The 104,113-nt window shown below is 46.0% G+C and overlaps 3 protein-coding genes across 18 annotated transcripts in view; all 3 read left to right on the forward strand.

Moving 5' to 3' along the window:
* Nucleotides 1-24,195, forward strand: part of MOSMO (modulator of smoothened) — a 61,585-nt gene extending 37,390 nt beyond the window's left edge. The window contains exons 2-3 of one of the 2 annotated variants that reach the window (XM_082362633.1): nucleotides 12,454-12,666; nucleotides 17,237-24,195. In XM_082362633.1, coding sequence (XP_082218759.1) covers nucleotides 12,454-12,666; nucleotides 17,237-17,421 — 398 coding nt within the window. In that variant the 3' untranslated portion in view covers nucleotides 17,422-24,195. Of the gene's footprint in view, nucleotides 1-12,453; nucleotides 14,618-17,236 lie in introns of those variants that run through there. The other variant, XM_082362634.1, reaches the window with a different exon arrangement.
* A 4,275-nt stretch (nucleotides 24,196-28,470) lies between these two features.
* On the forward strand, nucleotides 28,471-82,003 carry VWA3A (von Willebrand factor A domain containing 3A). Of its 15 annotated transcripts, none has more exons than XM_082362400.1 (34): nucleotides 28,471-29,852; nucleotides 30,601-30,685; nucleotides 33,670-33,757; nucleotides 34,079-34,202; nucleotides 38,056-38,183; nucleotides 38,280-38,357; nucleotides 40,264-40,318; nucleotides 42,288-42,386; nucleotides 43,764-43,870; nucleotides 46,264-46,389; nucleotides 46,700-46,808; nucleotides 47,020-47,085; nucleotides 49,146-49,271; nucleotides 50,903-51,038; nucleotides 51,148-51,251; nucleotides 52,912-52,992; nucleotides 53,431-53,525; nucleotides 54,980-55,099; nucleotides 59,434-59,508; nucleotides 59,724-59,868; nucleotides 60,307-60,502; nucleotides 62,958-63,028; nucleotides 65,746-65,898; nucleotides 67,768-67,858; nucleotides 68,531-68,641; nucleotides 69,193-69,290; nucleotides 70,113-70,250; nucleotides 71,204-71,312; nucleotides 74,127-74,271; nucleotides 75,037-75,185; nucleotides 75,599-75,746; nucleotides 76,474-76,597; nucleotides 78,040-78,137; nucleotides 78,326-79,469. In XM_082362400.1, the coding sequence occupies exons 3-34, from the start codon at nucleotides 33,696-33,698 to the stop codon at nucleotides 78,375-78,377; spliced, it is 3,519 nt and encodes a 1,172-aa protein (XP_082218526.1). In that variant the 5' UTR covers nucleotides 28,471-29,852; nucleotides 30,601-30,685; nucleotides 33,670-33,695; the 3' UTR covers nucleotides 78,378-79,469. The 15 variants fall into 15 exon arrangements, 12 of the variants coding, with proteins under 12 accessions (XP_082218526.1, XP_082218527.1, XP_082218522.1 ...); XM_082362401.1 differs by having other exon boundaries at nucleotides 30,625-30,685; XM_082362399.1 differs by lacking the exons at nucleotides 28,471-29,852; nucleotides 30,601-30,685 and adding an exon at nucleotides 81,961-82,003 and having other exon boundaries at nucleotides 32,044-33,757; nucleotides 78,326-78,391.
* Nucleotides 81,991-103,514, forward strand: SDR42E2 (short chain dehydrogenase/reductase family 42E, member 2). Its single transcript, XM_082362648.1, has 12 exons — nucleotides 81,991-82,064; nucleotides 84,661-85,482; nucleotides 85,962-86,057; nucleotides 87,327-87,384; nucleotides 88,082-88,200; nucleotides 88,899-88,974; nucleotides 92,909-92,991; nucleotides 94,526-94,663; nucleotides 95,177-95,242; nucleotides 96,866-96,929; nucleotides 98,524-98,597; nucleotides 101,382-103,514. Exons 2-12 carry the CDS (start codon nucleotides 84,697-84,699, stop codon nucleotides 101,619-101,621), a joined length of 1,800 nt encoding a protein of 599 aa, XP_082218774.1. The 5' UTR covers nucleotides 81,991-82,064; nucleotides 84,661-84,696; the 3' UTR covers nucleotides 101,622-103,514.
* The last annotated feature ends 599 nt before the right edge of the window (nucleotides 103,515-104,113 follow it).

Genomic DNA, 104,113 nt, shown 5'->3' on the forward strand with positions numbered 1-104,113 from the left:
CTTTACTTGCAGTAAATGGCTTGGTATCTCTTGTTTCACGGGATCCTTTGCTGAAGTTTTCTTATAGGCTCAGTGCTTTCTGGCTTAACACATTGCCATCAATTAGCATGTCTTCCACCCACAGATTTAATGCCTTTTCCATCTTAGCTAAGCACTTATCACACACTGTGGCCGTAACTTTTGCAGTTTGAGGTATAACAGCAAAACTGGCATGAATTTCTTTTTCCATCTTCACAATTTCACAGAAAGAAGATTCATTTTTACTGTAGATCTTAGCAATCTCAGCATACAAATTTTTTTCTTATTAAGTTGAGAACTCTCACCTTTCACATAAAAGAAGCACTTTATGGTTTTGCTTTGGCATATCCTAACTGCCAGCATCACTAGTCTTGTACTTTGGGGCCATTATTAAGTAAAGTAAGGCTTCCTTGAACACAAGCATTGCAATGCTGCAACAGTCCATTGGATAACTTAGATGACCAATAAGTGATTAACAGGTGGTAGGTAGCCCATACAGTGTGGATGCACTGGACAATGGAATGATTCACGTCCCAGGAGGGCTGGAGCCAGATGGTGCAAGATTTCATCATGCTACTCAAAATAGCTTGCAATTTAAAACTACTGAATTGTTTATTTCTGGAATTTTCCATTTAATATTTTTGGACTGCGGTTGACTGCAGGTACAAACTGCATAAAGCAAAACTGTGGATAAGAGGGGAATACTGTATTCCAGCCTACGCATAATGGGAGTCTCAGAAGGGGAAGAGAGAAGGGACATAAAGGATATGTGAATAAATAATAGCCAAAGTCTCTCCAGGTTTAATGAAAAACTTAATCTGCACATTGAAGAATGTCAACAAATTCCAAGTAAGATAGACTCAAAATAATTCACACCTAGACACGTCGTAGTCAAACAGTCAAAAGCCAAAGACATAAAGAGAATCTTGAAAACAGCAGGAAAAAAGTGAATCCTCATGTACAAGGGGTCCTCAGTACGATTAACAATTGACTTCTCATCAGAAACCAAGAGACCAGAGAGCAGTGGGATGACATATTCAAAATGCTGCAAGAAACAGACTGTCAACTAAAAATTCTGCAAAACTATCCCTCAGAAACAAAGGAGAAATCAAAATATTCTAAGATAAACAAAAACTGAGAAAATCCATCACTAACAGACCTGTCCTACAAGAAATACTGAAAGGAGTCTTCAAACTGAAAGAAAAGGGCACTAGGCAGTGTTTTGAATCCACACAAAGAAATAGGGCACAATAAAGGTAACTACAAGGGTGGATATAAAAGTCAGTGTATAGATCATCCAAAATGAAAATAAATAAGGAAACACAAACTTTAAATGATACATTAAACAAGATGGACTTAGCTGATATTTATAGGACATTCCATCCAAAAACAGATTACACTTTCTTCTCAAGTGCTAATGGAACATTCTCCAGGATAGATCATATCTTGGGTCACAAATCAAGCCTTGGTAAATTTAAGAAAATTGAAATCATATCAAGTGTCTTTTCTGACCACAACGCTATGAGACTAGGTATCAATTACAGGAAAAAAATCTATAAAAAATACACATGGAGGCTAAACAATACACTACTAAATAACCATGAGATCACTGAAGAAATCAAAGAGGAAATCAAAAAATACCTAGAAACAAATGACAATGAAAACATGACGACCCAAAACCTATGGGATGCAGCAAAAGCAGTTCTAAGAGGGAAGTTTATAGCAATACAATCCTACCTCAAGAAACAAGAAACATCTCAAATAAACAACCTAACCTTACACCTAAAGCAATTAGAGAAAGAAAAACAAAAAAACCCCAAAGTTAGCAGAAGGAAAGAAATCATAAAGATCAGATCAGAAATAAATGAAAAAGAAATGAAGGAAACAATAGCAAAGATCAATAAAACTAAAAGCTGGTTCTTTGAGAAGATAAACAAAATTGACAAACCATTAGCCAGACTTATCAAGAAAAAAAGGGAGAAGACTCAAATTAATAGAATTATAAATGAAAAAGGAGAAGTAACAACTGACACTTCAGAAATACAAAGGATCATAAGAGATTACTACAAGCAACTATATGCCAATAAAATGGACCACCTGGAAGAAATGGACAAATTCTTAGAAAAGCACAACCTTCCAAGACTGAACCAGGAAGAAATAGAAAATATAAACAGACCAATCACAAGCACTGAAATTGAAACTGTGATTAAAAATCTTCCAACAAACAAAAGCCCAGGACCAGATGGCTTCACAGGCAAATTCTATCAAACATTTAGAGAAGAGCTAACACCAATCCTTCTCAAACTCTTCCAAAATATAGCAGAGGGAGGAACACCCCCAAACTCATTCTATGAGGCCACCATCACCCTGATACCAAAACCAGACAAAGATGCCACAAAAAAAGAAAACTACAGGCCAATATCACTGATGAACATAGATGCAAAAATCCTCAACAAAATACTAGCAAACAGAATCCAACAGCACATTAAAAGGATCATACACCATGATCAAGTGGGGTTTATCCCAGGAATGCAAGGATTCTTCAATATACACAAATCAATCAATGTGATAAACCACATTAACAAACTGAAGGAGAAAAACCATATGATAATCTCAATAGATGCAGAGAAAACTTTTGACAAAATTCAACACCCATTTATGATAAAAAACCCTCCAGAAAGTAGGCATAGAGGGAACTTACCTCAACATAATAAAGGCCATATATGACAAACCCACAGCCAATATCGTTCTCTATGGTGAAAAACTGAAATCATGTCCACTAAGATCAGGAGCAAGACAAGGTTGCCCACTCTCACCACTATTATTCAACATAGTTTTGGAAGTTTTAGCCACAGCAATCAGAGAAGAAAAAGAAATAAAAGGAATCCAAATCAGAAAACAAGACGTAAAACTGTCACTGTTTGCAGATGACATGACACTATGCATAGAGAATCCTAAAGATGCTACCAGAAAACTCCTAGAGCTAATCAATGAATTTGGTAAAGTAGCAGGATACAAAATGCACAGAAATCTCTTGCATTCCTATACACTAATGATGAAAAATCTGAAAGAGAAATTAAGGAAACACTCCCATTTACCATTGCAACAAAAGAATAAAATACCTAGGAATAAACCTACCTAAGGAGACAAAAGAGCTGTATGCAGAAAACTATAAGACACTGATGAGAGAAATTAAAGATGATACAAACAGATGGAAAGATATACCATGTTCTTGGATTGGAAGAATCAACATTGTGAAAATGACTATACGACCCAAAGCAATCTACAGATTCAATGCAATCCCTATCAAACTACCAATGGCATTTTTCACAGAACTAGAACAAAAAATTTCACAATTTGTATGGAAACACAGAAGACCCCGAATAGCCAAAGCAATCTTGAGAAAGAAAAACGGAGCTGGAGGAATCAGGCTCCCTGACTTCAGACTATACTACAAAGCAAGTAATCAAGACAGTATGGTACTGGCACAAAAACATATAGATCAGTGGAACAGGATAGAAAGCCCAGAGATAAACCCATGCACATATGGTCACCTTATCTTTGATAAAGGAGGCAAGAATATACAATGGAGAAAAGACAGCCTCTTCAATAAGTGGTGCTGGGAAAACTGGACAGCTACATGTAAAAGAATGAAATTAGAACACTCCCTAACACCATACACAAAAATAAACTCAAAATGGATTAAAGACCTAAATGTAAGGCCAGACACTATAAAACTCTTAGAGGAAAACATAGGCAGAACACTCCATGACATAAATAACAGCAAGATCCTTTTTGACCCACCTCCTAGAGAAATGGAAATGAAAACAAAAATAAACAAATGGGGCCTAATGAAACTTAAAAGCTTTTGCACAGCAAAGGAAACCATAAACAAGACGAAAAGACAACCCTCAGAATGCGAGAAAATATTTGCAAATGAAGCAAGTGGCAAAGGATTAATCTCCAAAATATACAAGCAGCTCATGCAGCTCAGTATCAAAAAAAAACAACCCAATCCAAAAATGGGCAGAAGACCTAAATAGACATTTCTCCAAAGAAGATATACAGATTGTCAGCAAATACATGAAAGGATGCTCAACATCACTAATCATTAGAGAAATGCAAATCAAAACTACAATGAGGTATCACCTCACACTGGTCAGAATGGCCATCATCAAAAAATCTATAAACAATAAATCCTGGAGAGGGTGTGGAGAAAAGGGCACCCTCTTGCACTGTTGGTGGGAATGTAAATTGATACAGCCACTATGGAGAACAGTATGGAGATTCCTCAAAAAACTAAAAATAGAACTACCATTTGACCCAGCAGTCCCACTACTGGGCATATACACTGAGAAAACCATAATTCAAAAAGAGTCAGGTACCACAATGTTCATTGACGCTCCATTTACAATAGCCAGGACATGGAAGCAACCTAAGTGTCCATCGATAGATGAATGGATAAAGAAGATGTCACACATATATACAATGGAATATTACTCAGCCATAAAAAGAAATGAAATTGAGTTATTTGTAGTGAGGTAGCTGGACCTAGAGACTGTCATACAGATTGAAGTGAGTCAGAAAGAGGAAAAACAAATACTGTATGCTAACACATATATGTGGAATCTAAAAAAAAAAGAAAAAATTGGTTCTGAAGAACCTAGGGGCAGGACAGGAGTAAAGACACAGACATAGAGAATGGACTTAAGGACACGGGGAGGGGGAAGGGTAAGCTGGGACAAAGTGAGAGGATGGCATAGACGTATATACACTACCAAAAGTAAAATAGATGGCTAGTGGGAAGCAGCCACATAGCACAGGGAGATCAGCTCAGTGCTTTGTGTCCACCTAGAGGGGTGGGATAGGGAGGGTGGGAGGGAGACGCAAGAGGGAGGAGATATGGGGATATATGTATACGTATAGCTGATTCACTTTGTTATACAGCAGAAACTAATACACCATTGTAAAGCAATTATACTCCAATAAAGATGTTTTAAAAAAAAGTCAGTGTAAATATCTTTTTGCTAGTAATTCTTTTCTCTTTAAAGTAAAGCAGTAATTATAAAATTGTGTTGATGGGCTTATAATGTATAAAGATGTAATTTTACAAAAGAAGGGGAGAGAATAGAGGGATATTGGGGCAAAAATTTTGATATACTGTTGAAATTAAGTTGGTAAATCTAAGCTGTTGGGTTTCATTTGAGATAAAATCCACCATTTTAAACTGTACAATTCAGTGATTTTTAGTATATTCACAGTGGTATGTGGCCATTGCCAATATCTAATTCCAGAGTATTTGCATCACCCCAGGAAAAAGAAACCCCAAACTTCCTAATTCCTCCTCCCGCATCCCCTGGCATCCACTAATGTCTCTGTCTCTGTGGATTTACCTATTCTGTATATTTCATATAAATGGAATAGTACAGTATGTAGCCTTTTGTGTCTGGCTTTTTTCACTTAACATAGGGTTCATCCATATTGCAGCCTGTATCAGTACTTTAAAAATTTTTTCTGAATAGTATTCTATTGTATGGATTTTGTTTATCGGTTGATGGCCATTTGGGTTGTTTCCCCTTTTCTTGCTATTATGAATAATGCTATGAACATTCATGTACAAGTTTTTGTATAAATGTATGTATTCTAACTCCAACTGAGTACACTGCTATACACTTCAATTCTGACACTGGCCACCTAGAGTTATCACAGATCCCACAAATTAAGGGCTCTGTCCTCCACAAGGTTGCCTCTAATTCAGACACTGCCACAAGTTTGGGGGGCGGGGCACTTCTGACCTACTGGCTACAAATTTGGGGTTTCCCACCACCCCCTCTAGTTCAATAGAGGGACAGTTATAATGCTTTGATCGGGGCCATGGAAGCATAGAGAAGCAGTCAGCCCAGAATGGGAGCATAAGCTTGTCGAGGAAGACTTCCCAGAAGTGACTTCTAAGCTGTGACTGGAGTTTTGAATCATAGGTAGAAACCAGGAGAAGAAGTTTGGAAGAGTAGTTTAGGCAGAGGGAACGGCATATACGAAGGCCTGGGGTGTGTGTGTGTGTGTTAGAGCTGATTTAAGAGTTAATTTAAGAATTTGAGCATCAAATGTAAAAAAAGAAAAAAAAGCAATATCATCCAGACCTTTGTAGGCCATTTGGACTTAGAGGAGAGAGAGTGTGTAGAAGAAAAACCAGATCCAACAAAGACCCCTAAAGAATGCCAAATTTTAACGCATGGCAGAGAAAAAGGTGTCTGTGAAAAAAGACAGAGAAAGAAAAACTAAAGAGGCATGAGGAAAATAAATAGAACATGGAGTCACCAAAACCAAAGGAAATGTGTTTGAAGAAGCTGTATCAGATGCTGCTAAAATATTAAGGAAAGGACTTAGAAATGCCCATTAGAGTCAGCAGTATGGAATGAGTGAGCCTGGCAAGAGCTGTGTCAGTGGGGCGGTTGGGGTAAAAGCCAAGCTGCAGTAGATTAAAGAGTGAACAAGACTCTGGGAAGTGGGGACAGGGACTCTTGACAGGGTAGGGGACAAAGGATACTAGGCGGAGCGGACAGAAACACAAACATGTCGATACCAGAGGATGGCTTGACGTGATGGGATAGTTTTGTTTTATGATAAGGGAGACTTAGGGGACTTCTCTGGCAATCCAGTGGTTAAGACTCCACGCATCTAACGCAAGGGGCGCAGGTTCTATCCCTGGTCAGGGAGCTAGGATCCCACACGCCGCGCGGTGCAGCCAAAAAATAAAATAAAATAAAAAATAAACAGTTTAAAAAAAATAGGGAAGACTTAAGCTTATTCAAACAATTTTGCAATCCAGAAGAGAAAGAAAATAATAAGTTGGGCAAGCTCCCAAAGAAAGTGAGAGGGAATGGGATCCAAAACAAAGGGAGAGAGATCAATAGGATGAAAGAACAAGTGTGTGCAGATAAATTCATAAGTTTTGATGGTGGACAGTTGAGGGGTTGCTGTCTGATGGCCTCTATCTTTTCTGAAAAGTAACAGACACAGGCACCTACTTAAGTGATAGGGGTGGTGAATGGTTCTCATATTGAGGGAGACTGCAGCAGACTTGGAATGGCCACAGTAGAGAATGGGGAAGCGCTGAATTAGGGAAAGCTAATTAGCTTCTGGGTAGTGGTGATGGTCATGAGATAGAAACTTAGGAATTTCTAGTGGCACGCCTCTGCTCTGAAGTATGATTTTCTTCATCAGCATTCAGCATACTGGAGGTAAGTGCAGGAGGGGCAAAACTTATATTGAATCAGGGTTATGGTTTCTGCCAGGTGGGTGCAGTGAAAGGATAGAAGTTAGGTGGTAATATGATGGATCAAGGGCTCTACGCTGGTTAAGGAAAGAAGTGAAGACAATAGGAAAGTGATGGATGGAGAGAAAATAGCGGCCAGTGTCAGGAAGTGCCAGGGAGGTATTAGAACAGGTGGAAGTAACAGGAATGGACACTGTTACTATAGTGGACACTAGTGACTGGCCTAATAAACCTATTATGTTACTCGGGTTTTCAGACATTGCCTATGTATGGTTCATTAAGTTTCCTTGTTTTACGTGTTGACTCTTTTTGGCCAGTTCACTATTTATAAGCACCCTCATCTTAAGGTAGAACCCAAAAATCACAGCTGATAAAAAATAATCATCACTAGCAGTGCTTCTGGAGGAAAAAAATTAAATATGTGAAGTTTTTAAGTTACCTATAGACTATTATTTTCTGTGCTTGTGCTTCTACTCATTTAAAGTATGAGCTGCCAGGGTATGACTTACACCGGAAGGTATATGTCACTGCCTACATTGGGGCCCCCTACCAGGCCCCTTCTCACCTGCCTCCAGGTTCTCCTAAATTTCCTCAGCCAACCTGTCACTGAAACCTGAAACTCTATAATTCAGTTAAGTTGGAATATTGTCCCTTACTTAACTACAGATGCTCTTAGAGAGGGCAATATGTTAAGCCTTTATCAGTCATTAAGACTTTTGTGGTAACGTGTTTGGTTTGTGTTACCAGTAGGATAGCTTGCCAAGATTAGATTTTTATATCCCCAGGGAGAAAGTAGAGTAAGAGATCCACATCAGTTGTAGGGATTGGGTGGGCCAGTTCACAATACCTACAGCTAACGAAGAGAGCCCCCTGAGAGGAAGAGAACATGAGGAGGAAGAAAACTCAAGGGAGAGAAGGGAGAGGGTAATAGCAAATGTTAACTTCACGATTTTGTTCAAATTCAGCCCTATATTGGAAAACCCTCTCCGTGGTCAGTTTAGTGAGCAGTTACTGCATATGATTTGCTCTGACAGATTGGCGGGAATGTGTGCCTTTCTGCATTACAATTACTGTGTTTCAAATTTTCTGTGACACAGCTTTTACATGTAGTGATGACATGCCTTGTAATCATCCTCATTGTGGCAACAGACATGCTCAGACTGTGTTAAATCATTTCAGCAGTGTCTGGATCTGTAGATGATGGGTGTCAAAAGCCTCTTTAGTTAAGATTCCCCACTTAACAGGGTAAGATTCATTATGACTTCCTTTTCTGTGTTTTGATACACAGGTGAGATACTAAGAGGCATGTGGGATGCTATAGTTCCTAGTTGGTTTTCCTTTTTCCTATTGTGTGCAAGTTTTTATTTGTCTAGACTGGTTACCTAGGAAATAGCTGCAGGGTAAAGATGGATTGGCTATTTGGAAAATGGAATTACAGGCCCCTTCAAGAGGCAAAAGACCTGTTGGATAAAGTAAAAATTAGTGAATGGCTGAATTTATGCTTAATTTAGTGTGCTTCAACAAATCAAACTGAGACAGTTCTATAGGAGAACCTAGTTAATGCAGCATGATTTTTAAATTTAGCTTGTTTTTAATTCATTTAAGTTCACCAAATGTTTATTAATTCCTGCTTTGTGCCCACTGCTGCAGGCCATTCTAAGGGTTTCCAATGAAGCAGAAGGTTCAGTTCCCTCCTGAAAAGCTCATTTTCTGTTTGGGGTTAAAAGAAGTTACCTTAAAATCAAGTGCACGATTATGTGATACAGTCTAAATGTGTTCAGAGAATTTGGAGGATGTAAAGGATCTTGGCTAGTCAATGTGAGTGATAGATTTGAATCTACAGGCAGGAGATAATTCTTTGAGGTAAAAGATGAAATTTAAAGACCTGGTGAAAGTTTGGGTACTAACAGTTACCTGAATTTACAAGATTCAATGGTAGCAGCACAATTACCCTTGCAGATCCCTACACCCAGACAGCTTATGGAAAATATGTAACTCTGATATAAATTATATTGCCGTAGAATCTTAAGAAAATGGATTTTAGCGACAATGTTGACCAACCACTGTTTGCACTAGCCTTTGCATAATTTAAGAAAACTCTATTTTCACTGAAAGTGTGACAGTATTAGTTTTATAATCTCAGACCACTACAAAAATGTGAGCACATAGGAGACACTCAATAAAATATTTATGAATTGATTTTCTTATATACAGTACACCTTCTTGTTAGTTAGCATTAGCTTTCTTTTCTTCCAGAATGTAGTTGTTGAATATTTGGTCTTGATTTGTGGGATAAGGACTTTCGTAAATACAGACGCATAACTCTTCTTTTACAGCGGAACATCTGTCAGGTTATTTCCATTGATTTGTAGAAAGTATAGGTATAATTTTCATTTTCTTACTTGTTCTCTTTGTATTCACTTGGTGTGGTGTGCCAGCCAGGAGAGGAGGAAAAAGCAATCCTACTCAGAAAGCTTAACAACCTATAGGCACAGGAAGTTAAATTTGAGCCCTCCTTGCCATGTCCATAAATGGAAAGTAAACGAGGCAACATAAGGATACTCAAAAATATTTTGAAGGAGAAATGTTTTAGTTATGGTTTATTGAACCTACAACTTCAAATATTTGCCAGCAAAAAATAATTCTCAAATGTAAATCTCAGGACTTCCCTGGTGGCGCAGTAGTTAAGAATCTGCCTGCCAGTGCAGGGCACACGAGTTCAAGCCCTGGTCCTGGAAGATCCCACATGCCTCGGAGCAACTAAGCTCGTGCGCCACAACTACTGAGCCTGTGCTCTAGAGCCCACGAGCCACAACTACTGAGCCCGCGCGCCTAGAGCCCGTGCTCCACAACAAGAGAAGCCACCGCAGTGAGAAGCCCGCGCACCGCAACAAAGAGTAACCCCGGCTCTCCGCAACTAGAGAAAGCCTGCGTGCAGCAACGAAGACCCAACGCAGCCAAAAATAAATAAATAAATTTATTAAAAAAAAAAAAAAGTAAATCTCAGTCCGCTAGCTATTTATAGAGTTACCAATGAAAGTTTCTTTATATTTTAAATTTGTGAAGAGAATTGTTACTATAATCAGAACCCATAATATTGAATTTTGCCGGAGGGTCTTTCATTGCCTGTTGTCTATTCTCACAGTACTGATAGCTTTTATAAATGAGATAGTGACTACAGAGGGTAATTTGTTAGAAGATTTTTGCTGAGTGATCAGGAGTGGTTTCCTGTTAGAAGAGCTTGAGCACTGCTGTGAATGCCTTCTTTATTTCCAAAATTACCATAAAATGCCTTATCATAATAAGGCATGCCCTCTCCCTCAAGTTTTCTTTTCAAGAAAACTTTTTAATGTTTCATTTTAAGAACAATTATGCAACTCCCTGGTACCTACTCACCCCTATTGTCGCCCCTTTTCTGGTTTCAAGCAATTACCATGATACTAAAAGTGTTAGTGACTGTCAAAAACTTTGAACTGATTTACTTCTCTGGCCTGTGGAATCACTCCACTCCAAACAGCAGCTAGGAGGAGGGATAGTGTGGCATTACTTACTGTGACAGTTTGCTCACTTTCTATCCCTCTCCCGCCCCTCATCTGCCTCCATATCTGCCTCCATCTTGCTGGCGATGATCCTGTAATTATAATGCTGTTTGCACCTATGCGGAGATCACAAGAAGGGCCTAATTATTAGATGATTTGAGAGAAAAAGGTACAACTTGTTTGCGTTATCGTCTTCCACTCTTTTGAAAAGTTATAGTCAGAGTTAGCATTAGAGGAAAAAAGACCACAACTCAATTCTGAGAGCAGAACTGATTTTTCTCTTCATTTTCTTTGAACACATTGCTTATTTCTACAAATGTATGAATGGCAAAGGCATGTTGCAGGAAAGCCCCCTCCCTCCAACAGCCCCACCTACCCACATATACATCTGTATGTACAGGTCCAGCCCTGGTCTGTCTTCTGCCACCAAGGGCAGCTTCCCAAAATGCCTCTGGGAATTTTACTGACTGTCCTCAAAAAAGGCACTTGTTCATGGCAGGTGCTATGATTTTGAGGTTAATGTCTTTTTGTTGTAGTTGTTGTTGTTCATAATGAGAAAATAAGACCAATAAAAGATGCAGAAATCTGTTGTTTTCAGTGGCTCCAGAAATTTCTTTTCTTGTATTTTTGGCAACTGTTTTCCCATTTGCAGTTGCCTTTAAAGGGGGAAGCAAGCAACTTTTACTCAAAAGTAACATTTTAATTGTTCTTCATACTGGGGAAAAGGATAAAATAACAATTCTTTCATCTTCCTTATCTAGGTTTCTGTAAATTAATTCACCCCAAATTTGATAGAGAGGTTCCTTGGGTTTGACATGAGAACATGTTTGTTTAAAAATAGCACTTGATGTTTTACAAAAACCACTTTCATTTATTTAAATGGAAGAGGGGGCACTTTAAAAATTAGCACCGATGCCTTTATGCTTTTCTGCTGAAGCATACTAGTAATGATTTGGCACTGTGAGCATTTGTACATCGTACAGAAATTGTTGAACTTACCAAATGGGGTGAACCTACTAGTTTTTCCAGCATTTTCTTGAATTTAGTGGAAAAGTACTTATATTGTAATTTTCTTAGACCTTTTAAGTTTAATAAAATAATATTAGTTCCAGTATTTAATCCATTATTTAATTTTATTTATGTATTACACTTAGACATATTTCAAGTTTGCCTTCAAATTTTTAAAACGTGTGTTTCTCCTCAGCCAAAATAACATCATATACATTTGAGTCTTGGATCTGGGAATAGAAAAGTTCCAATTCTTTTTGCTAGTATGGTAATCTCAGCAAGAGCAGGAACCTCATTTCTCTTGTTCACTGTTATTTTCCTGGAGCCTAGAACAGTGCCAGACACAAGTACCCAGAAAAGTATTTAATAAATGACTGAATGAATTGCCTTCTATGACTTGTGAGGTTTTTTTTTTTTTTTAAGTTCACTTTGTACCTTAAACAAAGTATTACTACATAGTGGACTACAGCAGGATGCTGAAGAATAGGACTCAGTGGAATTCAGTGCTTGAATGACCCACTCAGAGAGAAAAGGACTAAAGGGGTGTTGGTAGGGACAATTCCCTGGGTGTGCAAACCCACTAAAATACTCCCACGTTTTGCATCTCTCCAGGAGCACTCACTGTGGGCCTTGTGCGACAGTGTCAAACAATCCATGGACGAGACCGGACATGCATCCCACCTCGGCTTCCCCCAGAGTGGGTCACCACACTGTTTTTTATCATCATGGGAATCATTTCATTGACTGTCACATGTGGTTTGCTGGTGGCTTCCCACTGGCGAAGAGAAGCCACAAAATATGCTCGATGGATAGCATTCACTGGAAGTAAGTAACCTGTGCTAACTAAATTTGTCTAGAAGGCCCTCACCCTGGAATCAAGACTCAGTAATAAGGACTCTCTAATCATCAAAGGGCACCACTTGCATACGGCCATCAGATAGACTCTACGCGGTCCCATCAGCTCTTCAGAATTCTCACCATAAGACCAGGACATCCAAACCTTAATTGCTTTGTATAACGTGCTATTTTAATGAATTTTATTTTTGCTCACATTGTGACATAAGTGTTCCAGGTCTGTGACTCAGAGCTACCACTAACCTGAGTCTTCCTCTTCTTAAAGGTATTGGTATCTTCTGTCAAATAAAGATAAATCTAGAAGAAAATATACAGAAATACAAATTAGTTTAAGGTGGTGATTTGCTTTTTAATATCATTGATTTGAGTTCCTACCGTAAGTCGTGGTGTGACCATTGAAAAATCAACACATTTGGTTATTTAATAATCGTTTCTCAACATTTCTTACGCCACTTAAGCTATGCCCAAGGGTGTGATAATATTTATATATTACACATTCTCTTGTACTTTGCAAAACTGGTTTAATTTCAGAACACAACACAGGCTTTTCCCAAGCTAAAAGCAACAAAAATGCTCAAAGGAAAGATTTCTGTAATTCTGCTTGCTTCTTTCTAAAGCAGGTTTGTCCCCCAGGGAACATTTGTCAAAGTCTGGAAACATTTTTGATTGTCACAACTAAGGGGATGCTCCTGGCGTGTAGTGAGTGGAGTCCAGGGATGCTGCCAAACAGCGTGCAAATGCACAGAACAGCCTCCACAACAAAGACTCATCTGGCCCCAAGTGGCAATAGGGCCCTGTTGAGAAACCCTGCTCTAAAGAACAGGATAACTATCCCTGTGCCAAATACTATGGGATTTAATTTCTAATTCAGTGTCTTCTAATCATCTCAGGTTTTCTTAAGTTTTCAGAAAATGAATATTATAACACAGCTTACTTTCACCTGTTATTGTCTTGTAGAACTTATATCACAGGGCTAAGGCATAATCCCATGTATCCCTATTAATGTTAAAACTCAGTTTATTCTTAAAGATCATAGGATAGGGATATTAGTTCATGAGTCTCTGTTTCTCCCTATCTCTCTGTGAAACTCTCTTTAGAGAATGTATATGTTTCTGGATCTGTTGTTTTATTTTTGTCTCTATTTCTCCCTTAACTTTAAAATTTAGATCAAGTTGCAGTTGACATAAAAAGGCTTCTCCATCCTTGTTAAGAAATGTGAAACAAGTTGATCTTTTTTGAGGTCAAACAGACCTCCTGAGACAGTTCTTTTCTAAATAGTAGGGTCTAGAGGCAGCTATAGAGACAGTGCTACTAAATTAAAGGGTATTGATGAGGAATTTAAAGAGAATCTTTACTCACAGATACAGTTACTTATCCACTCTTTAGAATTCACTCTTTAGGAGTAAAATAAAATCAAAGAAGAAGGATTTAGTTTCTGGATTTAGTTGAAATTTGGGAGTGCATGTGCTCTGAATACCAAAAATCTGAAATATTATTTAGCAAAGTAATATGAGTCAGAGAAAAGCATTAAGGTGCTCACATGAGCCATTGGTTCTTATGACCCAATAAAGGGAAAGAACTTGATTATCTTGTTTTTCATTTCTCTTCAAGAGAAAATATTTAAGTACATATTTAATATATAGCTACCTTGAAATGCAGAATGTTTTTCCTTTATTTTTCATTTTAAATAATTTAACTTTTTAAAATAATATGTGCATGATACATAATTCAAAGCCTATGAAAGGGTCACCAAGTAAAAAGTAAGTCTCATTTGTGGCCCTGTCTCCCAGTCGTCCGATACTCCTTTCCTGGAAGCAACCATTCTCACCAGTTTCTGGGGTTTCCTACCAGTGGTGTTCTATGCATAGAAACATATATGTATATGTGTGAGTGTTCTATAAATACATATTTATTCTATTTATACTATTCTGTACCTTGGTTTTTTCGTTCAACAATATATCTTGGTGTTGATGTCATCTAAGGAAGCATAGAGCTGCATTCCCAGAGCTAGTTTACTGGGGTGGTAGTCATAAGAGGGATTGGGCTCCCCCTAGTGTTTCCATTCAGCCTTTGAAAATGTACTTCATCTCTATTTTATGCACTTCTATTCCAGTTAAGCTATAGTTTGGTAAGAATATAAGCTAACATTTTCTGATGGATTTACACAGTGGAAATGCTCAAAGGAGAGCCACACATGAGGGGGCTCACCTATGGGGGCAAGGGTGACAAAGCTGTGCCTTTTTCTTCAAGTCTGACTCTTGCCCTTGCTTTTGCCACCCTAATTTACTTGTCTACCAGTACACCTGATTGACTTTCACCACCAAGAAATCTATGCTATACAGGATATGAAGTTATGTCTTTACAGACTTATTTATTTAGGACCCAGAACTTAATTGTCAAAAGTTGATATGTATTTTCACCAATAACAGTATTTTAAGATCTAAAGTAACTTCACAGGTCTCAATAGCTAAAAAAACCCACAAAAAACAGGAAAACAAAAACAAAAAAACCTCACCCACCAACATTAAATCTCCCCAGGATAGAGAACTAGATTCCTTGGATTAAAAACAAATATTGGATAGAATTAGAAGTTCATTGCTTCCTTAAAATTTGATTAAGCTTTTCCTAACCAATTTGGAAAATATTTAACACTTGTAAAATATTAAACCCTGCTTTAAATATAGTCATTAAATGATTACTCCATTATAAAAGATAGATTTTTATTTTACAGTAGAAAATAGGGAAGGATAGGAATTAAGTTGGCACATCAATTAACAGAATGAACAACAGTAATATCTGCATATCTTTTAAGGACTTCTAAATTATTTTAGTGTTTCTTGAGGTTAGAGATTAATCCACATTAAAGAACAAATTGTTTTTAAGACAATAATGTTTTCCCATTGTTTTTATTAGATTGTCTATAGCTATTTAGATTGTGGTTTCATTTTGCTTACCAAACCATATTAAGGCATAAGAACCATTAGAGATTGGTGACAGATACCACAGATCAGGGGGCACTGGCAGCAGTAATAAAGTTATTTATTGCTAACTATACAACAGAAAGGCCAAAATATGTAATACTGAATACGTGAATTTTTCATTTGTTCTGTAGTAGGTATCCAAAAGAATCTAAATCTGCTTATGTAACATTATTTGGTGTGGTCATATGCCCAAAATGAAACAGATTCTATGTCTGCTTAATATAAAATAATCCACCTAAATGGTGCAAAGCAAACGAGAGTGCTGGTGTGTTTCTTAAGCTAGTGTATTACTTAAGAAAATGTTACTTTTTACAGCATTTCTGGAGCTTCCTCCCAGGAAATATTCCTAACTGGCTTTTTCAGGACTCTCCTATTAAATTTTGTAGATTGAGTAACACAAAAATAATTTAGGACAAGTGTCAGCTGGTATATTTATCCAGGACTCTGTCAGTATTGCTAGGGATGGGTTTAACTGAGAAAAGTTTTCTCATTCAGTTAATATTGGGAATGACTATAGAATGACATTACACTGAAGAAATGTTTCTGCCTTCAAAGAAATTTGAAAGACTATGAACATTTGACCAACATGCTTTCAAAAAGCATAAAATATTTTCTTGGAAACGCCAGCCTATCTGTAGGTAATTTGTGTTCCCTAAGAAGAGTGTTTCTTTGGTAGCACAGGGGAGCACATGGTTTCCTAAAACAGCCAACTGTGGAATTACTTCTGCCCAGACACTGGGTTTTCTGATATCTTTCTAGAAGCATTTTAGCAAATAATATATTTCATTGTGTTTGCATACAAAACTCAAAAGATTTCCCCACTCTCCCCCACTTTAAACTCTGTAGTCAGAAACCTGGGAGATTTTTTTTTTTTTTTTGGAACGTTGTCCATGATGAGAGATAACCAATTTGACAATTTGCTCCTCATCCCAGAAGTCCGTGGTTCTTTCCACTAGCTGATTTTAAATCAGAGTAAGATAAATAGTATTTATATTTGTATGCACCTTTTCTCAATTCCTTATAGCTAGTACCAACTGAGAGAGCAGAGAATTGGCAAAATAATGCTAGGATAATAATAATATACAGCATTTATTCAGCACTTACTATCAGCCTGTCACTGTGCGAAGGACTTGACATTGTTTTGTTTATCCTTGTACTATATACTTACCCATTTTCAGAATTTCAGAAGCCTAAGATTACACCATTAGTAAGTAGTAGAGCCAGAACTTAGCCCCTGTCTGACACTAGCCAGAGCCCTTAGTCACTACTTTAAATGGTCAGGAATTGTATATACGAGTACTTAGTAGGTTTGGAGGCCTTCCTTAATGCTGATATTCAAAACTATGTAAAAGGCTAAGCTAACTTTTACTGTATTTAATTGTTAGGCTTTGGGGATCTGTAGTATACACAAATCTTTTGATAAGTGACCCATGTTGTAACAGATTTGACCATGTCATCAATCCACAACCCTTCTTATAAACTTCCTTTGTGCCAAATTTTCATTGTTTTCTTAATCACCAAACCATGTTACTAATGTTGTGTTCTGGTTTGTTTTACAGTGATCCTTTTCTGTATGGCTGCCCTAATATTTCCAATAGGATTTTACATCAATGAAGTCGGAGGTCAACCATATAAATTACCCAACAACACAGTAGTTGGGTCATCATATGTACTTTTTGTCTTATCAATTTTCTTTACAATAGTAGGACTTCTATTTGCCGGCAAAGTTTGTTTACCAGGCTGATGAATGTCTGAATTGCTTGACTCTTATTATTTTTAATTTTATTTTATTTTTTTATTTTTGGAGGGTGGGGAGGACAAAGGCAAGGCATCTGAATAGTCCTCGCATAGGAAGATGCTTAGATGAAACTGATGCTGAAAAGAAAAAAAAATGCTTTGATTTGTTCTCACTATGCACTTTGGATTTAAAAACAAAAAATAAGGAGAGCCTTTTCCATAACCAAATACAGACAATATTGACTAAATCTCCTGAGCATATTCAGGCAGTCAGGTCTGCACTGTGATAGCAACCTAGTGAAGGAGAATGCTTTATACTGAAAAGCATGTGGCCCTTTGTGACTCTGTTGTTCCATTTTTAACGTCTAATGATTCATTTGAGGGAGGAAAAAATAAGTCTAAGTATTTATGAATCATGGCGGACCAGAGGGATGCAAGAGAAGTTCATGTGGGGCTGGCCTCACCTCCTAAGAAATTAGAGTTCACAGCTTCCTTGTAATGGTATGAGCCTTTGGCACCAGAATGGATTGCCATTGCATTACCGCACCAAGAAGCCAATAGATCAAAACTCGTTTGCTAAAATGTATGTAAAAATTCTGAAATTCCCTATTCTCTGTGTACAAAAAAAAAAAAAAAAAAAAATCAAACACTAAGAAACATGTCGTTGGGGGGCGGGGGGTTGGGTGGGGGAAATTTTCCTTATATTTATATAAATATATATATAATATATATATTTTGCTGATGCAGTATACAGTGTGTATATATGTGTGTGTGTGTGTATGTGTGTGTGTAAATTTATATACACACACATGCAAACAGTTCCTGGAAGAGAACTCTGAATGCTTTGCTAGCAAAACACTGTGGTGTGCAAACCTAGAACTCAATAGAAAAAAAGCCATTTATCTGAAGGCTGCATAGTGGAGAGAGTCTTCAGTTTACCTCATTCTTTGTAGCAGCCCTTGATTTTAACAGGTTTTTGTAATAGGTACAAATAATCCCATACCTTTCTAGGTGCAATTTTAAGTTAAGCTAAAATTCTTTGTAGGGTTAATTTATTTGTTTATGATAGTAGAAGGTAAGATCATGTCAAACCTTATAATTTGGGGAATCTGACACTATTTAAATTATTGGCAACTGTTGTCTGTTGTACAGAGGTTCTCTTTTTCTACTGGCTCGTTCTGTTACATTAATAAAGCATTTTATATGTTTAAGCACACAACTTTACATAAATACAAAATTCACTAGTAATATCAATTTACAATATTTTGGCTATTTATAACACTAACTTCACTTTGCCATAAAAATTAAATTTATGTTTCTTTCCATCTAAGCATTATTAATAATCTCCTTTACCAAAAACCCTAGCAATACAGTATTTTCTTTAAATGCTATATGCCTTTGTTTGCTAAAAGCTAACATTTTTGCATTTACTTTAAAGGGCTGTACTAAACCCACAGCTTTACATTTCTTCCAGAAAGAAGCATTGCAGCTAACCCTTGAGCCCACAGATAGTTTTAAAATATAGTATTTCTCTTCTCCACATCTCCATGTCTTCATGTCAACGCTTAGTTGTTTTTCCAGGTGAACACAATAGATAATCTCCTGTTTGAAATGTGGGGCAGGAGGGTTTTTCATGGCAATGGAGTCTTTCATGGCAACGGCAACCGAAACGTCCCTATCAGAAGAGTTAGGGTCCCTTGTTTCACACAAACTGAAATGAATGCACTGTTGTTGTTTTTTAAATGATTACTTCATTTAAGGAGCTGCCTCCTCAGATAGTCAAGGTATGAAATGGAGGAGCCTGATGTGTTTCACACTGGCTTGTTTAACATTCACATATCTTACTGCTAATTCAGCAGTATTTTATTGTGGAAGAAAACCCCAGTGTTTCAGCTCACTCAGGAGTCAGGTAAGAGGTAGACCACCACTGGGGTGAGTTCCTTGAGTGTGCTGGGGGCATGTCACACATTTCCTTCCCAGAGTCCAAAGAAACCTCTAGGAAATGCCTGAGGGAGATTAATTTTCCCCAAGTATTATGATGTCTGGTCAGTTCTAAGAATACCACTGGATATGTGCTATGGACATTTGGGATGGCAGTTCCCATTGCGATCTGATTGGACCTCAGTCAAATGGATCACTTTGAAGGAAAGCTTTGGTTGTTACCATTATACCACTGAAATAAAGGGTTAGCAAAGTATGGTTCAAATTAACTTATGATATGACCAAGAGCTTTTCTCTTCCAAAAGATGAATTTTATTGTAAATAGTTTCTCAAAATATTTTTAACTGGATCATGAGCATGGGGAGAGAAAGTTTCTCAGCTGCTAAGAATTTCCCCACCGTTTACGTCTTTCACTTACAGTGGTATTGCATATAAGATTGCAGAATTTACGGTTTTATTTGTATCTATTACACAAACCATTAAATTGTCTTTAATTTCATCATTGTCTTGGAGGTCCAGTGCACAAAGGGCTGATAGGGGAAAGCTCCCTCTAACCAGTCAGCACTCTAACCCAGGATTAAAACCATCCCATCAAGTAGTATGTGAAGTCAGATCTTTGTACTCTTCCAGACCAAACATTGAAATGGACTCATTCAGATAAAATTCTATAAATCCTGTAAGTGAAAAGATAGACAACTGTCAGCAGTTGCTTTTAAAAAGGTCACTATAATAAGTACTATATAGTACAGTATTAATTTATAGCAGGAAATCATATCTTGTAAACTGTATATAAAACACTGTTAAATGGTGCAATCATTTGTCAAATTTTTGTCTGTTACATTGTTTTTAGAGTGTGTGCATTCTTCTCATACCTAAGAATATCACTGTAAAATCTGCTGAAAAATATTTATAGGTTTTATTTGCACAAGACTTAATTAGTTTGAAAGTTTTGGAAGCTCCTATTGAACATGCCTAAACATCTGTAAACATGAAAAATCTTCAATTCATTAAAAGCAAACATTTCAGTATGATTCTTTCCAAAGGTAATCCATGTTCTATGTTGTTAATGTGTGTATGTAATTTTTCTGACTCTTCTACTTCTTATAAGCCTATTTTCCGTTTCATTTGTTTTGTTTTTGAAGGACGGCTCTTTTTTTTTTTTCTTCTTAATGTTCTAGATGACCAAAACACTTCATTGGTTTTTACCCTTTTGCCTAAATCTTTGATATCCCCACTTGATGTTCTGTGAATTCACTGTTTAATCTCTTAAGTAAAACAATGAACAGTCCTGGTGACATACAACCTATTGATTTAGAGGAAAGACCCTGAAAAAGTATTGGAAACTAACTTTGAATATACTACTCTTAGCTATTATTTTGCATCGTGGGCTTCATGGGAGGAACATGTTGCATTTATTTTGTCTTTATTAAAAGACTACTATCCACAGTTACTCTGATTGTAGTAACTGTTTTATCAACCCACTTTGATCTTCTTTAAAATATTAAATTTACATTCACGATTCAAAGCAGTAAGCTGTCTTTCAGAACTAATTTTTGAAGGATAAAAATATATGAAGGAAAAAAGTGACCTGTGTAGGTTGGCTTCCCTACATAGGACTTATTAGTTATATCACCTCAAGAGATTTTAAAGTTTGTCATCAAGGCCTGTATATTACCCCAAACTTTATTAAGAATTGTTTTCTAATTGGTTATAACATTTTTCGATTAATAGTTTCAAAACAAATTGTTAATACAAACTGTATAAAATGAACATAATTTTCTTCACTTGTATTTTTGTTATTGAGCAAGTTTATCAAAATAAATTGTCTACTAAAGAAACTAAAAAGGCTTCTATTACTTTGGAATAAGCTTTGAATTTAAAAATTTATTTCAGAAATGAATTTCTTGTAGAGGTTTCACATATTCACACAGTGACACTTCCATGCCTCTTGGTTTAGTTTTGTTGTTAGCATTGTGCCAGGGGAATGTCTCCCCTCTCTTCTTCCACTCTCACTCCTAGCTCCCCCTTCAGGGGGAGATGCTATTAATGTTCCAGAACATGGATTAGGCTATGTTTACCAATAAGAAGAGGCACTCAGCAATAAAAGACCACACACATGTGGCACTCTCTTCTACATCATGTTTCCATGGACTAGGAGAGAGGTACTGAGCCAAGGCTCTCCTTTTTCTTTCCTTTTTTCCTTGCACATCAACCTAAGCCCTTTCATCTTTGCTTCATTCTTCTGTTTGTACTTTATTTCAGGCCAAAGTCCTCTTAGCTTGTAAGATTTTAAAATTTGGGTTGAAGGAGCAATATAGAACCCTTTGGTCTCTAGACTTATCTGTGTGCTCCATCACAGCTTTACTGTAACTCTCTCTAGGAGTATCAGGAGTGACCTAGCCTAATAATAACTAGTAATCAAATGAAACACTATATTTACCCGTTGCTGCTGTCTCTCCTTTATATGGCCTCTGCAGGAGCCTCATGCAGAGTCGGGAGTTTAAGACAAGGTAGGATTTGGGTGTTCTTGGCTTCTGGACCTTAACGTCATCTTCTTAGGGTGACCAACCATCCTGGTTTGCCTGAGACAGGGCTTTTCTGGGACATGAGACTTTCAGTGCTATAATTGAGAAAGTTCCAGGCAAACAGGGATGAGTTGGTCACCCTACCTTTCCACCATTCAAATCTTACCCTGATTTATGACACAGATTAGAGGTATTTGAAGAGTTCTTTTCTATAAACATTAATGAATAGGTCAACTGGAAATTGTAATGGTTGACTAAATACTGAACTTCTAAGAGAGGGGAAGGAAACACTTTTCTTCTCTTTGGTAATACTGTAGGAAAAGGCAACAGACTGTCTTTAAAAACAATAACATGGGTGAAAAAATTATTTTGAGTTACTCTTCCATCAACTCTCTTCTAACCACTGTATGAGAAGATTATAGGAAAAACACCAAGACTAGTGGACTGTGGGTTCCTTTTATGCAAAGTCAACTCTTCTGGGTCACAGTTACCCAGCAACAAAATAAAAGTAGTTATTTATAAATTGTATTAAAGATAGAAAGCATAATGCTGTATTATTTTTTTAGAATTTTGGTTCTTTTCCCAGCAGGGAAAAAAAAATGCTGGGATGTATTTTGAAGCACATTCAAGGTTTCTACAAAGAAGCCCCAGTTCCAAAGACTAAGACCACCCAAGATTAAATTTCAAGAAGAAATTTTTCATGAGACTTGTAACATTTCAGAGCTGGGTGAAATCTAAAAGCATGTTCAGTGTTTCCATTTTCCAGATGAAGAAATCAAGGACTCAAAGGCTTACTGACTTTCCCAGAGTCACATAACTAGGTCTCAGAACACTCAATGTAGAAAAGAATGTCTTTGACAAATAGGCCTTGGACAGTTTTTGGCCTAGGACAGTTCTTCAAATTCTATAGCCACTTAAACGAATCTTTCTTCAACTAATCTCCATCTACTTCAATTCATCCAGATCATTTCTGCCAAAATAATCTTAACACAAAAGAAACTTTTCACTTGTTTATTCGAGTTCCTGTCACGTCAGCAGTCTACAGAATGAAATCCAAACTTCTTTAGCATAATACTGAAAACCCTTGATGAGCTGGCTTCAAGCTGTCTCCTCAGCCTTATTTCCCATCATTCTCTCTTTTCGCTTTTTACTGATAAACCAGCCTATTCTCCATTCTTTTACTACACCTTGCTCTCTGTCTTAGCTGTGCCTGTATGACCTCCCCCTTGCAGTTTCTTTAATCCCTCCTATATTTGAAATAATCTAATTTTTTGTGCTTTGTTTCTCTTTTGCTTGTACCTCTGTAACAGAACTTACTAGAGGGGAATCGACTGCCTGGATACAAGTCTCAGTTCCACAATAAATCACTTAATAAATCACTTAACCTCTGTGCACCTTGGTTTTCTCATCTGTAGACCGGGCCTGATAGTACCTACCTTATAGGGTTATTGTTGGTTTAAATGAGATAAAGTGTGGAAAGTTCTTGGTACATAGTAAGCCTTCAAGTGTTAGCTGCTGATGTTATTAAATACTTCTCTATAACTAGATCATAAACTCTTGAACTCAAGGAATGTGGCTTTCTCGTAGTCCAGAGACCTGACACAGTGCTTTACACATGAATTATCATGATTAAATTTGGGGCTAGGTTATAAAGGAAAATTATGAAACTATATTTCCTGGAGATGCGAAAGGCCCAGTCACCTGTCTTCCAGGATTGTTTCAGTGAAATTTTTCCTAAAAGCAGAAGCTTGCATAGATCATCAGCCTTTATAAGTAAGTGTGGTTATTTTACTGGTAAGTATTTGACTGTATAATATGCCAGTCTTGCTGACCTCCTTAGGATTTCTCTGGACTCAAGACCCTTTGCTACTAAATTCACAGTGCTCTAATATTGATACTTATACAGAGGACCAAGATGATGCAAGTACCCTGTCGATCCTGAAGAGAACTCTCTGGAGGCTTCTTCAAGCTTGTGGGTTCTCCGTTCTCTTGAAGCCGTCCATACATTTGGTATGTTTTGCAGAGACTTGGTTCTGCCAAGATGGTTTTAATTATTTCTGCTAAAAGGAACGGACTCAAGGATTTGATCTCATTTTAGATGTGGTTATCCCCAACTGGCCATCTTATGGCACATTTTAGTAGATACTTTCAATGTGTTTGGTCACCATTAAATCAATCTCTATTTATTATCTGTTGGGGCAAGTCAGTAAAATAAATACCGTGTCCTGACTCTGGCACTCTTTTCATGTTGTTTAAATACTTAATTTAGTTGTATAAGACAATTCAAGTATTTTCTTTAATAAAAAAAATAAAAACTCTTTCTTTTACATTGCTTTGTTTTCTATGGCAAAATACAAATGCAGTTGAAGAACCACCAAAAAAAACCTGTATCCACTCTAGGGGAAAAAAAATAATCCACATATCTAAGAAAGTTTTTTACTACCTCATCTTCTACGTATTTTGCTAATTAATTAGTGAGAGCAAAATGGACTTGTGTGTTGCAGTCCCACTCACACACACACCACTCAAATACTTTACCTCATTTCTGCTTTCTGGGTCATTGGTAACTTTTTTTTTTTGTCTGTGCTGGGGGCCTTCTCTAGTTGCGGCGAGCGGGGGCTAATCTTCGTTGAGGTGCGCTGGCTTCTCATTGCGGTGGCTTCTCTTGTTGCGGAGCACGGGCTCTAGGTGTGCGGGCTTCAGTAGTTGCGGCTCGCAGGCTCAGTAGTTGTGGCTCGCAAGCTCTAGAGCGCAGGCTCAGTAGTTGTGGCGCACGGGCTTAGTTGCTCCGTGACACATGGGATCTTCCTGGCCCAGGGATCAAACCTGTGTCCCCTGTATTGGCAGGCGGATTCTTAACCACTGTGCCACCAGGGAAATCCCAGTAACTTTTTCTCTTGTCCTAAGTGCTACTATGGAGAAGGAAGTTAACATGACCCTAAACTGGGACAAAAGAATTTTTTTTTTACAGTAACACCTGTCTGTAAATTTTTTTTAATGAATATAGGAAATTAAAAGTTCCCTCCCACACAATCCACCTTCCAGAGAGTACCATTGTTGACAGTTTATTAGGTATTCTTTCAGACATTTTGCTTTCTTTACAGTGTGTGTGTGTGTGTGTGTGTGTGTGTATGGTGTGTTTATATGTGTGTGTGTATGGTGTGTTTATATGTGTGTGTGTGTGAGATGGGTGTGTCCTGTTCAATTGTTTTAACAAAAGCAAGATCATATTATACATAACTACCACTGCTTTCTTTTTTAACTTAATTTATGATGAATATCTTTCAGTGTCAGTAAATATAGATCTTCCTCATTTTTAATGGCTGTATAGTATAGATAGATACCTCTATTACACACTGTAGAGATATAGATATATTTCTCTTCCCCTGTTGTTGTACATTTAAGTTGTTTCCAAGTCTTTGCTATTACAAATAAGGCTGCTCTGAACTTAGCCCTTAGATGACAGAAACTTCCCAAATATCATAATAATCTGACATTCTAACTGAAGCATATCAACTACTCTATTAAGGCAATTCATATTTTTTGAAAAACTGTGGTTAAAAAATAGTGGCATTCATTAGAGTTTAGAGAAAGAAACTAACATTAAATTCATGTTGTGTTTTTCCATATGTCATCTTAATTAATACTCCTCCTATGAAGTAGGAGATGGTATTGTATAGACTAGAAAACACTAAGGATCAGAAGGGTGAGCAATTTACCCAAAGTTCTATTAGGGAATCTGGGTTTCAAACCTAGGTTCCCTGACTTCAAATCTAGGACTGCTTCTGCTGTCCCACATTGCCAGTTTGGCTAGTCTAAACGAAATAAAAATAGCTTGTCCCAGTTGCATGATTCCTTGGCTCAGACATGAGCAGCTAAATCTATGGTTTGCTTCTTCTGGATGTGGAATGCAAACAACCATAAAAAGTAGTCTCTACTTGTGAATATTACATATTTTGTTGAAAGAAAAAAATTATGTAAGTTATCATTAAGTTGTGTTTAATCTGCCATCATTCCCTGCTCATTGTCAAGATTTCTGCAATCATTGCTCAGTGGTATTTTATAGGGCTTACTTCCTTGACTGGTGAATTATACCATGTTATCCATTGGTTTTATCGGAACCCTTTTGAGAATTGAGCACCCAGGGAAATTTTCCCAAAGAAGCTATCTCCTATTCTCCCTGTAGCACTTTAAAAAATCAACTAGATCCCTTCTTCCTTGTTGGTAGGAAATCTATTGGCCATTGGGGATACCCTAGGGTTGTGCAGAGATCCATGACTGAAACTTCAGAAAGTCCCCTCTGGTCGTTTGTCATTTGCCTATACCCACTGCTGCTGAAACATCAACTGTTCCAGGCCGAATGGTGCAGTAGTTCTACAGTACCCAATCCCACGCTTGGGGCATGGTAACCTTTGGTGAGCTGTGAGCCCCTATGCCTCTGGACTTTCTTCCTGTATGTACCGAGGACCCATTTCCTCTCAGGTCTTGCCATCTCACCACTGTTGCTACCAAACACGGGGCAGGTCCCTCCTCCCTCTGATTTTTCAGATCTGATTTCTTGACCTCTGTTTATCTGGGGACTGTTCTCTCCCGTTTGGCTTTCCTCAGTCTTGTTTGCCTAGTGTCCCCTTCTTTGGTTAAACAAAACAAAACAAATAAAACAACAAAAACAGCTCTTTTCATAGGGCTGATTTCACCCTCTGGCTCCAGGACTAGGTGCAGAAACCAGGTCTGGCCAATCAGAGTCACAGTGATTGGTTCAAGAATGAGCATGTCCTGTGACCAAGCCAAGCCTGGGACTTCGCTGGAACTCCTGGAAAAGAGTTGTTCTCCTTCCTTTAGGGTGCTAAAAGCTATGGAGGGGACAGCTTAGTGCTGATGTCCCAAGTTTACCAACCACTCCTAAAGAGTCTACCTAAGAATAAAGCCATCACAGAAGAAAAGAAGCTGAGAAGTGGAGACAGATTTCTGTTAACATTTTAGCCTTTGGATCAAGCCATGCCTGAAGCCAGAACTATCCTTGGATTTTTCTTTTATCTGATCACATAAATTCCCTTTTTCCCTTAAGCCAGTTTGAACTGGGTTTCTGTCTCTTTTAACTAAAAGAATCTTTATATACCTTCCCACTTTCCTCTTGACATTAAACACATCCCTCACCTCCTGTGCTTTGGCATGTCACTTTATAATCTTTCAGGTAGCTTAGGCTTTTACAAAAGACAGGAAAAACTGTTGACTTCAAGCCGCTTCTTAAAAAGCACCTGCAACTGCTTGAAATGGAGGAAAGAAATAGAGCAAATTACAAATTAATACCTAAAGAAATATATCACACAATAATATTGTCTTAGCCTGTTTGGACTACTATAACACCACAGACTTAGGTGGCTTATAAAAAACAAATTTAACTAGATGTTAACTAGATTTATTGTGGTGATCATTTCCCAATATATACATATTATATTGTACACCTGAAACTAATGTAATGTTTTATGTCAATTATACCTCAATTTTAAAAAAAAAGGGAAAGAGGATTTTTTTTTTTTGGCCATGGCGTGAGCAGCTTATGGGATCTTAGTTCCACAACCAGGGGTCAAACCTGGGCCCTTGGCAATGAGAGTGCAGAGTCCTAACCACTGCACCACCAAGGAATTCCCAAAAAGAGGAATTTTAGATGCTGAAAACAAAACCATCAAAGTCACCATTATCTGCTCATTTTAACACATGAAGATAATAGGGACTAAATATGACACATTACTACGGTATTTATCAAAAAGCTAAAAGATCTTTGGAATTCAATTTTTTTCAGACTTAAAAAAATCAGTGAGGTGCCTACTCTATATATTATGTAACATCCCCATCAGAGAATGAAGCAGTATTCCATAATCACAAAACATCTAAATATTCACATTAAAGGGAACAAATAAAGACTGTAACTAGCCTCATGACAGTTCAAGTCAGGCTTTGCCATGAAGTGAGCATGCTGTGAACCTAAGACACAACACAATATTCACTGCAACATCACTTTTTAAAAATTTATTTCTCACAGTTCTGGAGGCTGGAAGTTCGAGATCAGGGTGCCAGCACGGTCAGGCAAGGGCCCTCTTCTGGGTTGCAGACTTCTCATATCCTCACATGGTGGAAGGGGGCTAGGGAGCTCTGTCAGCTCTGCCCTCATGACCTAATCACCTCCTGAAGACCCCAACTCCTAATACCATCACATTAGGGGTTAGGTTTTTAACATATGAATTGCGGGGCGGGGACACAAACATTCAGATCATAGCAAATATATTTTGAGTAATGGGAACAGTTTAGAGCTCCTAAATAAAGACCAGAGGTAAGGTGACCCATCAGGTCCCAAGAACCTAAGGTAAGAGGAAAAGAAATTCCTACTGTTCTCTGATTCCTTACATGGGGCCAATCATGAGCTATATACAGCCTGAGGAGAACTGAGAAAGATGGTACCAGCACAGAGCTTTCTCCTTGGCTGGTCATACAGCCTGAAAATCTTACTCTGCTTTATCCATCTGGCACAAATACATCCAGAACATGTGTCGTGTAAACTCAAGTAGAAAAAAAGCAGTAACAAAGTTGGGTTTTACTTCTTGTAAAATGTTGAAAACCCATGTATCCAGGAGCAAAGGACGTTGTGAGGGTGATAAGCCATCTATCTTGAGCCCCTGTGTCTCCAAAAATGGTGTCTCAAAGTTAGCCAGCCCCTCTACCCAGGATTTCCAGTAAGGTGGGCACAAGGACACTTACCTCTGGCTCACAGAGTAGCCTTTGGTTGGTTGCTCTCAGCCTCTTGTGACTCTTCCCTCTTCTGACTTCCTTACCTCTTTCTGATCTCCCTCCTCTCCTGCCTTGTTGGTGTTGACCAAATGCCACGATTTACACCCCATGACTCTTCTGCCCAGAGCGACTGGTGGTAGGTAAGCTGTGTCTATTTTGAAGGGTTTTGTTGTTTCTGATCTGGCCTATAGGAGGCACTGGGGTCAACATCTGAAGGGGTTCTCTACCATACAGTGACTACCACAAGTAGCACATGTTCTAAATTATAAATTAAAGATTCAGAAAGTGAAGGTTGTGATTTGAGAAATGACCTGGATAAGAAAAACTAAGTGCAGTTCCCTTAGCCACTACAAGCTAGTTGACATTAAGCACATCACTTCATCTCTCCTGATTTCCATAGAAGGAGTTGGAAAGGTCCCCAACTGTGGGCTAAGGGCTGGTTACATCATAATCACCTGGAGCCATTGTTAAATATTCATGTTCCTACACTTTGCTACAGTTCTGTATCAATCTCCCAGATGGGAATGTACGTATGTTTTCTTAGCAAACAACCCAGATCATTCTGATGGGCACCTGGGTTTGGGAAGCACTGCAGTAGATGATCTCTTCTTATGCTAAGAGGTCACTGAGTCTGCTGCTGTATTAGCCCGGTTTGGGTGGAGATGGACCTGGCAGGGGTGAGGGACTGCCGGACCTCTCCCAAGGAGTGTGTCTGGGGGGCTCTGAGGAGGAAGAGAAGGTTACCACCTTTCACGCATGTCACAGGTTCTCTGCTTGCTTTCTTCAGTTCCTACCACAGGAAGGCAGCAGGCACCAGGGCTCCACTGGTCTAAACCACAGTTTTCTGCTGACCCAAAAGTTCTAAAAATAGAAAAGAGGTCCAAATCCTGCTCCCCAGCCTTTGCAGGGGCAGAGAAAAGCAGAGTGCCCAGGGAGAGGTTGTTATGAACAACAAAGTGGTAATTTTTTCCCAGGGGTGAGGAAGGTTTTTCCCTGTCCCTGCCTCAAGCTGCAATGGTGCAGTCTGTTACCTTGGAGACCAGCAAACACTTCCCGACAGGGCAACCTTCACTGTTGAGTTGCTTGGAGGAGCTTGGAGGAACTAGAAGTGGGAACCAGCGAAAAGAGTCCTGGGATGACCAGGGGCCCTTCTCCCAAAGATGGAGAAATAAATGGAGAAATGCAGGTGAAGTTGAGAGTCACAAGGGTTGACAGGGTGGTAAAAGAGTGGGCGGGGGGAGGCCCAGACTCTAAGCTCTGGACTAAGTGAGAAAGATTTAGGGAGCCTGGGTCTTAAGCACCTGCTCCCTACCTGCCAGACATTGTTCTACGTGCTGGGGGTACAACAGTAGACAAGGAAGTAATGGGGCTGCTCCTGAGAAGGGCTGTGACAACTTGGTAAGAGACAGCCAGGAGGCAGCAATAGGAGGGAATGGTTTCCTCCTTGGGGGTTGGGGGGCAGCAAATGGGGTTCAGGAAAGACTTCCTGGGTTTTCTTGTCAAAGAAAAAGGGCAAAGGGCAATTCTAGAAGTAGGTCCAACTTGAACAAAGAAGAGTATGAATTAGCAAGGTGTGTGTAGGTAGGGGTTACCAGGGTGTGTAGAAGGATGCAAGATGAGGTAGAGAGGTAAGCAAAGAATAGATCCAAATGGAATGAAAAGCCTTGTGAAGGTTTGACCTGCTTGTCCACGGTACTGAGAAGCCATGGCAGGGTTCTAAACAAGTAGTAACATGAACAATTCTGCATATCAGAAAAATCATTCTGGCAGCAGATTGTAAAATGGATTGGATGGGGGAAAAGACTAGAGGTTATTAGGCAGTTAAAAATACAAACCCTGGGGGTGGCTTTATCCTGGATATTTAAGAGAATCCTAGATCCAGCTGTTAGCAAATCAGGAAGTTAGCTGAAGATTTTCTTTTATCCACTAATCAGGGCTACCTCTCTCCCTTTGACAAGATGCCATCTCCTAAGGACCGGCTTGCATGTTCTCTTCCCCTCCTGTGACCAGTCTCCCAAGGTAATGTGGCCCACCTTTCTCTAAACTCTGGACCTGCCCTGAGTACATTTATTCAACAAATGTTTTTTTAGCAACTACTATTTTCTAGGCAATGTTTACATAAAACGGTTCTAACAGTGAACATAACTAAGTCCCTGCCCTCATGGATCTTACTTCTAGTGGATTGATGGATGAGGGAGAGTGGGGCAGAGACAGATAATAAGTAAATATATAGAACATCAGATGATGAAACGTGCCTCAGAGAAAACAAAACAGGGGCAGGGAGGTTCTGTCTGAGATGGAGTAATCAAAGAAGACCTCTCTGATAAGATTTCATTTGAGCAAAGGCCTGAGGGTAAGGGCTGTCCAGCTCTGCCTCCCCAGTACCAGCTCTCTCTGGCACCTAGCATGCACTCTATAAGTGTGCGCGGAATGAACGAGTGCTTGTGTCATATGCTGAAGTGCTTGAAGATGCAGCAGATTTTGAAATGGTATTCTGCATTCCTATAGCCCTTTGTATTTTACAAAGTTCTTGTACATTCTCAATTGCATTTGATCCTCCTGATGATGGAGTTGAAGTAGGCGGGGCAGTTACTATTATCCCCATGCCATTCTGCAGATGAAGAAACCAATGGTCCTGTGCTCCTTCTAGCACACCACATTGTTTTGCTAGTTTTATGCAACCCAAACACCCCTCCACTGGCCAACACAAGTCATCCCAGAATCCAGTCGTGCAAGCCTCTGAATTCATTAGGTTGTTAATCACTCACTGAAAAGAGGGAACTGAGACTGCGGGGCGTCCAGTGTTGATGAGGTATTTCTATTCCAGCAGTCTCTGCCACAAGAGTCTCCCAGCAAAGCATACTGAAGTAAAACCGCTTTTTCTTTTTTTGAGACATTGCCACATTATCTTGGTGCTTCTCAAAAGAAAATTCCTCTGAATAAAAGATTAAAGACCTCAAAGAGAAAAGCAAGTTGCCGAACCATCATTAGGCTATTTAATTTAATGGTTTCATAAGAACGCACGCTCCAATGTTGAAGCTGCAACTCTATCTGGAGTTTCTCACTTGTGGTGTTTTAGACAATATTTTTTTTGTTGCAAGTAACAAGAAATACAAGTGAGGCCACTTGGGCTTCCCAGGTAGCGTAGTGGTTTAGAATCCGCCTGCCAATGCAGGGGACACAGATTCGAGCCCTGGTCCGGAAAGATCCCACATGCCGCGGAGCAGCTAAGCCCGTGTGCCACAGCTACTGAGCCTGCACTCTAGAGCCCACGAGCCACAACTACTGAGCCCATGTGCCACAACTACTGAAGCCCGTGTGCCTAGAGCCCGCGCTCTGCAACAACAGAAGCCGCTGCAATGAGAAACCCACATGCCGCAACGAAGAGTAGCCCCCGCTCGCTGCAACTAGAGAAAGCCCGTGCAGCAATGAAGACCCAACGCAGCCAAAAATAAATAAATACATACATACATACATTTATAATAAATAAATAAATGAGGTCGCTTAAGCAAAACGGAAGGGAATTAGAAGGAACAAGTATCTCATGGAACCCAAGAGCAGAAAGCGAAGTCAGTTCTTCAAGAACGGAGGTTTACCTCCCCTCCTCAGAATATTTACCGTCTGCCAGTCCCTGCTCTCGCATAACTTACAGTCTAATGGGAGAAAGATGCCAATTCTTAAAAATCACACTAATAAAAGTATTATTCTCAATTAAGGTAATTACTTTTAAAGAAAGGAGCACAGTTCTATGACAGTTTACATAACACAAAGGAACCTGGAATAGAGTGGGATGGTAGGGAAGACTTCCTAGAGGAAGTAACATTTGAGCTGAAATGTCAAGGATGAGTGGTTGGGGGGAGGGGAGGAGAATGTTCCAGAGCAAAGCCAGAACATGAAAAGGCCCTGCGATTAAAGGAGATGGACAGCATTCTAGGAACTGAAGGGGAACGGGGTTGTTGAACACTGAAGCAGCGAGCAGTGGTGGAGTGGAAAAGCTGGAAAGGTAGGTGGGCAGCAGACAGAGCTTTCGAGCCTCAAATGCCATCTTAAGGATCTTAGTCTTTATCCTAGAAATAAAGGGAAGCCTTTGAACAGCTTTAAGCAGGAGGGAGAAGAGGGGGTGTGACCTTGGATTTGTGGGGGGTTTTGGCCGCATGGTGCAGCTTGTGGGATGTTAGTTCCCCAACCAGGGATTGAACATGACCCTCAGCAGTGAGAGCGTGGAGTCCTAACCACTGGACCGCCAGGGAATTCCCTGGATTTGGGGCGGGAGGGGGGGGTGTTATTTATTTATTTATTTATTTATTTTTGGCTGCGTTGGGTCTTCACTTGCTGCAACTAGAGGAATCCCGCACACAGCAACAAAGACCCAACGCAGCCAAAAAAAATAATCAATTAATAAAAATAAAATAAATAAAATAAAATAAAATACTTTATTTAAAAAAAAAAGGTCTAAGCTCAAAAGACACCTTCACTGATCACCTGACCTATGCAAAGCAGATTCCTTTCGTGATTACTATCATATCATCCTGTTTACTTCCTTCACAGTACTTCCCACAATTTGTTATTACTATATTTACATCACTCTCCCCTTCTGGGAGGACAAGGACAACGTCTAGCTCAGTGATTGTCAACTGGGGACAATTGTGCTCCCCAGGAGGCATTAGGCAATGTTTAGAGACGTCTTTGGTTGTTACAACTTGCAGGGGGGCAGGGATGTTACTGGCATCTGGTAGGTAGAGGCCAGGCGTCCTGCTAAGCATCCTTCAGTGCACAGGAGAGCCTCACGACAGAGCAGTAGCTCGTCCAAAATGTCGAAAGTGCTGAAGTCGAGAAACCTTTGTTACCTTGTTCACTGTTGTATCCTCAGCATCTAGCACAAAGCCTGATACCTAGTAGGTGTTCAATAAGTATTTATTGAATGAATGAATGAAAGAACAGTTGAGCTGTTGTCTATATGCTGCACTTACCCTTTTCTTTTCTGGTATTCTTTTCCTCCTTAGGAAAAAAAGCATTGGGTGTTTTTATAATGGCCACACAAACTAGTCATATCTTCCATGGTCAAGATAATAAGTTTCTGGAAAATCATTGGTAAGCATCTTCTCTGACTTTCCAAATGAAAACAACAACAACAACAATATTTTGTTCACGGAAGTTGAGGGGGAAATACCTGCCTTTAAGTGAGACTGGGTAAATGGTCGATGCATCATCTTATACCTGAGGGCTTCAGTTACCTAACTACCAAAACAATAGAATAAAATGTCTTATGAACCTGGAGTCCACATTTTATCGGGATCTACACAGGAAACTTTCCCAGTTACTACACAGAAATAAAATGTTTCTGGAGGCCCTGACAACGTGGAGTCAATGTCTGGTGCTGGGGCATTGATCAAATTACTTTGTGTTTTTTAGCATGAGGAGAAACAATGACAGAGATCCAAAGAAGCAATTGAACCAGAAGAATATCAATGAACGTGGCCAAAAGCTAGACAATGGACTACTGGTTACACATATTAACCAGACAAAGGACTTACTGGTAAAAACCATATTGCTTTAACTGAGTGGCATTGCTTACAAATCATAGTCTGGGAATGCAGAATGTGTTAAACTCTGGGTATTTATTTCTTCACGTAGGATCTCAGGACTGAAAAGGATTAATTACGCACTCATCTCTGATCCCCTGCCTTTAGAAGTGACTGAAGAATCTCTATGCTGTTTATAGAAATTGTATAGCCTTCTTGGCCATATCATTAAATATTCAGGGAGTTGTGAAATCACTGTCCTTGTTATCAAAGCTTGAAGACTAAGGAATTTAATTCTAAGATTCTCCTCCCTGAGATTTGTTTTTCTTGTAGGATTCCCTAAAATCTAGATCCAAAAATCAGTTTCAGGAAGTGCCATTGGAGTGAGAACGTTATGGCAGGAGAATTAACCTCTAGAATAACCAGAACCGTGGTCTTAGGCTGACCCTCAATGTGTTGATGAGCTCTCTTCCCGTGGTGGTGAGTGGATTGTCTAGAACTCGCAATTCACTCTACCATAGAAACTGCTGTCATCAGGGGTTGTCCGTGCAAGTCTGGCCCATAACCGTCTACCTATTCTACACTAGAGTTTAACAATGGTCCTTTGAAATGATAATCAGTCAAAAACAATACAGTTTTAATGCTAGCAATTAAAAATCAGGAAAATAGTTGTGTTTTACTTTTCTCCAGTATTGGCACTTATGGGAAAGCAAGTTTAATTAAAAGGAAATGAGCAAATGTCATGGAAATAGAGTCTGGAAATTCTGAAGGCTTCTTTCAATGACTTTAGATGTTGATACTATGAGTCTTTATTTCACCTAATTTCTTATCAAATACACGACTTTCCAGGTGTACAAGGACCACTCTTATTTATCAGCCACAATTGGGGCCTCCTTTACTTCACAAATGAATAGCAGTGGCAAAGAGGGAAAGGATTGCCCCAGAACAAAGATCTTATTCTTCTGTATGTAAAGCACATCCTTCAGTATATAATCAGTATGTCCTACAGTCAAAATCTATCATGTGTTTAATGGTGGCTCTTCAAATATTAATAATACAAAATCCATGTCCTAAAACGTGATGGATCATTTCAAATGCAAGTAAAATGGAAGAGAGGTGAATTAGAAGTCTACCAGGTTCAGTGTTACCAAAGGGAGGTGGTTGTCCCTAAAGATGAGAAGAGTGACACCTAGTGTTTATATGCTGCAGAGCAGCATTTTCCTAAGTGTGCAGCTGGGGCTAAGATTATAGGCGGTGCTGTTCTGGGGCAGGACATTAATTAGCAGAGAATCACATACTGAGGAAGTTGTCTTTTCAGTCAGTTCTCTCTCGATCCTTCACGAAGATAGTCACAGTTTTGTGGTAATGTAAAGGCAATATAGTATCGTGATTATGAGCATGGCTCAAGCTATACTGCTTGGGTTTAAATCCCAGCTCCACCACTAACTGGCTGTGTGACCGGACAAATTGCTTAATTCTCAATACTTCAGCACCCTTGTCAGTAAAATGAGGTTAATAACGATGGAACCTATTTTGTAGACGTAAATAAGTTAATATACGGAAAGTGCTTGTCACGTAATAAGCACTCTTAAGAGTTTGCTCTAATTATTCGTGTTTTCACACTTCTTTAACACTTGCTAATTTCCTTTTGAAACAGAGGGTGAGAAGGTCTCAGGCACAGAGCTTATGGCATCCAATACTATCTAGCTGGAATATGATAGCAGCAGTTTATTTTCATTGCTTTTGTTTGTTTGTTACCTTCTATTTATGACCCAACCTGAGGGGAAACAAGAATCACTGTTAAGAACCGTTTATGCAGCAGCACTCGAGGCCATGTTCTAGATCTTAGCGTCACACGCCCATCTTACAGGTAGAGAAAGAGACACGGGGCTTGCCCAGCATCACAAAGCTTGTAAGTGGGGGGCCCAGGACTGCACTCCCTTCTCCCCTCCCTCTTTTCCTTTGCCCTTTCCTCCTTCCGAATCCTCTGTCCGATCTAATCCTGTCTAATGCAGCTCGGTCAGCCACAGCAGATAATTTCAACCCCTTGTCTATCACCTCACTGTCTACAGGGACAGCCTGACAAAGACAAGCCCAAGCAGTACCCACCCAGGGTTCAAGCAGGTGCACAGGAGACAGGCAAAGCCATCTTTGGGTGTAGTCAGGGGCCGCGGTGGGCTAAGCAGCACGCAGGCCCCTTCCACAGTCACTGGACGCTGCAGGGCGGTTTCTCTCACCGTGGGACTGAGCCGGCCTCTCCCCTTGTGAGGCCATGTCCCACACCCTGAGTCACAGCCAACCCTGGCGACATGTAAGGCCCACGGATTCACACAGACAATGGCGGCCGTGCCGGAAGCTCTTGCAGCATCCCTGTCTGCTCCAGGCCTTGCACACCTTTCCAGCCTCTTCTCACGTCACACTTACCCTGCATTTGCTACACTCCAACCACCGTGGCCGCCCTTCCGTTCTTCCAGCACTCTGCTCCTGCCCCCAAGCCCACCTCTGCCTGGACTGTGCGTGCCCAGAGACACACAGGGCTGGCTCCTTCTGAACCTTCAGATCACAGCTCAGAGGGGCCTCCTCTGACCCCCCCCCTCAGCTAAAGTGACCTCCCCGTCTCCACCCTAGTCATTTTCTATCACCCTGCCCTGCCCCGCTTTCTTAATACAGTTGTTCCTTGCTGAAATTATGGACATCATTGATTTTGCTTTTCTTTACTGACCATCTATCCACACTAGAATGTGAGCTCCGAGAAGGCGAGGACGTTTCTATCTTGTTCACACAGTAGCCCTAGGACCAGGGACGGTGCCTAGTTCAAAGCAGGGCTCAGAACAAGGCAAAGTGGGCTCAGAGTCTTAGGTCAGCTCTCTCCACCTTCTGGCTCTCAGAATGTATCACCAATGTTGAATGCTTGCTGTGAACGACTTCAGCTCCATCACCAAGGCCACCACCCACGTCCTGAGCTTAGTACTATGTAAGTGACACTGGTGTCACTCAGCACAAGCAAGGGGGCTTGTTCATTTCCTGGCCAGACTCCTGTGATGGCTCAGAAATTCTTCCTCTAAAACTTTTACCCACTGCTCCTGTTTCTGGCCTCTGGAATGGACAGGGAAACCCATTCCCTCTTCCATCAGTCAACAAATGTTTGTGGAGGATCCCTCAGACTGAGAGGGAGGCAGAACTCATATACCTGAAAAGATGCAGGGAATGCAAATACAGGAGTAAACAAAGACGCCACCACCACTTGTGTTTGACAGAGACTCAAAGGTTGGCAGGGGAGAAGGAAAGCTTTATGGTGAAAAAAAGGGAAAGCTTCAGGTGTCCCCTGAAGGAAGCCAGAGGCAGGCTAACTAGAAGCCGGCGTCTCCTGTGACTGATTTGGGGGCATGTTTGGCTTTCTCTGGTTGGTCCTGAGCTGAAAAGGGGATGCAAAGTAGGCAAGCTGGCAGTCACTGCCAGTGTCCTGACTTCCCGGTCCAGTTGCTGCAGAGGTTGTGGTCTGACTCCCTGGACTGCTTGCTACACTTGTGGGCCGGAGTTCTGCTGCCGTACAGGGTCTAGCCACCGCGGGTTTGTGTATTCAGTCTCTCCCAAGGCAGGATGTGGCGAGTGGCGCTGGACTCCTCTAGACACGTACTGGGGATGAGGTGAGGGATGGGAACGGGTATTTCCGGGCAACTGGCCCCGAGCACAGGCCTCCGCGTTTGCCTGTTGCCTCAGCAAGGCGAGTTCTAGAACAGACTGCTCTCGGGTGGGACTGGTCAGGCTGGCACCCCTTAGGGGTCCACGTGCAGGGAACCTAAACCACCCTCAGCTTCACCCTCTCTTTCCACTGGTTTCTGGCTGACTCTGGCTTCTGTCTTGCAGAGGCTGCAGGGCGATGAGACCCAGCTGCCTTCAACCTGGGAGGATTCAGAAGATTGGCTTTTAACGCACAATTTAAAGTCAATGAAACTCACCTTGGCTGACCTGATAAGCCAGGGCACAGCCATACTGTGAGTCTGAAGCCATTCCCCTCTCCCCCCAAGCCTGCAAGACATGTCCATCCCCCTGAGCCCAAGAGACCCTTTCATAAGACTTTTCTTCTTCAGGAAGGAGGGTAGCAATGTCACGAGGAAAGTGCACATCTCCACCCAGACCATCCACCAATTCGAATCCAAGCTTTCTGAGTAAGTATGTTTTTCAGTGTCTTCCCAACAACCCAAGAGCTCAAGAAGTACCTGGTTTGAGCAGCCTGAAAATGACTTTGTTCAAACGACAGTCTCTGTGGGACCTTGGGCAGGCTTCTTCCCGCTTCTAGCCCCAATTTCCTGTTTTTGCAAATAACGAGGTTGGACCATATCAGTTTTTCTCAGCCTTTTAAAATCCATGGTCCCTTTGGATGAACACATAAAACTTCACAGCCTCGTCTGATGGGTAATGGTTAAGAGGGACCACTTTCGATGACAGATTGATTGGGTTCATACTTTTACAGAAGTATGTCAAAAATATTCAGGCTCCCCACTTCCAAACCAGATTTTTTTTTTTAAAGCTTCTCTTTGGTTTATTTCTTTATTTATCTGGCCATACCAAGAGGCTTGTGGGATCCAAGTTCCCCGACCACAGATCGAACCTGGGCCCTTGGCAGTGAAAGCGAGGGGGTCCTGACTACTGGACCGCCAGGGAAGTCCCCCAAACCAGATTTTGATGGCACCATCCATCCCCCGTGTAGCAATCTATGGGCCATGATTACTGCTTGCCTGAGGTTTCTTAAAAGGTTAGAATAATAATTAATAGCCAACATTTCTTAATGTGTCAGGAGTTCTGCTAAGGGCTGCACACATTATCTTATTTAATCCTCACAACAACTCAAAATATAGTGTTACTCTCAAGACTGTTAACCAAAAGTTAATTACTAAATAACCAATTTGCCAAATTTATCAAATCATTGTAACTGTAACTTTTATAGCAAATTTTATTGGGTTGGAAGGTTAAACAGATTTTAAAGATTTCTGCAATATTTTGGTTGATTGGTTTTCATTGTGAATCCAGCAATTTAAGGAATGTTTCAGGTCTCTTCAGTTAATTGGTCATTTGGCAAATTGATTTTCAGAGAATTAGTTTTCAGTAAACTAACTTTTGGCAAATTGACTTGGATAAAGTCTTATTATCTTCATGCTGGAGCTGATGAAGCTGTAGAGTTTACCTCACTTGTCCAAGGTCACACAGCTAGTAAACAGCAGAGCTGGGTCTCAAAGACAAGCTCGTCTCATCGTCTCATTACCTGCCCATGCCCTTACCTGCACCCACACTCATGCATGCCTTATGACTCTGCCCACTGCCCCATGCCCATGAGTTTATATCCAAAGGCCTTCCCTGCCCTTCTCTGGGCCCCCAAATCCCACCTGCCTCAGTGAGGGCAATTCAGTTAAATTCACGTGGCTGAGTCCTTAACTTGAGTGCCTGTTACAGGCTGGTCTCCAAACAGCCACTGGAATAGTTTGCAATAAGGGAAACTCAAGAAATTCCCCTGGCCACTTACTATTCAAAAACTAAGTTTTTTGTTCATCAATCCACTGAGAAACTGCTGCTGAGTTGCCTCACTTGTGCATTTATGATCATGTCCAGGTGACTAGGAAGTCTCGCCTGAGAAGACACAGATTTCGAAGACCCAACACAGCCAAAAATAAATATAAATAAATTAATTAATTAAAAAAAAAAAGACACAGATTTGAGAAGAGCAAGAATGTTCTTCCACCTTCCTCATGAGAACGCCCCCCCCCATCCTCCATAGACTGGCCCTCCCTCGAAGCCCACCTAGTTCCACCAGACCACAGCCGTTTATAATGAACATTGCATCAGCAAAAGGACCCCCCACACACTTGATCCCTTTCACAATCCCCTCCATCCTTTATCCCAGAAAACAAAGACCTTCAGTTTTCCCTTTGCTAGATTTTGCCTTATATTCTCCCAATGCCTTAGACACATTAAAAGAAAGAAAGTCCCATCTGCACTTTCCTTCCGTGTATGTAAGTGGCTGTTTTGCTCAGTGATGAAGCTGACTTTGGGTGACAAGTCTTCCTGGTGTTTTGACAGAGCTATTGAACTCTATCAACAGAGAATTCAGTGGCTCACAGAAAACAGCAAGAAGGTAATAGATTTCATTCTTTGCCCCCTTTCACTCATTCCACCTGTACTTGTTAGAACCCTTTCAGATGCAAGTGCTAGACCTCCAATTTACATTAGCCAAAGCTAAAAAGGGAATTTCTAGACCTACAGAAATGAAAAACTCAAACACAGCTGTATCCGGGGGTTCAAATGATGTCATTCTTTGTCTCTGAGCTCTGCTTTCCCCTGGGTTGGTTTTACTCTCGGGAAGGCTCTCCCCAGTCTTGGGAAGATGGTCACCAGCAGCTCTAAGCTTACATGTCACCAGCTAAAGTGACATGTCAAAAAGGATCTCACCTTGCTTTCCTAGTACACCCTCCCAAGTCCTGGGATTGACACTCTCTGTACCAGTTTAGACCAGTCACCATAGCCAAGAGGATGAGATGCACTAACTGATTGGGCCTGGAACAAGTGCTCACTGCTGGGGAAAGACAGGGGGCAAGGGAAGTTGGGGGAGACTGGGTGAGTCCCCCCCAAACCTCATGGACTGAGAAAAGGGAGACAGATGGCTGCACATGGAAAGCCAGAATGCTGTTACCAGAAGAGGAAACAGATCCTGGGTGAGAACAGCAGAAATCCCCTGGACCGTTTAACCTCAGACCCCTAATGAGATTTATGATTAAGGCTGATCATCTGGACATAACTTTTGAAAGTTTGATTAAATGTTTTCCTCAGACCCAAAGAGTAGAAGAGTGATCATGGGCAAATTAACCTTTATTTTGCTTTCTTATTTGTTTTAGCCTATATTCTTCCACTGATGCTTTTCTGGCCCACTATTTGCTTTCACCTTAGGCAATCCTCAACTCTTTTCTTAAACCCTGGAACAGGCAAGATGCTGAAATCCATGCTCCCCACCCCCAAGCCCCACCTCTACTATCCAGGCCGATTCCAGGGTGTAGTCTACATCTCAGATCCAGAACCATCTTCAGTTGCTTAGACAGGTCAGCAAATGCACACCTCCAGCTGTGGTATGCCCCCTCTGGTTGCACGTGGTAACACAGGCAGAGAGAACTGAGAGGGATGAAATCCTCACCTACTCCACAAACATCCATTCAGAGAATGTTGCTCTCACCTGCCTACCCACATGACACCTGTCCTGGCACTTTTGACAAAGGGGGCAGGGATTGCTGGTTGGGTCCTTCTTCCCCTTACCCCTTTCTGATGGAGTTACCTAGGAGCCAGGAAACAAGCCCCGATTGGATTCCAGGGAAGCAATCACCTGTAAACCAGCTCCTGAGTCTTCCGGGTGCTGGGGCACCTGGGGTGATGCATAGTCCATCACTGGGCCCAGTTCCCGACTCTGCTGTCAGCAAGGCCTCACTTCTCTGGGTGTCCGTTTCCATATCTGCAGAGGATAAAAGCAGGGATTATTAACCGGTGGCACGCAGGCAGGTCTGGCCCTACGACCATGTTTTTCTTGGCCTCCATAGTTTTATTTTTTGAATTAGTTGTCAAGATTTTAAAATCCTGATATTTCACTTTTATGTCTGCTTTCAGTCTTCTCTTGAAAAACTGGGGCTATCTGGCATCACTGGGCTCCAATTCCCTCTTATTTACTTTTCCAGTTATTTCTATGGGATGAGTTTCTAGAATTTCAATGGCTAGGTTTAAGGGAATGCATGTTTGTTTGTTTTAAATTTATTTATTTTATTTTTGGCTGCGTTGGGTCTTTGTTGCTGCGCGCGGGCTTTCTCTAGTTGAGGCGAGCGGGGGCTACTCTTCGTTGCGGCGTGCGGGCTTCTCACTGCGGCGGCTTCTCTTGTTGCAGAGCACGGGCTCTAGGCGCAAGGGCTTCAGTAGCAGCAATTCTTCTATAAAATGGGTCTTCCTTCTGCAGCTTCTTGCTGAGGTCGGGGAGCGCTTGAACGTCTGCTACGCAGAGCTGCCCAGTAAAAGGCGGGTAGAAGCACAGAGCTGTGCTGGTTGTTTCCGCATGCCCTCTTTGGTTTTAGGCATTTGGCCTCATCAAGGGGGCCAGAGTTGGCATCCTCATTGATGTGTCAGCTGTCAGCAGTGGCCCTCAGAAGGAGGAGTTCCAAAATGACCTCATGGTAAGTCTCTCTGGCACAGAGAAGGACCTGGAACTGGCACCTCCACCCCACCCTCCCCTTGTGAGCTTGCTAATGGGCTTTGTTTATAGCAAGTGCAAAATGGAGTGTTTTGCAAAGAACAGTTCACACTTAATTAGCACCTACAGTTAAAAAAAATATATGTTGAGTTCTGCAAAACCCAGCCTCAGAGTCTTTCTCAGCTGCAGTGTGAGCTTCTAGTATTCACACCACAGCGGTCCCTACTAACCTGATTTTGTCTCAAGAGCCCGGAAAGAGGGCACGCAGGCAGTAATCAGTTGGACTGACTTCAGCACAGCACGGGCTTCCAGCCTTTTCCAGACAAGGAGCTATCCTGCTTCCTTTGGCCGTAACTCAGAAGCTAAGAACTCTAGGGTCAAACCCCAGGCACCTCCACCACTTCTCGGCTGTGTGACCGTGTTACCTCATCTGTAAAACAGGGATGATGACAGTCACCACCTCACAGGGTCACCAGAGGACAAAAGGAGTTCATGCAAATTAAGTGCTCAGTACAGAGTCTGGCATTGAAAAAAACCTCTGTAGTCTCTGTGAAGTGATATGGAGGGTCTGTTTTCCTAGAGGAACCTCTAGAGCTTTGAATGAGACCTTAGCAGCAACAGCTGGTCCCAGGACCCTTTAGAGCAATCAACATGGGCCAGTTTCCAGACTTGTCCCTTGTTCCTGGTCTCAGCAGGTGTCAGGGAACAGGTGTCAGTGCAGGCCCCCCTTCCTGACAGGTCTCAGGGCCCGGTTTCCAAAGATCCCCCAGCTGGGCTGGTCCAGTCTTAGCCAGGGCAAGGCTCGTGTTGGCAGCAACAGGTGAAGTTTGTAGCTGGCCGGGAAGAAGAGGGATGTTATCTTATTGTTGGATACTCACCAGGTTGAGCCTGAGAGCATACAATGTGTTGGCCCCGCACCCATCGCTCTATCCCCAACTCACACGCCTGGGACAGAAACCACTGCCCCCAACCTCCGTTCTCCTCCCTGGGTGCCACAGTGAAGTGCTGAGGGTCCAAACACAGCACACGCTGAGGTGGGTCCCCATCCCACTGCACCCGTGACCCAAGTGCACAGCAGCTGCGGCAGAAGCTCAGCGGGAGTGAGGGCCCAGCTCCCGGACTGGCCCGCCAAGCTGCGGGCTGACCGCCGAGGCCCCATACCCGCCACGCACAGCCAGGAGCAGGCTGGGATGGGCAGCAAGCGAATGTCAATGTGGGGCTACTAAGCTGGGCCTTAAGCGACCCTGTTTCAGCGCGGCTCACACCCCAGCCCGGAGGGCCCAGCCACGGCGTGAGAGGTGGAGCCAGGCTCCGCGTGGCCCGTGGCTCTGGCAGCCAGCGATGTCCTTTTGCCCACCAGAGCCTCATTGATGAGCAGCTGAGCCACAAGGAGAAGCTGTACGTCCTGTCCTTCGGTACCACCACCGGCACCTTGTGGCCCAGCCCGGTGGAAGTCGGCACCTCCAGGTGAGTGACTGCCCAGCCTTAGCCCGGATGTCTACCTGGTCACCTTCCTCCCTAAGTGTTAGTGTCTTTACTGCATGATTAAAGTGCAAGACCCTCAACAGATAAGTGAGACAATTCACAAAAGCAGAAACACAGGGAGCCAATAACTTTTGGAAAAGTCACCCCACGAGCACCACAAAATGAAAAGATGAGACACCGTTTTTACCCAGAAAACTAGCAAGGTAGTTTTATTATTATGAAAATAATACATGCTCATTTTCAAAAATTGGAACAGAATAAAAGGATAAATAATAGCAGATGAGTCTCCCTCTTACCTAGTTCTCCCTCACCTCCCAATAACAGTTTCTTCTATCAACTTCCACAGTCTTTGCACATACATGTATCTGTGTGTTTATCCTCTCTTATTTAAACATAATCAGGAGCACATTACACTGTTTTGCATCTTGGCTTTGCACCTAATCTTGACTGTCATTTTCTCTCAGTACACAGAGATCAACCTCATCCTTTTTAATAGCTGCATAGTATTCCCCTGTGTAGATACACTGTAATTTATTGAGCTAGTCCTTTGGGAGTTTCTGGTTAGGAGGGTTTTTTGCAGGTGGGGAGAGGGGGAAGGTAAGAATTTCTACTTACTTATGCCAGTAAACAGATATCTCTTTTCCATGAAGGGAATAGCCTTGATCATCCACCATGTGTTAGGTGCCATGCTTGGCACTTCACATGTACTCTCTTACTTAATATTTATAGCCAACACATGGGATAGGATTACTATCCCTGTTTTGCAGATGAGGAGACTGGGACTCAGGTTAGGGAACTTTTCCAAAATGGCAGAGTCAGGATTGGATTCCAAAGCCCAGAGCGGATCCCAGGGAAAACCACATGCTTGGGTTTCTGGGACGGAGGTCCCCTTGCCCAGCACTAGTGTAAAGAGGAGCCCTTCCGGGTAGAGAAGTGCCGGTTCAGGCAGCGCAGGCTTTGAATCCTGGCTCTGACAGTTACTGGGGGATCTTGACAGGTCCTTTAACTCCCTTATTAGCAGAATGAGGCAAGGACAGCTGTTTCTCACAGAGTTGTTGTGAAGATGAGTGAAAAATGAGTACTTGGCATGGGGCAGGTACTCCGTGGGTAAGAGTGTTTTTTACTGTGATTTCCACTCTTGTTCAACCCCCGAGCTCTGGAATGTCAGACCTGGAAGTCACCTTGAGACCATCTAGCCAAGAGTTCCCCAACTGCAATTATTCCTGGTCCTCCCTTTTTATTTTTGTCATATCCCTGCCACCTGAACTATTATTTACTCTGTGCCACTTGTACTATTATCGATTTTTTAAAATATCAACGCTATATTTACTTTGAAGGCAACTATCAATACCATAACTGAGAAGCCCGTATCACTTGCCATAATTAGAAAGTCGCTATAAAAATAAATAGAATGAAAGCAGACAAAACAATGTTATTAAATTCCAGCTTGAAACCTATTGGCTAGAGAGGGCGCCAGGCCTGGGATTTGTTCTCTTTGTTTAAAAGGGAGATTCAAACAGTTATCATAATGAAGGACAGACTTACTGGCAACGAGCTGAGGGGGCTTTTTTGCAGGGGGAGGTCAGACTGAAAGAGAAATGGAAAGAGAAGGGCTGTCTCACTAGTGCCACCAAGAAAGCTCTGTGTTGGGCTTTCCTGGTGGCGCAGTGGTTGAGAGTCCGCCTGCCGATGCGGGGGACAGGGGTTCGAGCCCTGGTCTGGGAGGATCCCACATGCCGCGGGGCGGCTGGGCCCGTGAGCCACAACTACTGAGCCTGCGCGTCTGGAGCCTGTGCTCCACAACAGGAGGGGCCGCGATAGTGAGAGGCCCGCGCACCGCGATGAAGAGTGGTCCCCGCTCGCCACAACTACAGAAAGCCCTCGCACAGAAACGAAGACCCAACACAGCCAAAATAAATAAATAGAGAAAAAAAAAAAAAAAAAAAGAAAGCTCTGTGTTATGTCATTTTCCCTGTCGCGAGTGGTGTGCATCCCAACCCACGTGGAATGTAGCCACACAGCCTCAGTGCCTTCTCTTCAAGCCCTCTTAGGGTTAAGGGATTAACTCTGTGCTTCAGGCTGAGGTCTGCCTCCCAGGAGAGTTGGAGGGGAAAGGAGCTTAGCCCCAGACCCCCATGTAGCAGAGTCGCTAGAAGCTCAGGCCCTAGAGTCACACCTGGTTTGAAATCTCAGCGTTGCCAGCTGCTTACAGTATCACCTTGGGCAAGTCCTAACTCTGAGACTCAGTTTCCTCATCTATAAAATGGGAATAAAGGTATCCACCTCAAAGAATGATTGTTCGATTTATACCAGCTCGTACCTGTCCTGGGCCTGGCCCCTAGTAAGAGTTATTAGGTTGTTATCCTCTCCCCCAGCCTCCAGGAACTCAAGCTCTGGGTAAAGAAACTGCAGCCTGACAGAGGCAGCAATCTGCTGCAAGCTCTGAAGAAAATCTTCGCTCTGAAGGGGCTGAATTCTCTGGTGACCATAATGGGAAGCTGGTAGGTCTCCTTTCCTAAGCTGATAACATGAAGGGGTTGGAGAACCAACCACTGTTAGAGAAAAGACCATCAAGACTCTTCACGTATGCTTGAGAGAAGGACTGTGTTTCCAGGCCATTTGTCCACAGATGCTGGGGCAGGGCAGCCAGGGTGGCCAGGCCTGTGGCCCGCTCAGCCCTGCATCTTACACAGGGGACCCGGGACACAGGTGGTTGATTAGATTTGGTAGATGTTCCTTGGGAATTACCATTTTGCTGGGGAACGTCCTCAGGCTGAGGTGTCCCCTTCTCTTCTTCCGTCTTCTCCACAGCCCAGATCAGCCTTCTGATATCCTGTCCGAGTACATCCAACAGTCCACCATGGGAAGGGACCTCATCACCCACATCGTCACCTACAAATGCAATGATCAGGTGCCCCCTGTAAGTATCGAGATTCTCCAAGGCTTCCCTTGGATTGGCTATAGAGAGCTGGGCCAGCCTTTGAGGCCCCCAAGCTGCGGACCAGAACACCACTCTCCTTATACCTAGTTCTCCTGTTGGTAAGCTCAGTTGGGAGGCTCAGACGAGGAGAAAGTTTGTTAAGGTACCGGCATGGCCCTAGTGACGGCTCACCCTGTCACCATCCCTGCAGGCTGTTCTGAAGAACCTTGCAGAAGCTCTTGGGGGCTACTACCACTGCTACAGCCCAGAGACAGAGGTAAGCCCTTGGGCCAACACACTGCCCCCTCCTCCCATCCCTGCCTGCCTCCAAGGTTGTGCCTGGGGAATCTGGGCCAGACAGACCATGCTGTGTGTGTGCTTGCTTTCCCCCCTCCCCAACTCAGTGGGTTTACAGAGGTAAAATCAGGTTAAAATGAATATGTGGGAAGAACAGAAACAACATGAAGTCACAAGACATCCTTTTGTCGGTGTGTATGATGAGTTGATTACACGCCGGTAGAACCCTGAATCCCTATCCAGTTGCCATCACCATGGGCCCCGGCCCACCTCTGCTCCCACCAGCGCTCTGAGTCTGAAGCAGTTGCTTCAGTTCTCTCTCCTAGATGGACCCCACCTACTGCAGGAGACGCACAGCAATCAATTTTGAATGAGCAAGTAATTCAATACCAATCCATCCATTAGTATCCTTGTCCCGGTTAATAATAACATCGCGTACTCCGTGTCCACAATGGAGGTGACAGTTAACAAATGTGTGGGTAGATCCACTTGGCAGATTGAGAATCCAGCCGTCTGCTCAGCTAATAGGCTGTGCCTTGCCTGCTAACCTAATCGCCGTGAGCACATGAATATTTGCATCTCACAAGTACGTTCAAGGGTCGAAAAGTCGGACATTTCCCACGAGGGAGCCAAGGTCAGGCAACATTTTCCTTGGGCAGAACCCCTTCTTGTTACCTCATTGCCCAGACTCTAGAGGAGTCACAGACTCCAGTGGCTAGGAAAGTACAGTGAGTGAATGAAACTGGCTGGTTTAAGAAATATTTTCTGTTAAAACCTGTGAACCTCTTGGCTTATCTGTTGTTTTTCCACTCTTGGTAGAGGTATGGTTAAAACAAATTTCATTGCCTTTGTTATTATGGGCAAAACAACAGTGCAAAGGTGACAAAAAATGACAACTGATTCTGATGGGGACACAACAGTGAGCGGTAAGGAGTGTGGTGAACGAAACAGCACTTGCCACAGCTAAAGAGGCACCTCCGCACAGCCCCAGCCGGGTGTTCTGTAGGGGTGTGACCACCAGTGTTGCCAGGTCTTCTGATTTTTCAACAAGAGCCAGAAACCTGGATTTTTGTATGTGTGTGATTTCTTTACATTTTTAAAAAATTGCGGTGAAATTCTCATAACATAAAGTGAACAATCAAGGGCAGTTAGTACATTCACAATGTTGTGCAATCACCACCTTTATTTAGCTCCAAAACATTTCCATCCCCCCAAAAGGAAACTCTGTACCTACTAAAGCAGTGACTCCCTGTTCCCCCTCCTCTGCAGCCCCAGGTAACCACCAATCTGCTTTCTGTCTCTAGGGATTTACCTGTTGTTGATATTTCATATAAATGGAATCATACACCTTTCATGTCCATCTTTTCACTGAGCGTCATGTTTTCAAGGTTCATCTATGTTGTAGCCTGTATCAGAACTTTGTTCCTTTTGGGTTGAATAATATTCCATTTTCTGGATATACTACACTTTGTTTATCTGTTCATCAGTCAATGGACATTTGAGCTATTGTGAACTGGTATGATTATTGGTGTACAAGTATCTGAGTCCCTGTTTTCAATTACTGTAGGTATAAAGCTAGGAGTAGAAATGCTGGGTCAGGTAGTAATTCTGTTTAATTTCTTGAGGAGCCACCAAACAGTTCTCCACAGCAGCTGCACCATTTTACAACTCCACCCTCATCCCACAGTTCCAATTCCTCCTCCTCCCCCTCCCCCCTCTCTCCCGCTCCCCCTCCCGATCCCCTCCCCCCATCATTATTATTATTATTATTGTCCTCCTAGAAGGTGTAAAGTGTTTCTTCACATTTTTAAGGCTAGACAGCCCTTCAATTGTTTAAAAACACTGCAAGCCAATGCTGTACAAATGGAACACTGACTTTCGCAGGCTCTGTCCTGCACATGGACCCCGGTTTATAACGTCCGCTTTAAAGAGCCTGCCGCTCCGCCTTAGGGATTCACGTGGCTGCCTGTCCTTTCCCGCCTTGGCCACTGCCGGTAGCCAGGTGACTTCTGCCTGACTGATTGCCCTCGCCACCCCCAGATCTACAGCAGCCGGGAGGTGGATGAGCTCCTGGCAGAAATCCAGAAGGCCCAGAGCCTCCGGGGCCACGTCCAAGCCCTGCACCAGAGCGCCCCCTGGGAGGAGCCGACCGGCTTGATGCACGAGGTAGGCGGTGAGAGCCCCAAGCTCAGACCTTCCGCGGAGGTGCGCAGCTGGCCTCACCGTGGTCTCCTGTCTCACCTGTCACGCAAGTCCCGAAAATGGAACAAAGCGAGGCCCCGCCCCCCGCTGTCCCAACAGCTGTGAGCTGCCCAGGCCTCCGCTGGAAGGATCCTGGTGGATTTTCTAACTGAAAGATTTATTTCAGAGAAAGGCCAGCAGGCTCCTGCCACTCCTTCGCCGTACCACTACCCCTCCCTTCCCCCCAGTTTGGAGAACGATGAAAACCTCAACCGCACAGGGTAGGCTGTCTTGAAGACGGTCTTTCCACCAGTATCTCACTCAGGGCAAAGGCCCTGCTTGGGGACGCTTAATTTAACATCAGCAGAGTAACTCAGAAAGCTTATGGACACAATCACCGTTAAAGCTGCGTACCGAAGAGAATTGGGAATGCGTTTATAGCTTCACAGAATGAATGTATGGATTTGGGGTACCAGACGTTTTGACCTGGCTGGATGTAGTGAAAGAAACACAGCACCTAGACTGGGACTTTAAATTTTAGTTTCAGCTCTTCTACTGATTATCTAAAACAATAACAATAATTATTAGGATTATAATAGTTTTCATTTGCTGAGTGCTCACTATAAGATGGGCACAATGCTTAATTCTTTAAATGCCTTATTTTATCCTTACAACAACAGTCTGCGGTAGATATGTTATTACCCCCATTTTACAGATGAGAAAACTGAAGTTAAGAGTTTAAATAATTTGCCTGAGATCACAGAGGGAAGCTGATTAGTCTCAGTTGAACCCAGATCTGTTTGATGCCAAAACCTTGCCAGATGTTTCCCAAAATGAAACACATGTACTACTTGTAGTTTGCAAGATGATTATAAGGTGATACATAGATTAATATTCTTTTCAATGTTATGCATTTAAAACTAGCTCATTATGGCAGAAATAGATCTTTCTAAAATTATTTAAGTACAAAAAAGGAAGTCAAAAATTAAAATTGAAATTAACATTAATTTCAATTAATATTATTAAAATTAATAATTAAAAAGATTTAATGTTATATGTTTGATTTTTTAGATATTAAGTAAATAACAGTACAGTGGTACTCATAGCAAAGTTCATGAAGGAGGTGCTCGAATGTCTGAAGTTTGGGAATTGCTGTTCTGTGTTTTCCTCATACACGAGTTATGTGATTTAACCTCTCAGAACCTCAGGTTTTTGGTTGTAAATGTGGGCGAGGGAGGCTGGGCTAGATCAGGGCTCCCTAAATGATTTGGTGCAGGAGTTACTTTTCAGTTCCCTAGAGCCTCATGTTTTGAGCCCTCGGCAGGGCCACCTGTCATCTTGGAGTCCGAGGTGCTTATCTTAATGGTAAGGGTGGGAAGGGGTGAGGAGGACGGACAAATGAAAGAGGAAGTGAGTTTCTGGGTACATCTCTCTCTTCTCCTGGAAATTCCAGAAATCTCCTGAGAAGCAGATGGGGATAGTGGGGGGGGGGCGGCAGAACTGCCTTTAGTTTACCAGGTAATGTTTTAAGATGCTCCCTTGGATGGGTGGGGGAGACTGTGGACTTTCCAGCTGTAAAATATGATTATGTAAGGATGATTTTTCATTTCAATTAGATTTCCACAGAGATTGCAAAGAGGCCACTCACAAGTCTCTTGCCTAAACCCCCAAAGCATGAGGATCCCCTCACAATTGAGTTCCCAAACTTGGACAAGACTTCTGCAGAATGGCTAAAGACCAATAGCCTGAAAGGTAAATACCCAAAGAGGGAAGAACCCAGGACTCAGGTGACTAACTGAAAGGAATGAACCCTTTGGGGCTTCATGAGTAGTGCCTCAAACCCCACCATTTATTTTTACAGCCAAGAAGCTAAGCCTTTATCAGGTTCTGGCACCCAATGCATTCTCTCCCGTGGAGGAATTTGTGCCTATTCTCCGGAAGACAGTATCATCAACTATCTATGAGGTAACTCAGATTCAGAGTTCTGTCCAGTCCTTTGCAGGGGAGCTCCTGTATGGTATTTCCTTTCTGAAATGTTCAGGAAATAGAAGTCATAGACAGAGCCCAAGGAGCAAGGGCCTGAGGGCCTGGAGTGGGGTGGAGGCGTTCCACCCAGGACTCTAGAACTCTCATCAAATCTACTCTAACTGCTGTTTTACAAAGATACGAAAATGAAACTTGGGAGACTGGGGTAAGAGGGAGTATATTGGGCACCACGGTCGCCTCCTCCACGGAGGTTTTCCTCCTCCCCATTCAGAACACACTCTCTTTGTGTCCTCGCTGTACCTTGTACAGACTTCTACTATCGCTCCTGTAATGCGCTAATGTGTGTATTTGTTACATGTCTAATCCCCACCAAAGTATGAGCCCTTTAAAAGAAAAAGCTCTTCTCCAACCCTCTATCCCTGATATCTAGTACAAGTAAGCACTCAGTGAATGGTGGCTGAGTGGGTGGAAGGAAGGATGGAAAGAATGAAGAGGATGAATGAGCGGATGGATGGAAATGATGAATGAATAGGTAAAAGAATGGATGGATGGTTAGATCGATGGATGGATGGAAAAGTGAACAGATGGAAGGATGGGAGGGAAAATGGAAGGATGGATGACAGGATAAAATAAAAAAGATGAAAGGATGAGGACTTCCCTGGTATCCAGTGGTTAAGACTCTGCACTCCCAATGCAGGGGGCCCAGGTTCGATCCCTGGTCAGGGAACTAAATCCCGCATGCCGCAACCAAGATCCCGCACGTGGAAATGAAGGTCCCATGTGCTGCAACTAAGACCTGGGCACAGCCAAATAAATATATTAATTAATTAAATAAATATTTTTAAAAAAAGACGAAAGAATGAAAGTAAAGATTAAAGGAAGGATGGAAGAATGGAAGGACGGTATAATGGTAATGGGTGAATAGAAAGATCAGTGGAGGGACTTCCCTGGTGGTCCAGTGGTTGAGACTCTGCGCTCCCACTGCAGGGGGCATGGGTTCGATCCCTGGTTGGAGAACTAGGATCCCACATGCCGCACCGTGCAGTCAAAAAAAAAAAAAGAAAGAAAAAGAAAAGGAAGGAAAAGAAAGATCAGTGGAAAGGCAGAAGAATGAAAGGAAAGAGAGAGTGTGGGGATGTAGAGTCCTGGCAGCCCATGGATGGATGACTAGATGGAAAGAGTGATGGTTAGAGGTATGACAACTTGGTGGAGGATGAAAGAACAAAATGAACAAATTTGATTTTCAAAGTGTCCATGAAGGCCCATCTGGGTTCCCAAACCTAAGAACTCACGGCTAATATGTTTTAAGGTCTGCAACTCTGCTATTACCAAACCTCCGACCATATCTTGTAGTAAAGACTCTGATGTTCAGAAGAGCCTCCTGAGAAGGGAGCTGGCTTGCTGTCAGGCACAGTTCATTCAGGGGACTGTATCCTGAAGGCCCTCTGCTGCCAGCTCCAGACAAGGCAATGACCTGGTGTGTGGGAAAGAGGGGCATAATCCAACCCCAGTTGTGCTAAGAGCCCATTTCCCTCTCTTGCATCTCACTTGGAGAGCCCAGTGGCCCATTTAAACTTAAAATCCTTCCCCACCTGTGCTTCTGTTCACCTGCTCCCCTCCTGGCCACACCTGAGTGCAGAAGGCAATGGTACAATTTGAATGGCATGATGGGACAATGAAGAATATTCACGTGGACCTGCCCTTCCTGTATGAGTACCAGGTCAGTGGTGGGTCCCATCAATCAGAATATGGGGTGCGGGGAGGGAGATGGCTGGAATGTGGAGGCACCACGCCGCTGACTGAACTCCCTCTTATAAACAGAGGCTGTGCTCCACCCACAAGCCCCTCTGGAGCTTTCTCCACCTCCTCCCCAGGCAGGGACCTGGATGCCAGGCAGGGACCTGGATCAAAAGCCTCTGATCCTTTGGGTCAATATTTACCTCCTCCCCATTTGAGGCAATGAAATACTTTGACTCTTCCCTTCCTGATCTTGTGGCAGACTCGTCCATGCTTTAGCGGAATGTTTGTACTGCCTGGATACCCATGGCCTTGACACAGCATTCCCAGAAACCAAGTGGGGTACACCCCCTTCCCCCAGACCCCTTAATCGGCCATGCTCTGCACAGTCGCTCACTGTGTGTGGCGCATGAGTTTGCAGAAACAGCTCAGCAGAGCTACGCGGATGTATGAGAGACGGATCGAGTGGCTCTCCTTGGCCAGCAGAAGAATCTGGGGCACCGTCTGCGAAAAAAGGTACCTTCCCCCAGTAGTGTTCTTGTCCTTCGTGGGTGTCATGTGTGACACAGCACTTAACCAACTCATGAATTCCCTGTTGGTAGCATCATTTAGATTAAGGATCAGTAATCACTCAGCAGAACCCCTGGAGGGAAAAGTCACCACCATCATCCCCAACATCAACAATAGCATCACTCAATATCAACAATGTCACTCAGGAATCTTTCTGTTAAAAAGCAACAGAAACTAAGTGCAAATTGACTTAAACAAATTAGGGAAGTCTGGTTAAGGTAACTGAAAATTCTAGACTAGATTTGATAGCTGTCTTCAGGCATGGCTTGATCCAGAGGTTCATGCCTGTCAGGAATCTCTCTCCACCCCTCAGCTCTGTTTTCCTCTCTGTTCGCTTTGTTTTCAGGCTGGCTTGCCCCTCCAGGTAGCAAGGTAGCCACCCAAAGCTCCCAACTTCCTTCCTTCAGTTTAGCACTCCCAGGGCTTGGGGCAAGGGTCCATCCTTGAGCTATTCACTAGGGCCAAGAGGGTTTGATGTTCTGATTGCCTGGGGTCAAATGTCCACTCTTAAAGTTTGGGCTGGCGTCAGCTCTACCCAATTCAAATGGACTGTTAGAGTCAGAGGTATTCCCCCTCCTCGCCCCCCCAAAATCAAGATGCTGCTGTGAGAAAAGGTAATGGATGCTGAGTAGGGAGAACCAATAGGTATCCAAAATATCATTATCACTTCCACACCTTACTTGATGCCTTACCACTTACCAAGTATTATGCTTTGTAATACTATTCATCTATTATATCATTTAATTCTCAAAGCAACCCTGTGAAGAGTCTCATTATAAATAGTTTATAGTTAAATATGCCAAGGACCAGAGAGGTGTTGTGACTTGCCTAAGGCCACACAGGAAGTAGGACTTGAACCAAGGCCTTCTGACTCTCTATCCAGTGGCTTTTCTTTTGCTATCCATAGCTGCCTCAAAATGAGAATCGGGGGGAGGAGATGGGGCTATAAGATTTGAAGTAATAAAAGGAGAAGGCTGAATAGCACTAGAGATCTTAAAACAGAGAGAGAAAATAATAAGATACATTTCCCCAGAGGCCCCAGTTATGCCTAATTCCCCATCTAACTTGCTTAGCTTGTTTCTGTTTTCCCTTCATAGACCCCAACCTATAATAATATTGAATGCTAGTAATTTAAAACAAGGAAATGTACGAAATCATTATATGCAGCCCTGTCCTTAAACCATCTCCACCACGAGGCTTTATACCATGATAGACCCTCCTGGAGAGAAGGTTCTACTGTTGTAAACTCGCCTGTGTTGACTTCAGACCATGGAGATTTGGCCAGCTATGAACTTGGCATGCAGAACTCCCCTGGAAAAAACGTTAAATAGTAAAATGGAACAAAATAAACATTATCTGAGAGGTTTGGTTCTCCTCTTAAAGCTTGTGTTTCTTTTTAGGGTGGTTATACTGCTCGATATCTCTGTGACCAATTCCATGTACATTATTCATATCCAGCACTCCCTGAGACTTCTGCTGGAGGAGCAGCTGTCCAACAAGGACTGCTTCAACATCATCGCGTATGCTCCCGCTTCCTGCTTCCCGCTTCCCGTGGTGGGGAGGGCGTGTGCACTCGGATGCCATCGCTGGGCTGAGGCTTCTGGCAGGACGACAGATGTATGGGCACCCAGCATCCTAGGAGGGCCGTCAGTTTATCTGATTTGAAGGATCTTGTTTGGGGCATTGAATAATTAAATGGTTGCAGGACAGTCCCACTGGGGCGAAGGTGATAAGCGGCCCCAAAACACATTGCTTGATCAGCCAGGATAAAGTAACTCAGCCCATTGCCCCATTTGGCTACCAAGCTGATAAACACAAAAGAGAAAAAGAAGGGCCCCCAGGCTTGGTTCCTAGCTCAGTTCTAGCAAGCCACAGTATTTCAAACACTCAGAATTCCAATTATAAATTTTAATTATACATAGATATATCAATATAATTTTTGTATATAGTTATATGTTGTATATTATGTATAGCTATATAGAATTAAATTATACAGTTATATATAAAACTATATGATTTAATTATATATAAAACTATATATTTAAATTATATATAAGTGTATATAATATAAATTAAAACTATATAACTATATATTTAAATTATATATTTTATATATAAATTTTAAATATAAATAAACTTAAATTTAAAATGTAAATATTCCATATATAACAAGTATTTAACTACATATACATTTAAATTATATATCACTATATATAATACTATATATATTTAAGTTATAGTTCTGTCTACATAGTTACTTATATTTTTAATCTATAATTATATATAATTTAAATATATGTATAGTTATATATATATTTTTTTAATTAATTTATTTTATTTTTGGCTGCATTGGGTCTTCATTGCTGCGTGTGGGCTTTCTTTAGTTGTGGTGTGTGGGCTTTCTCTAGTTGCGGCGAGCGGGGACTACTCTTCGTTGCGGTGCAAGGGCTTCTCATTGTTGTGACTTCTCTTGTTGCAGAGCACGGGCTCTAGGTGCGTGGGCTTCAGCAGTTGTGGCTGGCGGGCTCTAGAGTGCAGGCTCAGTAGTTGTGGCACATGGGCTTAGTTGCTCCTTGGCATGTGGGATCTTCCCGTGCCCCTGCATTGGCAGGCAGATTCTTAACCACTGCGCCACCAGGGAAGCCCTATATATATTTTTTTATGCAATTTCACATGAAATAGGGAGTGTTCTAAACCTAATAAGTCAGCAGTTAATATTATATATTAAACTGTACCAGAGTCTAATCTTTCCCTAATAAATTCTACAGAAAAAATGCTTAGAGAAGCATTTTGGACAATATTTTCATTCATTCATCCATCCATTCATTCATTCAACGAACTTTTATTGAAAGCCTGCCATGCACCGTCACTATGCCAGGCATTAGGGATACAGAAGTTAAAACACACAATACCTATCCTCAAGGAATTTATGGCCTAGTAGTAGGAGACAGGCGTGTCAAAATATAAGTGCTATTAAATGTTTTCTGAAGAAATAAGTAAAAGGCAGGATATGGGACTGTGAGGGCTCAAAGGCAGGGTCAGTGTATTCCATCTGGGTAGAGTGAGGTCAGGAAATCTTCACAGAGGAAGTGACCCTTTAGCTGAGTCTTGACAAATGAGTACGTGTTTGCCTAGCACATGGGAGTGATGGGGGAAATGGGGAGAAAGGGCATTCCAGGTACAGCGAGAAGCACGAGCAGAGGCACAGAGGTGTGACGGACTACAGAACCCTGGGGAGCTGTCAGTGTGAATAGTCCCGTGTGAATAAGGGGTGAGAGGGAGAGACTGGGCATGAGCAAAAAACAAAATAAAACACCAGGTGATGGAGGCTTTATAGAGGAGTTTTTATACTATAGGACGTATAGGTATTGAAGGATTTTAAGCAAGAGTAATAATCTTGAAACGCTCGAGCTACAAGAGGAAGGATGGACTGAAGGGATGCGATACTGGAGGGTAGACCAGTTAGACCACTGCAGGGGTAGAGGGGGCTTGAGCCAAGGCAGTGGGAATGAAAGACAGCGAGGCCTGTGAGGGGTGCGGGGGAGTTAGAATCTACAGAATGTAGTCACTGTTTGGCTGTAGGGGATGAGGGAATGGTGAGGAGAAGAAGTGCCAGGTGGAGCAGAGCTTGGAAGGTAAACATATAGAGTTTGAGATCCTCAGGAGTCTGGGGATTCTCCTGTTAGGAGCTCTAGCCAAGAAATACGGGTTTGCGAGCCATCAGCATTTTGGTTGAAGACATGAGAGGGCATGAATTGCACCTGTGGAGATGTGAAGGGGGAGAGGTGACAACCAAGGACAGAACTTGGGAAGAACTGCCATTTGGAGTGTGGGCAGAGAAAGGGAACCGCCAAAGAAATGAGAGGAGCAGCCAGAAAGGCAGGAGGAAAACCAGGAGAGAAAGGTGTTTACCCTTTCCCAAGGGAAAAAAAACAGAGCCTGCAGAAGCAAAAAAGGAAGGGGAAGAATGCAGGAATCCACTGAATCTGGCAATAGCGCTCCCTGATAGGAAAACAATGAGATATAATGTGTTTTGCAATTCATTTTGGCAAGTATTTAAAAGATTGATAATACCCAGTGCTGATGATAATTTGGTGAAAAGGGCACTCTTGGAAAGTATTGGTGGAAGTGTAATTTGGTATAGCCCTTGTATTAAATTTCTTTATTCAAGTATAGTTGATTTACAATGTTGTGTTAGTTCCAGGTGTAGAGCAAAGTGATTCAGTTTCATATGTATATATATTCTTTTTTCAGATTCTTTTCCCTTATAGGTTATTACAAAATATTGAGTATAGTTCCCCATGCTAGACAGTAGGTCCTTGTTGATTATCTATTTTATATATAGTAGTGTGTATCTGTTAATCTCAAACTCCTAATTTATTGCGTGTCAACCTTGTGCAGGGACCATGCTAATCTTCTTGGTATCGTTCCAATTTTAGTATATGTGCTGTTGAAGCAAGCACTAAATCTTTTAAGTGTATGTTCTTTGTTCCTTTGATTAAGCCTTTCAGTGCAGAGTTCTAATGATTGGTAAACCTGGAAAAAAGCAAGAGGAAATTGGTAAAATAATCCTGACAGTAGAATTCTATTCTATTGAATAGAATAGAATATGCAACTATGCATATTCTATGCAACTATTCAAAAGAATGTGGGAGATTTATGTGAACGCATTCAGAAAAAGTCCTCAGTAAGTCCAAATGAAAGGAAACAAACAGTATAGGTTATGTAATTCCATTTCTGTGAATATATATTTACCTACACATTTTTAAAAATATATGTATTTATTTATTTGGCTGCGCTGGCTCTTAGTTGCAGCCCGTGGGATCTTTTAGTTGTGGCACGCAGGATCTAGTTCCCTGACCAGGGATCGAAACCGGGCCCCCTGCATTGGGAGCATGGAGTCTTAACCGCTGGACCACCAGGGAAGTCCTACACATTTTTTTTTTTTTTTAATCCAAAAGAATATAGAACAAAGAGTTAACAGAAATTGGGGGGGGGGGATAAAATTGGAGGAATTTTCACTCTTTGTATACTGTTAGAATTTTTATCCAACTATAAGAGAGATATTTCCATGGGAGGGGGAAAGGAGGTCCTTGTTAATATTTATCAGAGAACCGGGGAAGAAGCTTGACTGCAGTGGGTTGAGAAGTAGAAGATGAGGAGGAGGTGGTGACACCGTTTTTCTAGGGAGCACGTCTGTGAGGGGGAAGAGGAAAGAGAGAGAAGTAGCTGGTAGACGAAGAAGTTATATTTAAGAGAGGCGATGGGGAAGACGGAAGTAGACGCTGGGCATGTGTGTGGGAGAGAGGTCACTGTGGGCAAGGTCTCAGAAGAGATTGGTGGTGGTGAAGTCAAGAGCCCAGGTGGAGGAATTGCTCTTGAGCCAGAGAGGGGACATCTTTTCCTTGATAAAGGGGATAAATCCTCTTCTCAAAGATTTAAGTTCTGTCTCATAGGGAAAATGAGCTGATACATATACAAAAGAAAAGCTATAGTGCAGATGGAGAGTGAAAAATGTGTTGTGAGGATGAATCAGAGCTAAAAAGGGAGAAACGACTCCTTCCCTGGGGGTAAGGAAGTCCACACAGAGAAGGGAGTGACCCTTCTTCAGGAGGGAAGTCTGGCCAAACTGGTGCTGGCTGTGTCTCCACTGAGGGCACAGCCCTGCTCCCACCGTGAATGTGCTGAGACGTGTCATGACCAGCAAGGAGATCTTGTGGCTGGCCCAGGACAGTGGCATCCTAACATTTTGGCGGTGTAATCCAAATCTTGCCCCCTTAAAATCCTGGGGAGCCCAAAGAGCTGGGGCACGTATTTTCCCCCTAAGAACAAGCCCTCTTTCCTTTTTTCCAAGGTTTGGAAGCACCATTGAAAGCTGGAGGCCCGAGATGGTTGCCGCGAGCCATAGCAACTTACAAAGCGCCTGGCGGTAGGTGACCTGCTGGGTCTGACGTCAGCCTCCCCTGTGCTATTATTTTCTGGCCCCCCTCCCCTAGAAAGTAGCTCTCTCTAGAATCTTTGCCCTCCGACGGACTCAGGCATGAATCAGGAAACAACCGCCTTCCATTCCCCGCCCTCCCCCTCAGCCTGGCCCTCCCCCTCAGCCTGGCCCTCCCTCTCAGCCTGGCCCTCCCTGCCCCCCAGGTGGGTCCTGAGCCTGCAGTGTCAAGGCAGCAGGAATGTCCTCAGCGCCCTGCGGAAGGCTGTGGAAGTGGACTTCAAGGACAAAGACAAACAGCAATCACAGGGCATCTACCTCTTCACCGGGGGCATCCCTGACCAGGACGTGGTGGGTAGGCCACGTCCTGGGCATCCCTTATCCTTCGTGACCCCACATCTTCTGCTAGGTGGACGCCTAGCAACTGGTTTCTCCAGCATGATTTTCCAGTCTGGACTTTATCGTGCCAAAGAATCACCTGGAGATGTTGTTCAAATGCAGATGTTGTTAGACCTGGTTCCAAAGGGGCCTGAGAGTCTGCATCTCTAACAAGCTTCCACGGGATGTCAAGGATGCTGGTCTAGGATCTCAGACCCCGCTCCCCGGCCAGGCCCTATTAAGATAGTGAGAGAAATGGTGACCCAGGCTCTTTCACCTTTCCATCCTCAGTGCCACATACTAGACCAGGTACACAGTAGGTCCTCAGGGAAGCAATTAGGCTGAACCGACCCAAGATCAGCGGCTTGGAGAGCCCTCAGCTGTGGGCCCCTCCTCCCTGTCTCCCCACAGGCTATGCTCAGCGCCTACATGGCCGAGGCCCGTGTGGGCTGTGATTTCCAGCTGAACGTGTGTCTCTTCTATGTGGGCGAGTCACAGATGGACACCACGCCCCCTGCCTGCTATGCCAGCCGCAGTGACACGGCCGCCGCGTACCAGGAGGTCACCCGGGCTGCTGGGGGCCGCTTCCACTGGTTTGGAGACACAGGTGTGTAAGAGTTGGCTGGACTCTCCGCATCTTTCTTCCCAGACAGTTGTCTCAGTGCCAACATAGCTCCCTATGCTATAGCCATATTCCAGGAAAGCGGCCTGTGAACATCACATTTGCAAATGTAAAATTACTGTTCTGGAGATGGATGGTGGCGACGGCTGTACGGCAGTGTAAATGTACTTAATGCTGCTGAACTGAACACTTAAAAATGGTTACAATGGTACATTTTATGTTATGTATATCTTCCCATAACTGTTTTAAAGTGAAAAAGAAAAAAAGTAAAACTACTTAAAAATATTTTAGAATGTCGGGGCTGGAAGGGGCCCTAAAGGTCCCTTAGTTTAGCATTTCCCAAAAGGTGATATGTTCGCAGCAGGTGGCTGGCAAGATCGTTGTACATGGAACACAAAGCGACAATTTTTTGTCATAGCTGTAGGAGGTCAGAATATGCCACCTCAATATATGCCACTTTGGCATAAGGATTAGTTTGAGCTGAAGACAATTAAGAAACAGCAGATGCCAAAAAACCTCTCTGCTTCCCCTTACCCCATTTGCCTAAAAGCAGGACATAAATTTCTATGTCCTGCTTCTGTGCCAGGAGATGAAGGATGACTCTTAGACTCTTAAGCTCTGGTTGGCAGCTCTGGGCTCTTCACAGCACCAAGAGGAATCTACGTAACAACCCTCACCTAAAAACCCCTTGTCTTCCATTAGTTCCCCCCAAATATTTACCTTCCCACAGTTTGCCGGCCCTCAAAGCCAAACCCCATTTCCTTTGTCTTGTCATTTCTCTTTGTCTTGTCATTTCTATTGTTCTTCGGTAAGATGCTACAGAAGCCCCAAGTTCCAACCACTCCCTCTGAGTAACTCATCGCTGAGTTTCTCCCCCATGTATGCACACCGCCTGCATTAATAAACTCTATTTTTCTCTTGTTAATCTGTCTTTTGTCAGTTTGATTTCCAAGGCCCCAGCTGGAGAATCTAGGAGGGTAGAGGAAAATTTTTTTCCCTTCCCTAAATGGTTATATGATTGTTGTAATATTTCATTTAAAAAATGCTAGCATTCATTGTCAGCAGTGACATAAATTTTCTCTTTAAAATATGCTTTTTTTTTTTTAATTTTTATTTATTATTTATTTATTATGTTTATTTTTGGCTGTGTTGGGTCTTCGTTTCTGTGTGAGGGCTTTCTCCAGTTGCGGCGAGTGGGGGCCACTCTTCATCGCGGTGCGCGGGCCTGTCACTATCGCGGCCTCTCTTGTTGCGGAGCAGAGGCTCCAGACGCTCAGGCTCAGTAGTTGTGGCTCACGGGCCCAGTTGCTCCGCGGCATGTGGGATCCTCCCAGACCAGGGCTCGAACCCGTGTCCCCTGCATTGGCAGGCAGATTCTCAACCACTGCGCCACCAGGGAAGCCCTTAAAATATGCTTTTAAAGGATGTTAACTAGACTTTTATGGTGATCATTTCACAATATATACAAATATCAAATCATTATGTTGTACACCTGAAAGTAATATAATGTTATATGTCAATTATATCTCAATTTTATATATGTGTGTACTTTTAAGTAAATGAAAGTGAATTGATTAAAAATATATGTTAAGTAAATTATGGTTTAGGTGATATGCAGACAAGGCAAAATTGTGATGTGATTCAGGAGGGACTGAAGCTTGGGACATGCTAGTGCATTCTGACCTCTCTGATTTATAGATGAAGAAATGACTCCCAAGAACATGAGGTGCCTGTGGTTACAAAATTAGTGGCATAGCCAGGGGTGGAACTCATGAAAAGTGCTAGGCATATACATTTAAGTTATTACTGTTGATTATTATTAATAATAGCAAACATTTATAGAATAGCTATTATATGCCAGACACGGTTTTAAGTGTTTTACATATGTCGTGATTCATTCCTCACAATAACCCTATGAAGTGTGTTATACTATTATCCCCATTTTACAGATAAGGAAGCTGAGACACAGAACCCAAAGCATAGATGTAGTAAGTAGTAGAACAAGGATTTGAACCCAGAGTCTGTCTTGTTAGTCATTACACTCTAGTCCCTCTCAAATGAGTCATATTTGAGATATTACTATAGACATTATTCACTACAGACATTAGCTACTTTAATTAACCTCAAGGTGGATCTTTTTATTCACTGGAGGAGCAGGACCTTTCCCCTGACCTACGCTTCCTGTGGGTGAGAGCTCTTGGCTGGGTGCCGGGGTGCTGGGTCCCAAGGCTGGCCCTGCTCTTGGTATCCTCACTGTACCCGTCCATCCCCTTTACCACCAGAAAGTATGGGGGGGAGCTAGTCAGCTAAGCCCATTAAGACCCCACCCTGCCCCTTGGGCTGAGGTCACCTCCACATGGCCCACGTGTTTACAGATGTAGACACTTGCCAGAATCTCCATCCCTTCCCCACGATCGATCATGATGTGCTTTGTTTCCAGGTATTTACGAAAGCGATGATATCAGTGCCATCATGTCTGAGATGGAAAAGGCTCTCAACTACTCCCAAAAGGTATGCCTTAGGTGTGGGGCAAATGACTGCGCTGGCTTCTGTATTAGGGTCCTGGGGCTGCCATATAAAGTACCACAAACTGGGTGGCTTAAAACAACAGACATTTCTTCCCTCACAGTCCCAGAGGCTAGAGTCTGAAATCAAGGTATCAAAAGGGCCATGTCCCCACCGAAGGCTCTGGGTAGAATCCCTCTTTACCTCTTCCTAGCTTCTGGTGATGGTTGCTGTTAAAGAAATGAAATTACACTGGACGCTTGTTAAAAATGGCAAGGAAGACATTATTCAAGACGACTGTAATCGGGGAGAGAGATTGAACTCAACTCCGATTATACAGCAAAGATAGCTGGGCATTTATAGCCAATAAGCAGAGTGAGAGGGTCAGTGGATGGAAAATTATTAAGATGAAGTTGACTAGATATCGAGGGCAGGGGGATTCTTGCTAAACAGGCTCAACGGGATTCTTTGCTAAAACTGGGTTCAGCAGGCCAAAGTCAAAGCCCAGTCAAGAAGAGGGCTCAGAGGAACATGACTAAAGTTTGGTCAAGGAGGGAGTCCTTGGCACCAGCAATCCTTGCCTTTCCTTGGCTTGAGGCAGCACAACCCCAATCTCTGCTTCCATCTCCACATGGCTCTCCTCCCTCTGTGTGTGTGTCTGTGTCTCTTCTCCTCTTATAAGGACACCAATTGTATTGGATTAAGGGCCCACCCTCCCAGTACAACCTCATTAACTTACATCTTAATTACATCTTCAAAGGCCCTGCTTCCAAGTAAGGTCATGTTTATGGGTACCGGGGAACTTCAACATGTCTTTTTGGGGGACACGACTCATCCCACATCAGCTTTCCACCTTTGTGCTGATCCACAGACACCAAAGGCTTCCAATGAAATGTGAGAGTTTCCTGTAAGTCACTGGTTTCAGGTCCGTGTGCTCTACATCCTGGCCTGTACATTCTTGAACACATCAATCTCATTCCTAAACTCAAGGCCTTTGTACCTGCCACTTCCTTCACCAACTGTTCCCCTCCCAGGTCATCCATGGGTTGCTCCTTATGATTCAAGTTTCACTAAAATGTTACCTCCTCAGAGAGGGAGTTGAGCAGTTCAAGGTGAGATGAGAGCGGGACCAGATCGCATCGGGAACAATGAGAATGGAAATAAGGGAACAAATATGAGAACATGTCTTTAAGGAAGAATTGACCAAACTTGTGGCTGATTGAATGAATGGGGTGAGGAAGAAGAAGAAATCCCAGGATGACTCCCAAGTTCCTTGCTGTGGGACCTGGTAGACAGTGGTGCCATTGACCCAGAGAGAGAAAACAGGTGGGGATTCAGGGAGGGTGGGCCTAGAACAAAGGTGAGTTTGCGGGGCCTGTGAGATAATGAGTGGGGGCATCCTTCAGGCAGGTGGATAAAGATGAGGGCTGGACATAGAGGTGTGGGGCAGTTTAAGCCATGGGGATGGACAGAGAACACGTAGGTGGACGTGACTCACATTTCAAATACGACCATTGTCAAGACTGCCCGTCTCCCCAGCTACATGGTGAGCTCTTGGGAGGGCAGGGCCATAGATTGGCAAACCCGTGGCTCCCCTAGCCGTGCCTGAGCTGTCCTCCCAGAGAGGGCCGCTCTTTGGTGCTTTATTAAACTGCTTCTCAGGTGCACATTAGTCCTGTTCCCTCAGCTGATAAACTCATTTACAAGGTGTTAATGGGCACTAATGGTTTAATCCACCCTTCTTATGATGTTAGTTACATTTGAGTGGTGTCTTCTAGTGCCTTGATTGAGAATAATTATTGAAGAACCTTTCAGGAAGTTGAGAAATATATAGGCAAAGGAACCAAGTATCACACCACTATTCTGCCAGCATCCAGGGTCGGCCCTGGGCACATGGTGAGCTGACCACCATATGTGGATGCTGGGTCCACATGTGGAGAGAACACTGGCTTTGGAACAAGACCTGCTTGGGATTGAATGGAAGATCCTCTACTTACTCGTAGTATGGCCTTGGACAAGTCCTTTAAATTCATAAGCTTTGGTTTCCTCACCTGTAAAATGGGGATAAGATAGCACTTGCCCTGCCACTGTAGTTGCATGTCTTGTTGGCAAGGAGGTTTGAGACCCTCAGGCAGTAACTAGCCCGGTGCCTGATGCATCCCAGGCCCTTCATACATGGTACTTATTATTATTATTATTATTATTATTTTTGGCTACGTTGGGTCTTCGCTGCTGCACGCAGGCTTTCTCTAGTTGCAGCGAGCGGGGTCTACTCTTCGTTGCGGTGCGCAGGCTTCTCATTGCGGTGGTTTCTCTTGTTGCAGAGCCCGGGCTCCAGGCACGCAGGCCTCAGTAGTTGTGGCCCGCGGGCTCAGCAGTTGTGGCCCGCAGGCTCAGCAGCTGTGGCGCACGGGCCCAGTTGCTCCGTGGCATGTGGGATCTTCCCGGACCAGGCCTCGAACCCGTGTCCCCTGAATTGGCAGGCAGACTCCCAACCACTGCGCCACCAGGGAAGTCCCATGGTACTTATTATTAATAGGCCTGATCCACAGTGCTCTTGGCCCCAGGCAGCACTCTAGGGACAGAAAGAGGAGTACAGGGGCCCCAGTGGCCCCAGCGCCTCCTGCTGTGTGTGTGTGTGTGTGTGTGTGCACGCACATGCGAGTGCCCTGCGTGGAGACACGCTGGCTCGGGTGCCGCTGACGCTCCCAATCCCCCTGCAGTGTGCCTTACTCGTGTCCTCTCTGAAGAACCAGTCTGGAAAAGAACAGGAAAGTGCAGCCCTCCGGAGAGAAAAGCCGAAGATGCTCAAGCTGAGAAGTCAGCCCGGGAAGTTCGGTCCCTCCAAGCCCACAGCACCCTCTGTGGCCAGAATGGTTTGACTCCCCTCCCTAATAACACAGGGGATTTTGTTTCTGCCTTGTCTCCTGGTCTTTCCTAGATCTTGAAGCGGCCTGGGCCAGGGCCCCAGACCCCAGGGCCAGCGGAGGTGGGAGCAGGGTCCTCAGTGGTCAGTGTCCTGGCCTGCTTCTCAGCTCCGGCCACCCCTCCACCCCACCTTTGGCTCTGCCTGGCTGTCCCAGCTTTGCGGTACCAAGGGCTCCATGGACTTGGCACCCTCCGTTACACGTGCTGGTTGTAAGGCGAGAGGGCTTGTCCGGGAGGGTCTCTTGGGGCAAAGGAATTAGGGGCTTGGGGCGTCTAATGGGTTCTTTCTGCTGCTGCCTGAGGCTTTCGGGGGCCTGATTGGAGCCTGAGTGTGGACCTGGGCCTGCCCGGGGGCTGGTCCCCGTTCACAGCCTGTCAAATCTGTCCCGCATAAAATACTCACCTCGGCAATCAGAAGGGGCCTCTAGAGGTGTGTCTGGGGGGAGACCCCAGACTCCACAGCACTTGTGAGCAGAAGGGCAGTGAGATCTGCGAGCGCTTCAGCATTTCACCGACTGACAGGCCCTTGTGAACACAGCACATTTTCAGGATGAAGAAATCCACCCAAACAGTGTGCAGCTAGCTCCCTTCCCGGGGTCAGCACTTCCGAGAGATTCTGTCCACACGGGCACTGCCCTCGTGCACAGAACTCCACCAGGTTTTGGGAGCCGGCCCAGAGACATCACGCCTTCCCGTCTTCCCAAATTCTGAGGTGAAACCCCACGGTCTCGGAGTCCGCCTCTTGGGCCTTCAGTGGTTCCCAAGCTGGTTCAGTTACGAGGGGGCTTGGGCTGCACCAGGGCCTCTAGCAGGCCTCCTGACATACAGGTATGGGAAGCTGGGTTGCTGGCAGGTGGCTCTCTGGGATGGCAGCTCTGGGCGTTTTTCACAGCCGCCACCCAGAGGTCTCCTCCGCTGGTCCAGGCCCTGGGTGACTTTGTTTAACCATCACCACGTTCTGGTTGTGCCCGGTAATGAAGGAACCCCTTCCTTAAAACCGAGGTGCCCAATAGGGCACAGAAGTTACCGGAGTGGTTGCTTGTCATGCTGGAGGCCCAGAAATCCCAGTCCAGTAGGAAAAGGGGCAGGTAACTGGTGAAGAAAGTTCAGGCAAATCCCCACAGTTATCCTAGCAGGCCCTCTCGCATAACACACACACTCACACTCTACACACACACATGCGCACACACTCTCCACACACATGCACGCACACTCTCACACTCTCACACTCATGCACACACTCACACATAACGCACACCCATGCACACACACTCACACACATACACGCACGGGCACACATGCACGCACACTCACACACGCACACACACTCTCCACACACGCATACACACTCATGCACACACATAACGCACACCCATGCACACATATACACTCACATGCACACATGCACGCACACACACGTACACACATGCACACTCTCACACACTCACGCAAACACACAACACACTCACACACGCACACTGTCACACATACACATGCACATGCACACACACAGTGTCACACACTCGCACACACACGCAAACACACTGAGTCGCACACTCACACACACTCTCACTCACACACACTCTCTCACACACACACACACACACACACACACACACACACACACACCCTTTTTCACCTCAAACCCCAGAGTCCTCTCTGAATGTGCAGCAGGAGATGGGGCGAGCGTATGAGAAGTCTACTTCCTGAGGCCTCTCCACGCAAAGGTTCCTACTTGACAGACTGAGGCTGGGAGGACTGGGGTACTGCCCCCCACCGAGAACAGACCTCTGCTGGAAAAGACTGCTGTTTTCTAGAGCGCTGAAGACGACCCTGCCAGAGAGAAGCGTCCCCCCTGGAAAGCTCTGCTGTGGAGTCCACTCAGAGGCAAAGCGGGCGTCCCCCCAGGTGAGGCACGGCCACGGGGGTGGAGGGCGGACAAGCACGGCTGAGGCATGGATTCGTGACGACGGTAACTAAAGCGGTCAGCAGTCGTGTGCCAGCCCTTCTGCTAAGATCGGCCCATTTAAAGCTTATAGCAATCCGTCCTGTATGGCAGGGAATCTATTAGTTCCTCCATTTTACTGATGAAGAAATTCAGGCTCAGAGGGGCTAAGGAGAATGTCCAGTGTCAGCCGGTCATGACAGGGCACCAGTATTTTTATGAAAGTACTCAGCTCATAGAACCTAAGACCATGGGTCTTCTAATGTCAGACACATAGCAGAGCGGCTCAGAGCAGAGCTCTGGAGTCAGCAAGACCTGGATGGAATCTTTACTCTGCTTCTTACTGACTCTGAGTCCCACTTACCTCATCTGTAAACTGGGGTACTATGAGGATAAAACAAGACAGGCTACGGGAAGCACTTCGCACCAAGCCTGGTAAATATCAGCAGCTCTGGCTTTACTGATCCAGGGGAGGCCAGAGGACCCGGGTAGTCCCAAAGGACCTCAAATCCACGTGGGAGCCCCAGTTCAAGGGCAGAGCGTAGCTGAAGTTGACTAGTCTCTAAGCCAAGCTGCACAGCTTCGCCACATAAACCCTCAAGGCTGCTCCAGCCGACAGGCCAAATGTCCTCTAGTTACAGCCCAGCCAGTGAAAGAAGGGACTGCAGATCGGAGGAGGAAGACCAAATCAAGGGACGCAGAGACCTCTCTCTCGCTGTTCTATACAGAGACAGGGAATAACGTGGGTAAGTCGGAGGCTGCACAGATGTCTGGACAGCCCCCTTTCCCCGTGGGACCTGGAAGGTGGTTAGACCCCAAGGAAAGGAGAAATCTCCCACAGTCCCGAGACATGGGCAGCAGTGCACCCCAAGCAGGCCTATCCTCAAACCACTCACATCTCCCAGCCCAGGGAAATGAGCTTGCAAAGTCTTGACACAGGCAGGAGAATGGGAAGAATTGATGTCGGCATCTCCCCAGGTCCCTGGGCACGGCTCTCCTGCTCCATGCACGAGGGGCAGGGTCCTCAGACTGATGGGAAGGGAGTGGAGATGAGTCTCCCAGGCCAGCCGGATTGATTGCTGTGAAATGGCACAGGTCCCGGTAGCAACTCATTGACATGTAGAGAAGGGAGATCCCAGCATGCTTCCCCAGATCAGCACAACAGCCTCCCTCCTACCTCTCAGCAAATTGCACCTAAGGAATGTTACAGCTGACTTGATTGACAGAGAAATTGACATGGGAAAGGGAGGCTAGGGTAAGAGAATTGCACAAAGTAACCCTGCTCTGTTTCTCCCAGGCTTCGTGTACAGGAAGTACCCTCAAGGAAGAGGCCTAAGAAGGACTAGCTCTTCTATTGAGTTGCCCAGAAAGGATACAGTCTGCTCCAGCCGAGAGGTATTATGCTGTCTGCACCAGCACATGCCCCCACGCAATAATTCCTTCCACCAACCATTATTTCTAAGAGGGTGTGGGTATACTTGGAATTGAGGCCAAACCTGCTTAGAATGACTGTTTAAAGTGTCAGGATAAGGATTCAATAGAACTACGTGGGAACCTGGGTCTGCCACTTCCTAGCTGGGTGACCTTGGACAAGTCACTCAGTCTCAATGTCTTCCTTTATAAAATGAAAACAATTGTACCTAATAGGATTGCTGATTAATTGAAATATATTTTGTGTAAAGTATTTAGTGGCGTCAGATCCTTTTGGATGCAAGCAGCAGAAATCCCCCTTCTTGTACAGATCCAGAAGATAGAACATCTTTTCTTCCCACAACTGGTCAATAAAAGTCTGAGCTTGGTTCTGACCCTGGATGCCATGCTCTGATTGCTTTAAACCAAGCCATTCTTGTATCTCTCATTGTGACAAGGAGCCTGAGACTATCCTCATTGGTTTAGAGTCTAAACTTTAGAACAATCAGGGTTTCCATTCAAATTTCATGGGAGAGGGTTGAAATGGAAATTGGGGAGGCAACAGTATCCACCAGACTAGGGAGAAGTAAGTGCTCAATAAATTTTGTTCCCTGTTCCCCGTATTTCTTGTGCATCTCTCCCCCGCACAGGGGCAGGAATCTGAATGTGATGGAGGCTCAGTGAGGACCTGGGAACCCCACATTCCAAATACAAGACAGATTTCAAACATGAGGTTTTAAAAGATGAGTCAATCATTCCATTAAGCCTGAATTACCCAAGATAATAGTTCTTTCCTTTATTCCAAAGTGGGTAGCAAATTATGGACTAAAAAAACTGAAGATGGAGATCTCCAGATACCTCGGTCCCAACTGCACTCATCAAAAGTCAATACAGACGTCGGCGTCAGCCAAATACTGCAGTATCTTCCCCAGCATAGAGATCAACGTAAGTCAAGATTGGTGTTGGTTTTTTTTCTCCCAGCTCCTGTCTCTTCTCAGGCACAAATGGCTGGGTGTGTTGGGGAAAACTCCACATGAATGTGTGCCCCTGGCTTCAATTCCTGCTTCTAAGAACCCCACCCCCCAAAGGGGGACTGCCCTCAAGGAATAGGAGATGCAGAATCCTGTTGGAAGAAAAATCAGCCCCTCAGAGTGCCTGAGACCATGCTCTAGGGTTAGAGGGGCTCATTGGTGTGAGAATTACAAACAACTGCCGAGAATGTAGGGCAGTGGCTGGAATACTCACTAATAAGAACTCTGTACCCTGATACTGATGATGGTCCCATCAGGATGGCCGGGAACAGCGCTTATGACAGGAGGTGAGGGGGTTCTCTATTTTCTAGTTTTGAGGTAATTTTTTTTATTGCTTTGACACTGGAACAGGTAAATTTAGTAAAAAATGAAAATCTAATCGTGCTTTTAAAAAAGAGACCCCATTTTCTCTCCTTGCCCTTTGATATGACATTGTCAGCTATAAAGCTAAAAATAGCCACCAAATTCAAAATTATCCACCAGAAAAATTTTATGGGAGTTTAATCATGCTGCCCCCCTCCTCCATCGGAGGTCATCTTTTAGTTTGAAATTTATCGACCTCCCATCCTACCATTAAGGGTTTTCTATTTAAAATTTAGAGATACTATGTTTTTTCTTATTACAGTGACCTCATCCGCCACAAAAATCGTCATCCCAATTCCCACACACCTTCCGAGAACTATGCATTTGGTAGTTTAATAAAAGAAAAAAGCTTTTAAACAAACAGACAAAAATGTATGCTTAACAATATTTTGAAAATTGTGAACCACAGTAGACTAAACTATTTTAGGGGGTAATGGGGAGGTGAAGAAATAGCTGACGGGGTGGGGGTGGTGGTGGAATTTTCCTTTGCTTGCCTTAATCCAGGGGATGGTGAGACACATTCAGTGTACACCCAGGGAAATCGAAGCGTACATCACACACCTGGAGAAGGTGATGCGGTGCTATGTCCAAAGGCTGCAGTGGCTGCTGTCTGGTGAGCCTGCCTGCTATCCTGGAGGGCGGAGGAGCGTGATGGGCAGCGGGAGGGCAACCCCAGGGACCCCAGGGTCAGTCCTTCCCAGGCTAGGCACTCACAGACTGACTGTCATCCAGGGGCAACGTGACTTCTGGGTTCAGAGGTCAGGCAAGGTGCCGGATGACAGGGAGGTAGAGCACGAGCCAGAGCACCAGGGAGAACCAGGCCTGTTCAGGCCGCTCTGCCAGGTCGTCTCCCACACCTCGCCTCCCACACCTCGTCTCCTGGGTGTGACTGAAGGGCTGCTGCCCCTCAGGAAGCTCAATTTAGTATCGATTGGGCCCCGTAGGACCAGTCCGTGGAGGTAGAGATGGGAGGGGCTCCGGACAGAGAAGACGGCCCTGTTCTTCTTTACAGAGAGCACCAAGGCCCCTCTGGGAGAGGCGAATGGCAGGGCTGGCTGAGGAGAGCCAGGCTCACATCCCAGAGGAGGCTGGGCTGGGGATTAGGAGATGGTCTGAAGCATCAAGTCCAAAAGGCCGGGCAGACAGCTAGAACTGAACCGGAGGCTCAGTTCAGGCTTTGGGGCCTGGAGGGTTCCTGGGACGATAGAGGAAGGATCCCAGGGTGGGCCGCTCAGGCTCCTGCGCAAATTCATTAGGTCCAGTCCTCTGCAGTAGAACCTGGTATAAACAGCCCTTGGGCTGACTGCTGCTTTCCAAAGCCTCTGGAGCGGGCGGCAAGCTCGGGTGCAGCTGTCAGGTCAGAGGCTGAGGCGGGGCCACGAGGTCGTGTGCGTTCCCCATTCCCAACGCACACTTCCCGCCGGGGAGAGTGTGAAGGCCAGCCGTGCAGCCGCTCCTTGTGTAGCACGAGTCGCTCCCCCACCTCACATACAGCTACACACCCAACACCATCTAACGCCTCCGAACGTACCCAGGGGATGCTGCACTGAGCCACTCATTCATTATTCAACGAATAAGTGATGTCCTCCCGCTCCGTGCTGGGGAGGTGGTAGGGGAAACACTTCACAGGTTCCCTGAGCTCATGGAACATATGGTCTAGGGGAGACAGTTGTTACCCAGAGAGCAATGGTGACAAGTGTAGGGAGGAGACAGGCATGGTGCAGTGAGAGAGGGGCAGGGGGCCTGCACAGAGAGATCACGGAGGGCTTCCCCGAGGAGGTGACATTTGAGCTGAGATCTGAAGAATGAATAGACGTCACCTGAGGAAAGAGAGGGAAGACTCTCAGGGCATGACTGAGGTGCTAAGCGGGGGAGGAGGCTGAGTACAAAGACTGAAGGAAGCAGGGGGGCTGAGATTAAAGGGTGCCACCATTCCAGGGAGATGAGGCCGTGGCCCAGACTTTATCCTAAGAGCAATGGGAAGCCACTAAAAGGTTTTAAATAAGGGGAAAGTGATGAAGTTAGCATCGGCAACAATCCCTCTGGTTGCTGCGTGGAGTATAAATTGCTGAGGGGACGGAGTGCAATCAGGGGAACCTAGTAGGAATCCAGGGGAAAGATTAGGATAGCTGGGAAGGGTAGTGATGATGGAGACGGACAAAGAAAGCAGAGTTAGATTAGGGAGGCGATAACGGCGGGGCTCGGTGGCTTGCGGGGTGTTTCCGCTGTCTGGTTCCCAGGATGGATCAGCTGGCCTTCTGTGGTGGGAGGCCCCTCGGCCAGCTGGCTGGCTGTCCCCGTGGAACGTCCCACACGCCTCAGGATGGCTCCCCTCATGTCCTCATGTTGCCATGAGCACTGCCAGAGAACAGCCCAGATGAGTCCTGGAAGATTCCTGGGCAGTGGGTCCAGCCAGCTCAGGCCATCTTTTCCTGGAGACCAGTGGGCCCTTTTTGCAGCAGTTTTCCATTTTTTCTGCTCCTGCCTCCAGTGAGGTCTGAGGTGTGATTCGGGAATGCTGGACATGCCATCTTCTGCTCTTTGGCTTCCCCTGTGTTACCTCTGTTTAGCCTTGGGGCACCAGAAGGGCTGGGGTTAGCGGTTGCCTTAAAGCATGGATCAGAGGACCTGGATGTGAATCTCGGCTTCGCTGCCAGGCTGTGTGACCCTGGGCAAGTCGCTGGCCCTCTCTGTTTCCCCTTGGGATAAATCCCAAATCCTTTAACAACCTCTCCAGCTTTCTCTCTGTCCCTCAAGCATGACATGCTCCTCTCTCCCACTCAGAGCCTTTCACAGTCTGTTCTCTCCACACACACGCCCTCTCATCCTTCAGGCATAGCTTGTCTGCTCCCCACCCCACATCCATCAAATTCAGATTCCCCCAGGTATGTACTCCTTAACTTTTTGTCATAACCCTCAGCAGAGCGGTAGCTGTTGGTATAACATCCGTCTTCCTTGCCTGACTGGCAGCTCCGTGAGGGCAGGGACGCTCTCTCATCTCCCCTGCACTTTGCTCAGAGCCAGGCACACAGTGCATGCTCACTTGACTTCTGTCAACCAATCTACAGACTCCATGCTCTGTAACATCATTTCCAGCCCCAAACAATACTGTGACACCACTTAACCCAATCACTTAACTTTAGGGGTGAGGAGACTCAAGCCCAGGGAAGTTATAATCACTTGGGCAAGTCATCCCAGGCAAAGCCACGGCTGAAACCTTGACCTCCCGAAGCCCAGTCCTCACACCGGCTCTGCCCTTGGACAATGACCCCCCTAGCAACACCACAGAGGCCGTCTCCCAGTAGGTTCACATCTGATCCATGATCACTCAGGCAGTGGGTGTGGCAAGACCTTGGATTTGATAGCTGCAGTGAGGAAAACCACCCTCACTCCTCCCCTGCCTCTGCCTCCACCCGCCTCGGAGCAGGGAGCCGCCGACTCTTTGGTGCCATTTTGGAGAGCAAAGTGTGCATCCTGCTGGACACGTCGGGATCCATGGGCCCCTGCCTGCAGCAGGTGAAGACAGAGCTCGCTCTGCTGATCTGGGAACAGCTGTGGAAGCACTGTGACAGGTAAGAGGCAGGGGTGCTGGGGCGCAGGGGTCAGGAGATCCAAAGGATAGTTCCTGCGGCTCCCCTGGCCAAGGTCACTCCCTCCTCACAGTTCCAAAGGGCCTGGAGGCTTCCGAAGAGCTCTTCTGAAGAGCAGGGAAGAACACTGCCTTCTGAAGCAAAGTGGTTTTTACAAATCCATCTCAGGCGCAGGGACAATTGCAAGCAGATCAGAGGACCCACCAGGTGGCCTTGAATTGTGGATTTCAGCTGAACTTGATGTTTTAAGAGAGGGGGTTTGGGGTAGTTTGTTCTCTCTACCCAGAAGGGTTGACCCTGAGGGGATAGCGGGAGACTCTGGTCCTAGGCTGGGACTCCTTCTTGCCTTAATATTAAAAAGAGCAGACACTTATAGAGCACTTTCCTTGTGCCAAGCGCTTTACATGCGTGATGTCATTCCGTTTGCACAACGATCCTATTATTATCCCCATTCTTCAGCAAAGGAAACAAGGGCTTAGAGAGGTTAAATCATTTGCCCAAGATTGCATAACCAGTAAGTGGCTGAAATGGGATTTAAATCTATTTCTGTCTGCATCCAGAATTTTCACTGTGTATGTTCTCATTCTCGGGTGGCCCACAGGGGGCCCAGGGCTTGCTGTAGGGTCTTCAGGGATAGGTGTGAGTCCTCACGGAGGTTACTTCCCCTGAGGTCAATATAGACTGGTGCGTTCTAACCAATCTCTTTCACCTCCTCTCCGCCCCCCACCTCTTCTCCGCTCTCCACAGTTTTAACCTGCTCAGCTTTGCAGAGGGCCTACAGCCGTGGCAGGACACTCTGGTGGGGACCACAGACGCAGCCTGTCACGAGGCTATGCAGTGGGTGACCAACCTGCACGCTCAGGGGAGCACCTCGGTCTTGCAAGCATTGCTGGCAAGTTCCACCACCAAGCCCGACCCAGTGGCAAAGCAGAAATACCATCACCCCTATCCTGACATTGCACCATGCTTTGCAGTTTACAAAGAGCACTTTAGAATTTACTGTTAAATCATTTCATCTTCCCAGCAACCCAGTGAGAATGAGATTCTCGCTGTTCTCACTTTATAGATGAAGACAGAGGCCCAGAGAGGTTAAGTGACTTGCTTGGGGTTAACCAGCTAGGAAGTGGGCTGAGCTCTTTCTCCTAAACCTCAGCAGCTTCCTGGTCTGTCATAGGCTGAAAGAGGAGGCTCTCAGTCTTAATGACAAGTCGGTGAGATCCAACCAGACTTGGGGACAGCAGGCCAGTGGTTTCTGAGTCCTGGTTGGCCCCTCTTCTGAGCCAGACAACCTACATGCTCTTTCAGAAAGCTTTCAGTTTTCCTGATGTGGAAGGACTGTACCTCCTGACCGACGGGAAGCCAGACACAAGCTGCAGCCTTATCCTCAGTGAAGTCCAGAGACTCAAGGAGAAGAGAGACGTGAAAGTGCACACCGTTTCCCTGAACTGCTCAGACAGGTGGGCGGTGAGGAGGCGGCCGAGTTGTATCCCTTCCCCACGGCCACGTGTCTGAGGGGCAAGGCTGATCCTCACCTAATCCAGGGACTCACGTTAGACGCTGAGCTCTCCTGGGCCCAAGTCCTGTGTGTGAGCAGTTAGGAGGCCCTGGGCAGGCATTGCACCGGAGAGAGCCCCTCTGTGCCCCTGCCCACCCGTCAGCATCCTGACTTTCTCCAGCGTGGAAATGGATTTGCACCAATTCCCGCAGTCACATGCTGTGTTCTCCCATTTTGTCTTTCTTGGGGGCACATTTGTGAAAATTTAGGGGCGAAAAGTTTAAAGTAGCTATGGTTATTTGTATAGAAGAACATGTGTTCGACATGAGAGATTCAGCTCCTTCAGAACATTCATATTTAATCTCTCTGTCTAAACCGTGAGCTCCGTAAAGGTCACACTGTGTCCCTGCCAGGCCAGACACATAGTAGGCACTGGATAGATGTCCAGTTAAGGAATGGGGCCCCGTGCTTTGAGGGTGACCCTCATACGGTGAATCCACTTCACACAGCAGTAGCCACTGCCACCCAAATACCAGCTGGGAGAGTGGGCTTGGTGATGCTGACACAGTCTCAGTGGCACAGACCTCAAAGTCCAAGACCCCTTACCCCACTCATGTGACTTCCCCAGGGGCTGGGGGCTCACAGAGACCTCGGTGGGCCTGGCCCCAGCCCTCTGTTCCTCCCCGCAGGACAGCGGTTAACTTCTTGAGAGATCTGGCCTCTCTTACTGGGGGCCGCTATCACTGCCCTGTCGGTGAGGACTCGCTCTTCAAAATACAGGGCCTGCTGACCAGGGGCTTCATCGACCAAAGGGTAGGTTGTGGAGCTACTGGGTGAGTTCTGTTGAAACAGCTCAATAAAATGTCAATAGGCGTGGCTTTTTCCTCCTGGTTGATAAGATCTCTGCTTCTCTTGTAAAACAAAGTATTGACTCAAAAGGTTGTGTTTCCCTGCTGCTCTCCTTTTAGGCTGCCTCCCCTAGAGGCTGGGAAAGAAGCAGGGTTAGGGGCATTATTTAATAGTAGAACAGTTCACATTCACCGAGCACTTCCTGCATGCTACAGGTTTGTTGCATTATGTAAATTACCTCTTTTAAGCCTTCCAGCCATTATTATACCCATTTAACAGATGAATGAACAGGGTCAGTCAGGTTTCGGAATACACCTAAAGTTGGAGTAAATGGTAAAGTCGGAGCCCAGACACCCATGCTCCTAAGTTCTGTGCTTTAATTCTTGGATATTTCTGTCTTCCCGCCTTAAATTCATTGAAGCACAGATATTCAAATGATCTGTTAAAAAATAAATACAGTAAAGTCATAGGTTTTATAATGCATGCAGGATAAGATCTTACAATCTGATAGAAAAATTATGTACATATTCATACCTTCTAGGAATGTGCTGCTGTGAATTACAACATTTCCAGGCCAACAAATCATCCAGTAACACAACCAACCAGAATACCAGATTTTTTTTTTTTTTTTTGGTGGGGGGGAATTAAAGTTTACAGAACATTGCATAATTTTTGAAGTCAATGCTTTGCATGATTTCTTTGAGTAACTGTTTTAGGGGCAAATATTACAAATAATACAGAGATCAGAATAAGTAAAAGTAATGAATATTCACCCATATCCTTATTACACAGGAAAACAAACAACAATATTGGGAAGGTTCTCTGTTTCATACCTTATCAAATCAGATTCTTTGAATAGTTTCTGGGTGCAGAGTGGGACCTTTGCCACTACTGCTCCCAGGGAGAAGGAACAGTTTCATTTCTTTCTTAGATTCTCTTGCTAATTGTGAGAACTTGTACTTTTAAGGCTAGGCTCTAGAATTTCATTAGTTGACATAAGAAAAAGGCATGTCTGTGGAGCTGTTTTACTAGAAGAAATAGAGAAGGGGCTGTATAGGTTTTACTGATTAACAGTGAGATAAGGTGTATATACTACTTCTGTTCTACTGGGCAGAGCTGTGCTGACTTCAGTGAAGTCCAGAGACCCTCTTAGTTTCCACCATCCCCTCCCTACACTGACTCTCAGACATCTCACTGCAAAGTGTCCTCTTTGCAGAATGACTGCTTTGACAGGTGGTGAGCTCCCTGTCCCGGGAAACATGCAAGCTGAGGCCCACAAGATTTCCTGCACTGGGAGGAAGGCTGCTTTGAGTTCACTCTAAAACTTTTCTCCTGAGATTTTGGATTTTCAAGTCCCACCCAGTCATTTAATGGATCTAACTTCATACTCATTTCCCCTTTTCAAGGACCCCATGCTGCCACTATTTGAAGGAGATGATTTAAGGAGATTGGCCCAGGAGATCACCAAGGCCAGAAGCTTCCTCTGGCAGGCCCAGTCCTTCAGGTATGCCCTTCAAGCAGCCCCTCCCACCTGCCCCGTGGCTCCAGCCTACCCAGACCCTGGGCCCCCGTCACGTCAGTGCCCACTCGGTCATGACACCCTTGCTCCAAGAGCTCCTGCCCTGCTTCTCCCTGCCAGGCCCAGAAATTTGGGCATCGAGGGTCCATATTTCTTCATCTCCTGTTCACTAGGTCCCAACTCCAGAAGAAAAACAACATAGAACTGAAGGTCGCTCCTTTTTAGAAAAGTGTCCTCAGGTAAGGGGAGGGGATGAACTCATCAACTTTTGAGTGCCCGTCAAGGGCCAGGCAGCATGCTCTATTTTGTGGACAGCAGTGACTCTGGGGAGGGATCAGAAACAATGATTCCTCTAAATAGAAAGGCCATCCTACGAAGAACCACTCAGCAAGTGTTGGCCCAGAGGGAAAGGTGCCCTAGAAAGCTGTAACCCACAGATCAGCATGATTCCAGGCACCAGGACTCCCTGGAAGCTGAGAGAGGAAAGCTCTCTATCCCTGGGTCCACCCTAATGTTCCCGCCTTGTCCCCAACACACCTTACACTTCAGTCACAAGACTGTCACTTGCTGGAAGTCCTGCACTGAGCCCCCTGCTTGGAACATCCTTCTGCCACCCTCTGCCTGCTGACTCCTTCTCGCCCATGAAGGCACAGTGCAAGTGGCATCAGCTCCACTGTGGAGATGCCCCTGGGACCCATCAAGAGCTGGGAGATGCCAGTCTTCCCCCCATAGCATCCTGACCACACATCCCTCTTTATAGAGGTGACACTTAACTACACTTAGCACTCCACATTATGCTTCCTTGCTCCCTTGTCTCTTCTCCTTGACCGTGAGCTCCCTCAGGATGAGGCTGGTGTCCTAACCATCTCTGGGTCCCAAGAATCTGCCACGTGGCAGACACATAGTAAACAGTGAGCATGAAGCTTAGTTGTGAGAGCCCAGCTCTGGAGACCAGCCAGACGGGATTGTTTCTGCCCCGGTCCTCTTGCGCTGTGTTTCCCCACCACCCCGATCAACGGGTGCGATGCAGACTCACCGTCAGCCCATCTTGGAGGAAGAAGAAACAAGTGAGTCTCACCGCCACGCACCGCCCCTGCTCGTCTGAACTGAACTGAAGTCTGTTCGGGAGCCCAGTCCAGAGCGAACGCTCAGCTCAAGCATGTGAAAATCGGGCTGGACCTGCTGGGCCAGCCCCACTGTGTACATATGAAACGACTGTGTCATGTGTTATGTCAGCTGGGGTCATTTCTAAGACAGGAAAAATTGCTTTAATTTAATTAATAGGATCAAAGTTACTTTTAAACGGATGTGATCATTGGTGTGCGTGTCTGTGTCTCTCTCTCTGTGTAAATTTTTGGTGTGATAAAACTTTATTAAAAGACTTGTATCTAGATATATGAAGAACTCCGAATAAGAAAGATGATAGGGCTTCCCTGATGGCGCAGTGGTTGAGAATCTACCTGCCAACGCAGGAGACACGGGTTCGAGCCCTGGTCTGGGAAGATCCCACATGCCGCGGAGCAAATGGGCCCGTGAGCCACAGTTACTGAGCCTGCGTATCTGGAGCCTGTGCTCCGCAACAAGAGAGGCCGTGATAGTGAGAGGCCCGCGCACCGCGATGAAGAGTGGCCCCCGCTTGCCACAACTAGAGAAAGCCCTCGCACAGAAACAAAGATCCAACACAGCCATAAATAAATAAATCACACCTAGTATAGTGTAAGTGTAATTAAAAAAAAAAAATAAAGATGATAAATAAGAAAATAATAAACATCCGATTTTTAAAAAATGGACAAAAGGCTCAGACAGGTATAAATGAACAAGAGGTATATGAAAATAGGTGCTCAACAGCCTTACCCATCAGCAAAATGCTAATTAAAACTACAGTGAGAACCGCTACACACCCACCAGAGTGGCTAAAAATAAAGACCGGCAAGTTGAAGACAGGGAGCAGTCGGAACCCTCACGTGTTGCTGGAGTGGAGGGTGGAGCGGTGTACCTTGGTGCAACCGCGCTGGAAAACTGTCTGGCAATTTTCACCGGAGTAGAACGTGTGCCTTCTCTCTGCCAGCGCTTCCACTCCAAGAGAAATGAGTGCCCACGTTCGACAAAAGACATACACAAGAATGTTTACAGCAACTTTATTCGTAAGAGTCAGAAAATGGAAACTACTTAAATGCCCATCAATGGTAGAATGGACAAATTGTGATACATCTGTGCAGTGGAATACTACACATCAATTTAAAAGAATGAACTACAGCTATATTCAACAAGCTGCATCAATTTTATGAGCAATATTGGGCAGAAGAAACCAGACACAAAAGAGTACAGGCAGTGTAATTCCATTTATATGAAGTTCAAGAATAGGCAAAACTATTGTTGGTGACAGAAGTCAGAATAGTGATTACCTTGTGTGTTGGGGCCACAACGGGGCTATACCTTGATCTGGCGGTGGTTATATTGATATATACATAAGTAAAAATTCATCAGATTGTTTAAAAACACAGTTTACGGAGACTTGACAAGCCATGGCTTTGGCCAGGCTCTGTACTGGCCCAGGGAGACAGCAGTGATCACAGTCCCTTCCACAGTGGGTCTCAGTCTGGTCACTGTCTTGGACAGCTGCCCTCTGCATCATCTCTATCCACGCCTGTGGTCGCTGTAGTATGTCACTCAGGCTGTCATAACAAAGTACCACAGACTGAGTGGCCGAAGTAACACAAGTGTATTGTCTCCAGCTCTGGAGGTTGGAAGTCCGAGATCTAGGTACAGACAGGCCCATGCTCCCTCTGAAGGCACGGGGAAAGGTCTGTTCCAGGCCTCTCTCCTGGCTTCTAGCAGTTCCTTGCTTCTGGCAGCATAACTCCAATCTTCCCATGATGCTCTCCTGGTGCACATGTCTGGGTCCAAATTTCCCCTTTTTATAAGGATGCCAGTCATACTGGATTAGGACCGTACTCTAGTATGACCTTATCTTTAATTACATCTGCAACGACTCTATTCCCAGCTAAGGTCGCATGCTAAGGTACTGGGGCTTAGGACTTCAACATATGAACTTGAGGGGGGCACAATTCAGCTATAACACTTGTGTTGTAAACTATGCTTCTCCTAATGAGATGGCACCAGCCAGATGACACTTGGGCCTGGGGAACAAGAGTTCTCCAGTCCTGCTGGTGGGAGAGGAAGAGGCTGGTCTTTGTGAATGGAAGGACAGACCAGAGACATGGTTTGCAAAGCAGCGAATCACAGGTACTGGGTTTGAATCCCAACCTCCTCTCATATAATGATGATAACAGCTACCGTTGGTTGAGCACCAACTGGGCAGGCACAATACTCAGCATTCTGCATATGGTACCTTGTGAGCCACAAGGCTTGCAACATCACAGCTGTAAAGTACACACCAGTTCCTGTTAATGGATGAGGAAACCAAGCCTTGTAGCTGCCCAAACACACACAACAAAAAAGTAGCAGGGCCAAGATTTAAACCCAGGGCTGACCCCATGGCCTTTTCCCACTACACTCTGAGCCCCTTTTTATCTCTCTGAACCTGCTTCACTGTCTCTAAAACTGGGCTAAAACAGAGTTGTGAGGATTAAGCAAGATACCATACCACCTGGCACATCGCATGTGCTGGCTGAGGTTTTTCTCTTCCCCACACCCACCTATGTCCACAGAGGAGGTTCATTTAGGTGAAGCCTTTCCAGTAGCCCTCTTCAAACCAAAGTAACCAGCCCTTGGTGCTCGGAAGCTGTGCCCACTGTTGGGCAGATGCCTGCCCTCTGCCACTGGCACTTGCAAATGAATTTTCCAGGGATGGTGCGATCCATCTGGGTCCCCAGTGCAAGGGAAAGGACAGCACTGAAGAATCACCTATTAAATGTGGAACGATGGCATTGGAGAATGGCTAACCCAGAGGTGGGTGGAAGGATGTAAGAAAGGAAGGGTAGATGGATGGGTGGAAGGCAGGAAAGAAAGATATGAAATGAACTGGATGGATGGAAGGCTTGATGGATAGATAGGTGGAAAGACAGAATAACGGGTGAATAGATGAATGGATGAATGGACCAAAAAAATAGTTTAAAATTGGTGGAAGGATGGATGAATAGACAGAGGTGGATGGAAGAATAGGTGGGATAATGAATAGATGAAAGAGAGGAAGGAGGGAGGGAAGGAGGGCAGGAGGAAAGAAGGCAAGAGGCAGGCTGAACAGACGGGACCACGTGGGAGAGGACATGGATGGGTAGGTGGGTGGAGAAAGAAACACCGTTTCTTGGGGTTCTAGGCCGTCTATGCGGGCAGGACCCGGACCAGCACGCAGAACCTTCGCGCCCTTTCCGCACTAGCATCGTGGCCCATTTCACCCTTCGACCGCCCTCACTTTCCCCGCTGGGAGAGCGTGCGTGTCCCCGCCTTAGAGACGACGGTTGCGGCGGAGGGGGTAGTGGGTGCAGCCGGTACGCAGGAAACCGGCGCGGGGCGGGCGTGGGGCGGGCGCGGGGCGGTCCCCGGAGCCCAGGCCGGCCCCGCCCCGAGGAGGGGGCAGCCCCTTAGCGCCGGGCTGTGCGCGGAGACTGACTGACGCGGGGTTGCAGCCGGGATCACGCAGCGCCGCGGGAGCCGGGCCGGGTGAGCGGAGCCAGGGCGCGAGGCTGGGGACGCGGGGCGGCGGGCGCACGCGGCAGCAGGGAGGACCCGCCCCCGAGCTGCCAGGCGGCCGCTCTCAGCTTGGGGGCCTGCTCCTGCCACCCCATCGAGGCGGGCGCGCCCGCGCGCCCGGAGGGGTCCCTGACCATCTTCCACCGATTCCTTTCACCCAACCCCGCTTTGGGTCCCCAGCGACCTGGATCCAGGGCCAGCCATTCGCTGAGACTCCATCAGAGTTCGCAAATGTTCTCTGAGTCTCAGTTTCCCTCCCCGGATGATGGGAACAGTAGCCCCCGCTGCAGAGGACCGCCAGGAAGATTAAATGCGGCAGTGCCGGGGGTCAGCCGGGTGCTTGGCCCTTGGCTCCCTCATGCAGAACAGTCCTGAGTGGTTTCATTCACTCAGCGGCTGTTTACTGACGGCCTGCTTTGTGCCAGGCACAGGACTGGGTGCCATGGACACGATAGTGATCCAAGCCTTCTTGGAGCGTGCATGCCAGTGGTCTGTGAGGACTCTGCCATCTGTGAGAGTTATGGGGGTTCATTTGACAGACGTGGATACTGAGGTGCAGTGAGGTGATAAGGACCTTGCCCAAGGGCACACCCAGCAAATGGGACCTGAGGCAGGGTCCCAGCCTTTGTCGCTGGAAGCAGCCCCATAGGATAGAAGGACAGTTCTGGTGCCGCAAACCCTTCCCCAGGACAGAGTCCCCTGGGCCTGGGTAGAGGAGGGCTCCACTCTGTGGCTGTATTCCCCCCTCCCAGTGGAGGAATTAGACTCATCCCCTGTGACGACTAACATCTGGGGTGTCTCCCCTCCCTGTTACACCCATGAGGGTCAGTGCTTGTATGCGGCATGACTATATCCCTCACTCAGAACTTCGGAGAGCAGGGCAGTGACAGAGGAGACTAGAAGATGCTGTATAGCTGTCCTGGTCCCTGACCCGTGACCACCACCCGCAACACCTGTGGGGCTCATTACTCAGTCATTCAGTCACCCGGTTGCACCTGTTCTTTTTTTACAGCCACTGTGTGCCACGCAGGGCAGAGTTTACCTCTCTCTGTATCCACGGGGCCTGGCGCACAGCAGGCTGACAGTACACAGTTGCTGCTGTTATTAATGATGATAATGGTGATCCGGCCTCTGGGCCAGCCTTATCCTCAGGTGGAGCAGGAGGTGGGGGGCTGGGGGTGAGACGATGGTAACAGTGACTGACAGCCTGGCTCGCTTTAAGTCTAGAGTGAGGAGGATGAGATCCTCAGTGCTGGCCCCCGAGACCCACAGACCTGATCCTGAAGCCCACTGGGGGCTTGGTAGGCCTTGTGGTGCCAGCCATCTGCACTGCTGGGGGACCTGGGAGAAGCAGAGGCAGCAGTTGCCAGGGCAGAGGCGGTGCAGCACTTGTGCAAGTTTCCAAGGCCCTTTGGATCCTATGTGGATTCCTCCCTTCTCTCCTCCTCCAGGAAGCCCTCCCCATTTCCTCATCAGAAAGCAGTCACCCCCCCAGTCAGGTGGGGTTCCCCTTGGCACGATTTGATCTGTCTCCCTCTGGTACTACATGGGAACCGGGATTTTAAGGAACTGGTAGAGAAGCCAGGAATTCTTGGTGTAAATCTCAGCCACGCAGTGTGACGTTGGGCCTTGGTTTCCTGAGCTGTGAAACCCAAGGCCTGGCTGCTTTGTCTCTGACTCTCTCTGACGAAGGCAGCAGCCACCTTGGAAGTTCTCAAGATTCTGAAACGGACAAGTTTGGGAACTCAGAGGGTCTCTAATTCCCACCAGGAGGTCCCCTAAGCCCCCAGGGGTCTGATAATCTACATGAGTTGAGACAACTCTAGAACATACGTTCTTCTATTTTTTCCTACAGGTGGACAGATCCCGGGTCCACATGGCTCAGTAGAAGATGAAGCCCAACCTGGCAGGCTCCTCCCCAGAGGCCTGCAAAGCTGCAGGGCAGGGCGAGCAGAGCTGCCCTGTCTGCCAGGCCTGGGGTGGGGTCTCAAGCCTGGGGTCTGAGTCAGGGCCTGGGCCGGGGCCTGGTGCTGTGTCCAGACCTGGGCTGGGGCCTGGTGCTATGTCAGGACCTGGACCTGGGCCTGGTACTGTTCCGGGGCCTGGGCCGAGTCCTGGTGCTGTTCTGGGGCCTGGGCTGGGGCCTGGTACTGTTCTGGGGCCTGGGCTGGGGCCTGGTGTGGTTCTAGAACCTGGATCAAGGCCTGGTGCTGCTTCAGGAGCTGGGCCAGGGACTGGGGCAGTGTCAGGGCCTGGGAAGGAGCCTAGTGCTGTTCTGGGACCCAGACAAGGGCCTGGCGCAGTGTTGGGGCCTGGACCAGGGCCTGGCGCTGCTTCAGCGCCTGGACCAGCTCTGGGGCCTGGGCCAGGAGCTGGGTCAGTACCTGCTTCAGGAGCTGCACCTTTATCTGGGTCAGGGGTAGGGCCTGGGCCCAGACGGGAATCCGGGGCTGGGCAGAAAGCCAGTGAGCCCGTGACAGCCCCAACGCCAGCACTGCAGCAGAAGACTCAGGCCACACCTGTGCAGGCCTCTAAGCAGAAGGTTCTGGTGACTGGAGGAGGAGGCTACCTGGGCTTTAGCCTGGGTTCCAGCCTGGCCAGGAGCGGCACTTCTGTCATCCTGCTCGACCTCCGCAGACCCCAGTGGGTGCTGTGCCCGGGGACCGAGTTCATCCAGGTGCAGTGATGGCGGGGGGGAAGGCTGGTGGTGGAGGTCAGGGGATGGTGTCTGACGTGTAACCAGTGCCTGGCGTTGAAGAGCACAGGCTTCGGAGTCAGACTGTTTAAGCTCCAACTCCAGCTCCCAGCTGGGCAGCCTTGGCCACAGGGTCCCGCACCTGTGAGCCTCACGTCTTCATCCACTGAAAGGGGACACTAACCATATCTGCTTCGCAAGGGTCTCGTGGGGAGTTGAGAAGACAGTGCATGTAAAACACTGAGCACAGCCTCTGTGACTTAGCTCCATAAATGGGGCCGATGATGATGAAGATGCCCAGTGGGATCATCTAGTAAATCCTGCCCCACAGCCTGTCTGGGCCCTGCAGGTGCTGGGCCCGGGTCGGGTCAGGGGGCCGGCTCCGGGACCTGGCACAGCTGTTACCTCTGATTGCCTTGAACCCAGACCTCCTACCTCCGTGTATTCCTTCTCTGTTTCAGGCTGATGTCCGCGATGCAGAAGCCCTGCACCGCGCCTTCGAAGGGGTGGACTGCGTCTTCCACATGGCCTCCTGCGGAATGTCTGGTGCCGAGCAGGTGAGTGCCTCACGTGCAAGGCTTAGGTCCCGGCTCTGCCCGCCCCCTTCGTGCCCGGTGTTCATCATGCTCGTCACCCACTCCAGGGAGGATTTGGGCTACACGCATGGGACCAAATGCCAGTTCTGCCATTTTCTAGCTGTGTGGCTCGGAAAGTTAACCTCTCTGAGCCTCTGTTTCTTCATCTGTAGAGTGAGGACACCACTAGTACTTATGTCACGACCTCCGCAGAGAGCAGTATAACAGTATCTATCAAAGCATGCAATACCCTTTGACTCAGAAACTACACTTACTTATGTATTTGTAGCATTGTTTTTAATAACAAAACAGGAAACAACTGAAATGCCCATCTGTTGGAGATTATTTAAATAAATTGTGATATAGCTAAACGATGAAATTCTAGGCAGCCATTCAAAAGAATGAGGTAACTCAATATGTACTGATAACGGAACAATTTCCAAGGTATGAAAACAGTGTTTGACACTGTTTTTTTTTTAAAAAAAAAAAGCTATGTACTCACACATTGTGTGCGCTGATATTGATGTGTTGATTATCTCTAGAAATACAGAGACTGGTAACAGTCTGGGGAGGGAAAAGGGAGACTTGGAATCAGGAGTGGGAGGGAAATTTCCTCTTCATTGCATTCTTGTTTTACTGTTTGAGCTATTTTTAACCTTGCGATTGTATTACCTATTGAAAACAACCGCAACAAGAATAAATATAGTTTGAAAATCAATATGGAACCCACCTCCCGTGTGGTTGTAGGGATTAAATGAGATGTAAAGGCTTCGCCCCATCCCTGGCGCACAAGGAGCTCTCACTGTAGCCCAGTTGTTTTTATTTTTCAAAGCCCAGCCCTCTCACTTGGGTAGGGACAGTATTACTTGTCCATCTTACGGATAAGGAAGCTGAGACTTCTAGAGCCAGGAAACAATCTAACACATCTGAGGCTCTTTTCTGTGTCATGCCCTGTACCATGTCCTCTCATGGGGCTTATTAAATCCTGCTGACCACCCAAAGGGGTCTTCCCTCACTTCATAGATGAGGGAGCTGATGGCCAGAGGGGGGATAGAACCTTCCCTGTGGCCCAGGCATATGGTGGCAGAAAGGGGCACTAGAGCCCAGGACCCCCGCACTGCCCATGGGCCCCTCGGGATCCCTGCCTCTGAGCTGCAGGCCCCCGCCCTGCCACCCAAGCCCAGCCTCACGGCCTCAGCTACAAGGCATGAGACAGCACCCCGACTCTCCCACCTCCATCTTGTCTTTTAGCTGCAAAAAGAGCAGATTGAGTCTATAAATGTTGGAGGCACCAAACTAGTGATTGATGGTAGGCGCTCAGAGCAGAGTGTGACCTGCTGTGTGTTTGTGCTTCTCTCCCCACCCCTGCGCAGGCCCGGCTCTGGGGGACAGGGCAGGGGGACGGAGGTGGGAGCCTCCCCCCACCCCCGCCCTCCCCAGTAGAGGGCCAGTGGGCAGCACATCCTTCCTGTTCTGCAGGCCTGCCCAGGCCCCGGCATGGGGCTCAGCGTGGCCTCAGTGTGTCTGGGGACACAGGGAGTGGAGTTTGCACAGAGGGGTTAGGGGTTGGGAGCAAGAAAATTTGCTGAAGCACCAAATTAGAAAACTCACATCTGGGCTGTCTGGGCATGTCCTGCCTTGTCCTGCATCCCATTTTTCTCTCTGATTCTAAAGTGTGTTTTCCTTATGTCCCCACTGAGTGAGACTTTCTTCTGACCTGTCCCTGGCAAGGTAGCTAAGGGGCCGCAGCCACACTGAGAAGGAAGAATGAGCCGGCCCGGCCCCCAAGGGCCCAGGGAGCGGGGACTTGACCCCTCCCCAAGTTAAGGGAAGGAGGCTCTTCCCTCCCGAGCCAGGATGTGTGCAGGAGGCTGGGTGGAGGATTCAACCAAGGAGGTCCCCACGGGTACCTCCTCAGCCAACTCTCTGCTCACATCAACTGTGTGTGTGTGTGTGTGTGTATGTGTGTGTGTGTGTGTGTGTTGCCGTGTGACCTGTCGCTGTAGTTTGTGTCCACCGGCGCGTTCCCAGGCTTGTCTACACCAGCACCGTCAATGTCGCGTTCGGCGGGACGCCCATAGAACAGGGCGATGAGGACTCTGTGCCATATTTCCCACTGGAGAAGGTACCTGGCTTCCAGGAGAGGTGGGCGGGGCCAATGGACTTGGAACCCACAGCCCAAAGGGTAGGGATGGGCGGAGCCGGGCTCAATTTCACAACTCAGGGTAAGACGTAGGAAGAAAGGGTCCCCAAAACGGTGTGGCACAAAAGCCTTCTCCTATTTTGGCTGGTCGGGCCAGTAGGAGCTTTGAAATCACATAGACCTGGCCTTGAACCAGCAAAGCCACTTTCTACTGTGGAACCCTGAGCAAACCACTTCACTTGGAGGCTCTCCTTCTTCATCTGGGTGTGACAGCACCACCCTATGGGGACGTGGAGACCAGGAAGTGAGATGATGTATGTGAAAATGCCCCGTGAGCACTAAAGGACTCCATGTGAACAATCCATCAACTCACGTCCAGCGTTCACATCCCAGAGCAGGCGTTGTGGCTTGCGGGAGCCTCCCTGAATCAAGGAGCCCCTGGTCGTTTTTACTGCTCTGAACTCTCTCCTCTGTTCCTGTGGCTCCCACCCAGGGGGAGAGGAGGGCCAGTGGGGCTCAGGGCCTGCCCATTTCCCAGTGGGGGTCCCAGAAGTGAACCCCCATGTGGTCTGAAGCAGAGGTACAGCCCTGGGGCCGGGAGGGCTGGGTGGGCCGGGCAGGTGTGGCCAGCAGTGTCTCTGACCCCTGTTCGGTGGCTCTGTGCTCCCATCCTCTGATAGCACATGGACCACTACTCCCGAACCAAAGCCATTGCCGACCAGTTGATCCTCATGGCCAACGGGACGCCTCTCCCAGGTGAGTACTGGGGGGCCCTGCTCACAGCCAACGTGCATGCCCACTGCTCCCTCCCTGAAGCACATGTGCGATCCTAGCTTTTAGCTGGTATGTTCCCAGCTTCCTTCCAAAGAACGCTTCCCCAGGGCCTTGGACATTCATCGTCCAACAAATTCTGAGCACCCACACTGCACCAGGGATACAGCCCGGAAAACGTCAGGCCCAGTCTCTGCCCTCACATTGCTCATGGCCTGGTGGGGAGACACTTGAGCTAGTCCACGTCTAGCTCTCTTTTCTGCCACATAGGAGGGGATCCAGTTTTGGGGACCCTCTTTATAAGAGTACAAACTTATGAATATGCATGAAGTATAGCGCTTTGGAAGGGCTGTGCAAGTGAGGGGCCCTTCAGTAACTCCCAGAAAAATTGGCCTCGGCTGCCTTACTGGATTGCCTCTTCTTACTGTATTGTGATAGAGAAATAATAGTAGATTAAGGACAGGTGGCAGCATGGCACAGTGGCTAAGCACCCACGTACTGGCATCAGACTGAACTGAGTTCAAATCCAAGCTCCACCGCCTCTCAGCTATGTGATCTTGGGCAATGCACTTACCCTCTCCCAGCCTCAGATTCCTCACCTATGAAGAAATGGATAGTGGAATTTACCTCAAAGAGCTTGAGTGAGAATAAAATAATGATGGGCACTGTTAAAAAAAAAAAGAAAAAACACCAACATGGACATTTTGTGTTTATTGAGTGCTTACTACATGCCAAGCCCTATTTTACATGCTGATTTTACCTGCAAAAGTCTCAACTCTTCATAGCATCCATATGAGGTAAGAGCCTTAGCTACCCCTTGCTTTCCAAACTCAGGAGTCAAATATCAATAGATTCAGATAAATTCCTGCTATCTAAATTATCATTATTTGCTTTCTGAAATTCAGAAACTAAAAAGAAACAGAAAACCTGGTTTCCCTCACTGTCTAAGCTCAGGAGCCAAGTGGATTTGGAGAGCAAAGTTTGTTTCAAATTATAATCCCCAATTTTACAGGAGAGAAAACTGAGGCTAAGGGGTTAACTGACTTAGCTCAAGGTCACATAGCTCTTAGGTGGCAGAGGTGGGATTTGAAAACCCCCTCTCCCCCTAGGGGAGTCTAAAACCAGAGGCGGGGGCTTAACCATTGTGCTCCACTGTAGCTATGGCTGAGTAAGTCTCTGAGCATGAACTCTTTTCCCTAAAATCCTCCCTACCCCACCATCTCACCCTGGGCCTGTCAAGCCTCAACCCCTTATCCCAGTGGGAACATCCATCTGTGTTTCCCAGGAGTTTGACCCTCTGCAGTTGAATTCTCTTCTCTACCAGGGCCTCCCCTGGCTGGACCAGCAGCCTACAAGCCAGACACCTAATCCTCTGGCTGAGAATTATTTATACAAGCATCCCCAGCTTTCCATGGTCAGGAGAGTCATGGATACCCTGGGCGCAGTCCCTCTGTGACGTGGCCACCCAGCGCCCCACTGGCCAGTGTCAGCTGTAGCCCAACCAACCTCCCCCCACCATGCCCAGGTGACCGAGAGTTTAAAATTAGCTGCAGGCTGTTTACAGAAAAGCTCACCTGATACCTGCCTTGCAGGAGTCCAGCCACGGTCACCCTGGGTGATTTCCAGTCCCTACTACCCAAGCTGGTCCCTGAGACTCTGCCTCTAACCTGGCATGGAGCACCCTGGTCCCTGTAGCAGAGTCCTGAGGCGTGCAGACCCCAGCTCCACGTGAATGTGCTGTGTCCTCCTGTCTCTGGGTGTATTAGTGTCCTGGGGCCGCGGGCACAAATTACCACAAACCTGGTGGCTTAAAACAACAGAAATTTCTTCTCTCGCAGTTCCCACAGTTCACAGTCAGATGTCTGAAATCAAAGTGTCATTTGGGCTGCGTTCCCTCCAAAAGTGCGAGGGGAGAATCTTTCCTTGACTCTTCCGGCTTCTGGTGGCCCCAGAAGCTTGGGGGTCCTTCTTTGGTGTGTGGCTGCGTCACTCCAGTCTCCTCCTCTGTCTTCACATGGCCTCTCCTCTTCTCCATCTGTCTCTTCTCTGTGAGTCTCTTATAAGGATACCTGACCTTGGATTTAGGACTCGCCCGGATAATCCAGGCTCATCTCATTTTTAGGTCCTTAATTATATCCTCAAAGACCCCTTTTCCAAATGAAGTAGCATCCACGGGTTCCAGGACACCGACATATCTTTTGGGGGGCCGCTGTTCAACCCAATACACTGGGCCTCATTGTAAAGTGAGGGTCTTGGAGGGGGAGAAGTCAGAGTGTTTGGTTATGACCCGGAGACACTGACCCTGGCTACTTTATGGAGAAAATGGAATTTATACTGGAAGGATGTGGGATAGCTTCTGGAAAATATATTCCAGAAAAATGACCACCAGGGCTTAGAATGGACAGAGTCGGGGCAGTTCCAGGGACCTGGGAGGCAGGAGCTGGTGATCAGTCTCTCAGGGTGAACCCACTCCTATGATTTTCGATCCCGTGTCAGTGATGCACAGAGTCACATTCCTGGGTGAGAACATGGCATTGGCCCAGCCTGGGTCCCGTGGCTGCCATCTCAGGGCAGAGAGGTGCATCTAGACTGACAGTCCCCCGCTAGACCTGGTGCAAAGCGGAAGGGACCCCCAAAGGAAGGTGGGCTTCCGGTCCCAGAGGATGGCATACACTAGGCTCCCCACACTGCAGGCACAGCCACTTGGGAAACCTGAGCCTTGGAGGAGTGGAACATCTTCCAGGAGGCTCCATCTCAGTTAAGGAGTTGGGGTTGGGCATCAAATAATTTACAAATAGTAATTTTTAAAAATTTTAATCTTAAACCCAAATGAATTATGAGAATAAATTGAAAAATTTGTAGGCTTTCTTAAGACTTAAAAGGAATATGTTTGGAGCAGCCCTTCAGGCTGTACCCCCAGACTTCCCCTGGGGAGACATGCTCCCACTTCTACCAGTGGGGGCCCCTCAGCAGAGAATTTGGGAAGCCCTGGACCAAGCTGTGTCTTGGTCTGGGGACTCTGCTGGCACAGAGCAATGAGAGTTAGGGGAACAGACCCGCAGCTCTCATGCTGATGGCTCTAGTCTTTTCATTTCTCCATTTGTTGTCTGGAAAGTATAACTGCTACCACTAGTTACAAAGCACCCATTTTCCAGGTGAGGAGACCCAGGCTGAGAGAGCTGAGGGCCTATTTGTTAGTACTGTATCACCAGAGGTATTAGTGGAAAGTGCCTGGACTTTGGTCCCCATCTCAGCTCCACGAGGCTGAGCTGTGTGCCCTTAGGCAAATCACAACCCTTCTCTGAGCCTTGGTTCTTTTATCCATAAAACAGGAATAAAAACAGCTCCCACCTCATAGGGTTGCTTTGAGGGAAAAATTCCAGGCTTACCAGAGCACCAGCCACATAGTAGGACCTCTCTGAGAGCCATCATGGTCCTTATCTAACTGATGACCAGAAAAAGGAAAGAACTATAGCTATTGGCATGAGGGCGTGTGGGTCTGTGCGCATCTGTAAAATGGACACAGTAGGACCCTCGGAGTCGAAGGAGATGTCTGTCAAGTGCTGGTTGAACTCTCACGGGCCATGCAGATACCTGCATGTAGGTCTTGCCTCTGTTACTGGCCTGAGAGCACAGTGAGGGCAGGGACCATTTCTTGGTCATCCTTGGATTCTTCACAGCATCCATCCCAGGGCCCAGTGCTGAGGGGGCTGGGGGTGGGGGATGATTCTGAACAGTGTTTGTTGAATGACTGACTGATCGACTGAGAGAATAATTAATTGAATGAGGAAACCCCAAGACCCTGCCTTCCCCACTAACCTTTCCGGGTAAGAACCAGGAGATGCGGACAGCCTTTCTGTCCCTCTCCCTGCTCGTCCGCCCCTCCCCAGGCCCCTGACTGCCCTCCCCTGTGTTGTAGGAGGAGGCGCTCTGCGGACATGTGTGCTCCGGCCCCCAGGGATCTACGGCCCCGAAGAGCAAAGGCACCTGCCCCGCGTGGCGGTATGTTGTCCCAGCCCCAGGCCGGAGGCACAGGAGGAGCCTGGCTGATATGTGTGCGAATGGGGACCCACGGTCACCGCGTCAGTCTTGGGGCAGTGTCCCGAGCGGGGGACCCTCAGTTCTGGGAGAAGTCCTGCCCCCATTAGGCCCACCAGGAACAGAGCTCTCGGGGTGCGCCAGCCAGGCCTGGGTACCGGTAGAGGAGACATGGAGCTATGACCCCGAAGAGGCAGAGGAAACTATTGCCCTGCTCAGACGTGAGCCCCTTGAGGGCCAGATGGCTCATCTCATGCTGCCAGCACCAGGCTTTTCACGCAGAAAACCTGTCTCCAGAGAAGGCTGGTTGCCAGGGATATAGCTACAAGGGGCTCTAGATCCTGTCCTCAAATTTCTCACAACCTAGTCAGGGAGACAGATGCCATAGTCACAGATTCAGGGTGGTAAGGGCTGTGTAGAGGTGAGAGGGAGAAGATGGGAGCACAGCAGAGAGGGCCTGGCAGGGGAGGTCCAGGAGGGCTTCCTGGAGGAAGTGATGGCTGTGCTGTTTGGATACAGAAGGAGCTAACCAAGGAAATGGGGTGGTAGAGAGAAAGTGGTCCAAATAGAGGAGACAGCTTGGGCACAAAGCTGGAAATGAAAAACTGTTCCAGGTTTGGGCACAGGTCAGTGAACAAAACAGATGATTCCCGCCCCTGTGGGGTTTATATTCTCACAGGAGGAGAGAGAGAGAATAAACATGATACAATACAAGGAACGTTTGAAGGTGCCAGGGACTATGGAGAAAGAGGAAAATTGGAGTGGGGTTGGGGGAAGCCGGGGGTGCCGGCAGTCGGGGAGCCTCTTCAAGCAGGGATATTGAGCAACTTGAAGGAGGTGACCAGGTGCATCACACAGCTATCTGGAGGAAGAACCTTCCAGACAGAGGGAAAGGCTAGTCCGAAGCCCTGAGGTGGGGACCTGCTGGCACGTTCCAGGGAGGAGGCCGAGTAGCTCGTGCAGAGTGAGCAAAAGGGTCGGTGGGAGACACGTCAGAGAGTAGCTGGGGCCAGAGCAGAAGGGCCTCCTCTGCCACCTGACCTGGTGGGATGGGCGCCCGGAAGTTTCTGAGCAGAAGAGACACGATCTGACTTAGGATTCAAAAGGATCCCCCAGCTGCATGGAGAACAGGCCACAGCGGCCGGGGGTGGAAGCAGGGGACCAGTTAGGAGGCTATTTCAGTGTCCAGGTGAGAGATGAGGGCGGAAGTCAGTACTATGACGAGTGGCCGAATTCTGGACAGATTGTAATGGCTGAGACGACTGGGTTTGCAGACGGGTTGGGTGTGGAGAGTGAGGGAGGGGACAGCCAAATGGGGATCAGGCGCTCACAGGACAGGACAAGTCTGCCTTGTCTATCCAGCAGCCAGGTGGAGACTTCCGGAAGGCATGTGGGGCTGGGACAGAGGAGTCTGGCCTGGGAGCCTTCTGCGTGTAGATGGATTTTAAAGCCACTCCAGGCTTGGTCTGTGTTTCTCGCCCTCTCCCCTCACCACCAGGGCCACATCAAGAAGAGACTGTTCATATTCCGATTTGGGGACCGCAGGACGAGGATGAACTGGGTCCACGTGTGCAATCTGGTGCAGGCACACGTGCTGGCAGCCGAGGCCCTCACCGCCGCCAAGGGCTACGTGGCCGTGAGTCTCCTGCAGTGCTCCCCCGACCTTACCCCTCGGGCTGCAGGCGTGTCCCCCATCCCTTGGGGATTCCTGGCTCACACACGACATAGCTCCCCGATTCAAGCTGCCTGATGGGGTGGGGGGGAAAGTGGCCTTTTAGAGCATCGTTAGCTCCTTGAAATGACCCTGTGAGGTAGGTGTTGTTGAGCCCGGAATTATAGTCACCGCATGCTAAGCGTTTTACATATATTGTCACCTGCACCTTTACAACAGCCCAAGGGGGAGATGCCATTATTATGCTCCCATTTCTCAGATGAAGAAACTGAGGTACAGAGAGGTTCAGTGACTCCACTGAGGTCATACAGCTAGTCAGTTGGCAGCCCCAGAACTCAAAGGGACTTGTTCAGATCCGTCTCCAGGGCTGCTCAGGAGAAGTGGGGAGTTGGGGCAGCTGCTGGGAGCCATCGGAGAGGGTGAGGTCAGGCGGCGGGCATGTGCCTGACCGTCCCCTTCCCCGCGTGTCCCCCTCAGAGTGGGCAGGCGTACTACATCAATGATGGGGAGAGCGTCAACCTCTTCGAGTGGATGGCCCCACTGGTAGGTGCCTGGACGCCGCCCCCATCCCAAGTGAGAATTCAGGGATCCCCACGTCTTCTTTCCCTGTCACCTTTTCCAAAACAATCAGAGGATTTCACATTAAAGACCAGCTCTGGCAACAGTGTCCACTGGGCAACATTGGAACTGGCTGGAGCTGGGTGGCGGCTGCCCCTTTGGGGGGCTGTGGGCTCCCCCAGTTTGCCATAGTCCCTCCCAGCCCGCTTCCTGGTTTATGTCGATGTCCTGCCCTGTGGGATTTTGCTTGTGGTCCCCGTACTATGTGGTGAGGCCCTGAAAGAGGTAAGTAGAAGGTAGGCAAAGCACAAAGGGAGGTGTTGGCCCTCGGGCCCCTACGCTGCAGCCCCTCTGAGAGTCCTGGCCTCCTCTCCCAGCAGCCTACAGACTCCTGGAAGGGGTAGACCAGAAACCCCGTGCTGGAGGATACGTCCTGGGGGCATTCAGGCCCTTTGCATGTCAACTTTTAACAGCTTTATTGAGATATAATTTATAGACTGTACAGTTCACCTATTGAAAGCATACACGTCGATGGTTTTTAGTATGAGTTGTGCAACCATCACCAAAACACATTTTAGAACATTTCATCACCTTCCCAGAAAAGAACCTCCCCAAACCATACCTTTTAGCTGTCACTTCTATTTACCTCTCACCACACCCCACCCCTAGCCATAGGCAACCACTAAGCTACTTCCTGCTTCTGTAGATTTGCCTGTTCTGGACATTTCCTATGAATGGAATCATACAGTATATGGGCTTTGTGTTAAGTTTCTTTCATTTAGCATGTTTTCAATGTTCATCCATGTTGCGGATGTGTCATATCAGTACTTCATTCTTTTTTATTGCCAAAAAGATATTTCATTCAATGGCTGTGCCACATTTTGTTAATCCATTCATCAATTGATAGAAGTTTGGGTTTTCCGTTTTGGGGCTGTTATCAGTAATGCTGTATGAACATTCGTGTGTAAATAGTTGTGTGGACATACTTTCTCATTTCTGTTGGGTATATACCTAGGAGTGGAATTGCTGGATCATACAGTAACTCTATGTTTAACCTTTTGAGTTACTGCCAGACTGTTTTCCAAAACGGCTGCACTATTTTACATTCCCACCAGCAGTGTAAGAGGGTTCCAGTTTCTCCACATCCTGTCAACACTTGTTATTATCTGTCTTTTTGACCTGGAGAGTTTTCATACAAGTGAAGACCTCAGTTCATCCTTTTCCAGCCCATCTCTTCATGCTTCTCCCACCACCCTCCATACGTATGCTTTTTTTTTTTTAATTTAATAGCAGAAAAGTAGATTCTAGAGAATAATCAGATTCTATATAAGTGCCTTAGAGTGTCTTTGGGTGTACGCAGATGTAAAAAATAACTAAATGATGGGACTGCACCCCATGCAGTCAGTTCCTACTTAGTTTTCCAGGTCACAGTGTGGGCTTCATTTAAAGACTGGTGTAAACTTGGGGCTGGCTGTGGGGTCTGCCCCCTTTGGTGGGCAGCTGAGGAGGGGCCAGGAGGTGCTCTGCTGGCCCTGGGGTAAAGGCAACATGTGGCCTTTACCAGCCCCCCAAGGATCTGTTCTCACCTCAAGCCATGTTTCCTTGCAGTTTGAGAAGCTGGGGTACAGCAAGCCCTGGATCCAGGTTCCTACTTCCTGGGTTTACCTGTCAGGTGAGGAAAGGAGTGTGTATGTGAAAACCCTCCATGTGCCAGATGTACATGCATTACCTCATTTTAAACCCAGAGCCAGGACCTGGCTGAGGTGAGTGGGGCACTGAGAGCACAAACTTTAAGGAAACCCTCACTCTCAGGAGTCAAATGCTCCAAGCCCCATCTGCACTTGCCCAGCCCTGAGAGCAAGTGCCTCCTTAAATTTTGCACTCGAGGCACCTCACTCCCCTCACCCTAGTCCTGGCCCTGTTTAAACCCTATCCCACTTGCAAGGTGGGTGTGGTTAGGCCCATTGTACAGATGAGGCAACTGAGGCTCTGAGAGGTTAGCAACCTGCCCACGGTGCCCCAGTGAGAAGGTGGGAGAGGCAGAATTCACACGGGGCTCGGCTGACTCCGCAGCCCACGGCCAGTCCTGCTGTCTGTGCTGGAATGCGCTATGCCAGGCGGAGGAGGGGGAGCCCTGGGGCTGCCCCATCCCCCAAGGTCACCCTGGAGTTAAGGCTGCTTTTGGACATGTGAGGGTTCTGTTTGACCCTAGATTCTCCTCCTCACCCTGAAGGTCAGTCTCTACTCTCACGCCCCAGCTTCCCTATGCTGGCCTCCTTCCAGCTGGAATGCTGCACGGGCTTCAGGCTTGGAGTGATCAGCCCGAGGGGGCAGGTGGCCCTCAAGTCACAGATAACTGTGTTCCTGGAAAACCTCAGCTGGATCTCTTGCACTTTAAATGCATTGGGGGACTTCCCTGGTGGTCCGGTGGTTAAGACTCCGCACTTCCGATGCAGAGGATGTGGGTTCGATCCCTGGTCTGGGAACTAAGATCCCACGTGCTGCACAGCGCAGACAAAAAATAAAAATAAAAAATAAGGCATTGGGATGCCTGCCATTTAAAGCAGGGGTTTGCAAATTTTTGTCCCCCAGGGCGCCCACACAGGATGACTTCCCCTGCACAGCATTACCACCAAGATTGACACTCCTTGGCCCCCAGCTGAGAAAAGTTCAACCGCAGGTTCTGGCAGTTTTGGAGGACTGTCTATAAATTCCCAATTCCCAGTGAGCTGACTGTAAACTCAGTGCTTCTTAACTTTGGCTGCACAGTAGAATCACCTGGGAATCATTTAAAATGTAGAAATGCCTCAGCCACACCCCCAGACCCATTACCTCAGCATCCGCAGGAAGCAAGGGGGTGGGGGAAGAAGGAACATTTTAAAAAGTGGTCCGAAGTGCAACCCAGGTTGAGTTGAACCACTGTTCCAACTTCTTTCTCCCTGACTCAAGAGAGCATATCGGGATAGAAGTGAGTGAGAGAGACATGATTGTAGAGATCACTTTGAATCTGCTCAGATTTATTTTAAAATGTCAGTCTTTGAATATTAATAATAACTTACTTGTGACATATTTCACAGCCAAACAAGGCACCCCAGGGTGTGCGGAGAACTGCTGATTTAAAGGAATCCAAGGACAGGAAAAGTTGGCAAAGTGAAGATTCCCCCTAGCAAAGCAAATAATGCCCCCAACTGACTTGTCCCTGAGAACCTCCCTGGAGCTTGCCTAGAGCAGGCCCCCTGGTCACTGGTCCCTCTCTCCCCACACAGCCACAGTGATGGAGTATTTGCACCTGGCCCTGAAGCCCATCTGCAGCCTCCCCCCGCTGCTCACCCGGAGTGAGGTAAGTGGGCTGCTGTGAGGGGAGCCCCTGTGCCCCTCACTTGCCTTCCTGCCCCTTCTCCACTGCCACAAACCCTCACCTTTTGACACCGTAACTGGATGCTTGTCTGAGGTCTCAGAACCTCCCATGTGGGCTCAAATCTAGGGCCAGATCCTGTATAACATCCCAACCTCTGAGCTTTTGCTGAGGCTGTGCTCTCTTGGTCTGAAGGGCAACAGCTCCAAGCCCATCCTTTATCACTGTCATTTCATTCATAAGCAGTTTGTCTTCCCAGCCAGACTGGAGGCTCCCAAAGGCAGGTTCCATGAAATTCACTTTTTGGAATGTCACTACTCCCAATAACCATCAATACACACACACACACACACACACACACACACACACACAGCCTGTTGATTCGAGGCTCACAGTTCCTGCTCACTGAATAATAAGTATATATTAAGTACCTACTGTGTTAAGAACACCGTTCTCAAATAATGATGATGCAGTTTTCTATTTGCATATACAGTTTAAAAGAGAGGGTGTTTTAATGCAGGTTGTAAACAGTAAAGCAACACGTGGTGTTTGGTGTTATTTGCAAAATTCTTCTAGTCCACTCTCTCATTTGATTGTCCCTGATGCTCTGTTAAGTTAGGAGGGGCGAAAAGATTATGATCTCATTTAATGGTGAGAAACTGAGCACTAGAGAAATAAGTGATTTGTCCTGGGTCCCACCATTCTGGAATTGGCTTCACATTCCAAGCTCAGTGCTCTCCACCTCAGAGAATCGAGAACGGGCCACAGAAAGAAGCAGTTCCCTATGGTCTCTCCTTTGAACCGTCTGGACTAGCAGAGGAAAGAGAATAATGAAAATAGGGACCATCTATTGAGTGTGAAATGCCAGGCACTGTGTTTATCTCATTTAATCTTCACAACTACTATACACTGTGGATTCTGTTATCACCTCCATGTACAGAGAAGGAAATGGAACACTCAGCGGGGAGAGGGAGAGGGGTGAAATAACCTGCTCATGATCATTCCCTTATGTAGCAGCATCGAGATTTGAACCCAGAGGAGACCTAAATGATTTCAAGCTTAACCATTAGCTTGTGAAATGTCAGGAATCATAGTCACATAAAATAGCTGCCAAAGTGCTGCTGAGTTGTGGTCAGGTAGGGAGCTGGCTCCCCTCTCTCTCCACTCACTTGTGGGTCTCCTTGTTCAACTCGGGGGGCAAAGGATCCCTAGTTAGCTGGGAAGTTTCTGGGCACTGTAGCTCGGGCGCCCTCTTCTGGTCAGTCTATGACACACCAACTAGCCCTCTAGTTTGATTTCATAGCCTTTTTTCATTCATTTGACATGTATTGAGCACCTAATGTATGCCAGGCACTGTGCTGAGGAGTGGAGGCAAGACAGTCCTTGCTTTCTATTCGCACATACAGTTTAAAAGAGAGGATGTTTTAATGCAGATTGTAAAGAGTAAAGCAACACGTGGTGTTTGGTGTTATTTGCAAAATCCTTCCAGTCCACTCTCTCATTTGATTGTCTCTGATGCTTTGCTAAGTTAGGAAGGGCAAAAAGATTATGATCTCATTTAACAGTGAGCTCACAGCCCAAAGGGGAAGACAGCCCAGCAAGGGCTATACTGGGGGAAATAATGAGGAACTTCAGAGTACACAGAAGGGGCACCTAAGCCAATTCTGAGGAAGTTAGGGAGGCTTCCCAAAGGAGGTGACATCTAAGCCTGAGATCTGAGAATGCTGTGTCCCAGGACCCTGCCTACCTAGTTCACAGCTGTACCCGCCAAAGCCCTGAACTTACTAGCTGAGGCAAAAAAGGACAAGAACTGGCCTCTCTCCCTCTCTCCTCACACAAGCATCCAAGACAAGGGGCTTGACCCCAAGGGCTGTTTCAGGGCCACAGCAGAATCAAGCAGCTAGTGGACTCCTTCCCAGTGTCCAGCTGAGGAACAAAAGGCGAAGAAATGAGTCAGGTGGGAGGGTATCTTCTCAATCCTAGCATAGCAGGGAAGGGCATGGGCTAGAGTTTGGCTCCTCTGTGTGACCCTGGGCAAGTCACTTAACCTCTCTGATCTTCAATTTTCAAAAGAGGAGATGGTGGTATTACCACTTCAGAAAATTAAATGAGATATGGCCTAGAAAGAATTTAGCCCATGACAGGCACAGAGTACTTATTCAGTAATTGTTGTTGTCAGCACTACCTTTGAAGCCTGTGGGACCCAGGCCATCTGGCATCAGGAAACGCAGCTTCAAACCCTGGAGAGAGTAATCACTTATGCATAATTGAATTCGTCTCTTAGGGAAGCTCAGTTAATCAGCCAGGGCGTGAAGCCTGCACCCTGGAGCCTGCCTGCCCAGACTCCATCTGGGGCTGTGGGCTGAAAAGTCAAGGATGTTTCCTGGAGACAATTTTCCGGATAGCTGCACTCAGGCCACAAGCAGAATGTATCAAGGGCCTCCTGAGCCCCGGCATCGTGCTAGGGCCGGGGAAGGGGAGTGCAGAGGTGGGGCCTTTACTTTTGGGGGACTGAGGAGTTCAGTAGGGTGGGGAGATGCAGAAAGTGTATCCTGGAGGCGCCCCCTCGAGGAAAATGGAGGTGGAAGAGAGACAGGAAGTCTTCCCCGATGAGGGCGTCGCAGACGCAAGATCCAGCATAGAGGTTCTTTTAAATCTTTGTGCGACGGAAGGGAAATCCCTACCCTCTCTCATCCGAGTGAAACATGGTAGAGGTTGCTCCCCACGCCCACTAGTCCCGTTCCTCGGCTGCCCCGCCTCTCCCCGCAGGTGCGCAGCGTGGCCGTGACGCACACCTTCCAGATCGCTAAGGCCCGCGCTCAGCTTGGCTACGTGCCCGACAAGTTCAGCTTCGCGGACGCCGTGGAGCGATACGTGCAGTCGACGGGCCGGGGAACCCGCGGCTCCACAGCGCGGACGCTCCTGCGGCTGCTGCTCGGGCTGCTGCTGCTCCTTGGCCTGCTCGTGCTGGCCCTGCACTTCCTAGGCCCGCGGCCCTTCGTCGTCTGACCATCGTCGCCGGCCTGTCCCTGCCCCTGCTTCGCCTTCAGGACTTGGACCAGACCCTGCTCCGCCCTCCGGACTTGGGCGCTCGCTTGAGTCCTGGGTTTGTCCCTGCCCCACCCTCTGGGCTTGGATCTGCCCAGCAGGTCTTCCGCTTGGATATTCCGGCGTTCTAACCCCGCCCCTGTCCCGCCCTCTGGGTTTCGAAGTGCCCCTGCCCCGCCTCTTGAGCCCTGGCCACGCCCCTGCCCCTCCCTCCGGCCTTGGTCTCCCTCTGACCTGGCCGGGATGCCCACGAGAAGGTCCTGTCTTCACAGCCTGCTCCGCCTTCCAGGCCTTCTCCCCGCCCCTGCCCAGGCCTGGCCCGCCGCCGCGTTCTCCCCTGCTCTGGTCCGCCCCGTTTCTGGCTCTAGCCGAACGCCTGAGCCCTCGCCTTGGTTTCTCCGTTGGTAACTAGACTTGCTCATCTCTATTGGTCGGTCCGTCTCCTGTTTGTGATTCAGCCTTAGCCCCATCCCCTCCCGTCTGGCTCCCCTCCCTCCAGTCACACCTCCTAGGGGCCTAGCTGCAGCCGCTCGTGCAGGCTGGGCTGACGTTTCCAAGTTTTCGCTGGCTGCTGCTACCTCTCTAGGGACACGGACCCTCCTCGCTGCCCGAGCTTCTCTGTGCTTGTCCTGAGATCGTCTCGGGATCTTGGATTAGACCCCTTCTAGGAGCACTGAGTTTGATCAGCTGCTACGCTTATGTTTTGGGTTCGCTCACTCATGCAGGTCTCCCTGTGTGTTGATAGCCACGGTTGGAAGGACACGTGAGACCCAGGCTTCTGCCCAGCCCAACCTGGCCTTTTTGGGTTTCCGGTGCATGAGTCTGGGGATGACTCAGTAAGCACAGACTTCAATACCAGAAGGGACATCAAAAAAGGAAAAAAAAAATTTTTTTTAGGGTGGTCAAAAGATACAAACTTCCAGTTAGTTATAAAGTAACTAAATTATGGGGGTGAAACGTACAGCCTGGTAACTATAGTTAATAATACAGTATTGTATAAATGAAAGTTGCTGAGAGTAGATCTTAAGTTTTCATCACAAGAAAAATAATTGGAACTCTGTGTGGTGATGGAAGTTAACTAGACATTGTGATCGTTTCACAGTATATACATATAGCAAATAATTATGTTGTACAGCTGAAACTAATGTAATGTTACATGTCAATTAAATCTCAAAAAAAAAAAACCCTTTTTAAAGAATTGGATCTCTCTAAAAAGTACCAATATAGTAATAATGGGAATTATTAGAAATTAGTTGGTCATATTTTTTGTTTTACTATTGCTTCAATTTGTTAATGAGGGGGCCAGTAGTGATCACCGTAATCTTTAATGTTTAAATCACAAAATTTCTTAATCCAGCGCTGCTCTCCACAGAAACAGCACCTCCCTATCATCTTGGTATCAATTGTGAATACCAAAATATTAGTGGGTAAATACGTCTGTGTATATATCATAATATGCACACGTGGAATTGGCTGATAAAACTATGGATCCTAGCAGAGAAGGAAACCGTCACAAGCCTAAAGAAATCTGTGACGGGGAGGAGCAAATGTGTTAGTTAGGGCCAACATGTCCATCGCACGGCGTGGGCATCAGCAGTATGTCCTCTGCTGAACAATTAAGAAAGTTCGTGGAGCAGTTCAAAAATGTGTGCTCCTGTTTGCTATGTTGAATTTGCATGTGTGTATATAATTTTTAAAAGCTCAATAATCTTTATGCTTTGTTTATGCTTTATCCTTTATGTTTAATGCTTGACAGTTTGAAAGAGCTTTCATCTGTGTGCTCTTACTTAATTCTCAGGCCCACCCTTACATAGGGCTTATTATTCTTATTTTATAAATGAAGAAACTGGGATTGCCTAACTTTAAAGAGTAGAGGAGGGTGGGGGTCACTTCTCTACAGGCGGGGTAATTTGGAGGACCTGCCCAAGGCCCACTGGCCTAAACATGACACATGGTTATTTCTTCTTTTCTGCACCTTAGCCACGTCAGTGCTTGGGTTGAGCTCTGGGATCTTTCTCAGTCTCAGATCCACAAACCTCAGGCCATTTGGGGGTTTCTTTCTCCTCAGTAACATGCTTGCATGTAAACTCACCTTCTCCTCTGACTTTCTCTACCAATCCTGAGAAATCTGTTCTTAGGGCAGGGAAAACAGGTTTTCACTGTTCACATAATCTTCTAGATCTTTTGTCTGCTGCCGAACCTCAGCTTGTGAAACCCAAAAGCAAAATCAATTTCTTTGTTCTCTGGATTTCTCTAAGTCACCTCTTCCCCTGAAAGTAGACTGTCTAAACCCTGGGCATGGGTCACTATGCCAGAAAGCTTCCTTCCCCTCAAGTGTCTTTACCCAGTGGGAAAGGAGGTGGCACTTTCACTCAACAGAGGAACCAAGTGCCCATGAGGGTTTTAGAGGCTGCCCAGATAACCCACCCTCCGTGAGGTTCTTTTTTTTTTTC

Source organism: Balaenoptera borealis, assembly GCF_965194805.1.
Source record: "Balaenoptera borealis genome assembly, chromosome: 16".
Lineage (NCBI taxonomy): Eukaryota > Metazoa > Chordata > Mammalia > Artiodactyla > Balaenopteridae > Balaenoptera > Balaenoptera borealis.

Bases quoted from the DNA above. Each gene is read 5' to 3' on its own strand.
- VWA3A (XM_082362399.1), top strand. From the start codon at position 33,624: ATGCTGCACTTACCCTTTTCTTTTCTGGTATTCTTTTCCTCCTTAGGA. The intron at 40,319-42,287 runs GTAATAGATTTC...CTTTGGTTTTAG, and splicing joins TCACAGAAAACAGCAAGAAG to GCATTTGGCCTCATCAAGGG. The intron at 75,747-76,473 runs GTGGGCGGTGAG...TCCTCCCCGCAG, and splicing joins TCCCTGAACTGCTCAGACAG to GACAGCGGTTAACTTCTTGA.
- SDR42E2 (XM_082362648.1), top strand. From the start codon at position 84,697: ATGAAGCCCAACCTGGCAGGCTCCTCCCCAGAGGCCTGCAAAGCTGCA. The intron at 88,201-88,898 runs GTACCTGGCTTC...ATCCTCTGATAG, and splicing joins CATATTTCCCACTGGAGAAG to CACATGGACCACTACTCCCG. The intron at 88,975-92,908 runs GTGAGTACTGGG...CCTGTGTTGTAG, and splicing joins CAACGGGACGCCTCTCCCAG to GAGGAGGCGCTCTGCGGACA.